At 40.6% G+C, this 121,896-nt stretch overlaps 11 protein-coding genes and 1 non-coding gene across 21 annotated transcripts; 8 read left to right on the forward strand and 4 right to left on the reverse strand.

The window, feature by feature from the left end:
* The first annotated feature begins 13,951 nt into the window (after nucleotides 1-13,951).
* LOC102715795 (polyubiquitin 12-like) lies at nucleotides 13,952-16,744 on the forward strand. The gene is made up of 2 exons (XM_006662375.3): nucleotides 13,952-14,215; nucleotides 15,516-16,744. Exons 1-2 carry the CDS (start codon nucleotides 14,147-14,149, stop codon nucleotides 16,440-16,442), a joined length of 996 nt encoding a protein of 331 aa, XP_006662438.1. The 5' UTR covers nucleotides 13,952-14,146; the 3' UTR covers nucleotides 16,443-16,744.
* Nucleotides 16,745-17,870: 1,126 nt separating this feature from the next.
* LOC102721309 (serine/threonine-protein kinase tricornered-like) lies at nucleotides 17,871-26,375 on the forward strand. Its single transcript, XM_006661797.2, has 17 exons — nucleotides 17,871-18,081; nucleotides 18,191-18,712; nucleotides 19,670-19,951; nucleotides 21,166-21,192; nucleotides 21,922-22,127; nucleotides 22,595-22,769; nucleotides 22,853-22,936; nucleotides 23,017-23,258; nucleotides 23,351-23,576; nucleotides 23,724-23,803; nucleotides 23,886-23,970; nucleotides 24,118-24,249; nucleotides 24,378-24,491; nucleotides 24,582-24,629; nucleotides 24,868-24,952; nucleotides 25,866-25,919; nucleotides 26,015-26,375. The coding sequence occupies exons 2-17, from the start codon at nucleotides 18,203-18,205 to the stop codon at nucleotides 26,128-26,130; spliced, it is 2,466 nt and encodes an 821-aa protein (XP_006661860.2). The 5' UTR covers nucleotides 17,871-18,081; nucleotides 18,191-18,202; the 3' UTR covers nucleotides 26,131-26,375.
* A 3,096-nt stretch (nucleotides 26,376-29,471) lies between these two features.
* On the forward strand, nucleotides 29,472-36,001 carry LOC102721770 (casein kinase I-like). Of its 3 annotated transcripts, none has more exons than XM_015841870.2 (15): nucleotides 29,472-29,742; nucleotides 29,840-30,118; nucleotides 30,213-30,253; nucleotides 30,413-30,482; nucleotides 30,749-30,897; nucleotides 32,688-32,783; nucleotides 32,960-33,030; nucleotides 33,818-33,879; nucleotides 34,015-34,078; nucleotides 34,163-34,247; nucleotides 34,331-34,457; nucleotides 34,570-34,655; nucleotides 34,737-34,797; nucleotides 34,887-35,020; nucleotides 35,219-36,001. In XM_015841870.2, the coding sequence occupies exons 2-15, from the start codon at nucleotides 30,043-30,045 to the stop codon at nucleotides 35,540-35,542; spliced, it is 1,446 nt and encodes a 481-aa protein (XP_015697356.1). In that variant the 5' UTR covers nucleotides 29,472-29,742; nucleotides 29,840-30,042; the 3' UTR covers nucleotides 35,543-36,001. The 3 variants fall into 3 exon arrangements, with proteins under 3 accessions (XP_015697356.1, XP_015697357.1, XP_006661861.1); XM_015841871.2 differs by having other exon boundaries at nucleotides 34,576-34,655; XM_006661798.3 differs by having other exon boundaries at nucleotides 34,579-34,655.
* Nucleotides 34,238-43,156, reverse strand: LOC102716072 (vacuolar protein sorting-associated protein 2 homolog 3). Of its 7 annotated transcripts, XR_005812570.1 has the most exons (15): nucleotides 43,015-43,156; nucleotides 42,732-42,776; nucleotides 42,230-42,264; nucleotides 41,909-41,959; nucleotides 41,707-41,811; nucleotides 41,550-41,621; nucleotides 41,275-41,346; nucleotides 41,081-41,161; nucleotides 40,916-40,951; nucleotides 40,777-40,832; nucleotides 40,185-40,273; nucleotides 38,460-38,517; nucleotides 38,196-38,228; nucleotides 37,538-37,651; nucleotides 37,107-37,449 (listed from the first exon to the last, which is right to left on the reverse strand). XR_005812570.1 is itself a non-coding variant. In XM_040527964.1 (12 exons), the coding sequence occupies exons 1-12, from the start codon at nucleotides 43,046-43,048 to the stop codon at nucleotides 38,513-38,515; spliced, it is 681 nt and encodes a 226-aa protein (XP_040383898.1). In that variant the 5' UTR covers nucleotides 43,049-43,156; the 3' UTR covers nucleotides 38,310-38,512. The 7 variants fall into 7 exon arrangements, 4 of the variants coding, with proteins under 4 accessions (XP_040383898.1, XP_040383900.1, XP_040383897.1 ...); XR_005812571.1 differs by lacking the exon at nucleotides 38,196-38,228; XR_005812569.1 differs by lacking the exons at nucleotides 37,107-37,449; nucleotides 37,538-37,651; nucleotides 38,196-38,228 and adding an exon at nucleotides 34,238-34,387.
* Nucleotides 43,157-44,549: 1,393 nt separating this feature from the next.
* On the reverse strand, nucleotides 44,550-46,184 carry LOC107305071 (nascent polypeptide-associated complex subunit alpha, muscle-specific form-like). Its single transcript, XM_040528425.1, has 2 exons — nucleotides 45,086-46,184; nucleotides 44,550-44,990 (listed from the first exon to the last, which is right to left on the reverse strand). Exons 1-2 carry the CDS (start codon nucleotides 46,049-46,051, stop codon nucleotides 44,862-44,864), a joined length of 1,095 nt encoding a protein of 364 aa, XP_040384359.1. The 5' UTR covers nucleotides 46,052-46,184; the 3' UTR covers nucleotides 44,550-44,861.
* Nucleotides 46,185-50,700: 4,516 nt separating this feature from the next.
* LOC102722050 (probable serine/threonine protein phosphatase 2A regulatory subunit B''delta) lies at nucleotides 50,701-59,654 on the forward strand. Its single transcript, XM_006661799.3, has 13 exons — nucleotides 50,701-51,229; nucleotides 53,921-54,169; nucleotides 54,270-54,372; nucleotides 54,457-54,556; nucleotides 55,742-55,847; nucleotides 55,992-56,082; nucleotides 56,348-56,489; nucleotides 56,759-56,906; nucleotides 56,995-57,104; nucleotides 57,716-57,872; nucleotides 58,025-58,150; nucleotides 58,233-58,378; nucleotides 58,991-59,654. Exons 1-12 carry the CDS (start codon nucleotides 51,077-51,079, stop codon nucleotides 58,371-58,373), a joined length of 1,626 nt encoding a protein of 541 aa, XP_006661862.1. The 5' UTR covers nucleotides 50,701-51,076; the 3' UTR covers nucleotides 58,374-58,378; nucleotides 58,991-59,654.
* A 3,060-nt stretch (nucleotides 59,655-62,714) lies between these two features.
* On the forward strand, nucleotides 62,715-67,367 carry LOC102716351 (GDSL esterase/lipase At5g62930). The gene is made up of 7 exons (XM_015841649.2): nucleotides 62,715-62,838; nucleotides 62,918-63,024; nucleotides 63,206-63,283; nucleotides 63,375-63,515; nucleotides 64,611-64,687; nucleotides 65,544-65,708; nucleotides 67,026-67,367. Exons 1-7 carry the CDS (start codon nucleotides 62,760-62,762, stop codon nucleotides 67,240-67,242), a joined length of 864 nt encoding a protein of 287 aa, XP_015697135.1. The 5' UTR covers nucleotides 62,715-62,759; the 3' UTR covers nucleotides 67,243-67,367.
* A 1,157-nt stretch (nucleotides 67,368-68,524) lies between these two features.
* Nucleotides 68,525-68,598, forward strand: TRNAI-AAU. The gene has a single exon. It is a non-coding gene; the product is annotated as a tRNA-Ile (tRNA).
* Nucleotides 68,599-68,672: 74 nt separating this feature from the next.
* LOC102716629 (pentatricopeptide repeat-containing protein At1g08610) lies at nucleotides 68,673-71,896 on the reverse strand. Of its 2 annotated transcripts, XM_006662378.3 has the most exons (3): nucleotides 71,809-71,896; nucleotides 69,688-71,713; nucleotides 68,673-69,088 (listed from the first exon to the last, which is right to left on the reverse strand). In XM_006662378.3, the coding sequence occupies exon 2, from the start codon at nucleotides 71,570-71,572 to the stop codon at nucleotides 69,791-69,793; it is 1,782 nt and encodes a 593-aa protein (XP_006662441.2). In that variant the 5' UTR covers nucleotides 71,573-71,713; nucleotides 71,809-71,896; the 3' UTR covers nucleotides 68,673-69,088; nucleotides 69,688-69,790. The 2 variants fall into 2 exon arrangements, with proteins under 2 accessions (XP_006662441.2, XP_040384328.1); XM_040528394.1 differs by having other exon boundaries at nucleotides 69,688-71,896.
* A 1,735-nt stretch (nucleotides 71,897-73,631) lies between these two features.
* On the forward strand, nucleotides 73,632-94,583 carry LOC102705589 (exportin-4). The gene is made up of 32 exons (XM_040528190.1): nucleotides 73,632-73,718; nucleotides 74,757-74,844; nucleotides 75,559-75,667; nucleotides 75,753-75,851; nucleotides 76,413-76,455; nucleotides 77,009-77,080; nucleotides 77,179-77,274; nucleotides 77,388-77,621; nucleotides 77,693-77,876; nucleotides 78,037-78,148; nucleotides 78,238-78,324; nucleotides 78,500-78,638; nucleotides 85,977-86,067; nucleotides 86,273-86,335; nucleotides 86,484-86,593; nucleotides 86,742-86,846; nucleotides 87,377-87,450; nucleotides 87,827-87,902; nucleotides 88,238-88,474; nucleotides 88,822-88,893; nucleotides 89,534-89,605; nucleotides 89,703-89,767; nucleotides 89,854-89,956; nucleotides 90,019-90,150; nucleotides 90,238-90,381; nucleotides 91,381-91,488; nucleotides 91,571-91,621; nucleotides 92,170-92,247; nucleotides 92,334-92,447; nucleotides 92,941-93,137; nucleotides 93,238-93,307; nucleotides 93,775-94,583. Exons 1-32 carry the CDS (start codon nucleotides 73,632-73,634, stop codon nucleotides 93,961-93,963), a joined length of 3,501 nt encoding a protein of 1,166 aa, XP_040384124.1. The 3' UTR covers nucleotides 93,964-94,583.
* Nucleotides 94,584-96,308: 1,725 nt separating this feature from the next.
* LOC102704764 (probable methyltransferase PMT3) lies at nucleotides 96,309-101,948 on the forward strand. Its single transcript, XM_040528063.1, has 8 exons — nucleotides 96,309-96,325; nucleotides 97,254-97,601; nucleotides 97,692-97,856; nucleotides 98,210-98,392; nucleotides 98,511-99,105; nucleotides 99,997-100,109; nucleotides 100,242-100,462; nucleotides 101,220-101,948. Exons 2-8 carry the CDS (start codon nucleotides 97,350-97,352, stop codon nucleotides 101,536-101,538), a joined length of 1,848 nt encoding a protein of 615 aa, XP_040383997.1. The 5' UTR covers nucleotides 96,309-96,325; nucleotides 97,254-97,349; the 3' UTR covers nucleotides 101,539-101,948.
* Nucleotides 101,949-102,139: 191 nt separating this feature from the next.
* LOC102705309 (pentatricopeptide repeat-containing protein At5g66520-like) lies at nucleotides 102,140-105,552 on the reverse strand. Its single transcript, XM_006664758.3, has one exon. It carries the CDS (start codon nucleotides 105,512-105,514, stop codon nucleotides 102,761-102,763), a length of 2,754 nt encoding a protein of 917 aa, XP_006664821.2. The 5' UTR covers nucleotides 105,515-105,552; the 3' UTR covers nucleotides 102,140-102,760.
* Nucleotides 105,553-121,896: the final 16,344 nt, after the last annotated feature.

Raw genomic sequence — 121,896 nt, forward strand, 5'->3', positions numbered from 1 at the left:
AGAGGTTTTCACATTCGTTTTGAGGGTTTCAAATTCCGTGCTAAAAATTCAGTTTTTTTTTTGCCAAGCCAATTAAATCAAACCTCAAGTGTATATTAAATTTTAAGCACATGAGGTGGATTGCAGTGGAGTCGTGGATGCATAACCCTATTTGTCGGGTTTTACATCCTGTTACCCATAGTATTGCAAGGACACGTGGCTGTGTTTCTAATACAAATTTAGTGAGGTTAAGATTTGCCAGCGTATTCCGTCACTTTCAGCATGTGTAAAAGGCATACTCATGATCTTCTGTATAATCAGAAAAACCGCAAATTGCATGTTAGGCTAGACATTTTACCAAACTTTTACTTTAGATCAATATTTTTCACTTGATCTCCGTCTTCATCACCTCTGGCTCAAAATCGATCTCAGGCCACTTGAAGTGTCTCTTGCAGCTCATCTAAATTTGGCGATCCATATATTCATTTGGATGATCATCTAAAACGGTTTTATCCTTTATATCTCTTTGTACTCTAACAGATCATCCATATATGACATCATCCATATATCTTCACATCTAAATATAGAGAGTTTCTCTCTCCTAATATGGATGACATCCAAAATGAGATGTATGTTCTGCTAAAGCTCAATTTTTACTCTTCGTCGTCTATTTTGAAGATGGATGAGGAGATATATGTGATGTTGGGATGCTCTTGGACTGTACGTTTCAGGCTTGACTTTTTTTTCCATCTCTAGATCTGTTCAGTTGTTCCTGGCCTCGATCTTGATTCAAAGGCATGGCCACGGTGTTTGGGACAACGGAGAAACAGCGACGAAGGAGAAGCTCATGGAGGAGAGAAGTTAATTGTTGTCAATCCTCTCTCCACCCAGCTTATTTTCATTTCTGTCTTGACTATTCTCATTGGCTGGTGGACCAGTGGGCCAAAGTGGATAGAATTAGAAATGATATAAGGTTTTAAAGTAAAAAAAAAGCACGCGGCTTACTAAAGTAAATCTTTGGTAAATGCTCCCTCCATAAAAAAATATAAGTATTTCTATTATCTAAATCTTTATAACATATGCAAGCATTTATGGGCCTATTAACAATACTAGTTGTCTTATCGGTTACTTTTCGTTCAAATTTCTTTTCATTTCATCTCCAAATGTTCTCCTATGTCCATCTATTATTTATTTATTGAGGCATCTTAGTTTCTTTTATCGACATTAATCTCCCCTAAATGACCTATAAACTTTTATATTTGAAACTAGCATTAATCCATTATTATTATTATTATTATTATTATTTTCTATATATATTATTTCTTAATTGTTGCATATTTTATTACAGGCATATGAGTTATTATTTTCCTTTGTTAGAAAAATAAAGGGTTGATGGGGTGGGTGCCTAACAAGTGGATCCTCCATGTATCCTCACGGTCATTTTTTTATGAGTTGGTTGTGGGATCGGAGGTGAACCACCACTCGTATTTTTATGTATAGAAATGTTTATTAATTCCAAATTATTGATTGATTTAAGCATAAACATAGAAATTTTTAGTTGGAAGATTGAAACCTTTGTTAGAGCGAGGTCCATGTGCCCCAATTTAGCTCGATCAATACATATTATCACCCTCCCGACTTAATTGTTGGGTGCAGAGATTAGCTAGTGGCTGCACTATTAATTTCGACTACTGTGTCTGGTTACGCCTAAGGACCGGGAGCTGACACCGAGGCTATGGGCATGTTTGGGGAGTTTTACTAGCTGTAGCTTTTTCTAAAAGTCGTTTCTGTCAGAAGCTGTCGTAAATGGTCCATAGCTTATGAGAGAATATGTAGTTACAGATTTTAAAAAATAAACTAAGAATCTAAAAGTTGGGTTATGAGTTTTTCCAGATTCTCTAAAACTAATCACCAAACAGCTGCTTATCAGAATCTCCAAACAGACCCTATATCAGCTAGCTTGGCATAGCCAGACCATTCCACCAACTCGTCAGCGCGCAGTTGTCCATAGAGCAATAAGTAGTTAATTTATTAGTTATACATTTATATTGAAATCAATATATATAATATATTGGATATAAGATTGATTCTTTTTCTCCTACCTATTTCTCTCACTCATCTATTTAATGTATTTTTATTTTATCTCTCCTATACATTAACTCATAGATTTAAGATATCTTATCACGTATTATTATACATGCTCTTAGAGCATATACAATAGTAGGCTATAAGCCAGCTATAAGTATATTTTAAAGAGATAAGAGGGGAGAGAAGAGAGGTGGCTATTAATTTGTAGCCAGCTGCACACAGACTCCAAGACACAGTGTGTATGACATATGGGATCATGTACTAATGTTTTGTAGGTAACTATTATATGAATTGGCTATTAGATTGACTATAGATGAATTGAAGCTAGTAGTTGGCTACACTATTGAACTTGCTCTTAGGGGTAAACATAGGTCTAACCACCTACTCATAGTTTAGGATGAATGAATTAAATTTTGTTTTATGATAAATTTAAGTTTATTTAGTTGAATTATAGTTGATTCTAATTACATTACCTAAAACGTGAAACGAAAGTAATATATCCATCTCTATACAGTGCAAGCAACCACAGGAGAAAGAAAGGAGAAAAGAGGAATAACAACCGTTAGCAGGATAAAATATCACGACTTATAAGCAGGATTAAATATCACAGCTTAAATGACTCCACGGTAAGGCCAGCAGAGGCAGATTAAACTCACATGATAAAGCATATGCGAGATTATGTCAGAACAAGTTTAATAATAGAGTCAACTACCAACTATAAACTCGCGGTAGAAAACAACACGTATAATAGATCAGCTATAAAATTAACCCTATTACTTTTCTCCGATCACTTTGTCACACGAGAGCCAACGCTCCTCTGCTTCACTTGTGCTAGCTTACAAGTAGGGGTTATTAGGATTTAGAAACTTTTTTTCCTGGTCACCTCGGATGTTTGACGTTAATTAGGAGTATTAAATATAGAGTAATAATAAAATTAATTATATAAATAAAAGCTATTTTATTAGACAAATTTTTAAGCCTAATTAATCCACAATTAGGAAATGTTTACTTTAGTATCACATTCGCTAATCATGGACTAATTAGGCTCAATATATATATTCGTCTCACGAAATAGTCTAGAGCATGAGATGAATTTTATTAATAGTCTATATTTAATACTTCTAATTAGTGTCAAATATTTGATGTGACGGAGACTTAAAAAAAAAAGCTGATCCAAACACCCCCTAGGTTTACATTTTTCTTTTCCTACCGTTGTGCTTACGGTTCGGCTATTAATTCCAACACACGTCGCGTGTGCGTGCGCGTGCGTTGCGTCGTGCCGGCCGGCCGATGGCGAGCGAGAGAGCGAGGCCGGATGCACGCACGCACGCATACGCTCGCTGCGTGCAACGAGCGCGGCGTGCGGAGATCGCCACGATCGAATTGAATCCCGGGGAGATTTTTGGGCCTGGCTATTGATAGATCGCTGCACGCGCGTGTGCCGTGTGCCCGCGTGCGTTGCGTGCCGTGCGATCGGTTTAGGAAACGACCGTTATCCGTATCTTTCGACTGAATTGATGTTCACGTAAACCGGTCACAAAAGTGATGCTTCCTACTGTCATCCAGAAGTACTACTACACAATCAATTCTTATAGATGTTTATATTTTAGAATGGTGGTATGTATGAAGCATCCACGTGACCTTCCGTTGTTCGTGAGTTATATAGAAATATCAGAAGATTTTTTGCGTAAAATTTAATGCATATAGTTACTTTTAGTGCAACATTTTAATATAAAAAGTTACGGCCACAAAATCTCTCTTACAAAACCTGCTACATGGATAGAGATAAAGGTCGCAGACCTCCCCCTCTCCTCCATAAAGCCTGTTTTCATTTTATCTCTATATTCACTAATAAATATGACGTTATTTCGAAATACATGGTGATGATATGTAGCCAAACTCAAAGAACTTTTAAACATGCGTGTGCAACGTTTAAAACACACCATTCTCATAAAACGGTTCGTGAACGGCAGCTAGAGCAAACCACACCCATATCCTCCAAAATGTTCAACGTCGTGCAGACATTTCCTGCGACCTTGAAAGCAGTCCACGCGGGGGAATACACCGATCGACCCCCCCCCCCCCCCCCCCCACAAAAAAAAAAGAAAAACGAAATACATAGCCAATACACACCACCCGGCGTGTATCTCGACGACCAACGAACGGCACAGATTAGCGCATTGCCAGCAGTTATCCGAAAAATTATTGCTAAAATTCTTTTCTGGATTTCCAATTAAGACTCCAGGGTGTGCTTGGCTAGCTGCTATGGTTTCTTATTTTTATTATTTTATTTTCCACGTGCATTTTTTAAAAATATTAAACGATGTGTTTTAGAAAATATATTACTTTCAAAATTATATTATCAATTTATTTTTAAGTCTTAGATAATATTTAAATATCGATGTGCTAATGAAATGCGCGTATGTGGGGCATGTTTCCAACCACTAGTGAACGCATCCTGGTGTGGTATAGAAGTTAGAACCCTCCTTCCAATAAAAAAATTAAATCGAAATAATAATAGTAGGTTCATTCTGCAACTGAAATATAAATTTAAAAAACAGCATCGCTCTCTGCGCCTCTTGCGCGGCGGATTGGTAAAAACAGATAAGAGATTTCAGTTATTCTTTCAGCTAGTTAAGAAACTAACCAAATTTTCACCCATAATTCTAAAATTTTAGTAAATATATTTGAGGTTTTTTGGTGATGCTCTTATTCTGAACAACTACTACAGCGGCACGAGCAGCTGTTTGTTCTAATTAATGAGCTCACAAATTATGGGGTGATTATTTGGGTGTTTCAAGTAAAAAGTCAAACGGTATATTTATAAATAAAAAATAATTTAAGAATTAAAATTTTATATATGTATTCTTAATTATCTAAAAGTCAAGGCTGAAAAAAATATGATAAATAAATCTTAAAATTAACTCTAAATTTAAGATTAAAATATTTAAATTTAGGCTTATAAATATAAGCATATGAAAAAAACATAGACGTGAATATATATATATATATATATATATATATATATATATATATATATATATATATATATATATATATATATATGCAGTACACGTCACACACATAGTAGTTGTACAGGCTTGGCCGAGCATATGAATCAGATCTCGTACGTGTGCACGGCTACTGGCTTCTTGGCCATTCGTCACGTTACCGTAGGACACCTCAACAGTGTAGAGTGTACATGATCACGGCGCATGAAACGTAGGAGTACTATTTTGCTTGCTCGCTAATCAAGGTCTGTGTTTACAGAGCTCCAACTTTAAAATATGACAAATTTCATGATCCTTACAGAATATCTCGGAAATTGGTGAAAGATTTTGATACCTCAAAATACCGTGTAGCTATAGGTACTGAAGATTTTTCTTTAAAAAATATGGTGCAATGCCATTTCGAAATGAAAAAAAAGCTATTAAGATAGATATAGAAGTTGTGAAGTTAGAAAATCTGCAATTTTGATAGTTTAGTCTTTTTTTGAAAACTTATTTTATAAATAAGTCCTTAAAAAAATTTATTATATAAATGGATCTTTTCGACCACGCCAACATTATTAACGTCGTCCTGCGGTCACATAAACATATCATAATGACTTATAGGACGGCACCAATAATGTTGGCACTGTCCCGTACAACGACGATGCGTGGTCAAAAATGTCTATGTGTGCGATAAGTTTTTTAATGTCTATTTATAAAATAAGTTTTTTAAAAAAGATCAAAATATCAAAATTCCAGTTAGAAAAGAATGAAAAGTTAGCTCTATTTCTCCAAGGTTTTTACGCGCAATATTTTATCCTTAAAAATTAAGAATATAGTAGTGCCTGGCTGGGCTCCACCTCGCCAAATAAACAGAGGCTCAATAAGAAGAATCATGGTGGGGGTGGTAGAGCAGTATTTGTGTGACTTCATCCACTAGAATATAAATCATCCTAAATATAATCATGCACATTTTTATAGGTGAAATGGCTAAATAAGTTATACTTCATTCATCCAAAAGAAATTAAATAATATGAGGATCACATACAGCAGAAATATGTGCAAATTTGAGAAGCAAAAAACCTATGTGGGTGCTTGGAAGAGGTCCTATCAGTTCTGGAATATTAAAATTCTAGTTTTTAAGAAACTTTAGATAGATGTCTATTACTTTTAAATTTAGATATGAAGAAAAGAAAATTGGGCAATGGAAGTGATAGAGAAACAACTAAAATTAATCCTAAATGAAAATTTATAAGTTAAAAATCGGGTCCGTCCTTTAAGCCAATGTTATTCTTATACATTATATTTAGTCATCCATTGCATCCTGCGTCCAAGCAGTGAAGCAGATATCTTATTTTAATGTATGTATTTTTAAATCAGCATAATAGCTGAGGTACGCCCTCCTTTACGGTGGCCATGTTTTCCACAATTTTTTTTTTCAAAAATCTTTGTATTAGATTTTAAAATTAATTAAATTATTTTAAAGTTTATACGGTAATAGTTATACTTAACTATGCAATTATAAGACGTTGTGTTTCCGTGGCATGGATCAGTTCAGTCCAGGGTTCCATTTACTGTAGAGGGGACCAAAACCACTCCTCCACGGTAGCACGATTATCGGTAATAACTACGATGATCATGAAAAATTATATGAATTTGAATTTAAAACTTTTGAACAAAATCATCACGGTTACCGCGTGGTAGCGCGTGATAATCAGTTTGTAGCTATTATTGTCGTGGTTTTGGTGACATCGATAATCACAGTTTTGTGTGAAAACCGCATAGCATGTCGCGACTATTGCGGTATATGTCACGATTATCGTAATATATGATTTTTTATTTTTCTTTAATTTTTAAAATGTTAAATTCTTGTGATATTTACCAAATCAAACCGTAGTTTACCTTTATCGTGTCCTAGCGATATAACCGATTATCGTGATAATCATGACGATTATCACGATATTGCAAACCCCGGTAAGCCTCAGCCTATGTGCATCATTGAATATCCCTAAGGGCTAAGACCATTGTGTTATTTTACTGATAAAAAATAAAGATAAAAGATAACTCGATTTTTACTTAATAGTATAAAAATAAAAAGTAGTACTATAAAATTAAAAATCTACACTACAAAGATGAGAATATGTAATTATATATTTTTTTAAAAAAAATACGCCATCCAGTCATTCGATAAACGTGCGCGTAAAAGCATAGGCGAAGGATTAATTTGACAATAAAAGGCAGCCCCGTGGACAGTACTTAAGATTATTTTCCCCGTTTCCCCGTGGTCCATTACCGAGTAGGGACAGTGCTGTAGCAATGGACAAGGAGCACATGCTAGAGCGATTCAACGACGCCAAGAACTCATTTGATTGCACTAAAAGGTCTCTCTTAATTTGTCCCTTCTTGTACCAAACAGACAGGCACTTGCAAACCCAAAACCGAATTGAAGTGACTGCTGATCAATACCACTCCTGTTTAACACTAAGTATGAAGTAAAGTAGCTGAGTCGCAGCTGGCTCACAGTGAAAAACAGCAATGAAGTAACTGTGCCAAATTAAACATGTGCCAAGGGAGTGATTCGATGTGCGTGTCTTAAATGCGCTGAAAAAACTAGTATCGTCATGCCAAATTGCCAATATTGATGGCATGCGCCGAAGCCGAAGGCATGACCTTGGAGTTACAGGGGCAGCGGTAGCTTCGAAACCAGCATATTCGAAAGCAGTTGTCACAATGCAATAGATTCTTCCACCTTTGGTTTTTCGCTTTTGCTCATGCTTATAAACTAAAATTTAAATTTTTAATATTAAATTTAGAGTTAATTTTGAGATTTTTTTCACCAAATTTTATTTTTCAATCTTAGCTTTTAGATCGTTAAGAATAAGAATAATTAACATGATATGTTACAGTGTAAAATAGTATTATAAAAACTTACATATTAGATCAAGATTTAAATACTTGAAATATTTCTATTTTGAAATTGATGGAGAGGGGTTCTCATAATTGTACACTCGTAAAAGTAATGCCTATTCGTAATAGTAATGCATTAATTTTACAGAATTTTTTTCGTCCTTTATTTATGAGCAATTTTTCTATCATTGAGGATGAGGTACCACTATCTTTTATATGTAAAATTTAGTATCTCATAATACCTTTTTCAACGAAAGGAAAAATGGTCTTTCTTCGTACCTGCAGAGCAGTGGAATGGAGGCACGTAGCGGGTGGCACACGGTATGCCAAGAGCAGAACCACGGCGAGATGATCAGCAGTAAACTCTACCACATTGAAGAGAGGAATCAATTGGATGCATTGCATGGTCGAATTGAAAGATCCCTTTTCATTCACCAGACTGGCCGGCGTGCAATGGCATTGCAGTTGCAGTGAGGCCATCACCCAAGCGGATGCATGCAGCAGATGCAGGCTAGCTAGGAGTAGCAGCAGTAGTAATTCAGACTTTCAGAGTCCTTCAGGCCAAAGAACAGAATTTGGCACATGCTCTGTCGGACAAAAGTTCCCATAGGCCAATCGCAACGTATGTTTTATAAGGGTATCATATTATTAAAATTGTTGACTTGACATGGTAATTAAATAGGAGAGTTTCATAAGATAAGAGAGTTTCATCATGAAACTCCTCCGAATCGGTTAACTAGTCTTGGTAACTATGCCATGAAACTAAGTATTGAGACTGGCTTTACCGCTTGGGACGATATTATCATACCCCAATTATAAACACAGGTATCATATATATACTAAACGCGGTTGCTCTGTCCAGCCGTAAGAAACCACATATAGTCTATTAAAATTTTAATTTATTTTCATAAATTATTTGAATTTTATGATGTTATGTACCGTTCTCCGATGGTAAACACGGTTACTCTACCCAGCTAGCAGCCCTAAGTAAACAGGTCCATCCATCGACGATATGTTTGTAAATAAAAAATAATTTATCAATAAAACTTTTTGTACGTGTGTTTTTAGCAATCTAAACTTAAACATTAGAAAACAAGCTATGCCAAAACCTTAAAATTAAATTTAATGTTAAAACTTTAAACTTTATTTTATAAGTATATAATCATAAGCGAAAAAAATAAGTGGCAGCAGCCGAGTGCCATGGTGCTGAGGCCGATCCACGGCGACGACGAGTGTGTGTGTAACGGCGCACATGCACCGGCCGGGTGGTCCAGGAGGAGGAAGGAGGACGGCCGCCTCTCCGGCGATCGAGGCCGTACGTGGCCGCCGGTTTAATTCGGAGAGAATTCAGAAACTGCGTGCGCGAATTCGTGGGGCGCCGCGCGTGCGAATGCATATTAACGCAGGGCGCGGGGTCAGCACGCCGTCGTCGCCGCGGACGCGCGCGGGGTGGATTCAGTGTTCCCCGGACCACGTAGCTTCGGGGGAGGAATCCGGCGCCGCTGGGATTTGCTAGCTACGACGGGATCGACTTGATGTGCCACCAACCAAACGTACCACGTAATACCAACCATGCATGCATGCCTGCCTGCCACTAGGATTTTCTACGGGTTGGGTCTACTTTTGGAGCTTTTCGTACTCCCTGAGAAGGTTGATTATGTGCTACTATAGTTTCATATCACAGTTTTATATTATAGGACTTTCTAGTATAGTTGACCATAAGGCCCGACGGCCTGGTCCGGTCTGGTCTGACGGTTGGGCCGTGCCCTCGGCATGATGGGCGGACCCGGCACGGCCCGGTTCAATAAAAAATATTAGGGACCTAAAATAGACTTAATTTATTCATATAAGGCCTAGTCTTAAAAAAGAAGTATGTAAAATAGACTTATTCTAGCCATATATAACACAGCCCAAAGAAGGGGAGCGGAAATAGACTTATTTTAAACAACCCAAAGAAGTGTAGGGGTGAAATATAGACTTATTTTTTTTAAAAGCACGATGGGCCATCGGGCCTTCGGGCTGGCCCGGCATGGCCTGAGTGGCATTGGGCTGTGCCTGGGTCGCTGGTGCCGCCCGATGGGCTAGCCCGGCCCGGCCCGGCATGTTGATCGGGCCGTGCCGACCCGACGGACTTAGGCACGAGCCCGACCGTGCTCGGGCTCTGCTGGCCCGGCCCACCCAGTTGGCCATCTATAATTTCATCCAATGATGAATGTACATAATCTGTATATATGTTTAGATTTATTAGAATCCATATAAATCTAGACAATACTAAAAAGTCTTACATTATGAAACGGAAAAGGGAGTATATAATAATAGCTTGTGTATAAGTATATGTTCTTTTCTTCATTACACGAACAGAGGACATCAACTCTCTACACATGCCACTAACGGAGTGAGCAACATCATCGAGCCTAGATGGATAATAGTGTTTTCCAATGATCGATCAATTAGTTCGGGTGTTAACGATAAGAGTGAAGTGTACCAGCGGTCCCTAAACTTGTGTGCATGTATTATCTAGGTCCCTGAACTCTCAAAATGCATTTTTGGGTCCCCGAACTTGTCCGGGAGTGTCATATAGGTCCAAACGAGCTCCGATCCTCTCCATCCGCTGACGTGGCATGCCACGATGGCGCCTACGAGAAAGGAGAGAAAAGAATAAAGAGGAGAGAGAGATACTGACATATGGGACCCATATGACCCCACCAACACACAGGCGCCACCGTGACATGCCACGTCAGCGGATGGAGTGAGTCGGAGCCAGTTTGGACCTATATGACACCCCCGGACAAGTTCGAGGACCTAAAAATGCATTTTAAGAGTTCGGGGACCTAGATGACACATGCACACAAGTTTAGGGACCGCTGGTGCACTTCACTCTAACGATAATTATGGTGGAGGCAGCAATGGTGGAGCTCGAGTAGCCGCCCGACTTGCCCAGGAGCTGGAATTACCACTGACACATGCCCATCACACTCCACTCGTAAATATATCCTGTCCCCCGACACATTCAAAGAGATAGGCAACACACAAACAAATTCATCTAAAAATATTGAAATGAATCGACTTATGCATAATATTAATAGGCACCAATATTTAAATATTGGTAGTCCATCGCCGCACAACTAGCTTATGCTTCCTCTTACTGTTTATTTTTCTAATATTTCGTTATTAACGTTTGAACATATTTTAAGATTAATTTGCTATTTACATGGGAGGATCCAGGAAAGATAACAACGTAGGACTTAAAATCACCTCTCTCTTTTTTAACATCCACGAGGAATTCTAATAGGTATGGACAGAGTTGCCAGTATTGTAGAAGACGGGTAGGGCAATAGAGGCTTGAAGAGACAAACATCGGCTCATCGACATGGGAAAAACAATTCCTCGTCTTCACTAGGAATGAAGAGCGGTTCATCAGTGCGGGGAACAGTGTGCTGGTGCTAGGGCTACCCTCTCCCTCCTCTCCTCCACCTTCATGTCTCCTCCTCATCGGCCACCCACTGCCGCTGCTACCTTTCTATTGAGCTCTCATCAACAATTCTACATCCCCTAAGACCTAGCTCGTGGCCATTTCCATCAAGTAGTCGCAATCATAGCCAGATCTTGACCGCCTTAGGTCATCTCTAATTTTTCGCCCCACAGCTCCTCTCTGCCACTAGGACTAGCCACCGATGAACTGCACCGATAACCTCCTCTGTCCCTAGAAGAATTATATGAAATGGGAGAAAGATGATGATACGAGATGATAGCATGTAGATCTTGCTATTTTTCTTCTTGGGAACTTACACATGATCCCAACCATGTTAAATTGTTTTCTTTTTTTACTGAATTACTGAAACACACGTAATTGCCACTTAGACGCCATATCACCTAAAGACGGTTCGGCATGCCACATAGGCCCCACGTTAGTCTAAGTCGTTCTTAATGCCACCATTTACACTTGTTTTTATATGTTAGGGGTTGCTCCGTGCCCGGTTTTATGGTTGATGCAGCAATGTAACTTGACATATAGTTGAGGGACCAAAAAGTGAACTTCATCTGATATTTTTGCCATGGTCTATTGTACTGCTCTGCTAGGACGAGTCATGAACCTGTTGGACATGGGCTTTATAGTCAATTCTTGTAAGCCCAAATATATTCATTGGAGGAGAAACTAGTATGGCCCAAATCCATTTTCTTCTGCAAGACTGAAGTACTAGTAGAATGCTAAATTGATTGATCTATGAATTGTTATAGGAGAAAAACTCACAAAACTGTAATTATTTGGTCAAAACAATTATTATTCTACAACTTTAAGCTAGCTATTCCACAATACCGCAACAATAGCAAAGGATACTATAATAGATATTTTATCATAATACTATACTTTTAACCCCTATGTGTACATGACAAGTAGCGGGTCCAAACTTGTCATATATTTAAATCTACGCTTTCTAATAAAATCACACGATTGTTGAAGTTTTATGGAATGTTTTGATAAAGTTGTAGTATACTAATAATTTTGGCAATACTGTTGTAGTTTTCTCAAATTTACTCTTTATAATGGCTGGTTGGTGTTAGATTGGAACTTTTCTTTATTTCAAGAGAAGGCTATTACAATACTACCTCCGGAATATATGTCACTAAATTTAACCTTAACCATCAATGAATTTCCAAAGGTTAGATTCCAATGCGTGCAAATTTGATGAATATATGTATATAGCAGTCGAAGTTTAAAGATAGATTCTACACATCGACAAAATTTTAAAGGTAGAGGGAGTATGTTATATTGCAATTTTGCAAGTAAAACCTGTCAAATCATCGGATACAATCCACTCAATTTTGGCACCGAAGATCAATCAAAATCTACTTTGATATAAATAAATAATAAGATTTTATGCACCAATTTTGTGCCACTTCATGCTCGACGAGCAAAAACCGATAGCTTAATCCAACAGAGCCATCCCATTCACTAGTAATACTGTGCATACTATGCCTGTTATGGTAGAGCAAGTATAATAAAGTATAATAGTAGGCTGTAAGCTGGAAATACTAATGCGGAGAAGAGAGGAGAGAAGAGATGAACTATAAGCTTAGAGCAAGGCTAATAATATAGCCAACAAGTTGGCTATAAGATTTCTTATAGCATGTTCTTTCTTAGCTAATCCATATACTAGTTAGCTCTTCATTATTAATGTAGGACCCACATGTCACTCTCACAGACTTTGTTGGTTTATGTACCCAAGCTGGCTATAAGCCTATAACCTACTTATACTCTCTCTTATCCACTCTCTCCTTCACATAAGTATATATTCAGCTTATAGCCTGCTATTATACTTGCTCTTATAGCCAACTCAGGCACGAGAACCAAAAAACTCTGTGAAAGAGATAAATGAGTCCTACATTAATGATGAAGAGCTAACTACTATATAAATAGACTAAGAAAATACTACAAATAGTCTTATAGACAGCTTGCTAGCTATACCATTAACCTTGCTCTTGGTGTGCTAAGATATAGCTATTCTTTTCTATATAAGAGGATGAAGAGGAATGATGGTTTCAGCCTATCTGTTTCTGGATTACACTGGGTCGACATACTATAAATTGATTAGTCATGATTCAAATTTAGCAAATTTGAATTTACCTACTATGATTCAAATTTGGTTACCCACTAATTTTTCATACATAGACGTTAGAAAACATGTTCGTGTAGTACGTTTGGTGTTGCACGTACATATATCTAGCATGCAATTCGGAACCGCGTATCTTTTCAGAACCGGGTATACCTAATACAAAGGTTTAATACATGAGTATCATATCAGGATTTATACTTAGATATCAATGCTGTTTTCTACAATGTATATTTAGAAAAATAAAACAAAAACAAAATCGTAAAGGCAGCGGAAAACGGTGAAACCATAAAATTTCGCCTGTGGAACTGGATTCGGGACAAAATTCGGACTCAGAAATCATGATCGATTCGCTGTACAAATTTGTTGCAAAATAAGAAGAGAAAGAAGACTCACCGGGACCAAAAATCACCGATTCGCCCCTTCGTTTCCGGCTTTTGCCCTTCCGCGTCCCGCCGCCTCGTCCCCCGTTTCCCGCGCCGGCGTGACGCGAGAGTCGAGGTGGTGTGGTGGAGCGAGAGGAAAGCAGCAGAGCAACGCCGCCGCCGCCGCCGCCGAGCCGAACGGCGGATGAAGCACCGGGCCGCCATGGACTCCCACCACGAGCAGCAGCAGCCGCCGTCGCCGCAGAGACTAAAGGTTCGCGCGCTATAGCCCTTCTTCCCTCCCGCGGGCCGCTTCGCTGGCCTTGCTAGGTTGCGCGCGCGCGCGCGCTCGATCATCGCGCTGTGGGGTTGGCTCGCGAGTCCGATGGTGGCGCGAGGGTTTCGCCCCCGATTAATCCGTGCTGCTGCTGGTGGTGCGGTGTGGTGTGGTCCTGTGCTGGGGTGTCCGATGATCTGTGCTCCTATCTCATCACATTTGGTTAAAAAAAAGTTGGGTCCTTTTTAGTCCTAGTAGCGATTCAAATCCACTAGGGTATTTGGAGCAAGGAAAGCATTTGAACAAATTTATTTCTGTAGTGCATTCATACGAAGTGTCTGATTTCAGTATCTAGAGTTGTGATCCATTGCCTTGGAGGCTTGGACCATGGGGATCAGGGCAAATGTGCTTCGGTTGAGCAGCAGCTTCAGATGCTAGAGGTGGCCGGCCGGATGTTTTGCGCCGCGGATTAGTTATATAAGGAGCTGTGGGACTCTTAGATTCAGTATGTGATGTTTTTTTTTTGATGCAGAAAGGCAGAGAGGCTCTACCTTGTAACCATTATATTAATGGTGTGTCAAACAGATACAGAATCCAAGCGGCTAAGTACAAAGGAATCATAGATTCAGTATCTAATGTTGGTGGTTTGCTTCTTGGTGTCCTTAAGTTAGTAGCCCATGTGGTTCTTGTCCCTATGCACACTTGTCCACTTTTCAGCTTATCTTTTTGCTTCTGCTTATGTTTATAAGACAAAATTTGAATTTTTAACATTAAATTTGGCGTAGATTTTAGGGTTTTTCATTGTAGATTATTTTCCAACCTTCGCTTTTAGATTGTTAATAACATGTATATAAAAGTTTTATTCATAAATTAATTTTTATTTACAAATAAATTGTTTGGCTTTTTCCTTGAATAAGCCAAACAAACACCCCTTTTGATCACTTCTGATACACTAGTACTCCACTACCTAGGTGTCATCAGCTGATCAGCATTAATTTAATACTTCCCTTGCACACCTGGTATCATAGATTCATAGTTACATTGGTTGCTGGGATGTCAAGAGGGAACATAGCAAATCGAAGTCTAAATATCAAGTGCTTGAAACAATTGTATTCAGTGTTGATTGAGGTTTTCATGTCATCACTATTGAATTCCCCTTCTTGGTTAATCTCTACATACTAGGTTGATTGCTGGTATGATGTTTTCTTTTGTTGTAAATTATATGCAATTATAACAAGAGAATATCTGGGTTATATTTCTAGCAGCTTAATGAATTAATATCTCCATTTTTTTCCAGATCTATGTCAAGATGACAAAGACATTCACCCTGAATGTAGATTGCACTGATACGGTCTCTCAGATCAAGTCTAAACTCAGTGCCATTGAGGGGATCGACGAAAGCAAGCAAGAGATGTTTTTTGATGGGATGCACATGAAGAATGAGGATACACTTGCTGATTATAACATCATGACCAACTCTTCTGTTGATCTCTATGTCACTGATGGTATTCAAATATCTGTAAAGATTCCCTCTGTTGGAAAGACCATCAAGCTCAATGTGAGGAAATTGAGTGCTGTTGCTGATGTTAAGGCAGAGATTGAACAGAAAGAGGGAATTCTTATAAACGAACAAATCCTGATGTACGCAGGTCGGCAGCTTGAGGATAACCACATATTAAGTCAATGTGATTTGAGGAATGGTCAGTCGTTTCATGTTTTAGTCTGCCCAAGTGACAATCTGCGTGTCTTTATCAATGTGGGAGGGGATAAAACTTTAAGTCTTGAAACTAAATGCTGGTACACTGTTGCTGATGTCAAGTTGATGATCGAGAATTTGGAGGGTTTGCCTACTTGCAGTCAGATACTCAGCCGGGTGCAATCCGGTGTGCGTATAGTACTCGACGACAGTGAAATGCTACAAGATCAACATGTCAAAAACAATGATACTCTCTCTCTGGAATACAGTATCCACTTCTTCGTCAAGACATGGGAGGGGAAGACATTAACGATGATTAGGCATATGTCTGACACAGGTAAGGAAATCATGGATACACTTAAAGGGAAGATACGGATCAAGGAAAGTTTGGTCTATCTCTCTCATATGGGGCGTATTCTGTCACCTGGGGATACTCTTCAGAAACATCAGGTCAAGAACAACTCCACCATTTACATCCGATATCGTAATTCAGGGATGTTTCAGGATGAAACCAAAGGCAAGAAGTGATAGGGAGCTAATAGTTGCAACTTCAGACAGAACAGAGTTGCTTAGACCCTCATATAGCTAGCTTTTGGTGTTACTTCTCCTAGTTATCTAGCAATGAACTGGATGTTTCTGGCTTGTATTGCCTATCTATGTAATACTTTTGTGGCACAAGCTTTTGCTTAGTTTCCAGCTGAAGGGAAGACACAATGCTGAACTGTGATGCTTAGCTGACTTTATTTGCTTCTCTTCTTGACCTACTGTTGTGCTTTGTGAACAGAAGGTCCTCAACTGGAGTAATGAACTATGATGCTAAGTTAACATGTGTCGAACTTTGTGATTATTTCACATGATATAGGGACAGTACTGTCCAAGTGTTCATCACTAGAAAATGTGTGTTGTCAGCCTCCTTTAGCTACGAGATTCATCTTTTATCTTATGTTTGCACTTCTCAGCCAAAATTTGATTTTTCAACCTCGGAGTAGATTTAGGGTTTTTTATCGTATTTTTATTTTTCAGCCTTAGCTTTCTATTTCTAGATCGCTAAGAATACGTATATAAAATTTTTATTTATAAATTATTTTTTATTTATAAATATGTCTTTTAACTTTTTGATTGAATAAGCCAAACCATAACCCCCTAATTGTCCAAACATGTCCACTGTAAGCTACTAAGCTAATCTTGATGGCCAACGATCAACATCAAAAGGGCCATAATTATTCATGTGATCCAATGGCTAAACGTATCTTCACCAGCACATAGAAGCCCTATTTCTGAATTTTGTCCTTTTGGAGAAAGTGCACAATTCCTGATGTGATTTGGTCAAAAGTTGCATACTTAATTGGTAAGCCAAACATGTGTGGCTGTCGTGCAGAAACTATGTGCTTGTCTAAAGAGGGGTTCCAAGTAAGCTTTGTGAAGGAGAGAGTGGTCCGGTCAATATGATGAAATGGAAATTTGGTTTAATGTCCTTGAACTTCTCGGTTTTTTCATATGTCCTTTAATTTGTTTTTTTTTATCCTTGTACATCTTTTAGAGCTACAAGTTTGTCTTTGCTGGTTTCATGATGCACTTAAGATACTCGGTTGAATTTAGGTTTATTTCCTCCCAAGGTACAAATTTTCTCGAGACTTTCTTTCTTTTTGTCTTCAATTAAGTTGTACGAAACCACATTAACAAATTATTATAGATGGCTCGACGAAACCTAATACATGGCTTAAAATTGAAGAAAAAAAGCAAAATAAGGTCAGGAGTGGACAACGAATTGCAAGCGAAATCTCAACCAAATGGGCAGATTGCACTCGCTGCAGTGTCAATTTCATACCATTCTTCCCCCTCTTAAAAAAATTAAAACAAAACCAAAAACATTTCGAGGTGAAAAGAGCAAATGTCACATTCGAGATATGAAAAAAAAAACCGACACTAAAACAGCAGAAAGGGCCCAACTTGAGGGGCAAAACCGTAAATTTTATGGCATTCTGATTTTGCCCATCCTCCTCCGGAGAGCTCTCTTCTCTACCTTCCACTCTTCGATCCCACGTCTTCTCCACTTTTCTTCCCTCCCATCGATTCAAGAACCCCAAATCCAAACCCCAACTCGCCGCAAAATCCAAGCTTTTCAAGCAATCGCTGAGAAAAAGGACTCACCTTGGGCCGGATCGAGGTGAGGCGATCCGGATCTTCGTCGGATTGGTTTTTTTACTTGTCACTTGGTCTCGCTTGCAATCTGATCTTCCATCTTCTCGCCATTGTTTCTCTTGATCGGGTCGCAGTGAAGTGAGGCCATGGCGTCGCTGGGGGGCGAGGAGGAGGAGGCGTTCGAGCACACGCTGCTGGTGGTGCGGGAGGTGGCCGTGTACAAGATCCCGCCGCGGTCGACGAGCGGCGGGTACAAGTGCGGCGAGTGGCTGCAGTCGGACAGGATCTGGGCGGGGCGGCTCCGCGTGGTGTCCTGCGGCGACCGGTGCGAGATCCGGCTCGAGGACCCGGGCTCCGGCGACCTCTTCGCCGCCTGCTTCGTGCTGCCCGGCCAGCGGGAGAGCTCCGTCGAGACCGTGCTCGACTCGTCCCGCTACTTCGTGCTCCGCATCGAGGACGGCAGGGGGAAGCACGCCTTCGTCGGCCTCGGCTTCAACGAGCGCAACGAGGCGTTCGACTTCAACGTCGCGCTGTCGGACCACGAGAAGTACGTCAAGAGGGAGCACGAGAAGGAGACCGCCGCCGGCGGCGCCGGCGGCGAGGAGAGCGACGACGGTCAGATTGACATCCACCCGGCTGTCAACCGCCGGCTCAAGGTAGAAAGAAAGGCCTACCTTTGTAGCTCGTAGTCTGATTTGATCATGCATGATGCAGCGATGTTTAGTGCCAGTTTTTGGTCGTGATTAAGAGTTCAGAAAATGGCTTAGAAATAATGTCTTGCTTAGGTTTGTTATACATGCTTTGAGTTTCTGTTCTGACTTGTATTTAGGTTGACCAAAAGAAGATAAATGCACCAGTGCTTATAGATAGTTTACTGGGGGTGTTAATTGTGCCGTTTGCCGAGCATGTTTTCGATTTGTGACTAGCTTAGCAAAGTAGAGGATTCCGATCAACGTGCTGTAGGGGATTCTATAACAGCCATCACGTTCTGATCTTTAGTGGGTTAGATATCAAAATGAGGATTAACATCCAATCAGATCTCCAGAAATTTAGGAATTCAATTTTTTGATTGGCATATTGGCTACTTTTTACTATGTTATGAATCCCATGATCGCACTCAGCAAATAAGCGAACAATCATCCGGTGGTGATTACTTTGCATCTTGAGACACCTGTGTAAACAAAATCAATAGCACGTGATTTTGCTGGCCTTTTAGTTAGTCCATATTGTTGCATTGGTTGTAGTGCTCAAGAACTAAGAGGAATGATAATATTTTAATTAACCGTCCTGTAGATTTTGCTATGCACTAAGCAATTTTGGTCGAGTACAATGTGACAAAATGTGCCATGTCATAATATAGAGGGCCAGTACTGTTTGAGAGTTTATGCAGAAGTATGATATGATCAAATGAGGAATGTTATTTATAATGATGCTAAATATCCCCCTCTTTTCAGTTTTCTGTTAAGTGTGTGCATACTTCTGATAGCTTCTCTTCAAGAGGCTAAAGTGTAAAAAGAGAGTATTTTCACTTGGTAGTTAGCACATGCATCCATTGGTTTTTAAATTGGAGAAGTTCAAATTGCTGTCCTTTGATGGTGTTCTTTGTGTTTTAGGAAGGTGAAACCATCAGGATAAATGTAAAAAATAAGCCATCAACTGGAAGTGGTATGCTTTCATCTGCTGGTCTATCTGGTGGGGCAAGTGCAAAACCCAAGGCAAGCATGCTCCTTGCGCCTCCACCAGGTGCAGCTGGGAAGCTTCGATCTCCTCTTCCACCTCCACCAAATGACCCTGCAGCCGCAAGGATGAATTCTGGCCATAATACTGGAATCATGGGCCCGATAGAACCTGCCAAGAGAAACAGCGACGCCTTTTCAGATCTTTCTTCTATGAAGGTAACAACTACATTTTGTGTGTTACAATAAATCAGCCTTCTCATTTTTGCATTATGTTGGGGTTAGAAGTAATATCTTTCTCCCCTAATGTTTTTTTGCCCAGAATATCACAATATTACAATTTAGTATTGCAACCTAATAAAAATGGTAAATTAGCATTAGAGAGGACAAGATTTAAGCTATCAATTTTCATTGTTGGTGATAAAGGAACCAGCTTTGGCAGATCCAACTTCCAAGTAAAAGTAGCTTTATATGGGTTGTCTTGCACCGTCTTGTCAGTTGTCATACATTGGCATTTTGTCACTTGCCAATAAGACTGATAACTAGAACAAAAACCTAGGAGATCCGACATTTTTATTTTTACTAGATTAACGTACATACGGCTTGTACTTTGGGGACTTCATGTTCTCGTACTCGATTTCTTCATGTTCTTATATTCAAATCATCTTTGGTACGCAGCAAAATTTACCGTCATCGACCGAGTCAGCACAAACAAAAAGCACCGGTGCTGGTTGGGCAGCATTTTGACGACGAGTCTACCATCTGCTGTTGATAACCTTTTTCCATGGAAAAGGAAAAGAAAATTGTGTAACTGAAAAAGAAATCCCTTGGAGGAAGCCTGTATCCACTCGAATTACATGGTGAAAATGACTGGCTAGCATCCACTTGGCACTTGGAAAATAAAGATTTACGAAATGATGTTGTTATTCATCGTGCCGCATGGATTCATGGGACTCTGAAAGTCTGAAAATATGAGTATGGCTTCCCCCGTTGTCTGTCATATTTGTGTTGTCAGAATTTTCACATATAAAACAAGAATCATACTGACCTCATTGTATTTGTACGCCGAAAGATTTGAGAAAACTGTTGTGACTGCCGCAAGGGTGTGTTATTCAATTATTTATACCTCAAATTCCTTGAGAACACGAGTGCTTGTCTTGTGACAAATGATGACTAGTTCTGACGAGAAGTTCTGTTAAAAGATGAGGATACGAGGAGTTGGAAGTTCTGACGAGTGCTTGTCTTGCCTGACTTGGACCGCGGTTCCAAGGCCCTTCCTTTTTCTTTTTTTTTTTTTTCACTGACTATTGACGAATATTTGCTCGATGATTTGAAAAATAGATTTTTAAAGAATTCTTCTACAGAATTACTCAGGCCACTTAATTTAAGCTATTAGTTAAGTTTATTATAACTAAACTTGGCAGAAGTTTCAGGCCCAATTTCTAGCCATAATTTCATTCTGGTATTTCTGAATTTCGATTCTGTTATATGCTTCAAATGGGCTGGTAAAACTTAGGGCACATCGATCAGTTTCCTAGTGATAGCTCATGGGCTGTAATTCTGCAACACCATCATCCTTTAGTTAAAATTGGTTAGTATAAAATACTCCATATACAGCTTTTGGTAAGAGGTAGAGCATAGCAGGAGAAAAGATTGCAATGCCCTCTACGGTCTGCACAGGTGATGCACTATGGTATAGAGGCAACAAGTTTCTTCTTTTTTTTTCTTTTTTTGGTTACGGAAGCTTTATTGAACTTAGACGATATCGAGAAAGCTCGGTCTCTGCGCACACGGCTATAAATACGACAAACTTTGGAGTACGATAATTAACCTGACTCTTGGTAATAGAATTAAGAAATGTGAAACAATCAAGATTCATAACTTCGAAGATGCATGCTGTTGCCATGGAAATGCATGTTGTCTACTACTCTTCTCCAGTAGCCACTCATTTTAGCCTGCATTTTTAGCACATGTCTATTTATAGCCTCCTCTTCATCCTAATTCTCTTCTCTTCCACCACCTCTTACGTCTACCTCAAAAAACACTCCAACCAAAATTGTTTTGACTGTTTCAGGAGAAAAAAAAAAGAGAGTTTTTGATACAGTTTGCAAACAGAGTTGTAGCTATCATTGTTTAGGGTTATACATTTTCATTTTGGGAGCAATTGGGTTTTCTTCTCCTTCTTGGTGGCAATGGATTCAGCGAGGAGCTGGTTCACCAAGCTCCAAACCAGGGAGAAATCCATTGGCAAGAAGAAAGAATTGCCTCCCAATGGCAAGGAAGGGAGCGAGGATGCGCCGTCGAGTGCCACCAAGCAGAGGGTTGCTGCGGCTAAGCAGTACATTGAGAAGCATTACAAGGAGCAGATGAAAAATTTGCAGGACAGGAAAGAAAGGTATGGAGGATTGGCTGTATTTTAAAAAGATACCCTAGTTTTTGTCTGTAAAAATATGAATGTTTTGATGTGATTGTAGACTTGTAGTGTTTCCATTTTGTTTCATGCTACCTTATGATTGCAAGCTTTTTTAACCTCCTTGGAAAAGTATCTCAAGGTACTATATTTTTCAACGTAAAAATTTAGTATCTCGATGTATCAGAATTTTGCACAAAAAATTTTTGGTACCTCAAGTTACTTTTAAAGGATGATAAAAAAGCTCTAAGATTGCCTATGAGAAAAGATGAAAGACCAAATTGACCATAGTTCGGAAAATGATTTTTCATCCCACAAGAGTAATGGCTGATGTGTTTTTAGGATAGTCTATTCACATAAATTATGTAGCCTTTGCTGACCGATGCTTATGATCTTTCTCATGATATTGTTGATCATGTTTTAACAATGTAGTTCTCTTTTTTTTTTTACAGAAGGTGTAGTCTAGAAAAGAAACTAGCAGATGCTAATGTATCGGAGGAGGAGCATAACAACATACTTAAGCAATTCGAGAAGAAAGAGACGGAGTATATGCGTATGCAGAGGCACAAAATGAGTGTTGATGATTTTGATCTTTTGACAATGATAGGGAAAGGAGCATTTGGTGAGGTAAAGCATTCATGTAAATATGGATTCAAGTGTGTTTTGTGATCCTCTCTTCTAGTTGCTGCAATATGTTTTTTTTCCTCTAGGTTAGAGTCTGCAGAGAGAAGACCACTGGAAATGTATATGCAATGAAGAAACTTAGGAAAGCAGAAATGCTTCGCCGTGGTCAGGTGTGGCTAAAATCAGAATTTTTGGGTACATTTTATACATCAATTGTTTGTTCTCAAAGTTCTATGTTTGATTTACATAGGTTGAGCATGTCAAAGCTGAAAGAAATCTTCTTGCTGAAGTGGATCACCATTGCATTGTTAAGCTATATTGTTCATTCCAAGACAACGAGTATCTGTACCTGATAATGGAATACCTTCCTGGAGGCGACATGATGACATTGCTAATGAGAAAAGATACATTGACTGAAGATGAGGCCAGGTTCTATGTTGGTGAAACTGTTCTTGCAATAGAAGCTATCCACAAGCACAACTACATTCACAGGTATGTATGTATGTTTAGGACTGTATATCTATCGGCTTCCCTTTGCCTGCTGTCGAGACGTTTCTGATGAACTCAGCACACGATTTTTTCAGAGATATCAAGCCTGATAACCTGCTGTTAGATAAATATGGTCACTTGAGACTGTCAGATTTTGGATTATGCAAGCCGCTAGATTATTCCAACTTCCCAGACCTGAATGAAAAGGATGTCACACCTGCGAAAACACAGTCAACGAATGGTGATGGGAGACAGCAATCCATGCCAAAGCGCACGCAGCAAGAACAGCTGGAGCACTGGCAGAAGAACAGAAGAACTTTGGTCAGTAGCTAGCAAATGTGCCAACAATCATTAGTAACTTCTGCACAATTGACCCCTTGTTCCTTGTGTCATTATCTGTTTCCCAATGCATTCAGATTTCAGATTTTTTTTGGTTTCTATGTTTTGACAACAACTAATGGTTTTCAGGCTTACTCCACTGTCGGTACACCTGACTACATTGCTCCAGAAGTTCTTCTAAAGAAAGGTTATGGAATGGAGTGTGATTGGTAAGCATCATTTGCACAAAAATCTCGTTCCATGGACCTCATGAGTTTGCAGTAAATATATCGAATAATTTCTACTATCTAGGTGGTCACTTGGAGCTATCATGTATGAAATGCTAGTGGGCTATCCCCCATTTTATTCTGATGAGCCTATGACAACTTGCAGAAAGGTGATATATTTCAGGCTTGCAGCTATGAATAACTTATTTGCTGGGCTTCGTTTCATCTACCACATTTTAGTGGTTTCCAATTAAGTTCATTTATATCGAGTTTATCATTTACATTTTATTTATCTATTGTGCCATATGGGCACACAGATAGTGAATTGGAGAACACATTTGAAATTTCCCGAAGAAGCACGGCTAACGGCAGAGGCAAAAGATGTTATAAGCAAACTCTTATGCAATGTCGACCAACGCCTTGGCACAAAAGGGGCCGAAGAAATAAAGGTTTTTATGTGTTCTTTAACAATGTTATTCTGCACACCTTAAACCAATTTCTGCTTCCTTGTCCAAGGAAATATTAAATGACACTGAATTTTGTTTAATAGTATTTTGGACTAATATGTTTGGTTTAGGAGCACTCCTGGTTTGGTGGAGTAGAATGGGACAAATTATATGAATTAGAAGCAGCATATACACCTCAAGTCACTGATGAGTTGGATACTCAGAATTTTGAGAAGTTTGAAGAGGTTAGGGGTTATTTCTTTTTCCCTAAACAAATCCTCTTTTCAGTTTCAATAAGTTGTTATAAATGTTATTCCTATGGTGCCTTTTTGCAGTCTTCAGATAGTATTCAATGTTCAGCAAAGGCAGGACCTTGGAGAAAGGTAGCTCAGTTTTTAGATAGTCTATGTTCTCTTGATTTTTTTTTCTTAAGAAATGCTCTATTTATAAACTATCAAAAAAAAACGGAAATAATAAGAAAGCGATCTTATTTTATGACCAGTTTTGTCAAACTATACACAATTGGCCCATTATTATTCAGTAGCTATGGAAATCCAGTTTATACAAGAATTTCCACCGTTTATATAAGAAACATTGTGACTTACCCATTTTCTTTTGCAGATGCTTTCTTCAAAGGATTTGAATTTCGTGGGCTACACATACAAGAACTTCGAACTTGTGAATGATCCTGAAGTACTTGGGATGGGTAATCTACTTCCCAGCTTCTCAATAAGTAACCATGTTTCTTTCTTGAGAATATCAATTTCTTGGCATCAAGGTTACACCAGGGCTACCCTTTGCCATTAACTTTACATTCATTCCTTAAACATCTATTGAGGGAGTCTCTCAATTGTTGTACTCCCTCCGTTTGTCTAGATTCATCTATTAATCCATGCATATAATTTATGAGTTTTTTTTATCATCTTTGAAAAGTAGCTTGAAGTATTAAAAATTTTAGTGCAAAATTCGGGTACCTTAAAGTATATTGTAACTCAAGACACTAAATATTTACACTAAAAAATGTGGTATCTTGAGATAAAACTCATAATTTATATATTTATATCTAGATTCATTAGCATCCATATAAATTTAGATAAACTAAAAAATCTTACATCATAAAACAAAACGGAGAGAGAACAATTTATCATCATGTTATCTCACCACTATTTTGAAGCAAGAGAAAAGGAGAGAGGACCAAATGCCATAGCCCTCTTCTGTACATTCACCCCTCTTACCTTCTCGAGCTTATGCGAGAGGGCAAGCCCATGCTCAAGGGTGGCCCCCAAGGTGACGTGAGATCTTAGTGGGCTGTGGCATAATCGGGAGTAGCATACTAGCATCTTGGACCCAAATACTATGGATTTTTTTGTCCTTTCACACGAGCAACTAGAGTAAAGCATAAAGACCAAGAGTATAGAGGTGGGAGTTTAAATTCGATTGCAAATCATAGAACTAATGCAAGCCTAATGACATACAACATGTCTACAACCCTATTTTATTTTATTTTTTGGCCAATTTGGAACTATATCTCCACAAGGCCAACTATTTGAGGCAAGTTGTGTTGTAATATATACTACATGTTCTAGTTGTCATTTAATACTATTTACCTGCTCCACCAGCTGAGCTGAAGAAGAAGGAGAAGGCTAAGAGACCAAGCGCCAAATCCCTCTTTGGTATTCTCTTAAGAACCTTGCAGCACCTGCAGAATTCAGAGCAACATTGTGTTCTTCTGATGCAATATCTTCTCTTTTTTTTGTTGATGACATAGATTCTTCACCAGAAGAAGAGGAGCAGCCACCTGAAGTCAACGACGAAGGAAGCGCCAGGAAAACAGAGCCTGAAGGCCCTGAACTGTCGAGAAGCCTCAGCTCACCGTCGACATAGAGCCTTTGCTTTGAGCCCGGCCCATCACATTTTAGCCAGGACCATGTACGTAGCAACCGGCATTCACTTGGTCCTATGCATCATCGACGTGTGGATCTTAGCGATGGACATCATTTAGTTGAACTAGAGTTGGCCACGGATCACTCGTGAACTGACCTGCGTCTAGGCTTATTAATGGGTTGGATGGAAATGAGTTAAATAGGTTGGTTTTAATTTGGATTGTGTTTGGTTGGGTGCAAATGGATCGTAATTTCAAATGGTCTGGATTGGATTGGGTTATAGAGATAAATGGATTGGTATGGACCGGATTTGGTTAGGTTATTTTAGGTTTTAAATGGATTTAACCCGTGGAGGGTAAATGGATCCTTTAATTGAATAGCTAATGGATAAGATAATAGACATACGTGAGGCCTACATGTAGAAATCGACCAAAATTTGCACAAAGTTGCTTTTGTACATAACAGATCATCCCACTAAATTTCAGTCAAATTTGATAAACTTTTATAGTGTGAACGCGAGTTTTAAAATTTTAGATCCGAGTTTATACATATCAAATGGTGTATCCATTTTGCAATAGTGGGTTGAATCCATTTTAACCAAATGGGTTGGTGCGGGTTGAGCTAAAATCAAAGTTGGATTGGTTTGGATTGGATCCCAATAAAGAATAATTGGTGCGGGTTAGTTTGGTAGACTAATTAGCAAAGAAATAGATTGGAGCGGATTTGAATTGAATTACAGTCCAATGGTAGGCTACCTGCGTCTATTCCTAATGGATCTTGTAGGTGTAGCTGACCTCTGCAGGATTTGGCACATCGCTCAATGCATGTAAAAGGAATGAAGGCTAAGCCTAGATCCATAAGAGCAATGGTCTAATGGATCAATGTCAGGATTATTTGTATGTATAGCAGTGTTAAAGAGAGTAGCAAGAGTGTATAATATGGGAAAAGTGTCTATATGGGCTGCATGAATTCAATATGTTGCTCTACTAGATTTAATTAACATGTTGCATGATGTTATTTTTTCAACTTTGTGAGATACATGTAGCTACTAATAAATCCATTGTTTTCTTTTCAAAACATTCCCTATGCTCCGTGTTGCAGGTCAGTTTAGTTTTAATCCACTATAAAATATGTTTTGATTGTGTGTTATTTATTATTGTAGATGTTAGTTTATTTTCTATAAACTCGGACGAAGTTAGAAAAGTTTGACTTCAGACAAAACTAAAGTAACCTACAACATGGAATGGAGGGAGTAGCGTAGAAGAAACAGATAAGAAAATGATAGACCACTCCCAAATGCTCCATTGATTTAAATTGTAAACATATACAATATTCTCATTTAGAATCCAAAAACTTCTATAAATCTTATTCTCTCCTTTTTATAGCCTAGGCTTCCCGCGAGATTGTCTTGAGATATTATGAGATATATAAACAGGTCTATGTACTATTAAACATGAGATTCTCTCCTTAGTTTAGCTTTGATGTCCTAGAAAACTTTGATAATAGGAAGGATGTGTTTAATCTAATGCCAAAAGGTAAACGAACATGATGAAGGGTTTGGTTTACCACCCTAGCAAAAGTGGGTTTTCCAAGCAATCCAAACTAGCCCAACTGTTCCAAGCTCCACGAAAAATTTTTCAAAATGTGAATTGCAGTGCTTTTCATGGCCACAAGATGTACTAGCACTTGCTAAAGTGAAGTTATTCCAAAATCAACGGTCTAATAGAACGAAGGACAATTCGTTCGCTGATCCTATCTGTCGAACTAAGTTACACATTTTATGCATAAAAACCCTTCTACATTTTGCCATTCAGCCAACAAAGTTCCTCTCCAAAATTAAGGTGCATTCCTTTTTTTTTTTATTACAAGGAAGATAATATGTATATACACCACTACACCTGCACACCATATTCACACATCATCAAGTGTGTTCCCTAACACACACTAAGGAGATGGAAACCGGTGGCGGATCAATGTAGTAACGGTATTATAGGGGACTGAATAAAATAGATAGAGGTTTAGCCTTCTTTTCATTAATCTTTGGCATAAAATTTTAAGGGGTCTTTATGGGAGCTCTAATGGTCCTGACCGGGGTAGTGGGGCTCGAGCCCCCATCGCCCCCATGTTAGACCTGTCCCTGACGGAAACCATAGATAAATTTCTAATCTCACTAAATTTTTCAATAAATATCACATGCATACATCACCATGTCACCTTCTAACCCACGCTCAAAGAGGCATGGATCAAAAACAAATCCCTAGCCCCATTAAATTTTTATTGTATATCCACTTCTGTGTGGGTAATATTCATGGGCAGGAATCATGCGCCAGCAGATTCAAAACCTTTCCACTGGTGCTTCCCTACTTATGTCATGTTCTAAATAGATGATTGGACAAATTATAAACATGGCCTGCAAAACGATAGATTGCAATGAACAGGAAAGAGTTGCTCATATAGATTAACTAAATATTATTATAAAAGAGTAAATTAACTCACGGTGCACAAACTTACACATTGCGTGCAAATAGATCTAACTATTTGTAAAACGCTCATTCCGATAGCAAAATTTGCTTAGGTCGTGCAAACAAGGGCCAAAATACACATACGCAAAAAAGCATTGTTGTCATCTCTGAACTAATTGTTTCAATTCAAGCGCCACTAACTCGAGTTTATAAACTGCATTTCTTTTGTAATTCATGATCTATTGCATCCTCTACTTAACTTGAATGTAAAAAAAAGGTCTAGAGGGCATGAATAGTGAGGTCAGTGAAGGAAAGCTTATGGGGAAAAAGATGTATGCAAAGTGATATCTTGTCCGTAAGTTGATATAGCATTCCATTTAGTATAGAATATCGCTAGTTAACTTGTGTAACATATTTTTGGATCTAGATCGTAGGGCCCAAGCAAAATTATTGTGCCGAAATAAGTGTTCTACAAATCGCTACGCCTGTTTGTACCCACCACTCATGCGACCTACTCTATTGTAAAACTAATAAATAATTTAGAAAAAAGTTAAAGCAATTTTAGATAAAATTATGCTTTTGAAAGCATGTCTTCGAGTCATCCTTACGTCTATCTGCCTAGAACGCACCCTTAATAACCGACATCTACCTATTTAGAGGTTAAAACATGCCCTTAAGACAATAACGCCAAGAAACCTACTATTAGCTGGTCCAACTCCACATCATCCGGGAGACAACATCATCACAAGGGCTCCTAGGCACGCATGCATGCAACCTTTACGCCGTGGTGTTTTCATATTGGAACGACTCCTATATATATACACACACTAATATTGTACCCACCATCTATTAGCCTACTCTAAAACAAAAACAATGTGAACAATGTTTGGAGAAGGCAGTGCTCTTCCCCTAATAATCGGGTTCCTCGGGGACCTAAGTCTAAAAAAACTCCCTCCCCTTCCTACGCCTCACCTCCAACAAAGAACACCAACGTTGCATGCGCGTGCCTCTCCCCCCACCATTCCCTTCCTCCTCGCCGCTCCGCAACCATCCCCAGGTTGCAGAAGGCGGCGTCGCGAAGGTCGGGCTGCTGGAATCGACACGGTGGCGGGGGTTTGGCTTCTTCTCCTTGGCTCCTGTTGATTCATCCGGTGCGCAGCCCGCCCTACCACTCGAGAGTTTTTTGTGGAGGAATTCGTGAGGGTGCATGGTTTGGAATTTTTCATGTCGCTTTTTTTTTGTGGGCAGATTTCGGTGGGTGTGGCTTGGTGATTCTGCTCAAACCATGCTGAATAATTCCTTGTGGAAGAGGGGGATTCTACTTCTTTTGGGAAGGCATTTCAGCGATTGCAAGCTAAATTTCTAGGCCAAAAGGATTTTGTGGATATATGCAACAAATAAATTAAGCGTGTTTGTCCACATTCCGGATAGTGATCAAGAGGGGGGTGATCATGGAGCATGTGATCGGAGGGAAGTTTAAGCTTGGGAGGAAGATTGGGAGTGGGTCATTTGGGGAGCTATATCTTGGTATGTTTCATGTATCTCATGAGAAAATAGTGTTTTTTTTATTTCAATTTTGTGATTTTTTATGCTTTTCTCCTGTGCCATTTTATTGCTGCAGGTGTTAACATACATAATGGGGAGGAAGTGGGAATAAAGTTGGTATGTCCTGATAAAATTGGTTGTAAAGCATATATTGGATGCATTTGATTATGGCATTTCACTTGCTTAGATACCCTCTTTTAAATAAAAGAACTCTACAGTTTAGAGTTGAAATGTTTGCTAAAAATATCACTTTTTCCTCTGTCTGATTTGTACCAGGAACCGGTGAGATCAAGACATCCACAGCTGCATTATGAATCCAAAGTGTATATGCAAATGCAGGGTGGAAGTAAGTCGGTGGTATTTATGTATTTAGTTTGAGGTTTTCTTCGGTCCAACAAAAAGTACCCCGAGATACCAGTACGTCGCGGTACCAAATCGTTTCTGATCATTGGATTTAACAGTGCATCCAATGGTGAAACGATTTGATACCTCGAGGTACCAGTACCTCAAGGTACTTTTTATAGGACCGGAGCAAATCTCATTTAGTTTAGTTTAGTTTACAAACGATCAGTCGGTCCCTAAGCTACATTATTTACTTGTCAACAACCACAGATGGTATCCCACATATGAAGTGGTATGGTGTCACGGGCGACTACAATGTTATGGTGATTGATCTTCTTGGCCCAAGTCTGGAGGACTTGTTTAACAGCTGCAATAGGAAATTCTCTCTGAAAACTGTCCTTATGCTTGCTGATCAAATAGTAAGTTCACCATCTCCAACTATGAAGACAAGATGCTGCTGGGTGCTCTGCTCCTCCCTAGAGTTAGGAAGCAAATCCACATGTGGAGTTAATTTGATCACAGCCTATCCTGCCTGGAAGCCTGGAACTTGCATACTATTCTTTCTTGAAAAGAAAATTAACTTGCTTAAACCCATAATGTTTACCCATTAAAAAAAGAGCTTGAGATAATTGTTAAGAGCCTTTTTAAAATTCTTGAAAAAGTATCTCAATATACCACATTTTTTCAATATAAAATTTTATTACCTCAAGGTATATTTATACCTTGAGGTAATAAAATTTTGGTACCTCAAGGTACTTTTTAATGATTGTAAAAATGCTCAATTGTTAAAGGAAAAAGTACGAATTACCCCCTGAAGTATCGTGGTCGGCCGAATTACCCCCCTAAACCCGAAAACCAGACATTCTTTACCCTAAACTTTTAAGACCGGGCAAATTACCCCCTCGACACAATCCAAAACAGTTTTATCCTACGTGACGTACACGTGGCGATCCAGTCAGTGTTTTCTTTTTTTACCGGTGGGGCCCACATGTCATAGCCTTCCTCCCCCTCTCTCCCGCTCTCTCTCACTCTCTCCCTTTCTCTCTCTCGGAGAAACAGGACGAGGCGTCGGCGGTCGGCGAGCACGGTGGGCAGTCTAGCGAGGGCGGAGGCCGTGCGGGCAGTGAGCGGGAGGGCGAGGGCGTGCGGACGGCGTGCGGGCGGTGGGCGGGATGGTGAGGCCGCGTTGGGGTGGCGGGCCGACGTGCACGGGGGCGGCGTGCGGGTGGCCGGCATCGCGCGGGGGTGGCGGGCCAACGGGCGCAGTGTGCGGACGGCGCGGGTGCGGCGCCGCGTGGGGACGGAGTGCAGATGGCCGACGTCGCACTGAGGCAGGCCGACAGGCGCGAGGACGACGCCGTGCTGGGGTGGGCCAATGGGCGCGGGGACGGCGTGCGGATGGGCACGCGCGCGGGGGTGGCAGGCTGACGGGCGCGGGGGCGGTGTGCAGATGGCCCGGGGGCGGCGCCGCGCGAGGATGGCGTGCGGATGGCCGGCGCCGCGCGGGGGCGTGCCGACGGGGACGGCGCGGCGCGGAGGCGGCGTGCGGACGGTTCGGGGGCAGCGCGCGAGGATGAAACCCGCCGTCTTCGCCGTCTTCCGCGCGTCGCGCCGCCGCCTCCGCTATTTGCCGCCGCGCTGTCGCCGTCCGCCTCCCTCGCCTCTGCCTGCTCCAGCCAAAAGAAAGGGAGAGAGGAAGGCTATGACAGGTGGGCCCCATCGTTTAAAAAAAAGAAAATGCTGACTAGATTGCCACATGTACGCCACGTTGAACAAAACCGCTTTGAATTGTGTCGAGGGGGGTAATTTGCCCGGTGTTGAAAGTTTAGGGTAAAGGATGTCTGGTTTTCGGGTTTAGGGGGGTAATTCGGCCGACCGCGATACTTAGGGGGGTAATTCATACTTTTTCCATTGTTAAATGATAGATATCATGAAAAATACACAAACTCGAGCAAAGGCTGAGATGACGGGATCATGGTCCTGAACATGAATATGATGCTTATATAATTTCCTTCAGAAACTGCTTAACTACATATGGCCTCTCTTTTAAGAATAAGAACAAGATAGGATGTTTAAATGTGTAGCACGAAATGTACTGATGAGCTTATCTTGCATCCATCTGTCCTGTTTAGGTACTACTCAAATATTTGATTTCTATGTTTTCCAGGTTTGCTTTGTTAACCCTTCTCTTCTTGGCAAAATTGTTTAGATAAACCGAGTGGAATACATGCATTCCAAGGGGTTTATTCACCGTGATATCAAGCCAGACAACTTTCTTATAGGGTTAGGCCGGAAAGTTAACCAGGTCTGCATTATAAAGAAGTGTTTCCTGCTATCATATATACTCTTATTGTTTTCTGCATAAACCGAAATACCAAATATTAGCAGCGTATTTTCATAATAGGATTACCTTATAATTACCAATAAATACACAAGCTCAAAATGAATGATATAATAAAATTTAATGTTTTTATTATGTAGGTCTACATAATTGATTATGGACTTGCTAAGAAATACAAGGATCTCCAGACTCAAAAACACATCCCCTACAGGTGAACCATATTATTTCTGTGGTCTTTACTTAGAAACTAGCTGAATACCCATGCTTTGCTATGGAGAAATATAAATTATATGCATGTTAGTATTGTTTGAAACTTTTATTTTGGAGATAAAAAATAAAACTAATATATAAGACTATTTGAAATATTTTATATACATAAAGAAGTAGTTGATAAGACAATATATAATATAGTTGGTGGATGGTAGATTCGTTGTCATCACATTTAACTTCTTTTAGAATACTATAGATATAGATTAGAACAAAATTTGGCTTTTTGTTGTGTTAAGTGGTTATGCTCTCAAATTGACATTACATTTACAAAGTTAAGTAGTATAAATTTCTGTATTTTCTATAATGCATCTTATTGTCTTTTTATTTTATATACTATGGGAGATGGGATGAGCACACAATGGGTCTGCATGGATATTAATATATTATATGCAGGATTATATTTATATGGACTTGAATTATGGTTTATGTAAGCCCATAAATATATAAACAATGTTTTATGTTCTTCAAATTTCAAAAACTATCTATAGGGGTTTTTAGTTTTTTTTTAGTTATTTGTATTGCGTCCATTTTCCTCTAGAATAAGTATGATACCAAAGCTCGCAATATTTCCAGTAATAGATTAAATGCAGGTTTGTATGTCATTTCTTGGGTATTATGCAGCACTTCTGCCCAAGCTCAAATCTGAATATTATGCCCAAGATATGTCTTTTAGGTCACTGGATATAATTGTGCTCTTGCATTTCATAATTCTTTGTTACTCTATACAGGGAGAACAAAAATCTGACAGGAACAGCACGGTATGCTAGTGTGAATACTCATCTTGGAATAGGTGAGGACAATAAGCAAGCCGACATACTTATGTTTACTCCCAAACAAAAATCGAGAACATTTAGATTATTTGGTTTAAAGTAAGCAAACACACATTGTCTATGTATACATGTCTAACGCAGCTATTTTCTTGCAGAACAAAGCAGGAGGGATGATCTGGAGTCTGTTGGCTACCTTCTCCTATATTTTTTAAGAGGAAGGTTAGGCTTGGTGACTTTTTATAATTGACTTTCTTGCCTATTTTCTTCGGATAGTAATTGCTTATGCTTTTTTATTGTTCTCAGTCTCCCATGGCAGGGTCTTAAAGCTGGTACAAAGAAACAAAAATATGACAGAATTAGTGAAAAGAAAATGCTCACTCCAGCAGAGGTACCGAGGGTCGCCATCATGAAGTTCATCTTTCAAGTATTGGAAATTCCTAGATGCATTTGCACTAAAATTGTTTTGACCAGGTTCTGTGCAAATCTTATCCATCAGAGTTCACCTCATATTTCCACTACTGTCGTTCCCTGCGATTTGAAGATAGACCAGATTACTCTTATTTGAAGAAACTCTTTCGGGATATATTTACTCGTGAAGGTGCAAAAGTTATTTCTTCTTTAAGCTCACTTTTTTTCCTGCGCTGTCTTTGCCAACTGGACATTTTTGATGACTTGAAGTTATAAACGGAGGTCTAATTATAAATTATTAGTGACAGTAGGGCACCAACTCGATTACATATTTGACTGGACTACAAGCAAATCTCCTCAGATGGGTTCTAGTACTAAGCTTATTCAAGTATGTAACATCTAATTTTTCAATTCTTTTGTGTTGTTCTATCTGATTCGTTAAAATTACAATTATGTTTTCAACATCCAGCAAGCCAGTGGAAGAATGGTTGGAGTTGGACAATCTGTGGAGCGAACAGACAAAACTGCAGGTCTGTTTTCTTGTACTGAATTGCATCTGCTCACTATCAGATGAAATTATTACTGATTAATTTCCATATTGACTAACTTCTACTGCCAGTGGGTCAAGAGATCCGGGATAGATTTACTGGTGCTGTTGAGGCCTTTGCCAGAAGAAACCCTGGTTCTGGTCGCCACCCAGACAATTCAAGGCACAAAAGCCTTGCAGATTCTTTTGGTTCCTCTACAGAAGCTGTATGTATTGCATTTTTTTCACTATGATAGATGTTGCAAATAATTTCAAGTCTACCATGGACACTCTCACACGCATGATTCTCAGTCAGAAATCGCCATTATTAGACAATTCCTTGTTAATTCTGCGAGTGTTAGATTAAAATTCTGTTTGGAAATTTGGAATAGGAACTTACTAGTTTTTTTCCTCGCGTGCATCAGGTTGTTGATTCGGAGAGAGCACGAATCATGTCGAGGAACAGGAGCTCGTCGAAGATTCCCGACACAGCCACTCCATCCAGCCGGCCGACTTCCTCGAAAGGCGACTGCGGCGACCAGAACCGGAGTACCAGCCGGTGGGTGTCGACCACCACCAGCAGCAGCAGCCGCCCGTCCGCCGGCGCCCAGAGGCACCACCACCACCCGGCCGGCGTCGAAGACAGGTCCTCCCCCGTCGCCCGGAAAGCGCCGCCGGCGGCAGGGAGGGGGCCCGCCGCTCTCCGTTGCTTCGAGCGCCTCTCTATCGGCGGCGAGAGGAGGAAGTGATCGAAAAGGCCGAGGAGGCAGGAACCTCGAAACCATCTCGCTGCCGCTGCCAACTACGACGACGACGACGACGACGAACCACCTGGAAGCCGCGCCTTGCAGGATTTGTAACCCGAGCGGTCGATCGTATCGCTGAAACCTTCTTCCCCCTCCCCTCCCCTCCCCTCCCCTCCCCTCCCTGAGATTTCCATTTTCCGAAATTCCAAAGCGTGATGAGAACGCCATGTGCATGTGCATCGCCGTCATCTTCTGGCCAGCCGGCCGCCGGCGGGGAGGGGACCACGAGGCGGCGGCGGGAGAGACCTCGTAATAACGTCGTAGGGTCACTGGCATACGGGCCCATGAGGTGTGGGGCCCACATGTCGGAATTGTCGTATTGCCGTTTGAACCAGTTACCCTAACCGACGTATTTTTTCGAAAATTTTCTATAAAAAATTGTTTAAAAAAATCATATTAATCTATTTTATATGCTTTATATAACTAATAATTAATTAATTATATATTAATTTATTACTATGTTTTTCGCGTCGAATAACTAATTTCTCATTCTCACATGTCAAACGCGGGTGTAGTAGTGATCATACAGGGGCCATGTAACCACCATCGGATCGAAACGGACGCGACAGATTAAATATGAGTTTGAGAGTGAGCGTCGAAGAAGATCACATAAAACTAAAAGTATATTAGTTTAATTTTAAAATAGACAATTATTTTTTAAAAATTTATAATTTAATTAGTTTGGAAAGTGGAGTTTCCGTCCTTTCCCTTTCAAACAAATGCAGCTGAGGTCATTTCTATTGAAAGTTTCACTTTCATCAAATATAGTGTCATGGTAGCACTTTTTATGACGTGACAAGAAGTTAACAAGATAGATAAAATGAGTGTTTATCTTGATGAAACTATATTTACATTGGTTCCAATGTTGTCTATGAAACAACAAAATGAAACTTATGCATTACACCAACTATCTCAATTCTCAATTCTCAATTAAGTGTCATGTTGCTTATGTGACATGATCCGAACTATCTTTGTTTTCTTATTCAATAGGCGTGGACAAAAGTAGTATATGATTGCTGCAGTTGGTTTGCCATGAACTCTTGGAAATATATATAGATAAAATCCCGTCAGTTAATGTTCTGTCAAGCATATAAAAATGTGACATGAAACTGCGCACCAAGAAAATTGTTTTATTTCTCATACTAAAAACAAAAATCTGATGTGCCACTCATGGTAACTGTGAAATAGAACTGGAGGTGGATCAACGGAATTACCATTTAGGGTTGGCAACGGGACCAGAGCCAGAGTGATGCGATTGGGTTGGGGGCTATATGACCATAACTGACGGTGACCTTATAAACGTTGCACGAACTAAAAAGGTTGTGTTCTTTAGGATTGATTATTCTTTGGCTCATATGTATATATTTTCCAAACTATTAAATATTATATTTTAAATATTATATTTTTTTATAAAAAGTCTATATAAAAATTTATCATCTTATACTTGTCAAATATATTTTTAACTTTGTAGTAGTTAATCACATTTTTCATACCATGAATTAGATATAACAAAAATCATAATCTTTCATCTTCGTCTACAAAATAGCGTATCCAAGTGTAACGTATAAACATGTTTTGGGGATTTATTCTTTGCAATTACACCATTCCCATCTCCATTATTATGGTTTTGTGCTTATTGTTTGTTTCTGCACGAGGACATGTTAAACCATCATAGGTGTTAAGAGCATTCACAATACGGGGACGTGGTGAGTAGTCTCACCACGCCACGTTCGTCGTCGGTAGCCGTGGAGGATAGAGAGGGTGGCGCAAGGGCACGGCAGGGGGCCACGCTGTGGAGGTCATGTCTCCAACTCCTCATGCCCCTACATGGGCCCCACCATCGTCCATGACTGGAAAAGGAAGAGAGAGCGGCGGTAACCAAGAATGGAGAGAAAGCGACGACGGCGACAATCGAGAAGGGAAAAGGGCCCGAATTACCTCATTGAGCTCGCCGGCGGCCTCGATCCCGCCGGACATGGGAGAGGGAGCATGGGTGGCGCTGTTCAGATCTACATTCGCCGAGTGCCATCTAAGCTTCGGTCTAGATCCACACTGATGATAATGTTGGAGGGAGGGGAAAGTGGTTTGGGGTATTTTACTTTAGTTTTCCGCATGTAAGGTTTTAAGTGTAAAAGTTTAGACATATATAAATCAATAAAATATTAGGGACTGACTTGAAAAGTTGAGGCTACTCCTTGAAGCTGGTAGAGGGACTAGATTTTAGATGAGTGGTTTATGCCTAGGTGGCACTAGAGACCACTTAAATAAAGCTCCATGCACTATGAATCCTAAAGTGAAAAAGGCATTGCTTTCTTGCACCCAACGGCCACGCCCCTGTTCTTTCAGTCTAGACAGTTGGTTCTCATAGCTTCCAAGTTTCACTGGTTGGTACTAAGGATGTGTTTGGTTCGTGGACTAAGTGGGATGGGTTAGTTCCATCTCTGATTTATAGGATGAGTTGGTTTTATTTTTCTATTTGGTTGGTGGGATGGGTTGGACCTTGTTTTTTGTTTGGTTGGAGGGATGAGATGGAATCGAGTGAACCCATCCCTTGTTTGGTTCAAGAGATAAAAGTGGGATGACCAGATATGATTACCTTCCACGATGAGTTGGTGAAGTTACATCCCATCTTTCAAATACAACATATGAGATAGTAGGATTAATATTTAAATAACCTAACATATTTTTGTTTGTTTATACAAATTATATTGAAAATCAATTTAATATATGAATATGAACATTTGCAATTAATAATACAATGGACTGACATGTCATCGTTTGCAACACATTTCACAATCCAGGTTTTCACTATGCAAATATATGTGAGTATGCAAACAATTCAAAAAAAAATGGTTTTAACCTTGACAACACAAGAAGCGGTCCGTTGAAAAACAATCTCACTAGATCAGCCTCCTAACCTGCAAATAAACCGCACAAAAATCCCAAATTCAGAGACATATATGTGTGTACTGGTATAACACGAAGAAGCATATAGAGGTAACAAGATGCATATTTGTACTGTCCAAGAAGACACAACAGAACAGAGGACTTTGTATTGTAGATGGCGAGCTCGGCCAGTCCCCAGGCCAGCGGCGACCTCCCCCTCCGGCGCGGTGACCTCCAGGTGGACGGGGCGGCGACCTCCCCCCTCCGGCGCAGCGACCCCCCAACCCCGGCCAGTCCCCCGCCAGCGACGAGCTCGGCCACCTCCCAGCGCAGCGACCTCCCCCCTCCGGCGCGGCGACCTTTCCCCCTCCAGCGTGGCGACCTCCCCCCCCTCCCCCTCACGGTGCGCCGACATCTTCCCCCCACCCCCGGCCACTCTCCTGTGCAGGCGGCGAGCTTGGCCACCCCCGACGCGTGCGAGCTCGTCGCCCCCACCACCGGCCACTCACCGCGGCGACTGCGAGCTCGTTCCCCTGGCGTGGCGACGGCGAGCTCGTTCCCCTGGGGCGGCGACGGCGACCTCTTCATACCCCCAGATCCGGCGCAGAAAAACGGTGGCGAGGACCTATCCGACGGCGACGACACTAGGCAGAGGGAGGAGAGGACGAGGAAGGGGACGTCGACCTCACCTCCAGATGAGCCCGGCGCCGCCTCCGTCGACCGTCAGCTCGAGCGCCTGCGCCGCCGTTCGCAAACGAGAGAAAGGTGCGATGCCCTCACCCCACCTCTCTGCGTGCGACGTCCTGGGTTCGCCCGGTTCCACCCGGTCCGGCCGATTTGGTGGTACGAATATTTCCTCCTGGTCCAGTCCATCCCACCTAGTCCATAAACCAAACACCACTAGGATGGGATCCAATCCATCCCACCTAGTCCATAAACCAAACACCACTAGGATGGGATGGTCCTATTCTATTCCATCTCACACCCTAGGTCTTTTTTAGTTCCCAAAATTTTTTTAAAAAAATATCACATCGAATTTCTAGACACCTAAATAAAGCATTAAACATAGATAAACAAAAAAACTAATTGTACAGTTATGGAAGAAATCTTGTGACGAATCTTTTGAGCCTAATTAGCCCCTTGATTAGCCATAAGTGTTACAATAACCAACATGTACTAATGACGGATTAATTAGGTTTAAAAATTCGTCTCACGGTTTCTAGGCTAGCCGTGAAATTCGTTTTTTCATTCACGTCCGAAAACCCCTTCCAATATCCGATCAAACATTTGACGTGACACTTATTTCAAAAATTTTCTCCATCTAAACATCACCTAAGTAAGCAGGACGAATGTACCCAAATGGTGCTGAAGTTGCAGATTAACGCATTGTTCTGTACTGAATCAATCAAAAACAAGAGAAGATATCTTCGACGTCCACGAAATAGAAAATTACAATCACACAACAACGTATACCCTACTCCCTACCCCTACATATGAAGCTCTCCATGCAGAAGAAATTGGCTAGAATTGACACGAGTTTATAGAGATTCCCTTTTTTTTTCACACAGAACTTTCGGAGTTGTCAGGTTGATACCCATCTTCACATAGTTGAAGTATCAACCATCCGATATTTACATGTGCAAATATATTTTTGGTGCCTATCACGAATTTGAAATGTAAGTACAGGACAGGAGGTTACTCTGTGTGTAAAATGTGGGGGTTACAGAGAAGTCCCCTCTTTTTATGGATTTTTCAGAGCAGCAAGCCGCTTCTCGAGTTCGTCCAGTTCTGAACTGCACACAAGGTAAACAGAGTCAGTAAAGTGGCAACTTGTATATCATGAATTGGCAAATATACATGTAGGTGTAAGGGAAGCAATGATTCTATTTTCTACATTTGGTTCAGATAGATCTGAAAGCTACATACTGGATGGTGGGTGGTTAACTTCGTTGTATCAGCTTATAGTGTGAAACACGGATCAAATGACATGGATATACAATAAAGAGACAAGTTCTAAAATTCGAAAGCTAGCGCCTGCCAAATTGATCATAACTGCGAGTTTTCTCAGTCTGTCACGACACAACAAATTAGATTAACAAACAGTGGGCTATCGGTTTGTAATTCTTTTGATGCATGGAAAAAAAAAACAGCAGGGATCTAACTAGTCATTGCAGCACTTTAGTCATAGCAGTATAGAGTGGAACAATACAGTAGCTCTAAGTCCTCATTAGGGGGAAGGAAAGACTGAAGATAAGCAAACAAGATGGTCATAAATCCTGGATCCAGCATACCTTTCATCAGCTTGAACCTGCTTTCCAGCAATCCTTCCTTTAGGAGCTGAGGACAACTGTGACGAGGAAAATGATTAGAAAATACTAAAACAACCAATAAAATAAGAGAAACCAGAGCTGAGATAGTAAGTTCAACTACCTGTGAGGCAATGTCAACACCAATCTCATCCAGAACCTAAAAGACATTTACAAGAAATGATGAAAATCAAATTCATGGCATAGGACTTATGAAAGAAAAAAACTTAAGGCTAGTGTTTCAAAAAGATTCTTGCAAGTTGGTCTGGAAATAGGAACTGGAAATGACCTGATTAGCAAGGTCTTCGGTTTCTTCCTCAGCTTGATCGTCGTCTAAGATATTGTCGATGGAGTCAGACATCATCTCATTCTGCTCAAAGAATAAAAGAGTCAATGCATTTTACACACAGGTATTATCATAGTTTAATTTCCTTACAAGAAACAGCCAAATCTATCAAGAACATGGAAGTTATAGTAACGTACCGTCATATCCATTTGTGCCGACTGTTTCTGGAATTCTTGCATCACTTTCATCTGTTTGGCTGGATCCATTTGCTGCAAATAAAAGCAAAATCAGATGAAAATACAGAAAGTCCTATCAGGTAACCCAGGTTAAAATTCAGAAGTATTGAGCAGCACAGGTTAAAATTTCATTGCACATAAAACAGGTTAATAAATGGAGGGCACTAGAGAAAGATCTTACGTTGATTCCTGTATAAACTGCATACATGAATCAACAAAACTCGGTGGGTAGTTACCTTGTTCAAAGCTCCCATTGCTTTGCTCGCACTTTGCATGCCAGCAGCCACTGAAGTGTTGGCATGCATTGCCTATGGACAAAACTCAACATTACTATCAAAAGGATAACCCCACAATGTTGGAACAACAAAGCAAAAGGGGGAAACAACATTCCACCTGTGTATGTGTCGCAATGCCCCTAATCTGAGCTCTGCTACCTTGTAAATTAGAAATTTGCTGTCTTAACCTGATCAGCTGACGGGCCAGAATTCTAGTTGCTGCCTGCAAAAGATATGGAGATCATAAGAAAGGTATATGTCACATTGTATGATCTGGTACCAAAATTATTGTGCTGATACTGAAACATAAGAAGAAAAACCTCATTGCCAGTTTTTGCAGTCCTTTTGATTTCGGCAACTAGCTTCTTTTCCTGTTGATTGAAAGGGAAAAAAAAATCGGAACCAGTGATGTCTAAAATGCTACTGATTCAATTTCATCCTAAAAATTCCACGTTAGGATAGGCAATGAAAAGGCATATTATTCACACTAAACTGATTAAGCACAAATCTCGGCTTAAAAACTTGGTTGCAACACAAAACAAATTATCATTTGAATATGTGCATACAAGACTTCAAGAAGCGGCAGATATTCAACGCATTTTTTATAGACAGACTTAAAGTGTGTGATTAAAGATGCATACCTCTAGCTGCAACGTTCCGATATCTCTCTCAATACCTGGTGTTGACATATTGAGAAATTAGATTACTTGAGAAAACACAACTATGAAGGAGGAATTGTCCATATTTAATTGCAGGGAGAGCAAGTACTTGAACCCATAACCTCAATCACCAAATCCTCGTGCACGACAGCTAGACATAGATTAGATACTTTAAAGTTGCCATGCCAACTTTTTCATGTTTCAGTTTTAAGTTCGATGATAGTAACCTATCAACTCGACAAGCTCAAAACACTTTCCAGAAAACAGCCCAAATAAACACCATAATTTCCTTAGAGCAAAGCTACGTCAACAGAAAAGCTACATTTAACCTATACAGTTAATCAGACACAATTATATGCAACGAGCCAGCTTTAGATTCAGTTGGCATATGCAGATCGACATGCTCCAAAAGTCCAATTCAACAACGAGGGAAAAGGAAAAAAAAACTACGGTTATAAGCGTGTTGGGGGAAGGAACCAATCACCTCTGGTAGCGTTCGTCAGCTCGCGCTTGCTGTTCCTGATCGCCTCTGCACAGTCAAACCCCCCCAAAATTAGAGCTCGGAACACATCGATCGCGGCCGATCGGAGAAGTAATGAACCCCAGGAATCCCCCTCGAAGCGAGACGGACATCACAGAGCGATACGAATTCGAGCCACGCGGTGACCGCAACAGCGGAGGCCCTAATTCGATCGAACTCTGTTCCGGGGAGGGGGGAGGGGGGGGGCTGGCCTTGGGGAGAGTGGTGGGGAACGGGGCAATCGCACCTCGCGGCGTTGGCTTCTTCGCGAAGGGGTTCATCTCGCCCGCGTGCCCGGCGAGCGGCGGCGGCGGTCTCGCTGTGCTCGTCGCCGGGGAGGGGAGGGGAGGGGAGGGCGAGGGCGAGGGCGGTGGGGGAACGCGTGGCCGCCGCGTAGGGGAGAGGGAGTTTATTGCGTTTCCCCTCAAAAACCTTTTTCCTGGTAGTTGCGCGGAAGGGCTAACCGCTGCGGAGTGCGGAGGTTGAATGGTCAATTGGGTCAACTTCAAAGGTATTTTTAAGAGTCAAAATATACTATCGCGCTTTAACCCTGAGTTGTACTACCCGTCTCGAAATAAGGTTAATTTTTAGTTTTTAATATAATATTTTAACTGTTCGTTTTTTTAAATTTATTTATGATTAATATTTTTATTGTTACAAAATGATAAAATATAAATAGTATTTTATGCATGACTATTTTTCTAAGTTTTTTTTAGAAATTTTTTAAATAAGACGAATAATCAAACGCTGCACACGGAAAAATAAAAAATAAAGTTATTATGGGACGGAAGTAGCATCTAGTAGGTCTGTATTGTCTTAGGTCCAAAATACTGTATCTTCCGAGAATGAAAATGCATATGACATAACACAAACACTAATGTAGTTGTAGTTTTCAGCGTCCAAGGTACATATTTGCACTTTTAATCTTATTTGACCTTTTAAGTACAGGCAGACATCCAGATAATCATTTTACAATTTCACAAACTCAGTAACTTTATGATTTCAAAATTCATATGCTATGCCAATGTAATATTAATGTTGTTTTCTATGAGTGATCGGTCTAAACATTTTTTTTAAACACCTGAATATAAAATACGAACGTGACGATTAACACTTAAAAAAGACTAACATATAAACATGGCTATTTTGTTGCGAGATATATTAATATATAAGAGATATCACAAGCGAGAGAACTATTCTAAGAGCTACCAAACAATAAAGTTTAACCTTTATACATCTATAATAAGATTATATTGAATCAAATAAAGTTTGTAAAAATGAAATTGTACGGTGGCATGTCCCCTTCATACGGTAAAATCAAAGAGGATATGGGCAGCACCATGTAAACGACATAAAAGAGGAACAAGTGGAATTTTACACTCGGTAGTCAAATGTATCATAAATTTTATACTATACCAGAGTACTAGTTAAATGCGTCTGCTACCACACATAAAAGAAAATATACGATACTACTGCTTAAAACACATAAAAAAATATGTTTTCCATGTAGTGTACATCTTTTCTCTATAGGGAACATTCACCTTAATTTAATTATATATATGGTTATTCATTTAAATTTTGTTATTTTTTAATACTAAGAAGTTTAAGGGGGTATTTTGCAAAATTTAGTAGGAGCAGGCAGTGTGGCAGACCCACTCTTACCACTATCTTTTTTTTTTAAAAAAAAAGAAAAGAGTATAGATAAACAGGATGGTAGAGAAACTAAATTAAAATAGACATCCATTGGTTTTGAGCTTCAGTGCTTCAGATTCACTAACCAAGCTTTATTTAAAAAAAACACCACAAACCACCAAAGATTTACCACAGTTCAAACTAAACAAACCCCCAACGAAGCATGATAAATTCTCATATCAGAAGAAACACTGACGAAACTGTTCTGTTCAACCGAGTCTGCAACTCAAAGTACAGAGAAGGAGCCTAGCAGATAATTTTTCCGGTCTCAAGGCAGCAGCTCAAGGCTAAAAAAGAGAGAAAAATCATCACAGAATCAAAAAGAAATGGAGCAACGCGATCCGTCGGCCAAGTGCGGAATCGACGGTGGGGATGCGTCCACGCCTCCCCATGGGTGGGATATCAGTGACGGTGGTCGAAGCAGAACTCCTCCCGGGCACCGCACGAGCAGGTCACGCTCACCACCAGCTCGCCGCCGGTGCAGGCCGCGTCCGCCGGTTTGGAGGCGCGCTCTCCGGCCACCTCCCGCTCCTGGAGACGCACGGATCAGAGACGCGACGCGAAAGCGGAGGAAAAACGGCGGCGCAGAGCAGTCATGCGGAGGATCGGAGAGGGGATCGAAGTACCTGGTCGCTCGCCTTCGCCGGCGGGGTGAGGAACCTGCAGCACGGGGTGTCCGTCGACGCGGGCGGGGTGGCGCCGCCAAGGGAGGGGTCGGCGATGACGGCTGGGGGCTCCGTCTTGGTGGCCTTCTTCGGCGGCAGGGTGATCTGCAGCTGCTCGTCGCGAGGATGATGGGTCGTATGGCCCTCGGCTGCGGCGTGGGCGAGGCGCCGTGACCAGAGGCTGCCGCTCGGGGGCTTCTGCGCCGACTTCTGCAGGCCCGGGATGGCGAACGGCGGCACGACGAGACCACCATCGCCGGATCCCGCAGGAGCCGGCTCCTTAGCCGCCGGAGACGGTGGCGAACCTGCCGGCCCGAGCGCCGGCTTCGGAGGAGCCAAGAACGGGACGCCGCTGCGGGTGGTGTCGCTGGCGGTGCGCTCCGGCCCTGGCGAAAGGAATCGCGTGAACCCGCCGCCGTCGTTGGGGCTCCTTCCCGCCGAACTCGGAGACGCCAAGAACGCGAAGACGCCGCCGCCATTGGAGCCCCTGGGGGTGGGGTACAACGACAGCTCATGAACCAAGAACCCTGACCCGCCGCCGTTACTGGCGGTGGATCCCATGGGCGTCAACGGCTGCCTCGGCGATGCCAAGAACGCGAAGCCGCCGCCGCCGCCGATCCCGCTGGACCCCGTGGCCGTGGGCGCAACCATCCTCTCCGGAACAGCCGAGAACGACAAGCTCCCGCCGGTCGCCGCCGGGGCCCCCGACGGGAGAACCCCCACGGCGCTCCCCGACGCGGAGGTGAAGGGCGGGAGCTCCAGCAGCATCCTCTTGCGCGGGGAGAAGGCGGCCGGGAAGAGGCACCGGCGCTTGCGCCCCACGCCGCAGGGGTCGGAGAAGGCGACCGGCGACCGGTCCGCGCCCTCGATGCGGAGCTCGGCGAGGTGGTGCGGCTGCGGCGTGCGGAAGAGGGAGGCCACCTCCATGGCGGTTGGGTTTCCGACGTGTCGACGTGGCGGTGGCGCGCTGGATGGAAGTGGAGCGGTTGGTTAGTTACGTTTCGACTTGGCACACGGCGATGGGCTCGCTTTTTGTAAGGCAGGTTGCCTGTTTCTGGGTCACGCACAGCCGTTGGATCGATCGAGAATGGCTCATATTCGATGTCACAGCCGCACATAACCTGAAGTTTTGGCTATGTGTATTTGGGTTCATTAAAGAAAGATTATCTGGATTTTTAATAGCTATTTACTAACTATAGGGTTGAATTAACTATTATAAAATAAAAAATTAATATACAAATACGAGATGGTAAATTTTTATATTATTTTTTTATACAAAATATATCATTTAACGGCTCAAAGAACGCATGTGTAAAAACCGAGGAATTTCAACGTAAAAATATAGCCTATGTACTTTGCTCTATGCAACTTTTCAGTGCAACCTTTCTTTCATGATATGTTACAAGTTTATAAGTAAGGAAATATTATAAATCTTTAGTGGTAGTCACGGTCTCTCAAATAACACAAGAACATGTAATTCCTTTTTTATAATAAACATGTTAACTCAGAAATGAAGCTAGAAACGTAGGTGCACATCTGTTCGTTTATACTACGAATAAACGAAACGGAATATTTCTAAACGAAAAATAATTTATAAATAAAACTTTTATATATGTGTACTCAGTGATCTAATAAACCATGATAAACCCCAAAAAAATCATTTACAAAATCAAGGTTAAAATTTCAAAATTTAACCTATAAGCATACATATTAGCGAAAATATGAGGATGATGAAGTTATGATGTGAACATATTACAGTAAATATGATATAGATTGCCATATACAGTAGCGTATCCTATATACCTATACAAGTGATCCCCACTAACTTATTTTCCTGCTCTATGGTTGTTCCACGTCATCTACTGCAGGCCTAAGCAGTCATTATTAGTAGATCATTAAGATTATAACCAGCCCACGACATAACCATCTGACTTCTCCACGGATTCATCATTAAATATTATCCATTGCAACATCACAGCCACAAAAAGAAGCATTGATTTCGGTGAAGACTCCATTGACAAAACTATGAGTATACCTAATATATATGTATCATTTAATTATTTTGATTCTTTGTGACAAATTAATTTGTGCAACCTTCCGTATATTTCACTTCTTTGCAGTACCAACAAACTTGATCCTCCTATTATAAAATGTCATAAAGAAGAGTATGGTCTACTCTTAGCAGCCCCTCAGAATTAGAAGATTAAAAATATAAAGCTAACTCAAATGTCTTATGAATAATTTAAAACAGCAAGCAGTCCCTATCAACAATGCAGCACGAGGTGGCTCAAGAATCTACATAATAGAAATGGTGCAGACTATTACCATTGTTGAAAACAAAGTGAGCTAACATTCATGAAAAAATCTATTCTCCTTTATTCTAATACATTGTCCAACAAAATTTACAAGTCAACTCATAATATGCGTCATGCAGCCTCCACATGCTTCCAAATAATCGTACCGGCTCCTTACTATTTCCTCAATCCTGAGCTATCTTAATTTTCGTTGTCAAGACTGCTAAATCTAAAGGCTTTCGATGCTTCCAAATAATCAGACCAGTTGATTATTATATATTTATTTGTACTTATCTATCTTGATTTAATTTTGTTCTAAAGACCACGTCACATCTTTCATGTACACCGTCATATGTTAGAATACATGTCCTTTAGCACGCAAATCAATATGCATGTTTAATGAAATCATACCCTAATATTCGAACACAGGGTGTCTTTACTTAAAATCATTGTGCTTGCAATACAAACTTTTCTTATAGAAATTTATTCATAAATCTCACAGAAACGCAAGGGGTATCTTCTAGTACTCCTTGATGGCTGGATCCATAGGGGGTGTTTGGTTGCCTGCATCAGCCCCATCTCGTATCCACTCGTGCAACTTTAGTGTGTTTGGTTGCCTGCACTGGCTTTAGAGCCTGGTTGAGTAGATGCAAATTCGGCCTTCGGGTCTGGCTAAGAAGAAACGCGTGAGGGGAGCTTCGCTCCGTGGTCAGGGCGAGCGGATGCAGCAACGCTGCACCCGCCCGTACGCGCGTGACCCCGCGTTGCACGTACTCGTGCAGAACATAGCCTCCGCGAGCCCTTGCCTCCTCCTCCTCCGCTCTCGTCATATCAGCCGGCGCCGCCCCCGTCCGTTGCCGACGCCGCCCCGTCGTTTGCTGCCCCCGTCATTTTCCCCCACCACCTAGGGTTAGGTGCCCAACCTCCAACCTCAGCCGCCTCCTCCAGATCCCTCCCCGTGCTGCCTGCAGCTGAGCCGGCCGCCGCCATCGCCTGCTAGCTGTGGCTCAGCCGGGACGCCGCCTCGATCCCTTCGGACGAAGCTTCTCCCGCCGGCGCCGGATCTAGACTGCCCCTACTGCCGCCTGTGAAGGATTGCTAGCCGCCGCTGTCGCCTCCAACCTCCTCCCGCCGTCGTCTCCTGCGGCTCGTCCGGGCTACCGCCACCACGAAGCTCCTCCCGCCGGCGCCTCCTCCGACCTACTCCTGCTGCCGCCTGCTACTCATGTGCTTTGATCCTATCAAAGTTCTAAAAGTTCTAGTTAAGGTTCTACTATGTAAACACCATTTTATTTTGTGCTGGGATTGCACATGAGTTCATACTGGACACCATATGCTGTTTTGTTGGATCGAATAAATTGTTTTGGTCTGTCTATTTTCAGCTTGTGTTTTGTACTGGATTGTGTTTTTGTTATGTAACAATTGATTAGCTATTATTTTGGTTAAATGATGATCCTGATTATTGAAAATTGTGTTTTCAACTGGATTGTACACATGCGTACTGCATCTGTCAAACAAGATGTTCTGCAAGTGTTGGGGGTGTGCCCCTAATATATATTAGTGAATTGGTAATACTTCAGTTTATTTGTACTAATAAATACTTTGTTGAAATCAATAATTTAGAATAGCCGTCATAACAATTTGTACAGATCACAGAGCAAAAAAACCCATCTTATTAGGTTGTGCAAAACTGAACATCACAATCTCACTAGTTGCAGAGGGACATCGTCGTCGAGTCTAAAACTTCTTAATCATAACTGTGTCATTATAGATTGCCATGGAATCATCTCATTTCACTGAAAATTGCTTAAATACTAAGCAATCTGCCATTTTTTGGCACCCAAAACTACATGAACACCGTTGTCACCACCACGATTAGATCACAGGGAAATATAAATCAATGTATGCCAAGAATAAAATAAAATTTAGTTGACAATTTGTTCAATAAGAATTTAGAAGATTTTTTATTGCAGTAACACACGTGGCAACCTCAAAATTTAAAAGAGGCGATTACACCTAGGATCCAAACATCCAACCAAACACCATCTTCTGGATACAACATTTAGAGATACAACCAACCAAACATAATCACAGTTCATCCAGGATAACCTTATACAAGCAACCAAACAGAGCAACCTAATTCCCTCGACCGCTAAATTTGCATGTACCTATGTTTATGACACAGTTTGCTTGATAAGTACCTTACTTTTATGATTTGTTGTAATTGCATTAATTTATTTGCTCATATGGTAAGGCGTGTGAAATGCTTACTTTCGTTGCACGGGACATTTCGTTTGAATACAACAGGTTTCCCCTTTTGCATAGTGCAAAATATGTATTACTACAAATTTATTCACCTATTATGGTGATAAAAAATCATGAGGATTTTTTTAAAGGAATCATACCTTAAAATGTATTTTGAAACCAGCATCCCAAAATAACCCTAAATCATACTCGTTTTTCGCAATGTCTTGTTATAAACAAAATTTTATTATTTCATAAAATCAATATATATTTTAAGCTATGTCCTATAAATGGAAAGTGTTAAGATTCATTGGTCAGTCAACAAACTACGCGAACGTGATATATTTATAATCTATTTATTACTTCAAAATGAAAACTACAACTAATTTTACGACAATAGCATATTAACATTATTTTACCTATTACGTCAGTTTATAAAGTTTGAGTAAACATATAAACTCTAACCGTATAATTTACACAATAGAAGACATATACAGACATGAATATCTCAAAAAAATAACTTTCAAATTGAGCCATGCTATCCATTGGCGCGATCTATTACCCAACCCAAACATATTTTACTTAAACCCACAACTTCTGGTCTAGCAATAAACAGAAGTAAGCACACCCTACTCTTTATAACCATACATAAGGTTGTGTTTTACCCCTCGGCTGTCTCATCCCTTTTGTGTATATATTTTTTGAACTACTAATTTATGTCTATTTTATAAAGTTTTTATTTTATCATTTCACATTTTAAAAATATATTTTTAACTTTATAATAGTTAATTTTAGTGTTTATATCATTAAATAGCTGTCATAAAACCGAAAATATTTTCATTCTCGAACACAACCTAAGTTCCATAGCGAGATCCATCACGATTTTCATGTAGGAGGAAAATTTCCATCCATTCTCGAGAGCCTCTCATGGGTTGCATTAGCATTAGCAATCCAAGCCAAGACAAACCGAAAGTGGCATCCAAAAGACGATTTTATTTTGCCCTCCGCTGCTGCTGCTGCTGCTGCTACATCGACGCCCACCATTACCACCACCACCACCATCTTCCGCTTCTCTCCCAACTCCCCCCCTCGCTCCGCTCCGCTCCCCTTCCATCCCATCCCATCCCGCCGCGGCTGCCTAGGGTTTCGCCTCCCGCCGGCAACCGCCCCCCAGATCCCGCCGCCGGCGACCCCCCCGATCCTCTCGCGCGCCCGTCGCCCGCCCGCCGAGGCCCCGGTTTCGGTGCCGCGGGGTTTCTCTCTCGCTCTCTCTCTCCTCCACTCCGCCTCCGCCGCCGCCGCCGCCGCGACGCCTCGGGCCTCCAGCGTCTGGGCGCGCGCGGGGGGGAGGCAGATCTAGGGTTTTTGGGGGGCGCCGGCTGGTGCATGAGAAGCGCGCCCCCGTACGGACGGCATGGAGGTGGAGGTGGCGAGGAAGGACGCGGCCGCGCTCGACCCGGAGCTCCTGCAGCTGCCGGAGCTCTCGCCGGGGGCGCTCCGGGAGAACTCCGGCCTAGCTGAGGCGCTCTACTCGCAGTGGCTCGCGCTCCCCGAGACGTCCAAGCTGGTAGCCTCCCCGTGCCCCTCCCACCTCCTCTTCTCGCTGCTGGCCTGTTGCTTTGGGATTTGTTCTTAGATTAGAGCGGCTCGTGCGTAAGTTTTTGTGCGGCATGTGTGATCTCGTGCTGGAACTCGTGAGAGGTGTCGTTTGGAGTGCTTCGCTTGGTGCCTTTTTTTTTTTCGTATACAGTTCGTCTGTAGTGATTTAGACTGTCTTGGTCATAATATGCTTGCGAGCATGTGTTGGGGATGCAGTATACCGGGGTTTTTGATAGATCAAACTGCTTGGTTCGTTCAAATTTTGCGGTGGTGAATTTTATTTAATTATATACGTTGCTTTCTCAGTAGCTCGTTTAGATGGTTTGAATCATCCTTGTTCGGGCATAATCTTGCATGTTTGTGATTTTTTGTTTGGAACTTGCCAAGATGCAGTTAGGTGGCATGAATGCTGAAAGTGTTACTTCCCTTGTTTCTTAATTGCTGTAGAGTTCGGTTTTGACGAGCGCGGAGTATGTACAATTTAGTGACTATGGAAGTCGAAATGGCGATTGATAGCTAATCATTTGGTCTATTTGACATTTATTTAAGACAAGAATCTGGCATAAATCGAGATGCAGTGTTAGGCCAAGGATCATGCTAACTATTTTTGTGTTGTTGAACTTTGAACTGGTGCTAACTGGTAGTTTTTGAGATGAGCTTTGGCCTTATGAATTATCAAAGCTGATGATAAATACATGATCTTCAAGGTAGCAATATGTTCTGTAGTGATTGCTGTGCGGGAATGCAGTTTAGCAGAATGTTGAATTCTAAGAGATGCATTTTCCCATTGACTCTGAATTTTCAGTTGTATAATATGCTAAAAAAACTACCTTACACCATCTGTTTTTTGTTTCTTGGTTTACTTTGGTAACTATAATTTAGTATATTGTTTTCACCAATCAGTTTGATTTTGCAGTAGTACGCTGTGCTAAAAAACCATCTTACACTACCAGTTTCTTCTTTCTTGGCCTACTTTTGATGATATCTGTAAGTTGGTATTTTGTTTTCAACAAACATTTTGATTCCACAGTTGTATATTGGATGCGTTCTTTTCACTAGATTATTCCTTGGCTTTTGCTCGCACGCTTCCTGGACTGCTAAATGACGTATTTTTTGCAAAATGTTTCTATATAGAAATTCATCATCTCACCTTTCTAAAGTACATTTCCACCTTTGTAGTATTTAATTCCATCATTTGTACCATTAAATAGCTATCAGAAAATCCGATAATCTTTCATCTTTCATCTAAGGAAAGAGCACAGCCATTGTTCTAAAAAAACTAGCGTACACTGCCAGTTTCTTCTTTCTTGGTTTACTTTTGATGGTACATATAAGTTATTATTTCTTTCACTAATTTATTAGTGTAAAAAATTGAATGGTGGAACTCTTCTGCTATTCTTTATAGGAAACTCAAAGATCTTGATAAGAAAGAAAAATAATATTTCAAGGGAACACTGCCTGTTATATCTTGGTTTGCTGCAATCTGTTTGAGTGTTACCTTGGTTGATGTCTGATATGAATGCACTGGATTTTGAATTGAGAGTAGCCTGCACCGTTTCTATTGAATGGGTATCTTCTAGTATCCCATCGGTTGCTAAACTTATCCACACTTGTGCAGATATAGTAGCCTTAATGATTTTTCAAGGGAACATGTGCAACAATAGACTGTAATGTATATATTCTTTATCTAACAACATTTGCTATCCAGAAACAAATGCTGTTAACCCATTGAGTATCCACAACTTACTCTGTATTGAATTATTTAGTTCTGTTTGCCCATAATATTGTGTTCATGATAGAAAACGTGGATGCTCACTTGCAGATAGAACAGTATCAGTACCATTGTTGAGAGGATGTATGGTAACGTGGCACCTTAGGAAAAATAACTCGTGTCGACAGTGTTATGCCTATGAGCGCAATCTGAGTATAATTGTCATTTATCAATGGTTCAATATGTTACCAGTGTCGTATTACTTGTCTTTTCTAACTATGCTAATATTTCTTCTTGTTTTGCTTCACTGTTATGTGGCACAGTGTCTTTCTTGAGTACTTTTTTGATGCTGTCACTATATATGTTGAGTTTATCTTCTTTTTTGCATCTGTTTCTTGGTATGGTTTCAATGTTCATTCGGTACTAGTCATAGTGTTACCAGGACACACAAGTTGGAAATTTTTCTTTGCCATGTTGACAAACGTCAGATTCAATATGATACGCATCAGACATGACATGGTTCTGGCGAGTCCAAGTTGCAGCTGAGTAGAGGGCAGAGAAAGAATGGGAAAAGTAGCTGTGATAGGCTCGATTAGCTGAAACAGGAGAAATAGGACGTGGAGGGAGATATATTATAGGGGCTCTGCACATAGAAAACACTATAGAGCAATATATTCATTATTAACATTGCCGTAGCATAGAAATAGGTGGCATATTGGATTATTGATGAAGCTATGCATGTTCTGTAGGATTCCAGATTATGCAACATATAGTTTCATATGTTTATAGTAATAAATTTCCACATTTTGGAAAGTAAAACTGTATCTGATTCTTTTGGTGAAGAAGCATGATAATTTGTTTCTTTAGAATACATGATTAATTTGGTACAATGTGATTATGTGCAATGCATCATCCTTACAGAATTTATTGTTCATGCCTCGCTGCCAGGTGCACTCTTTGATTGAAGATGCAAAAGCTGGTGCTACACTGAATATTGCTGGGGCCTCTGCTAGCACAAATGCTGCTTCAAGTGGTTCTTTGCCGTCAATGTTTCCGGCTGGCAGTGCTCCTCCTCTTTCTCCCAGAAGCACTTCTGGCTCCCCGCGTGTTATGAGGCGAGGATCTGGAGCTGGACCATCATCCTTGGGATCTCCACTAAAATTAGTTAGTGAACCAGTGAGGGAGGTTATTCCCCAGGTACTTCTCATCTATTCTTGCAGTTAGTACTTGCTATTTCTGTTGTCATCATTTAACCATATCTTTATCTGATAGTTCTTTGCATGTTATATGTTTTCAGTTTTACTTCAAAAATGGGCGCCCTGCTCCAAAAGATTTGAAGGAGCAATGCTTATCTAGAATAGATCACCTCTTTTTTGCAGGGGAGGGACTTCAGATTCAAGGTGATTGCTTTGAGGATTTCATTTCTTGACTTTATGCAATAAAAATATATTTGTAAGTTTGAATATTATATTTGTTCACACCAGAATTCAGATCAGTCACAAAAGATATATGCAAGCTTCCGTCGTTCTTCTCCAGTGTTCTTTTCAAGAAGATCGATGCTGCAGGCTCTGGAACTGTCACAAGGTATAGTGTTCATTTTGATATCTGTCAATGCAGTATAATGGCGTCTGCTATAAGTTTATGGATCTTAGCTATTCATCTGTTATTATGTTGGGAAGACACGATAAATATGTTGTTTATGCTACACGTTGTTCAAATACTATGCACTGCTTCATAGCGAAGCAATACCCGTGTAGGTTTTGTTCTACTTGCGTAACTCTTTGAACAACGTGCTTATGCTACATGTTGTCCAAATACTCCCTCCGTTTTTTATTTGATACTGTTGACTTTTGAATCTATGTTTGATTGCTCGCCTTATTCAATTCTGTTGTACAATTATGCAAAATTATAAGTCATACTTAAAGTACTTTTAGTAATAAATCAAATAACAACAAAGTATTTAATAATCATGTAAATCTTTTTAATAAGACGAATGGTCAAATGTAGTCCTAAAAGTCAACCGCGTCAAATATAAAACATGGATGGATTATTATGCACTGCTTAGCGAAGGAATATCTGTGTTGGTTTTGTTCTACTTGCGTGATTATTTGAACTTAACCCTATCTAATATCTATTATTCCTAGAGATAAGATATTCTTGGTTGCATCCTTTATTGCACAATTGGCATTCTGAATCTGTGAACTTGTGCTACTTTTCGCTTTTCCTGGCTGCTCTAAGAAATACAATATTCCTATGTAAAACATATTATAGATACCAGTTATGGTGACCATCATTTTGTATTATGTGTTATTCTATGGACACGATATTTGATCCCTAATCAGTAACTTTTAATTTTATACCACCAGAGTGTGCTTTGGCACCATGTGTTTCTTATGTACCCCATGGTAGTTACATTGTGGTTGTTTTGGTACCTGGACTAGATTGTCATATATATACTAGATTTAATGATTGAATTTGTTGACATTAGGCACGAAGTGTTTCATATGTATTATTTAACAAATGTTGAATAATTTAGTTTATTTTTCTGGCCCAAGCAGTCTAGTGGTGATTTGATAACTGCTTTTTTTATTTAAATGTCCCACTTCACAAGTTTGTCTCAACCCCACTGCCTTGAAGTCCTGAAAGTTGAAAATAATAGCATTTTTAACCTGCTTCCCTTGCATAGATTGTTTTCCTTCGATCTTCATAGTAATATCTAACTTCTTCAGATTTGACATGGGTAAAGTATGCATTTATTTATATGTTCAGGGATGCTTTTGTTGATTACTGGATCAATGACAACAAGATTACAATGGATACAGCCAGCCAAATATTTGAAATATTAAGAAAGCCGGGTTACAATTATCTCGCTCAGGTATGTAATTCTTGTCCTGCTTCTCAGTATCCTCACACCACATATATGACTACAATTGGCAAAGATGTTCTTATATGCCGTTCATTTTCTATGATGGGGTCATTACTTATCCATAATTTCATTGATTCTGTGTAATTTCCACAGGAGGACTTTAAGCCTCTCTTAAAAGAACTTTTGGCAACTCACCCTGGATTAGAGTTCTTGCAAGGCACACCTGAGTTTCAGGAGAGATATGGTAATTTCTGGTGCTCAATGAAAAAAGTAGCTAGTGCCAGACTACAAGTAGCAATGTTCTCTTGTTTGTTTTTGATATGTAAGAATATAAGCATGAGTGTGTTCTAACTTCTATCCAGGGATTGTCATCATAAAAAATGACTAGCTATTGATTTTTTATTGAGGATTCTATAATTGGACCTGCTGAATGTTTTGAACTATCAGTAGTGATTTGCTAGATGCCTGCATCTCATTCAGCTGCTAATCGCTTATCATGTATTTTTCAGCTGAGACTGTAATATACAGAATCTTTTACTCCATAAATAGAGCTGGAAATGGCCACCTTACCCTCAGAGAGCTAAAACGTGGGAATTTAATTGCTGCGATGCAGCAGCTGGATGAGGAAGAGGATATCAACAAAGTGTTGAGGTAATTAGCATATTTAATTGTTAATGAATCCCTAATATCTGTTCTTGCATGTATTTACAATGTCTCAACAGAATGGTGGCATCCACTGTATAATTAATAATTATGATTTAATTTCTTGCATGGTATTTTTGGTGTAACCTGTAATAATCTTTTATAGGACTGTTCAGGAAGTACTTGGGTTCAACTTTGTTTTTTATTTATGTGAGAATCAAACTAGATTTTGTACAATTTTTCCCAAATATGTTAACTTTCTGATGCCTAATGTGCAGATACTTCTCATACGAGCACTTCTATGTGATATACTGCAAATTCTGGGAGTTGGACACAGATCATGATTTTTTGATTGATAAAGAGAACCTTATCAGATATGGAAATCATTCATTAACCTATCGAATTGTTGATAGAGTATTCTCACAGGTTAGTATGTTCTGTATGTATACAGAGCTGAGATGCTGTCCTACTTTTCCTAAATGTTGTTTTTGTCCTATTGTTTTTTATATGCTAGGTCCCAAGAAAATTCACAAGCATGACAGAAGGAAAGATGGGTTACGAAGATTTTGTTTATTTTATTTTGTCCGAGGAAGACAAATCGTCTGAGCCTAGCCTTGAATACTGGTAAGTGTGTTCTCAGTGTCGATAATTATCCTTGGTAGGCACTGATAGTTTTTACCTTCTATATGCATTTGTACATTTTATCTTCACTTAACTTGGTCAAGAGATCGCTTTCACTATCTGATTTAGAATGTAAATGTGTGGAACCAGCTATTGTCCTCTTTTATGTCTAGGCACTGAAGGTAAAACAGTGAACTTAAAATATCATAGCACATGTTTGTTTTTGAGAAAATTGCAAACGTGCCATTATAATTTTGCAAAGTTAGAGATATGTCATTGGTATCTTAATGACATATGGGGCCCACATGAGTCAATGATATGTGGGTCAGGATGACATATCCCTAATTTTTCAAAATTATAATGGCATCCTTGCAATTTTCCTTTATATATTTTTTTACAGAATATTAGGTAACAGATAGTTTTGGAATGGTGCACAAAGCTCCAAATAAGATATTTTTATATACAACTTATGCATCTACTTTCAACGTGTATGGGGTGAGCTAGAGGGAGTACTTATATAGTTGTGCCCTGAAATGACTTTAATATTGTAGCATATTCCATATCTAACTATGTTACTGTGTTAATTGAACATATGAACCAATTTTTACATACAGGTTTAAGTGCATTGATCTTGATGGAAATGGTATTTTAACCACCAATGAAATGCAATTTTTCTATGAGGAGCAATTGCACCGGATGGAGTGCATGGCACAAGAACCCGTGCTTTTTGAGGACATATTATGCCAGATGATTGATATGATTGGACCAGAGGTAACATCTTGGACATAATTATTGATGCATTTTAGGCATGGTTAGGAGCAATGGAATACTAGCATGTTGAGGAATTGCCACATTTAATGCAAAATTCCTCTGTTCTGAATATGTCCTTAAACTGAATTTGATAAATGTTTTCTTTTCCACAGAATGAGTGCTACTTCACGCTGCGGGACTTAAAGCGGTGTAAACTCTCAGGAAATATATTCAACATTCTATTCAATCTCAACAAATTTATGGCATTTGAAACTCGTGATCCATTCCTCATTCGCCAGGTGATCACAGTTTCTCATAAAGCAGTGAGTAATTCACTGCCAACCATCTAAATAACAAGTTGAATCACCTTCTCTATTCCAGGAACGTGAAAATCCAACTTTAACTGAGTGGGATCGGTTCGCACATAGAGAGTATATTAGGTTGTCCATGGAAGAGGATGGTGAAGATGCTTCAAATGGAAGTGGTGACGTGTGGGATGAATCGCTTGAAGCTCCATTTTGAGTTATGTGAGTGTTCCTCTCTGCTGTTGGTAAATAGTCATTGATCTATATAATATAAGTAATGACCAAAGTTTGTCAGAATGTAGATTTGATTCTGATGTTTTAATGAGAAGAAAGTTTGAGCTGTACTAATATGTGCACATACAGTCATTTTCCATTGTATTTTCAGTACGAAACAATTACAGGAAGCCTTTCATATTCCCAAATTTGCAACGTAACATCAGTATTCTCTGTAATCCAACAAAATAAACGATAGCATTTTATTAAGTTCTGTGTCTGTAAATGGAGGTTTTTCAGTAGCAGAAGACTAAATCTTGGGTGGATTGCCAAAAAAAAAAAGCTATATTGCTGTTTTCTTGATACTGTCAAGCAGCACATTATGGGTTCTTTGTGGCCACTTGCCTTGTATCGAGTTTCACACTCCAGCATCACCATGTTGCTACCCAATGTGTCTAGTCTAACTTGGCCCACTGTGAATGTGATCTGGAGCTTTGTTGTGCATGCCAACATTGGTAACTAATATGCCAAGTCAGATTTTGTTTTCAAAAAACATGTAGCAATATTTTGTAGTCAGAGCCTTTCTGAACTGTTTCATGTTTGCATCTTGTCTGTTAACAGCTCTTGCTGGCCAAATCTTGTTGGGCATGGATGAAATTGGTTTGGAGGTCAAAGAATGTAAAGTTGTTTGCTAGCCTGTGGAGACCATTGCAGGCTCGAGGCAGTTTCAGTAACACCAAAGACTTCTTACAGGATTTACTGTGCAGGTCTGATTCGATAGTATCGGTTGTCCAGTTGTGCAAAACATTTTTGCTTGGCAGGAGAAAACGAGGAAGTTGATGTGGGCGTCCTGCCTTGTCAAGGCAACAACCTCAACACTCTCAAGTGATGCTATAGTGGGGGACCTTTCATGGTCAACATGTTTCTGTGTTCTTATTGGTGTTTTAGGGGGGGATGTCAGTTTATTCAATTGCTGTGCTCAAATTTTGGAGCTGAACTGTTATTGTTTGGCTGCCATTTTCTTTGTTATTTTGTGGAAGTGCGGGCAAGCAATTCCATCATTAACTTTGATCATGGTATGTAGCTTTCTGGTTCTGCTTTCTGTTCAGTATGGTGTTTTGTAGTTGTTGCCGGTCTCGGTACATTTTGGGAGGTAAGGTAAATTACCTCAGGATATGGATATCTGTTGGCATTACTCATTTGTAACATTAACAAGAAACGGTGGATGGGTGCATAAAAAAATTTAAACGGGAATGTAGATTCCATCGTCCATGCACTTTATGCCTCCAGTTCAGAGCAAGGTTGTCAGGATCGGTATACCACTTATGACTGTTCTTTGCCCGATGGTAACATCAAATTTTTAATTGATCTATCTGGATGTTGACAACCTTGGTTCAGAGGATGCTATAGTTTAACTGACTGGCGTTTGGTTTGGTCCAATCATTTGCGATACGTTTTTGGTGCTCAAATATGATCCCCGTTATGTCCAATTCCTCTTAAATTAGTAGGAACTGATGTTGCATCATCATTCCCTTTTCCGCATGTGGCCTATTTCGTCATATATAAATCGGCGTGTGGTGTTTGTCGTTGCTTCGTAGCCATGCCGATTCCGGGTGATGTAAGAAGTTTTTCATGTGCAAATGCTTTTTTTCGCTTTGTATGTGTTAGGAAACCGCCGTCCATGGTCCCTATGGCTTAATACAAGTGATGTGTGTCATGCTACCAAATCGAACATAATATCCATATGTATTATGGAATAGTAATGTGGTTTCAGATCTGCAACTTAAACAATAAAAGAAAAAAACTGCCATGCTTCTTGTTAATGAATATTTGTGGATGAGTAGGTATAGGGTATATATTTAAGTTAAAAACTTCTCAATTTTTAAATCATGGATGGATATGACAGGAACTAGTTTATTTTGAGGTATAGTTTGAACTGTGGCTGTCAAAAAAGCTCGAAGAGTTCGGCTCATTTTAGGCTTGGTTTGAGCTCATTTTAGGCTTGGTTTGAGCTCGGCTTGAGCTCCTAACGACCCGAGCCCGAGCCTAATCAGAAGCTCACGAGCTTTTTTAAGCGCTTGAGCTTCTCACGAGTTTACTTATATATGTGCTATTTTTATTTTTTATTTGATAAAATAGTAGATTAATAATAAATTATTATATATTTAAATAATAAATTAATTTGTTTTAGTATTATATATTGATTTTAAATTTTATTTATAATTTATTTAATATAGTTGACTTAAAATTATTATTTTATTTACAAATATCATCAAAATAACTATATCATAAATTAAAAACCGAGCTCGCGAGCCTAACCGAGCTCGAGCCAAGCGTGTCTGAGAGCTTGAAGGTTTGCTAGGCTCGATTGACCAGCTCGTTCGAGCTTGCCTCGTTGACAGCCCTAGTTTGAAGTGTAGAAATTTAATTCCTTTTTGGACTAATGGAGTACATGCTTGATGATACTTATAGCAAAACTCAAATCTTCTACTCCCGATCAGCTGTCATGTGTGCAGCTCAGTGGGGTCCAAGCTAAATGATTTACTTATGCAATATAAACACAAGGAATAATGAAGGTATGTGGCTCGCCGCCCATTCATAAACCATCTCATTTCATTTAGCTCCGGTATCCGGTCTAGGCGTCGCTCTTAAGAAAATACTTGCACTATTAATTTATTGGACCCTAATTTAGTCGGCACCTCGGACCTGACATACCGGTGATATCGCCAGCCATCGTCCGGCATGAAAGGCATATACCAGTGCTCCCTTCCTTCGAAAAGACTTTTTATGTGGCCGGCGTTTAAACATCTGTCATTTAAATTTTTTTAAAAAAGATTAAAACTAATTAGTTACATATAAAATACTCTCTGTCTCACAAGAGTGTATTTTGGACAGTCTGTTTTATTTAAAAAGTTTTATAATTAGTATTTCACAATGCTTGTGCTTCGCTACGGGTAAAAATTATTTTTTAAAATTTTATTAAAATACATGACATATATATGTGTCATGTGTAAATAATTTAATGAATAGTTGAGCTCCATAAAAACATATACTCTCTACATGTATTTTAAAATAATACTCTTAATTTTTGGCACATGTTTCATGATTAGTCTTATTAAAAAACATAACTTACATAATTATCATTTATATTTTTATGAATAGATTTATTATTAAATATATTTTAATTATAACTTATTTTTATATATTTGCACATAATTTAAATGGTTAAACTTATGTCAAAAGGTCAACAACATTATTTAGAAAAATACAGAGGAAGTATTCACCTGCCCTCAAAATATTATCATCAAGCTAAATAACCACAAATAATATATCTAACAATAAATATATAGGTGACACGTCGAGTAAAGTTTAATTAGTCAAATTAATTTATTAATAATGAAATACTCATGTATAGATCATAAAATACATGAGTTAAAAAATATGTGGTCCATGACCCACATTGTCATGGTGAAAACAATTGCCTCTAGCTATTACCACTGCTAGCAACACCGCGTAGTCTAATATGGGTGGCTGGTTTCCGTTGCTATCTCTAACTATTATCTTATTCTTTATAGTCCCAACCAATACACATGCCCATGTTGGTTCTTGGCCGGATTTTAACCCTTTTCTTTACGCTCGGACTGATGGTGAGCCAATGAATCGGATTACAAGACAAGGCAGAAACACTATTAATTATTAATTTTTATAACATTAGATTTTTTATAATTTTTATGATAGTGGAGATTTGGATTATACAACAATCAAATTAATCTATCCTAAAATCATAATAATAATGATTTAATTTGAGAATTTATGTAGGTGTCAAAATATATCAATTTTTATAACATTAGAGATTTAGATATTTTTATAATAATATAGATTTGGATTATAGAACAATCAAAATAACCTACCCTAGAATCGGAATAATAATTTTATTTAAGAATTTATTTAGGTGTTAAATTTATAATTTATTGTCTAATATATTTAATAATAAAAAGTATTAAAGACAAGAGCGATTCACAGCCGTGCCAACAAACAGATTGCTGTACAATTAGTAACGAAATAGTAAATGAAGCCACCGCGCGATGGAGCACAGACGACAGAACTGGCGGAATCTAACATAAATAATACTTTATATATATGACTCTATTTTTTTAAAAAAATCATAGATTTTTTAAATAGGACTAACATTAGATAAAAAATTCATAAATACAATTATATTAGGACGGGGTAGCATCATTTATGTTGTATTATGTAATAACAATAAAAATATTATTTATAAAAGTTTTCAAAATAAGATGAAAAGTTGAATATTATATATGAATTTATTTTGATACAGAGCGAATGCTCAGCAAGGTGAGGGGGCGGCGGCGGAAGCAGACAGCAGACCATGACGACGACGCCACCCGGCGCCGGATCCTGCCCCTCGGCGCCATCCGCCGGCCACCCTCCGGTCTGCCTCGCCGCAGGTACACCTTCCTCACCACACGCCCCCCAAGCTTCTCTCGTTCTCTCTCACTCGCTCGCTCTTGGAGGATCCCTCCAAAGAAATGGCGGTGCGGCCGCGCCTGGTGCTGTTCGGCGACTCCATCACGGAGCAGTCCTTCCGCCCCGGCGGCTGGGGCGCCGCCCTCGCCGACACCTACTCCCGCAAGGTACACGTAGTATAGGAATTGAGCTATTGATTTAATCATCCGAGGATTATTTTCAGATCGCCTGGAAGCATTTCTGCTTTGATTAATCCATCCAACCTCACTTTAGCTTTTCGTTTCTTGCTCACTTGTATGCCATTGTAATTTGTAAATTAATTACTGTCTCCTCTTTATCATGCATTAGGCCGATGTGGTTGTGAGAGGCTACGGAGGGTACAACACAAGATGGGCTCTTTTCTTGCTGCACCAAATTTTCCCCATGGTAAGGCACCACTCAGTCTACCTCCGGCGCGGCTCTACAAATGGTATCTTGGTATCTCATACCAAATGATTATATGCAAATAAATACTCAGGTTGGAACAGCACCTCCTCTCGCAACAACCGTGTTCTTTGGTGCAAATGATGCGGCCATTTTGGGACGCACGAGCGAGCGGCAGCATGTTCCTGTTGCGGAGTATAAAGATAACCTCAAAAGGATTGTTAATCATTTGAAGGCAAGTTCTTTTCAGCTGTGCTCCTGCTCTTTGATTACTGAAGCTGCTCAGCTTCCTGTGGTGTTGGCTATATCCATCTGCTTGCTGGTAATGTTTTTCAATGTACAGAATAGAAATGTTAAATTCTGATAATCTGGAACTTACGATGCTGTAAGAAAATGTGTATACATTAAAAGGTTTGCTAGCTTGATGATAGTCATCATACTTGTGCATGAGGATTGAGATCACAAGTTTTATGTTGTTGAGCAAATGTATTTGTCGTAATATAACTAGATTAGTTAGATTACTTCTGTTTGCAGAAAAAAAGATAGGTTGAATTGCATTCTCAGGGTTCTTCTCCTCATGTAAGCATTTATTCTATTATTTTCTATGGACCCTCATGTTGAGCTCTGAGAAAATGATTATAGGCTTTATCTCTGATGTGTCTTTCCATATATTCACTGGCACTTTTATATTACTGTTTTGCTATAGCATTGTTGCCCTCCATCTGAAAGACTGTTATTTGTTCACGAGTGACAACTGACAATATTTATTTGTTAAGGACAAAGTAGGAAGAAAAGAGGATAAAGTTCCTAAAGCTAGAAGATATAAGATGACTCATAAGAATGTAGAAACAGGGCGAGCTTTATATTTGGAAGCTTGAATTCGGGCAGTAAATAATTAATATTTTCACGTCAGCTGGAATGCTTTTCTGCTGCTCCGTTATTGCCCTTGCATATGAAACTCAGGATTTCCTACTTATGATCATACATGGTTTGATCCTCAATTGTGAACGCTAGACATGAAAATATAATGAGCAATTTCACATGGTATGCTATTATGTAAAAGAATTTCCACCTAAAAGTTTACCGTTTTGACTTATTGGCCTTTTAATAGTAGCAGCTAATTCTATAGCTGTATAATGAGCTTGGTTTCCAAGTCGTTATATAGTGATATGCTAGGCCACTTTGAAGAAAATGATCTAAATTAGGTCTGACTTCTGAGAGGAAGCACTAAGCACTCTAATGATCTAATGAAAATTTACAAATATGGTTATGATTGAACTACCACATTTATTAAAAATGGTCCTCAAAGTTTTGTGCTACCTCATTGCAGGATTGTTCCAAGTCCATGGTAATTATGCTAATCACACCACCTCCTGTTGATGAAGATGGAAGGGAAAGATTTGCACGGTTGACTTCATGCTCTTGGGGCCATATTGTTTCAAATGTTTGCTCAAGCAGTTTAGCTATGATCTGACAAATTGAAGAGATAAATGTTAACAAGTTAACATAATGAATGGTCTTTTTTTCTTGACCTCATATTCTTGCCTTTACTATATACTCCCTCCTTTTCATAATATAAGATGTTTGACCTTTTTGCTCGTAATGTTTGATCATTTGTTTTATTTAAAAAATTATAGAAATATCATTTATTTTTCTTGTGACTTACTTTATTAGCAAAAGAACTTTAAGCACGACTTGACTTGTCATTTTTTTATTTGTACTAAATTTTTGAATAAGACGAATGGTCAAACGTTGCAACCAAAAAAGTCAAACATCTTAAATTATGAAACGGAGATAGTAGCTAATAATGTGACTGACAGATCTATTTTTCTATTGACATTGACATGTACTTCTTGTTCTGAAATTTTTACAGTTTCTTAGGTGGCATTTATCTTTAAATCTCTTGGAGTCTGGTCTGGACTCTGGAGTTATTCCCTCCGTTCAAAAATATAAGGTGTAGTATTAGGTTTCGTTAGGACAAGACTTTGACCAAAAATTACTTTATTAGTATCTCATGTTTATGATATGAAAATATAATCATAAGTACTTCTACATACAAATCTAATAACATCAATTTTATGTCATCAGAATAATCTTTAGTCAAAGCCTTGTCCTAATGAAACCTAATATACCTTATCTTTTTGAACAGAGGGAGCACAACAACAACAACAAAAATTTTAGTTATACATCCATTCTAGGTCTATATATTTTATCTATGCATAAAAATAGAGTCTATATGTTAATTGTGCTACTTCCCCCTAAGATCACTCTATGGAGAAGAAGCTAGGAGGCTCCCTGAAAGGACAAATGAAATGGCTGGTGTGTATGCAGATCAGTGCATAGAGCTTGCCAAAGAAATGAATATACACTGCATTGATATTTGGTCAAAGATGCAAGAGACTGCAGGATGGCAGAAACTTTACTTAAGGTATTGCTTCATGTTGTTTTTTTTTTCTTTTTGTAATGCATAGTATCAATTGAGGTGACTAAGTGACTTGCCTATATTTGGACACTAGGATTTTCCTTTTACTAACATATTTTCCCATGTGTCAATTCTCGAATAAACATGCCATAATGGCCTTAAATAAATACAAAAAAATTAACTTCAAAGCTTCCATTCTTTTTAGTTACTCCTGGTGTTGTATTCGTCTCCTTTTGAGGTGCTCTTGTTTGCATGTGGTGTTTCGTTCGCTTCTTTCTGAGATATTCTTGTGTTCGAGTGTGATGCAATGAAGTGGATGGAATTCTTTTGATCAGTGTTGTTCAGATAGAATCACCAGGTCCTAGCAGCAAAGTGTATCTCATTGGAAAAGAGCCTTTTCATTCTCATTTGAAAGGAACATTTTTTGTTTTTGTTTTTCTGCTTCTAGTTCTTGCTCTTTGGTTTGTCTCTTATGTATGACTAAGAATTTAAGATGCTATAAGGTGGATGGCATCATGTTTTGCCTAGTTGCTCGGTTGATCCACTAGCTCACAAAACAAGTTCTTTTGCATTCTTTCTTTTTTTCAATTTGCTTAGTAGTTAAGATCAAGTATAGGATGGTCATGATATGGTGAATGATTCTTGAGCCAGTCTTGCTTGGGTCAAAACATCATCTTTGATGGTAATGATATTTTTCAATGGCTCAGTTGTTGGTTTGTTTTTGCTACAGTATTAGAGTCTTACTTTTGTTTACTAAAATAATCACAATCCTCTGCCTTGGCCTTCGTAAAGTAGAACCCTACCAAATGGCCTGTGTACTGGTGTGCTATGCTATGTCAGTTAATCACTGTTGTGTTTTTATTTACCAAGGGTAACTTGAGACCTCCTTTTATTTTGCATATCTAACTTAATTCAAAGCGTGCCATTTGTGATGTCTCTATATCAGTATATACCACTTCATAGTATTATTATCCATTGGTATGATCTGGTTGCTTGAGATTGTAAATATGTAGTGAAAATCTGAAGCTGTGAGCTTCCCCTTCCATTTATTGTCAAATTTGATGGCTTAGGTGTGTATAGTCCTGCTTTCATTTCGAGTTTGGATAAGCAGAGATTGACCTTGTAAGCCATTCTTTTATTGTATTTGGAACATGTAATAATGTGATTTTGTTTTTTACAGTGAAAATACTTCTAACGATACAATGTGCAAACCCTATTTATAAAACAGAAGCTTCTATAGCAAGAGCCATTATTTTACTAGTTTTGTTTTAACTAGGAAGTGAATAACTCGCTAATTGTTGGAACTACTTGCTCTTCTCTTAGTGACGGACTGCACCTGACACCAGAAGGAAATGCTGTTGTCCACAAGCAAGTTGTCCAAACGTTGAGAAATGTGGGTCTGAAAGCAGAAGATATGCCATATGACTTCCCTCATCATTCCAGAATCGATGGCACTTGCCCAGGAAAGGCCTTCCAGTTAAGCGTGGTACAGCTTGAGTCACTTGCCTGTGGTACATCTGGAGATCTTATTTCTCTCTGAATTAGGCCAGAGATTCAAATTAAGACAAATGTTTTACTGCTTCTGTGATGAACTTTTGGATGGAGGAATTTAGCATCCGTTTTTACTCGGTCAGAAATAAAAATTCTCTTCTTTAAACTGAGAAATTACTCCATACTGGGAATCAATCTAGACTCTTTCCCCTCTCTCTCTCTCTCTCAATTGACAAGATCAGGACAATGGTCATACAGTTAAATGTTTTTAAGTTTGATCAAATTTATAAAAAACATATTAACATTTAATAATGGATAGTGAACTAATCTAGCATTTCGGATGTTACTATATTTTCCTATAAACTTAGAAAAAAATGAATACGGTTAACTTAGAATAAATTCAAAGTGATATAATATAAAACGGATAGATTATATGCAAGCATAAATGATTGTAGTCCATTATGAATCTAAAAGGAAATAGGAGGGCTATAAAGATCAACCGTTGAAGAACGTTATCACCAGCATTAGCAGGAGACCTAAATATTGGCAGTTTTTTTGTGTATTAATGTTTCCATCCATTGAGTCGTGTCAGCGACTTGTTTTCCCTACCTTGTGAAGCGCAGAGAGACATTGTGTTGCAATTCAATTACTATCCGACGACATCATCCGCATCCGTTCGAAGACAATCGTTGGCAATGATGAACGCTAGATTTGCAGCTTCGAGTTTACAGAAAGAGCAGTGGTGGTGGTGTTTGGTGGTAAATATGTCACTTAACCCACTAACAACTCTCTCCTATTTCTTGAAAGAAAAAAAAAAGCCAACTGCTATATACCAAACAACTTTTTTATTAACTTTATTGTACGCTAATAATATTTTTAAAAAAATTCTGTTGTAACGCTAATTTCAAAACTTGGGCAATGACATATTCTCCTTGTTGACTTCAACTTTGGGACCTTGCCGCAAAGGTTTCGGTAAGACAATGACTACACGCCAATAATCACAAATTAGAGGTTTTAGCAATAGTTTAGTATGTTATCTTTGTCGTTAGCCTAATTTTCCAGTTTTTTTGTGATTGTAAATTCTGTAATACTTCTTTGAGGCAAAGGACGGGATGGATTTTCCATCATAAAAAAGACGTTCACTGATTGAGAAAAGGTGACACAAACTTAATTGCATTATGAAGTCACATTGTGTTTATTACATGGATACACCAATTAATAACAAAAAGAGTAACAACTAATGAAATAATTAATTAATCGTCAGCTAACCAAGCAATATATGCATGACTCTATATGTGTTTTAGTTTAGTTTTGAATAGGATTTAGCATGTGGCCTATTAGCTCAGCTGGTTAGAGCGTCGTGCTAATAACGCGAAGGTCGCAGGTTCGAGACCTGCATGGGCCATTTATTTTTAGTTTTTTTTTTTGCTTTTTTTCAAATTTCTTTTATGCTATAATCATACAAACACACATTCGATCTGTTTTTCCCTTTCTTTGGTATTATTTAAACATTGATCATTCAATTCAAATACAGATGCAACCAACAGCCTCACTTATATAAATAGAGAGATGGCGAATTCAAACTGCACCTAAAACATCAGGGAACTCTAACGCTACAGGCATCAGTCAGTCCAACTCCAACAGCTATATATATGCAAAAATCCAAAAGATGTTGCTTGGAGTACTAGTAACCGTGGGTACAACAAGGGCACATCATCCCATCATGCGTAGTGACAACTGACAACATCCACAATGCCCTCCTTTCTTCCACTGAAATTTGTTTGTCGCAGTAGCATAAGGAAAGAAGGGCCACCATTTCATCAACAACTATTATGGTGTGAGAGCATCAAGGTACAGTTTTGGGTCAGCGGGCTCACTCACTATCGTCAGGATGCCTGTACAGCAAGAGAATACATGGAAAAATTGAATCATATGAACTTTGCACAAAGCATGTGTCTCCTTTTTGAAGGATGACATTGAGAAGAAGAAAAACTAGAGCACATTATCAGCAATTTACATAGAAGCAGGGATTTTTATCACCAGCCCTTTTAAATGGTTTCGACAATGCATCCCATCTACTCCAGCAAAACTCTAAGACTGACAATATTTTTGAGAGTTTTGGCGACGTTTCACAGGTATAATTAGCAATGGAGCTATAAATGGAATTAATCACATCCTTGGCTTAATTGCAACTGTAGTAACACACTGGACTTAAGGCAGCTCAAAAGCATACATCCTATATCTGAAGTAAACACTATTGAGTACATGCGACTGTGATAGCACATAAATAATCACACAGTTATCATTCTCAATGTCCCAACAGTGAAAACAAAAGAAAGACGTGCACTGAGTATATGAAGTTCATGAAAAATTTCATTAAAAAAACGTATAAAATTTAGACTGTTTTCACAGGCAAACCGAACACAAAAAGGCAGGAGCAATCTTATATTTACAACTCCAAAACAATAAATTAGAAAATAGGATCATGTTGTACCTCTTCCAGGACATTATGCACAACTTCCAGGATTTATCTGCTGAATTAGCTGAGCTGCATGTTTCATGCTAATAAATAATTGTATAATCTTACACTCCAGCTACTAGCTGCTCAAAATAACCTGAGCATCTTCTTTAAGGATCTTACACTCAGTTAGCTTCTGGTGGAGCATCTCTGCCTCTTTAGTCCAGCCTGATTTGGCAATTTTTGTGATTACGGATGAACAAAATGAATTCCTGGGGATAGTATCTTTTGATAACATTACTTTAATTATTTCAGCAGCAGCTTCCACTTTACCATCTCTACATAATGCATTGATCACCATGACAAAGGTAGTTGTTTTAACTTCAAAGCCTAGAGTGAGCATCTGATTCAAAAGGTCCAGGGCCTCGTCAGCCATGTTTTTCTTGCAAAAGCCCATGACAAGTGAACCGTATGTGATGTCATCAGGACTGATCCCATCAATAACCATCTCATCAAACAGAACCATAGCTTTCTTAACTTCAGCCTTCTTTGCTAAAGCATCTATGAGAGTATTGTACGTGATGAGAACCGACTTGTATCCGTTTTCTCTGATGTAGCGAGCAATCCCAAGAGCTTCGTCAACCATACCCTTTTTGGAGATGGCATTCAGGAGTGTGTTGCAGGTCACTATATCAGGAGAACAATTGTTGGCAACCATCTTCTCCAACACATCAATTGCCTCATCCAGATGCCCATGCTTACAGAAGTAGTTGATAAAGATATTGTAGGTTGTAACATCAGGATCACAATTTGCTTGTTTCATGTCAGAAAGCAAGTCGCATACTTCATCCCACCTTCTCTTGTTGCAGAGGGCATGGAGTAAGATGCAGTAGGTAGTACCATTTGGTTTGAGCCCTTCAGCAATAAGACGAGTTATGATGATCTTTGCATCATTCAGCCTGCCTGCCTTGCATGTTGCACTGATGAGAGCATTGTAGGTGACGATGTCTGGTTGACATCCTTCCAAAGAAAGCTCATCTAAGACTTCCATGGCCTTCTGAGGACCACACTTCTTGCAAACAAGATCAACAAGCAAGGTGCTTGTCATTACATACGGTGGCCAACCTAACCTCAACTGCTCTTTCCAGAAGGAGATCGCCCTATCATACAGACGCTGGTTGAACATGCACCTAATCAAAGTATTAAAAGTGATGCCACTAGGAGAGCAGCCACTAAATCTCATGTCTTCCAGCACCTGCAGCGCCGAGCTCAGCTGCCCACCACGGCAAAGCTGCGCGATCAACATGTTGCAGCTGATGGTGTCTGGAACCCCGCCCGAAAGCACCATAACTTCAAGAACATGCCTAGCCTTGTTCGCCTTGCCGGTCTTGACAAGGCCGCGGATTATCCTAACGCAGCACTTCGACTCCGGAATCTCACCATGGAGCACCATCTCATCCATCACACAGCAGGCCTGAATGAGCTTCCCGCTGTTGCAGTACCTGCGAAGGCTGTCTCCGTAGCGCATCCCTCCATGTTCTGAGAGGCTCTCCAGATCCATTCCCTCACTGCTCTCAACCATCGCCTTCCCCATCTTAGCATGGAGTGGTAACACATCCTTCTTCTCAGGATCAGCTGCCACCTTCCGGAAACCATCCTGCGGCAGCCGGTCTGGCTGCGCAACCGCGAGACCACCCTCGTTCTTCCCCCTGAAGAAATCACCATCCCTAGGCCGCATCACCACCAAATTGCCCCCACTCTTCTGCTGCTCGGTCGTCCTGGCAGGGTAATCCAAATACACGGATTGCGCTCTAACCCGCAGAGACCTCATCGGGGCGTTCACGGTAACCGGGGCCGACGAATTCGACCACAGGCCACACCGATGGCAGCTCACGGCCCCTGAATTCGCCGCCATTTTCATGGCACCACCATTTGGGCAAAACCCGATCCAGCTCCCCCCACGCAGAAATCCCCCAGGAAAAGGAACAAAAAAAATCGGCTCCCGTCCTCCGAGTGCGGAATTCCTAAACGCCCGACCGATTTTCCAGCATCCCCGCCGCTCCTGCGCACATCAGGGGGAGTAAGCAGCAGCATCAGAAGGACGGAAAGCTAGCCACTAGCGAGCGCAGGGGGAGAGAGAGGCTGTACGCCTTGTACCGCGAATGGATAAGCGCCGCGCCTCCGTGTCCGCGGGGGTGCCGGCCGGCGGCGAGGAGGAGGCGGGCTAGCGGCGGCGAGCGCGCCGCGGTGGTGGTGGCGGTGGGAGAGAGAGGAGTGGAAGGGAGCGGCTCTGCCTCTGCTCGCCACCCCAGTAATATCGCGAGTAGCCGCGCGCCCGCGCAGCTGGGCCGCGTTCAGATGGGCCACATTTGAGGGGGGTGGGCCGCGCTAAGGTGGGTGGGCCATGGTGGTGGTTGTGTGGGCCTCGTGTGGCGTGCGGGGTGGGGTGGGGTGGTGGGGACCCATGGGCCGGGCATTGTCTTTCAGTCTTTCCCGGCTTTTGTGTTGAGCCGCACCTGCGAACTCCATCCAGCCTTTTCTTTTTCTTCGACTTTTGTCCCTGGTAACATGGAAAGGTTGGGTTTGCTTTCGCCTTTTCTCTTCTTCTTTTCCTGGTCTGCGTGCAACGACAGTTTGCGAGAAGTTTTGGTGCCATGCACAGCTGGTTTTGGTGTTTGCGCTTTTGCAGGCTACAAACAGGAGGTGAGGCAGATTTCGGTGGAAAGTCTTACGGTCCTATATGTATGATCCAACCGTACGACCTGTATACTACAATTATTAATTAGATAAAGGGTTAAGTGACTGGTACTGTAGCCGTTGGATAGTTTGAGTTGTATGTAAGTCGATGGTTGATTCTATGTATAGCAATTTCTAAAGTTTTAGATGGTGGCATTGTCTTTTCTTTTACCATGAAGGAAAAACAAAGCCTTCTTCTTAATGTACTCTTCCTTTAAAAAGAGAAACAATACTATGTCAAAAATTTAAAACAAAGAGTGGTATTGTGTAAGAAGCTAACCATAGTGTTTTTTTAAGTGTGAATCAGTGTATAAAACAAAGACATAAATATCTTCTTGATCTACTCTTTCTTCAAAAAGAGAAACATATGTGCTACATGACGCATATCATTGTATGATAAATGGGATATAAATATAGGATAGAGCTTTATAGGTAAGAACTATAATATTCTCGTATATTGTCAATATTGTACTAAGTGAGAAAGTATTTAATAAGTAGTACAAGGATCATCTAAATATCTATATATCTCGTTATAATTAGTCGATAAGCAAACATGATACGTGCAAAAACACATTATGAATACAGTGTAGAAACATATATTCAACGGCCTAGTATCTCTATCAAACCTAAATTTGTAAGATTTGAGGACCACTAAGTATGTGTTTTTTTGGATATTTTTGATAAACATAAAAGAGTATAATTTTTTTATAGCTATTTAATGGTGTAAATGATACATTTAGATTTAGAAAGACAATATGATAAACTTCCATATGATTGTTTTTTTTTTGCAAAAGTCACACTGTTTTATAGTGTATAAAAGCGAGAAAAAACTTGGATAAAGACCACAACCTAAGTTTACGGCCGCAGATACTATTTCACCATCATCAACTATAATATAAGATGCATTTAATTTATTTCCATATTAAAAAAATTTCAGACATGTCAGTTCAATTGATTAATCATCGTTGCTCTAAAAAAAGTTAAAAAAAAGAAGAAAAAAAAAAAAGAAAACATGAAGCCAGAGGGCCAGCGAGGCGACGCCGTCTCCATCGCTTAACCATTTTCGCCTTCCGCCCCCAAAACAATCGCAAGCCATCCAGTCTGCTCTGCCGCCGCCACCTCGCTCCCGTCGCCGACTCCTCCCTCCTGCTCCTCCCCGATCGTCGGGCGATCGGGCGCGCGTGACCCGAGCGCGCGCGCGCACACGACGCCCCCGCCGCGTCCGGGAAGCGCCCGCCGCCGCCATGCAGGGCTTCCCCGGCGGCGCCCCCGATCCGCAGCAGCTGCGGGCCACCATGCTGGCCATCGAGCAGGCCTGCTCCCTCATCCAGGTCGGAGCCCGCTCTCCGTCCCCCAGCCTCTCTTCGTTGTCGGCGTCGTCTCGCTCAAATTTCCCTTGTGCGGGCTAGTCCTTCTGTGCTTGCGTGCTCTTTCGGTGTAGCGGCTCGGCGGTGTGGATTCGGTGCGCGCCGTGGGATTCTGCTCGTCATAGTCCCTTTGTCGCGGCATTTGTGGGAGGAGTTGCGGTGGTATTTGTAGCGCCATTTTATCCCCCCATTAATCATCCCGCGCGGGCACGATTTACTGTTCGTCTCGTGCGATTATTGATCGGTGTGCATCTGTGTGGATTTGGTGAAAGGGATTCTAGTTGAGGTTTTAGCGAGGGATTTGGTGGTTTATCGGGCTTTGAGACTTTGGGTTGGTTGCTTGGTGATTTGGTTCTGTAAATTGTATGCTTAGCACTGAGATTCTGGTACTCCATTGAGCTTTAACAGGTTAAATCTGTTGGTGCCGTGCGTACTAAAATGGTTTTCATTTGGATTCTTCTGAGTCTGACATTGATTTCCCGACTCCCGAGTCGACAAGTCTATAATTTGCATAATTTGATTGACCTAGTTGCCGTTGCAAGACAAATGGATAGCCAAAATCTCTTATATTTTGATGGAGGTAGTAGAAATTTGATCACTTGAACTGGCCAATGAGTTAAATACCTTTTCTTTTTGCAATCTAATAGAAATGAGCTCTCTCTAGACTCTACGGATCCAAACTGTTTGTCGGGTTAGGCTTTTCTGTTATATAGAATAGTCTGCACCTCAGCCATGCTAACTATTGTTGCTCGTCTTGGATCTTCGAATGTTCCTTTTGCTTTAGGATGCATTATTTTCTTAGACGCAAGAATGTGTTGTTTATTCTATTTCACTGACTATTGGCTAAGTTATCTGAATCATGTCAAATTGGTGGGGGTGGGGGGGTCCATTTCATATTTAGCTTAATGCTGCACATCGAACTGCTTGAGTTTTTAATTCTCCATCCATTCACTGTAAAAATCACTTAGCAGCTAAGACATGTTTATTTCGATGGTTCTGCAGATGCACATGAGTCCAGCTGAAGCGGAAAAAGTTATAAGCTCACTGCATTCAGCTCCGATGCCTTATCAAGCATGCAGATTTATCCTTGGTATGCTGTTATATAGGAATGGATTCACAATAGGGCCTTAACATATTCTCAATTTTGATACATAGTGCTGAGTAGGATTTATGACTTTCTTATAAGCAGAAAATGGCTGACCATGTAAACGTTTTTATGACATAGCGATTTATTTTCGTACATTTTTTTTGGCTTTCATGTAAATATGTTGTCTTTCAGACAACAAATAACAATTCTCCGCATTTTTGTTTTTTTTTTTTTTTGGGGGGGGGGTGGTTCAACCTAGCTTACTTAAGGTCCAAAACACCTTGTTAAAAATAATATATTTTTATTCCAACCTAACCTGACTTACTTATGGATATTTCTGATGATTGTAACCTGTGATACCCTAGTAATGTATTTTTTCTATTCCACAACTAAAGTCCACCGGCCATCTAAGTTGTGTCTCACTGTGTTGCTTAAGAAAGATATTTGGTTCCAAGTGTCCTATCAGTATGGAACTAAAATGAACCAGCTGGAATATAACTGTATTTGTGTGCAAACTTACATCCTCCAACAGATGTTGCCAGTAATCTATTATTTATTCCCCTACATGAACTAACTGATCTATTCATTTATCATCCAAATCCTTAAGTTTCGCTTAGTTATGAGATTGATATAGGCTCAAAAAACACATAGACACTGTTCTGTTATGTCAGGCTAAATTTGAGAATAGCTGATCCTTACCATTTTCTTGTCTTCCAGAGACATCTGTCATGCCAAATGCGAGATTCCAAGCTGCTGGAGCAATTGGTGATGCAGCAATAAGGGAGTGGGGAATCCTCTCAGATGACAACAAAAAAAGCCTAATAGTGTGAGTTTTGAGAGGAAGTTCATACTTGTTTAATATGAATCCATAGCATTCTGACACCCTTGGTATAATTCTCCTAATATTGTAGGTATTGCTTGAACTATGTTATGGAGCATGCAAGTTCCCCAGAAGGCTATGTGCAAGCAAAAGTTTCTGCAGTATCAGCTAGATTACTTAAAAGAGGCTGGTTAGTTTATACTTTCTGCTATCTTTGACAATGTATCTTTTGCTTGCCACTCATGTCTACTCATTGCTTCTATTTGTATAACATCCACATTTTTAATTGTTTTTTCTTCAAGTTAATTTTGGTCAGAGGTATAGGAACCATTGGTGTGTGTTTGGATATTCATGTGCACTTCTCACTTAGCAGATTATAGGGCAAGGTGTCGTTTTGTGCTGATAATTTGTGTACTTAGCTTAACCAGTTAACCCAGGACCAGCTCATGCAAGGCAGATATTGTATATGGTCTTATGGTTTTTTGGGTGGGTACTTGCACAGAATCACCCAGGATGATTATGAAAATCAATGATGATGAAGGTGGAGAAATCTTTCTCCAATCCAACACCCTCCTAGTTTATAGTTATGGCGTTGTAAAAAAATATGAATAGCTATTTTTTAAATTAACTTTCTTTTTAAATGAATTATCTGCTTCTTAGTGTGCTTCAAGGGAACCAGTTGGTCTATTATTCTGGGTTCTGAACATGTGATATTCAGAAATAAGCTTTGACATGGAATGCATATTTACAGGATTGAGTTCTCGGACCAAGAAAAAGCTGCCATCTTCTTTGAGGTACAGACTTCTCGTGATGCTTTCCTTCAGTTATTTAGTCACTAGTACTTCTCTGGGCCTGTTTGGTGGAGATCTAACTCCTTAACTTTTGCTGAATATGAAATTTGTAGACCAAAATAGAACATTTTAAATTGTGAACAAGATGGCTTACCCAAACAAAACCCCAGTTTACCCCCAACTCCAGCTCCAATAGTTTTTAGATTAGATATACTCAGAGCTCTGCTAAACAGGCCCTTCTAACAAAGCTGTAACTTTCACCTTCTTATATTAGTAATTAGTAATGTCAGATTAAATTCTATCCTATGTGTAACAGTATTATATATAAGCTCTCCTAGTTTTTATAATTTTAGTGGAGATGGATGTGTGTGATAATTTTCCCCTTTTGTTATTTTTTATGAATATACAATCACCAATCTTATGCCAGACATATTATATGTTTTGGTATTTCTGCCCCATGTTTCGTTGTGTTTTCTTATCCACATTTAATAACATCGCCAATCAATTCCTTTTTGTGAAATACCCTGGTAATTGTGCTGTTTTATATCCTAATCAGATTGAGCAATCCATCCGAGGCATCCATGGACTTGGTCGACAATTTGCTACAATCAATTTCTTAGAAGCTTTGGTATGTTATGCTAATGCAGGCTGACATCACCATTTCACTTCTCCAAATTTTCTGTCCATTTCCAATTGATTGTGAACCAACTTCCATGTCTGAGCTAGGTTTCAGAGTTTTCACCTGCAACTGCTTCTGCTATGTGCCTGCCTAAGGAATTTCATGACCAATGTGAATGGTCACTTGAAGTGAAGTTTCTGAAGGTGGTTAACTGGCTTCCAAATAATTTAAAGTGCCCTGAATCATCACTCTTTCACATGAACACTGTAGCTTTGCTCTTCCATTGTCACTCTGACATGCCTTTTCCTGTTTCAAGGACTTCTATTGCTGGGCACAAGCTGCTGTGTTCAATATTGCAGACAGTATATTGAATGGAGAAGCAGGTGTAGCTGAGGAGAAAGCGTGCTCAGCAGCATTTCGCCTTATGTTCCAGATATTAGGCTGGAACTTCAAGCACAATGTGGAGCATGCAAATTCGGAAGCTAAGATTAATTCTGGTTTGAGGAGTGATGCCATAAATCTGAAGAAATTTGAGCGTTCATTGGTGAAGGTACAGTATTTGAGGTATTAACACCTTTTTCTGTGTTCATATGATAAATGGTTTTACATTTTCTATTGTAGCCAGGGTCTATGTGGAGTGATATTCTAATATCAAGTGGGCACAACACCTGGGTTTTGAACTTTTATACTACAGCCCGCCAGAAGTTCTCATATGATACACTGTGGGTTGATTCGCCTATTGCGACCTCCTGCAGACAACTCATAGTGCAGTTATGCTCATTGGCAGGCTCCGTCTTTCCTAATGGTATATGCCAATTTTGAGTAGGCATTGTTTACTTGCCCATAATTTTACAAATTTGATGGCCATGAAAAGCTGAGTAATACTATCTCAACCAGCAAAATATGCTCCAATTGCACATTTGATCTTATTTAGCTAATGTTATCACAATTTTCTCTATTGTCAGATAATGCAGACGCACAGATTAAACACCTTGTGCACATATTATCTGCTGTTGTTCTGTGGATTGAACCTCCTGATGTCATTGCTGCATCAATTCGAAGTGGAGCAAGTGAAAGGTTCTTGAGTAACTGTGGTTACCATCTTTATTGAGTCCGAACAAAAGGTGGGAAATACTAATGAACATTATGATTTACTCTTTTTGCAGTGAGTTTATAGATGGGTGCCATGCCCTTCTTTCAATGGCATCTCTGTCTACCTGTTCTCTTTTCAACAACCTCCTGAAGTCAATGAGGTCAGTTGACTGCCTTTTGTAATTTCTACTAGTAAACACACAACGACCAAACATAATGATTACTCACTAGTCACTATTGTGACTGCTCCTGAATTCTGTCATCATTTATTCTTGCAATACCATCTTATACTTGATATACTATTTTATTTTTGCTGTAACGTGAACATGCTTGCAGGCACTATGGCACAATTAATCTACTTTCTGCTTTGACATCCGTAGCTGTCAAGTCTTCTCTGGATAACCAGAATGAAGAGGAAACCTGGGGCTCGGAGGCTCTTGATATATTGTTAGAAACATGGAATGTTATTCTTGGGGTACTGTATCCGAGCTGTATTTCTTGTTTAATTTACACATGCGTTTTCCTTTCTGCGTAACTCTGTTAGTATCTCAATTGTTACTCTAATTGGTGAGAGGATGACACTCAAACTTGGGGCAATTTTCTGTTTACTTATCACCAAATGCCATACATCCCGAGGGGAGGTTGGATACATATTTATAGCTGCATTCTAGCCTAAAAGGATGCTGTCCTAGAGCATCCTAACAACCTGTCCTAGAGCATCCTAACCACTTGTCCTAGAGCATCCTAACAACCTGTCCTAGATGTTGTCCTAGTAACTGAAAGCTGAAAAAAAACAAGGGTAGGACACCACAAGACCAAGACCAAACAGCTCAAGACTTATTCCTTCATTCTCCCCCTAAGTCTTGTGCGTCGTTTTGTGGGAAGGTTGAGCCAGCCCGATCCGGGAGCAAAGTTCAAGGAACTTGATCCTCCCAAGGGGCTTGGTGAGCAGATCCGCAAGCTGGTCCTTGGTGTTGATGTAGCTCGCCCTGATGCTCCCTTCCTCCAAGCAGCCTCGAATGAAGTGGTACCTCACCCGGATGTGCTTGCTCCGTTCATGAAAAACGGGATTCCTTGCCAGGGCCAGAGCGGACTTACTGTCCACCCTAAGCTCCACTGCTCCAGTGTCTTTGCCGAGGAGATCACCGAGCAGTCGAGCGAGCCAAAGTGCCTGGGTCGAAGCAGTGGAGCCCGCTATGTACTCGGCCTCGCAGCTGGATAGGGCCACCACCTGCTGCTTGACCGACTGCCAGCTAACGAGGCACTTGCCGAGGAAGAAAAGAATCCCGCTCGTGCTCTTGCTAGTGTCGATGTCGCCGGCGTGGTCGCTGTCGGTGTACCCAATGAACTGTGCCTTTCCAGGGCACCTCGGGTAGTAGAGGCCGTGGTCGAGAGTCCCCGCAATGTAGCGGATGATCCTTTTCACAGCCTGCTGGTGCTCCGTCGTCGGTCGCTGCATGAACCGACTAATGTAGCCGACGGAGAACGCCAGGTCCGGCCGTGTGTGGGTGAGATAGCGAAGACTCCCCACAAGACGCCGGTACTGCATAGCGTCCACCTCCGCCGTGCTGTCCCGACTCAGCTTCAGCCTCTCCTCCATCGGGGTGAGGGCTGGGTTGCAATCGTTGAGCCCAGCTAGCTCAACAACGCGCTTGGCTTAGGCAGTCTGGCGAAGTGTGATCCTGGAGTCATCTTGGTGCACCTCGATCCCCAGATAGAAGGAAAGGGGCCCCAAGTCACTCATCTGGAAAGTGGCCTTCATGTCTTCCTTGAACGTTGCCACCTCCGTATCCTTGGTGCCGGTGATCACCAAGTCATCAACATAAACACCCACCAGCAGGGTATTTCCTCCATTTCCCCGCCGGTAGATAGCAGCCTCGTGCGGGCTTGGCTCGAAGCCCATCCTCTTGAGCGTGGAATCCAACTTGGCATTCCATGCCCTCGGTGCCTGCCGCAGGCCGTACAAAGCTTTGTGCAGACGTAGCACCTTGCCCTCCATGCCGGGGATCGCAAAACCCGGTGGCTGGTGCACGTAAACCTCCTCCTTCAAGTCGCCGTTGAGGAACGCCGACTTGACGTCCATGTGATGGACGCGCCAGCCTTCCTGAGCTGCCAGCGCAAGAAGGAGTCGCACGGATTCCATCCGTGCCACTGGGGCAAAGGCATCGTCGAAGTCGATCCCCTCCTGCTGCACGAAGCCACGTGCCACCAAGCGAGCCTTGTGCTTGACGATGGCTCCGGCTTCATCCCTCTTCAGCTTGAACACCCACTTAAGAGAGATCGCACGATGACCATGAGGAAGGTCAGCAAGCTCCCAGGTGCGGTTCTCCTTAACTGCGGCCAATTCCGCCTTCATTGCGGCGCGCCATGCCGCGTGTCGCTCGGCCTCTGCGAAGGACCGAGGCTCGCCGTCGTCGTACGCAAGGTGCAACTGTTCCTCCAGGTCATGAGGCACCAGTCCCGGCACTGGCTGGTCGCCGAGGAGGTCCTCCATCGTATAGTACCGCAGGGGCTCTCCATCATGGTAGGCGTCGATGCGATCCTCATCATGTGAGAGCGGAGTAGCGAACTGCACCGGGCTGCGCTCGACGTGAGCTGGTGTTGGTGTGGACATGCCCTGAGGGGTGGCTGTTGGTGTCGGTGTGCGTGGGGTTGCCGGTTGTGGTGGTGTCGGTGAAGAGCTCGGCGCAGCCGAAGTAATGGCTCGAGAGCGTGGCGCGGCCGAAATGGCGGGTGCCGGAGTTGGTGGAGACTCGGAGGCCGGGGTAGGCACGCTCGGTGAAGGGGAGCTGCCCACTTCTCCAGCTTCCCTGAAGTGGATGTACTTGACAGTGAAGTTGTCGTACGTCGGAGTAGAGCCGTTGTCCACCGTCGTGTCCCATGTCCATCCTCGCCCTTCGTCAAACACCACGTCGCGCGCCGTGCGCACACGTTGTGTCTCTGGGTCGAGGATGCGGTAGGCCTTTGAGCCCTCCGTGTAGCCGATGAACATCCCTGGGGTGCTCCTGTCGTCGAGCTTGCCGATGTGGCCAAGCTCCTTGGCGAATGCGAGGCAGCCGAAGACTCGCAGGTGGGAGACCGATGGTTTGCGCCCATGCCAAGCCTCGTATGGCGTCCTGCCATTGAGAGCCTTGGTAGGTGAGCGGTTGAGGATGTAGACGGCCGTCACCACCGCCTCCCCCCAGAAGAGAGCCGGCATTCCTCTCTGCTTGAGGAGGGCTCGAGCCATCCCCACAACCGTCTGGTTGCGCCGCTCAACGACGCCGTTCTGTTGCGGGCTGTTCGGCGCGGAGTAGTGACGGTGAATACCTTCATCGGCACAGTACGACGCGAAGTCAGCCGCCGTGAATTCGCCGCCATTGTCGGTGCGCAGGATGCGCAACTTGCGGCCGCATTCCGCCTCCGCAGCAGCCCGCGTGCACCTGATGGCGTCCGCAGCCTCTCCCTTGCTACCGAGGACTGTCACCCACATGTAGCGGGAGAGGTCGTCGACGAGCAGCAAGAAGAAGCGTCGTCCTCCTGGTGTGGCCGGAGTCACCGGGCCACACAAATCCCCGTGCACGAGCTCGAGCCGCTCCTTGGCTCGGAAGCTCGTCTGATGGGGAAAGGGGAGCCGCCTCTGCTTCGTCAACACGCAGACGTCGCAGAACTGCTCCATGTGGTCAAGGCATGGCATGCCCCGCACCATCTCCTTGGTACTGAGTCGCTTCAGGGCCTCGAAGTGGAGATGGCCGAAGCGCTCGTGCCACTGCCACGCCTCGTCATCCCGGCGAGCGGCAAGGCACACGGGTTGTGCTACCTGCACGTTGAGGATGTAGAGTCGGTTGTTGCCTCTGGTTACCTTGACAAGGAGGCGACCACGGCGCTCCCCGATCTTGCGCCGATCCCAAATCCTCATAACTCCGTTCTTGATCACCACGCATGAGCCTTCCTCTTCTTCCAGCTGTCCAATGCTGATGATGGAGTTCCTCAGCGCGGGGATGTAGTAGACTCCGGTGAGCAGCCTGTGCTCGCCGGACTTGGTGGTGAAGATGACGGAGCCGGTGCCCTTGATATCCACGCCAGAGGCATCCCCAAACTTGACGAAGCCTCGGACGCTGGGATCAAGCTCGGTGAAGAACTCCCGTCGGCCGGTCATGTGATGGGTGGCCCCGGTGTCGAGGACCCATCCATCAGTCTTGTCGTTGTTGGAGTCGTCGCCAAGAAAGGCGCGTGCCTTCGGCTCTTCTAGGTGGAGGAAAGCCGATGCGGCCGGTGCCACTGGAGATAGCTCGATGCTTGCGTGTGCCAAGAGCAGGGCCGGTTCTTCCCCCTCCACTTGTGCGGCGTTGGCCTGGCCTTGTCGTGGTTGTCGGCAGTCCTTGGCCCAGTGGCCAGACTTGCCACAGTTGCGGCAGGCGTCGTCTCGCGTCGGCCTGCGGTAACTGGTGGTGCCGCCCTGGACGCCTCCGCGGGCTCCACCCCGGATGCGTCCTCGCAGCCTGACCTGGACGCCTCCGCGTCCCTTGTGCAGATTGCCGCGCTTGCGGCCGCCCACCGAGGACTCCCCCTTTTTCCCATCACTCTGGCAGGCCTCCCACTGCTCCCGAGTGAGATGGAGCTTCCCGCCAATGGTGATGGGCCCGGAGAGGGGCTGTGGCTCATCGCCGTCGACGACCTTGAGGCGGCCAATCGCCTGCTCGATCGTCATCATGGAGAGGTCCAGCAGAGACTCGATGGAGCGGGCGATCCGCTTGTACTTCTCTGGGATGCAGCGGAAGAGCTTCTCGACAGCTCTCTCCTCGTTGTAGGTGTTGTCGCCGTACTGCACCAACTTCTGCAACAGAGTGTTGAGACGGAGGGAAAAATCATCGATGTCCTCACCTGGCTTGAAGGCCAGGTTCTCCCACTCCTTGCGGAGTGCTTGCAGCGTGCTCTTGCGGGCGCGGTCGCTGCCGATGCGTGCCGCAGCGATGGCGTCCCAGGCCTCCCTAGCAGTCCGTTTTTGCGAAAGCGAGAACTGCATCTCGGACGGAACTGCAGCGATGAGGGCATCCAGCGCCCTTCTGTCTTCATCGTAGTCGACGTCGCCATACCAAACTGCCTCCCACATGTGCCGCACCTGGAGCCTCACCCTCATCACCGCAGCCCACTCGATGTAGTTGGTCTTGGTGAGGGTAGGCCACCCACCACCGAGACCAAAGTCCCTAACCACCGCTTGGATGCCGTGGTAGCCATGGCGCCGGTTAGGGGAGGGAGAGTCGCGCTGCCTGTGAGGGCCGCGCTCCCCGTAGATCCGGCCGCCATCACCGGGAGGATAGCCGCCGCGGCGTGCGTTCTCTGGGTTGCTGCCGGCACGCCTGCGCCCATCTGGGCTACCGTTGCCGCACGCGCCCTCGCCTGGGGCGCCGTCGGCGGGTGCGCGGTCCCCTGGACCGCCGCCGCCATGAGGGTGGGCTGCTGCCCACCGTGCTGTCTGCTCCCGCGCCCTTCCTCTCGCCAGCTCCTCAAGGTCCCTGTCAGCGGTGATGTCGCCGACGATGGAGCCGTTGATGCTGCTGCGCAAGGTCTCAACCTCAGCCTCCGCCGCACGTGCTGCATCTTCTGCCTCCTCTGCTTCCGTCTCCGCCCTGATCGCCGCCAACTCCGCTGCTGCCAGCCTTGCTGCCCTTGCTGCTGCTGCTGCGGTCTGTGCCGCTGCTCGCCTGCGCTCTTGCGCTGCAGCGAGCTCGGCGTCCTGCTGACGCCGTGTGCTCGAGGCGCCCGAACGCCGAGACTGTCCGTCGGACATGGCACGCCTCCGGGGGGCTGCTGCGTGGAGAAGGGAAGAGGAAAGGGGAAAGAGGAGCAGCCGGTGGTGCTGCTGTTGGTGGTGGCTGAGTGCTCACTCGAGGTTGGGAAGGGGAGGAGCAAGAGATGTTCAACCTACAGGAAAGTGTGGCTCTGATACCAGATGTTAGTATCTCAATTGTTACTCTCATTGGTGAGAGGATGACACTCAAACTTGGGGCAATTTTCTGTTTACTTATCACCAAATGCCATACATCCCGAGGGGAGGTTGGATACATATTTATAGCTGCATTATAGCCTAAAAGGATGATGTCCTAGAGCATCCTAACAACCTGTCCTAGATGCTGTCCTAGTAACTGAAAGCTGAAAAAAAACAAGGGTAGGACACCACAAGACCAAGACCAAACAGCTCAAGACTTATTCCTTCAAACTCTTCTTAATCCAGTTCTTATTTATTAGTCTAGTGCAAGATATCTGTGTGACATATTTGTTAGATTTTTCTCTAACATAGACTACCTCCGTCCCAAAAATGTAAGCATTTCTAGATTGTTTAGTAGAGATTAAGGTTAAGAAGAAAAGACTGGTGCCCCTTAATTAATGAAAAATGGATAGCTGTGGGAGGGTAGGTGGGGATAAAATGGGAAACAATTTGAACGTGAAGTGATTGATATGACAATTAGTACTGTAAATAATGCTAAAAATGCTTATATTTTGGTACAAGATTCAAATCCTAGAAATGTTTATATTTTGGAATGGAGTGAGTAGATAGTAATGACTCCCTCTGTCCTAGAATGTAAGAGATTCTAGGGATGAATCTGGACAAACATTTATCCAATTCATCCCCAGAATCCCTTGTATTTAAGGGCAGAGGTAGTAGCTCATAATAGTTCTTTTTTTTCACATTTTCCCCTCCAGTGCTTGTCAGTTGGAATATCATTCAAATCGAGTACCAATGCTCAGTAGGATCTCTTTTTATTGGATTAGACTAGAATCTCAATTCTGTTTGGAACATCATCTGGCCCTAAATCTCCCTTGTGCTAAATTTTAAGTACTCCCTTCAGCTTTTTATGTTTGATGCTGTTGACTTTTGGATCTATGTGTAACCATTCATCTTATTTTAAAAAATTACATACATATTATTTAATTTATTATGATTTGTTTTGTTATTAAAGGAACTTTAAGCACGACTGATAATATTGTACATTTGCATAAAAAAGGAGAGTAAGATGAGTGGTCAAACAAATGCTTTAAAGTCAATGGTGTCAAACATTAAAAATAGGAGGGAGTACTTTTTTATTGACTACTGCCTTAGACCCGAACTTCTAAACTCTGCCTTTTCTATCATGTCAATACGACTTAATAGTTTCAAGACTATTTGGTTAACTGCTGTATTCTTAACCATAGCTTTAAGCATGTTAACCTGCTGGCTAAATATATACTACCTCTATTTTATATTGTAAGACTTTCTAGTCTTGTCTAGATTCATCCATTGATGAATGTATATAATCTGTATATATGTCTAGATTTATTAGCATCCATATAAAATCCAGGTAAGTTTAGAAAATTCTACATTGGGAAATGGAGGGAGTATCCTTTATCTCTGCCATTTCATCTGCTGTCCATCCAAAAATCATTTGTAGTGCTATGTGCTTTACAGTTTACTTCACTTTCTAAAGCATGCTTTGGTTACGTATACTTTTATCATCAGTAGCACAGGAGCAAATTCCCTTCTAAGGAAATGGAAGTATCATGATTGTTATGGCAGCATTATGAGTGCTGAAGTGCTTTATTTTAGTTTCGCTTGCTCACCAAATGATACTCCCTCCGTTCCACAATATAGACTTTCTAGCATTGCCTAGATTCATGTAGATGCTAATGCACTTAGACATATGTACAAATCATATACGTTGATCAATGGATGTATCTAGGCAAAGTTAAAAAGTCTTACAATATGAAATGGAGGGAGAGAGTACATATAAAACATAATTTACTATCAATTGATTTGGATTGCATTCAAGTATTCATTTAAGGTCCTTTTACACAGGACATCGATGCTGATAAAAGTCATATGTCAGTTGATGGAGCAACTGCAGCTTCAAGTTTGTTTAAGATCATTGTGGAGTCACATTTGAAGGGTACAATCTGTTGTATTTCCATTGGGAGATTTCATCATATACCTCCCTTCAAATAAAAAAAAAATCAAGGATTTACCCCCCCCCCCCCCTCTCTAAAGGGAGGGGATATGATCAAAATTTTCCACATAAAGTGCTTTGTGTTCTATTGTATTTAATGTACTTCTGCCACACACACTGACTAGTGACTACCCTTTTATTGATATAGCGGCTGCTGATTCTGCATTCGAGGATACTGATGATGCTGAATACTTTCATGTTTCTGTTTCAAGTATGTTTAAGTTTCCTGGAAACATTTAAGAAAAAGCATGGTCAGATGTGGGGATTTGGATCCTAATAACAATCCCCTTCATCCAAACAACATCTACTGTTCTCTTTGTGGTACCTTCATTGGACTAACGAAATATTTCTTGTTCCAGAGCGCGATGAACAATTGGCCCTGTATGCTCAGATTGCACGTTCAGCTGCTGACACAACTGTACCCTTTCTTGCGCAATTGTTTTCAGAGCGATTTGCACACTTGAGTCAGGTCTTCCTTTATCTTCATCTTGTGATTTGCTTCAGTTCGAAATTATTTCAGTCTCCTGCTACAGTATCCTTCCTATCATGTTATGAGTTGCATTATTGTGGGAATTTTTCTATGTTTGTATGCGACGTTTAATAGCTCTTATTTGCAGATAAATGGTGAAAATGATCCTACTCAAACTTTGGAAGAGCTGTATTGGCTGTTGCTAATAACCAGTCATGTCCTAACAGATTCAGGAGAAGGAGAAACACTGCTTGTAACTATTCCAATCATATCCCTATCCCTTTTACTAGTTCTTTTTTTCTAAAATTTTATCATGAGTGTAAATATGCCGATTGCACTTTACATCAGCTTTTCATATTTTGTTATCTTCATTTCCAGTGTCAGAGGTTTAAAAATGTATGGTAGCACGCCACTTTAGCATATATTGTATAACTCAGTCACAAAAGAGTTGTTTTGGAAACTGACATGATGGCAGAAAGAAATGCCTCACTTATTTCTGTTGTATTATGTTCATAAAGCACACCAAAATTATAGTATTATTACAAAAATACCTTCTGAGACAAACTTGTGCATCTTCTTAAGTATGTTCTGAAATCCATATGCACATAAACAACCAAAGTTTAAGAACCTGTGTACATTCCAAAAAAACACTCTTGTGGCTGAAGGGAGTGCTTACAAAATGCTGCAAGGGAACTACAAAGTTACTGTGCTATAAATTATATGTGTTGTATTGACAACTTAAGTTATCTGAGAGTTTTCCCTGGTAATTAAAATGTTGAACAGATTCCTGAAGCATTGCAGGCTGGATTTCCCAATGTAGTTGATGTAGCGCAGCATCCAGTAGTTACACTCTCATGGTAAGTAGCTAAGTTTCTTGCCCTAGTTGTCAAATTGCTTGGGAGATTTATAGAGCACACACTTGCTGATCTTGTGTCTACCTAATATCATGTGACTTTGCTACACTATTCAGTTTCGACTCCTGAAAATGCTTATTCTGTCATATTATATATTTCCCTATTATGAAATGATTGGCATTTTGCATAGCTTTTTCCTCCATGTCACTGGGGCATCTCTCATAAGTTTTTATTCCTTTCTGGGTAGTGGATGTAATATGGAATTTTCTTCAGCTGGTTACTGCCTTCTAGAGTAAACATATGGCTTAGCGCACTGCAAACCATAGCTAAAATACTAAATGGAATACAAGATGGACAGCTGATTCTGTTTGTTATGCAGGTCAATAATAAATTTTTCTCGACAGTGTCTAGATCCAGGAATTAGGGCAAGGTACTTCAGTCCACGACTCATGGAGGTACAGTTTTTGCTGTTGTGATGTTATCTGTCAACTTTATCGTCTTTATTTTGAAATCCACCCCCCCCCCCCTCCTTTTTCTTTTCTCTTGTTTGGTTAGCAGAGTTCTACCAATATTCTTCTATAGCGCCGTGCAGGGTTCTTGGATTGGGTAGTTCCCTCTCTTAAGGCCTGAGGGTTTTTGGTATTGGCCTCGATGTCTATTTAAGGGATATCTTATTGATCATTATACCATGGACACTAAATTATTCCCCTTTCCCTTTTATCACTGTATTCTTTGGAGTTTTCTTCTATACTTTTCTGGGCTTCCATAATTTCTTTGTATCTCCTGGCAGGCAGTGATTTGGTTCTTGGCAAGATGGGTTGCAACCTATTTAGTACCACTTGATGTGAGTAGGGGGCAAGTAAACAGAGCACAAATTGATGGTGTGGACAACCATGCTGCCCAACATTCTAGAAAAATGCTAAACAGTTTTGCTTGGGAGAATAACCAAGGAGAGTTTGTTCTTGATTTTGTTGTTCTTATATCAATGGTAGCCCTTACTACATATCAGGGAGAAAATGAGCTGCAGGTAATTTTCGCTTGCTCTAATGAATATGTAATTCTGCATAAATTGTGTGTCACACTGTTACACTCTTTAGTATCAATTATAGAGTTCTTTATTTTCATGACCACTGAATGCAACTTTGACTGTTAGTTATTATCACCAACATGTACTTAACGAAACTGAAAACTTTGATGTTAATTAACTGATGATATATTCTCGGTAAAATCTCTAGATTTGATCACACTCTTCTCACTATAACAATTATTTGTGATTGAAGGGATTATTTATTGATGTGTGGATGCCAGAAGTATCTTTTTGCCTGTCCATGCAGGAGGCTGTCTCTTATTTTTTGCTTTGATTCCTGTTGTCAGACACTTACATGCCAGAAGTTACTTGCCACAGTTGTTCGGCGGAAGCACACATGCACTTATGTTGTTCAGTTGGTAAACCCAAATCAGCAGCTACATCCCTTTTTTTGTCTTACTAATTCTTACATGTTTCACTGTATTAGCCTATACATTACGCTAAAATAAATAGTAGCATTTCTAACATGTATGGTATATCACTGCTTATTTCAGTTTAAAACTCTTACATGCGTACTGTAGATTCTTATACTGGTCTGCAGTGTAATGTATTATTCCTGTTCCTAATACTGGGAGTTAAAATGTTGAAATATTAATGATCTTGTATATTCTATTGAAATGTAGTTATACTGGTCATTATTTCAGTACCTTAAATTTCATTTGGAGTAAATTTCTGCTTGGTTCTTCCTTATCCACATGATCATTGTCACGTGGTAGAGGTTTCTGAATTCATAAACAATAACAGTATCGTAGCACACTGAGATAAATTGGTTCTCTTGCAGAGAGCCAAATATAATAATATTTGGTTGGCTCATTCCATCATAGCTCCAACCAGAAAAAGCAAAAGCTCCCATGGAAAAAAAAAACTGTAATGGAACCTGTAATACTGTTGACGAATTGTGATTATACCATCATCATCAATATCTCTTGTTCTATTCTACTTTTATTTCACTGTTTTCTACTAGTATAATCTTTCTGTTACTGTTTGTAACCTCTTTAGGATTCGTGGCGTGATCTTACAAGAGCTTTTGCAAGTGGACGTTCTTTATTCTCATTAAGTGGACGCTTACAGGTAAGTGATATAGAATATATGCATCATGCTAGTCTACCTTAAAATTTTCATATTGTGATTTGTGAAGACTTTATGCTTTTACTGTCACTTTTCACAGAGATCTCTGGCAGAAACACTTACCTGTGCAGCTTCCTGCATTAAAGATCCTGAAGCATCTGTGCAGTAAGGCTATTGTCAAATGTCAACTTTTGGCGGTGATTCTAAGAAAAGATACACGGTATTTAACTAGTTTTTGTTGGTTTTAATAGGTATTTGAGGGACCTCATGGGACCAGTTGCTGGATGCTTAGTAGAGAATGCTAGCAGGAGTGATCTCAAATCTGTGGCACAACAGGCAGATGTTGTTTACATGGTAAATGCTCATGTTCTTTGCTTTTACCTCTCTGAGACAAGTATAACAGGAAAAATCTATAGGTTTGTTGTCTATTGGAACGACTAAGAGGAGCTGCTAGAGCTACTCAACCTCGCACTCAGAAAGTTCTATTTGAGATGGGTCACACTGTGATGAACTCGCTCTTGACTCTTCTGGAGGTGTACAAAAATCAGGTAATGTGACCCATTTTTTTGTCAACTATCCCTCATGTATGTACAAGTGAACTTTGAAGATTATGCCATAATGTTTATGTTCTTTAGTCTGCAGTCATATACATGATACTCAAGTTCGTTGTTGATTTTGTTGATGGTCAAGCTGTATTCTTTGACGCCAAGGAAACATCAGTTTTGGTTAACTTTTGCCTGAAACTACTCCAAATATACTCCTCTCATAATATTGGAAAGGTAAGAACAAGAATTCTTATCATCATGCTGTTCTTTTTCAGCACCCCTCTCCTCCTCAAATACGGCACCAAATGACTGTCTCTCAAACAGAAGAGTGAATTATGTTCACATGTCTGTGTGCATTTGCTTGTCTCATCTGCATGGTGCATGACTACAATATATGCGGGATTTATGTGTTGGAAGCTTTTGATTGTGATTTGTGAAAGCAGTAGTTAGAGCACCATTATTATAGAGAATCATATATCAAAATTTGAGGATTTACCCATCCTGTGTCACTTACATGTGGGGTCATATAAGGTCACTGACATTTGGGACAGGAGGGTAAATTCTCAATTTCAATCTAAAGTTATATGATCAAATTTTGCATCATATAATGTTTCAAGTTCAAAGTTCTATTAGTATATCAGAGGAGATCATCACAGTAGGTACGTTAGGAATTCAGATCACTTCATAGCCAAAAATAATCATATAGATGGTGACCAACTGACCATGCTGGTAAAATAAGTTCTGGTGATCCTGTTAGATGTTACTTGCATTTTCCTTTCTTTTTGTTGATACTTCCCATACCTCAGTTAAAACCTCTTTTCTATGCCAAAACATTCCACTCCAGTGCTATGCTAGTTTTATTTCCTATAGTTGTAGTGTTCCTGTTTATTTTTATAGAGATGCTTGTCTACTTATGAATCCCCTGTTCACTAAAATCATCTACTAATTTGGTAGCAGTTACTGGGAACAAATTTCCACTGATAGTTGTGTTGTTGAGATAAATAATTGAACATAATGAAGGCTCAAATTACTCCAGAAACATGTGATATTTACATAAAAGTCATGAGAACTTAAACATGGTTGATGTAATATAGGCAAAGCAAATATTGCTTCTGATTTTCACTTTGCAGTTTGGCAAGAGTAATTTACAAACATTACAGTATTTATGGTTTGCAATTTTTTTCATAGAATTCTCTACTTAACCTGACCCTTAGTTTGTACCTATTTTGCTAGGTGATGCTCTCGCTTTCTTCTAGTTTGCGCAGTGAATCACAAGCTGAAAAATATAAGGATCTGCGTGCTTTGCTTCGGCTTCTGACAAATATTTGCTCAAAGGATTTGGTAACCTTCTAACCTTTACATCGTATTGTGTATTCTGTCCAAAGTTTCCCACATAACTAGGGGGCACTTGTGACAAATGCAGGTTGGTTTCCTATCTGATAGTAGCATTGAAGGTTCACAAGATATTGCTGAGGTATTCGACTGATAATCTTTCCTGAAATTCACAGTTCCTAAATAAAAATTGAAGCATATTATCTGCCATGCTGGCTGTTAACTAGGCATCAAATAACAAACTCCAGAAACATAAATCTTCCACCTTCAGTAGCCAACTCTCTGTGATGGTCTGATGTAAACTCAAATCATGAATTGCAGCAAACCAAATAAGACTAACTGAATCCTCAAATTCTTAACATAACCACATACAGAAACACAGAACAATTACGAAGGTCAATCAAGTGCTCACATTAGCACATACAGGAACATACAAAGATAATTACTGTAGAACTTTGGAGTTATGATTATAGATCTTTTCCAATCTTTGAATTCCATGATGCCATACATGCAATCTGTCTGACATCTTGCTCGCACATTGACATGCAAAGAAAAAAACTATAAGAGCTTTCCCCCATCGAAGGACATTTGTTATCTATCTCAGTATCTCTTTAATTGTGTACATCATTAAGAACTAACCATGGTTACTAACTGATTTGAAACTCGATAACTGAACTGTTACTTTCACAGGTCATCTATGTTGGAGTTGATATTGTCACTCCCTTGATATCTTTGGACCTTCTGAAGTACCCTAAACTCAGTCGTGATGTGAGTTGTTTTCATTGTTTCTTTTTTTTTTGGTAATAGAATACAATAGTAATTAATGCTAAACAGGTGTTCTGGTCTCTTTACAGTATTTTGCTCTTGTGTCTCATTTGTTGGAAGTGTACCCGGAGAAGGTCGCTAACTTAAACAAGGATGCCTTTTCAAGGATTATTGGAAGTCTTGAGTTTGGCCTGCGCAATCAGGCAAGATCATCCTGTAGTCCATTTCTTTTGCATTGTCATTTGATTGCTTGATATTAGTTTTGAGCTGTTCAGGTTTCAGCAAACTACAAACTAAAAACTTGTTCCTATTTTGATTAGAGTTTCAGCAGTATGACTTGCAGTAATTGTGGCATTGTCTCTGTAGATTGAATTGGAGTTACTAAAGAATTGGTATAATCTGAAGCTTTAGTTGACAAATGACTCTTGGATTGCACTTTGTTATGAATTGTTTTGCTCGAAATTTCTATATTTTGCTCTAGACTGTCACTTCTATGCACAATAATACTTAAGACTGATATACAGTCATATCTAGATGGCTTGACAAATACTTCTTCATACATTGGATGTAATTGGTATTTTGCTTCCCTGATTTCCATTTCAAAATTGAGCTTCTATTGTAATTTATAAATCTTGTCTAATAGCACATTATATTCTTTCAACTGATATTACTAGGTTTATTTTGTCTATCTTGCAGGATAGCGACATTGTCGAGAGGTGCCTTACAGCAATAAATGCTCTTGCTTCTTACCATTTCAAAGAGAGTCTTGGAGGTAGAGGAGGACTTAGCTCACAGCTTATGGAGTCAGAAGGGTCAAATGGCAAACTTCAGGAAAGCATATCAAGTCACTTTTTGAAGCTTCTGCTGCAATTGCTTCTGTTTGAAGATTTCAGGTGAGCTCTGAAATTCAGTAGATTAATATGCCAAATATTTCTTTAATTGCTCCAGTTCTATGTAAAGTATACTTGTGTGACATCGTGTCACTCTTTGCAGAATGGAACTAGCGGGTTCTGCTGCAGATGCTTTGCTTCCTTTGATTTTATGTGAACATGCTCTATATCAGGTTCCCTCTCTCTCTCTCTCTCTCTGAAAATAGGTATACTTAGGCCGTGTTCTTCTCCCCCTACTATGAACCCAGATTCCTTGTTTTTCCCGTGCACGCTTCCCGAACTACTAAACGGTGTGTGTTTTTGTCAAAATCATATTAATCTGTTTTATAATTTTTAATAATTAATTAATTATGTACTAATCTATTACTACGTTTTCCGCGCCGGATAACTATCACCCATTTGAGCGCGGCCTTAATGCATCTGGTTTATGCAAGCAGTGCATTTTTTAGTGTTACAGATGATAGAAGGCCCCCAAGAAAAGGGTTGATTGATTGATAATAAAATCAGATTCTGAATGAGTACATATCACATTCTTTTCAGTATGTAACAGAATCATATAGTTGTAGGATCAAGTGATGAAGTAGAAAACATGCCTAACTCTGAATTTCGCTCTGCGTTCTCACCCTGCCATTCTGTGCAGAGTCTGGTCCAGGAGTTACTTGAGAAACAACAGAATCCGACGGTGAAATCAAGGCTGGGAATGGCATTTCATAACCTCACAAGCTCCAACAATCTCTCAAACTTGCTCGACCGACCGAACAGGCAGAGATTCAGGAAAAACCTGCGCGCTTTCTTGGGCGACGTCTCGGGCTTCATGCAGATAAAATAAATAGACGTCAGTACGTGACAGCAGGGAAGCAGTGATCCACTGGTCAGTTGTTGAAACCACAGATCATCCCCCCGATGTGCCAGGAGCGCTTGTGTGCACGATGTGGTGGACTCGTCATCAAGAAATGCTTGACATCACAAGGAGACATCCTCTCCAGTCTGTCAATGACAACATGCTCTCCAGTAGATGGCAATGGTTGCTTCTCCAGAAAGGCCAGGGATATGTGAACCGGATGCCATGCCCACATACACAATGAGACGTCATGTAAATGGTTTTTTGCTTCGCTAAAACATGCCCAGGGCACCACCACACACACCAAGGGTAGGAATTTTGCTGCAACATGTCACCCACGTTTTTGCTCTGCCCATCATCAGTGTAGGAGAAAGATAGGAGTGCTTTAGCTCTTTAGCATCCACATGCTGGTGTCAATTGTACCCCATCATATATACTGTACTTAACCACTTTCCTCTCTGCATTGTGAGAGAGAGAGAGCACACAAAGCTTCAGGTCTCTTTGCTGTGACCATCTAGAGGCCTGTTTGAAGAAGCTTATAGATGTTGAGAAATAACTGCTTGGTAGTCAGTTTTTAAGAATTTGAAAAAGCTCTGAAACCCAGCTTCTCTGGCTTATTAGTTTATTTTTCAGAATCGGTAATTACAGATTCTCAGAAGCTGTAGAGTGTTTAAAGCAGCTTATAACAGAAGTAGGTTTTGGTACAAGCTATAGCTGTAGAAGCTTCCAAATAGACCCTAGGAGAGACACACTGCCTTAGGATTCCCAAAGTAGCCTTTGCCTAAACACAGCAGCTGAAATGATGAGCCCTGTCACTACTAAAAGATCTGCACCAAATTTGGTTTGTCTTTATGAATGCGCCTTCACTCGGATCTAATCGTGCCAAAAACCCCGGCCGGGCTCCACGTGTCCCTGTCGCCGGCCGGCATTTGCATACGGGGAACTTTTATGCCGCCGTGGGAATCTGTGGACTTCAGTGTGAGCACTGGCTCTGCTCACCGTCGACCACACTGTTGCGTGTCGGTGGCTGAAGTATGGCATCCTAGTACTAAAAAAATTATCAGATCCAATTTTGGAATGATGGTCTTTTTAGCTGATCTAAGATAGATTTGGGTTTTTTTTTCTCCCCTCAATAGCTGAATTATTTGTGATAATAAGTATTTAAGCATACAGGTGAATGAGTTATATTTTTTTATAAATTAAGAAATTTGGATATGCACAGTTCGGAATTTGTTTTGTTTCGTGTTTATTGGGAGAAAAAGAACGTGCCTGTGTACTCAGCGTATAAACCCATTCCAAACGTAACTGAGAGAAGTTCAAGTCAATAACTAACTCTAATTTATCTATAGTCAATCTAATAGTCAATTTATATAATAATTACCAACAAAACATTAATATAATGTTCTACATGTCATACACGCATGACGTTTAGAGTCTGTGCTGTAGTTAGCTATAAATTAATAGTCCACTCTCTTCTTTCTTTTTTTATCTCTTTAAAACATATTTATAATTGGCTTATACTGTAACTGCTCTATTAAAAGAAATAGTAGTACCGAGAAGGGAAGAGAAGGCGGGTCTCGTGAGGAAGCAAATTGGGCCCAGTACAGAACAATACAGGTTGCAGCAGCAGCAGCAGCCAACAGGAACGCGGTGCAGCACAGCACAGTGCAAACCAGACGCAGCTTTTTAATTATTAAACTGGAGTACTTAATTAATCAACTAATTTTCTTGCCTCCATCCCCTAAATGCGCCGACGCCGACAGAGATCTCCGAGGAACGAAGATGATAGAATGCTAATCTAGCATCTCACATTCCTTAATGCTTCCCCGCTGTCGCTAGATTTTTTTTTAAAATAAAAAAACCGAGCTAACTTAATTACCTCGCGGACTAAGATCCGATTAAGATCTTACCACCTCCATCACATAATAACTTAACTTTTTTATTTTTTGTCTAATGTTTTGATCGTTCGTCTTATTTAAAAAATTTATATAAAAGTTTTTTAAAAATTAGTTATGTATACTATTTATAATTTATCATCTTGTAATAATAAAAATATTGATCACAAGAAAATTTTTAAATAAGACGAAGAGTTATTGTAATGAAAACTAAAAAATAAACGGATGTAGTAATTAATTAAATTAGTATTAAGTTAATACTGCTCGTGTAGTAGTAGTATATGTGCCTCTCACTCCCTCCCTCGCTGGCTCGCGCAAATCGAGGCCTTCCGCTAGAGCTCGAGCTCGAGCTCGCGTCGCGCGGCCGGCGTCGCCCCCCCCCCCCCTCCCCGCCTCGGCCTCGCCGCGACCGGAGACGAGCGAGCGCCGCCGCCGGCACTGGATCCACCACCTCGGTATGCTGCCTCTCTCTCTCTCTCTCTCTCTCTCCCCCCCCCCCCCTTCCGCCTTGTAGAAGCATTGCCAAAACCTCCCTTCCCGCCGGCGGCGGCGGCGGGGAGCGCGCGTGGCCCGATCTGGGGCGGCGTCCTCTCGGTTCGGTGGGGAGGGGAGGGGACGATGCGCTCCGCTGGGGCGCGCGCGATTTTGTTTTGTGGGGGGCTCGGCCCCGGCAGCGGGCGCGTTCGGTCGGATTTTTTTCTTTTTTTCATCACGCGGGTTTGGTTTCTTCTTTTTGTTTGTTTGTTAGGATTTGGTTTGGTTTGGTGCAAGTTCGTCGGGTTTGGGAGATTTTTGATCTGCTGCTACTGGTTCGCTCCGGACGCACTCGCACTCGCGGCGGTGGCAGTCGCTGTCTCGCGTTTGAATTGCGTCAAATCCAAGCCTTTTTTTTTTCCCTTCTCCTTGCTTATGCTTGGCCGCCTAATCCAATCTGGTAAGCTTACTTATGTAGTACTAATGTGCTAATGGACCGAATCCCCAACTCCTCTTCTTTGAATGGAGAGCACCAGATCGGAATCCGCGAGTAAACTAGTCAAGAAAAAGAATGCTCTGTTTATTTAAAGTTGGAGCCTTTCCTCTTTGTGATCTGCCCACCACTTCACTTCTCCTGCAGCTGCCGTTTCTTTACTACCTTTAGACTGGAAGTTTTGATCCGGTTCATTTCCATCTCACACAAGTCTTGGGGAGTTCAGACTCTCAGTGGAGCATTTATATTTCGCCCGGCAATTTTTGTTTCTTGGGGGGACACTGCTATCTTGGTTTCCTCTCTCACTGGCTTGTCTCATTCTGGTTGGGTTTCTACTTCTTGGATCGTGTTAGCCATGTAATATACTATGCTTTGCTTTGTTGTAACATCGGACTTGTTGAATTGTGCTTGTGCAGATCCTTTCAGCCAAGAAAGCAAGAATTTTAGCTGGTCCTTTATGAATCATCAGTAGTATTGTGTATACTAGAGGGCAGTAGGAGTTTGGATCCGAGATGAGGGGCAGAAATGATGGGGGGCAGAGCAAGAGGCCTATCGTGCTGCTCTGTGTGATGGTTGTGTGCCTCTGCCTCCTCTTCTTGTATTTCTCTGGCTCCAATGGGCAGGCTGGGAGTACCGCGTTAGAGTATGGGACCAAGTTCTCGCGCTCGCTTGGGTGGGGCAGCGATGGGGACAGTGATGACGGCTCAGAGGAGTCCATATTTGGCACCGGTGATGAAGATGATGTTAAACTGAAGAGCTTTCCTGTAAGTTACCAATGAGTAACTGGTGCTTGTTTGTTGATTTTCTTTATTTCTGATGTTAATCCTGAAGTATTTTATCTTGTTGGTGTGAAGGTGTGTGATGACCGGCATTCTGAGCTGATCCCCTGCTTGGATAGGAACTTGATATATCAGATGAGGATGAAACTGGATTTAAACCTGATGGAACACTATGAGAGGCACTGCCCTCCTCCTGAAAGACGCTTGAACTGCCTTATTCCCCCACCACATGGCTATAAGGTCCCAAGATGATCCTATCAATTTTCTAAAAAAAATAATGTATTTAGATTGTGCTTCTAAGATAGAGTTTTGCTTGACCTGGGTTCATACACTCATCATTTATACATATACTTTTGAGATGAACTGCCTAAGGTTGTATATGAAATAGTGCACACATGTTGTGGCCAGGAAGAGATTTCATGTGCTACAAACTTCAATAGTTTGTTCTCAAGATGTGTTTTCTTTTTCTTGAAAAAAGAATGCTTTACTTTGTGTGATCTGGTCTATCCAATCTGTGCTTCTAAAAAAATTGATTTTTTAAAAATATTATCCTTTCTGTGCCTCATCAGACTCAAACAAATTTGACTTTGCAGGTTCCCATAAAATGGCCAAAAAGTCGCGATATTGTGTGGAAAGCAAACATTCCTCACACTCACCTTGCACATGAGAAGTCAGACCAGAATTGGATGATTGATGCAGGTGAGAAAATCAAATTTCCAGGTGGTGGAACACATTTCCATCATGGAGCTGACAAATATATAGCAAACATAGCAAATGTAAGTTTTTCCTTTAAATTCCTTCACATAATTTGTTGCTACAAAACATGATACATGTCTGTGTGTTGGGCATTGGCAATCTTCATTGTTTTGATTTATCTTTTCTATTATCTGGCAGATGCTAGACTTCAAAGATAACAATATTAACAATGAGGGAATGCTTCGTACAGTTCTGGATGTTGGTTGTGGAGTTGCTAGTTTTGGAGGATATCTGCTTTCATCTAATGTGATAGCTATGTCTTTGGCACCAAATGATGTACATCAGAACCAGATTCAGTTTGCTCTTGAAAGAGGGATCCCTGCATATCTTGGTGTTTTGGGAACAAAAAGACTTCCATACCCTAGTAGATCCTTTGAATTAGCCCATTGTTCTCGTTGTAGGATTGACTGGCTTCAAAGAGATGGGATTCTTCTTCTTGAGCTAGATAGGTTACTCAGGCCTGGAGGTTACTTTGCTTATTCATCTCCTGAGGCATATGCACAGGATGAGGAAGATCGCAGAATCTGGAAAGAAATGAGTTCCCTTGTAGAGAGGATGTGCTGGAAAATTGCAGAGAAAAGAAACCAGACAGTTATTTGGGTCAAGCCTCTAAACAACGACTGCTACAGGAGTCGACCACCTGGTACAAATCCACCTCTATGCAAAAGGGGTGATGATCCAGATTCAGTATGGGGAGTGCAAATGGAAGCTTGCATTACACCCTATCCAGAACGTGAGTTCCTATCCTGTGCCACCACAATTTTTACCTTTTGCTGCGTAAATAGTTGCTGGATATCTGATCTAAGTGAACTTAGATTACTGCAACTTTTGAATTGTTCTTTGATTTGTTTTTGCTGCATTTTTTATGAGCATATGGGTGATGCAAGTTTACTCTTCCTATTAGGCCGCGTTCGTTTGAACACTGCTAAGATAACTTACCCTGGCACGGAAAACGTAGTAACAGATTAGTACATAATTAATTAATTATTAAAAAAATATAAAATATATTAATATGATTTTTTAAAACAACTTTCCTATAGAAATTTTTTGCAAAAAATACACCGTTTAGCAGTTTGGGAAGCGTGCGCGCGGAAAACGAGGTAGATAAGTTAACTAACATGGGGGGCCGAACGCGGCCTTAGAATCTTTGACAGAAGCAGATGGTGTTACTGTCAAGGTGCTCAGACAATTGGGTAGGACTCAATAATGTGGTTCTCAATCATTCAATGTTAAATTCAGGGTCATGTTTCCCTGATAATTTGGTTAGCTGAAGGGAGTACATGATGTTTGAAGTCATTTAGTGTTGAAATAATGCATCCTTTTGTTTTCTTATTGTTTCACTGTAAAAACTAAAATTATTTTCCCTTAGTCTTGATTTCTTATTAATTTAGGGTAAAGCGATAAGCATAGCCAATTAATTAGTGCTCATACATGCCTATGTGGTCTCGTGGGATTTTGCTTACACTGGGAATTCAGGGTGTAACATGGACATGATTTTTTATGGTTATTTAATACCTAAATGATTGTTTTATTCTATTCTTTTTTTATCATGGTTAATAATAGCCTAAAAGCAAGACAGAATATTTGATATGCAAAATAATCAAGGTTTTTTTTCTGTTCTCAGAAATGCACAGAGATGGGGGAAGTGGACTGGCTCCTTGGCCTGCTCGATTAACGACTCCACCTCCCCGTCTTGCTGATCTGTATGTTACTGCTGACACATTTGAAAAAGATACAGTAAGTTGCCCATACTATCATTTATACGTGCTACTATTTATGGATATAGAGATGATTCAGAGTTAACCGTGTTTGAGTGTTATCTGTTTATTAACTGAGTAGACATTGTTGATAAAAATACTTGCTTTGCAGGAAATGTGGCAGCAAAGAGTAGACAAGTACTGGAGTTTGTTGAAACCAAAGGTAAAACCAGACACTATTAGAAACATCATGGACATGAAAGCAAACTTTGGGTCATTCGCAGCTGCTCTCAAGGAAAAGGATGTATGGGTGATGAATGTTGTGTCACATGATGGACCAAGCACTCTCAAGATAATCTATGATAGAGGGCTGATAGGCTCCACTCATGACTGGTATGTGCCATTTCATATAAAAGATTTGTGCATGGTATATCGATAGTTCAGTGTTATGGCAGCCTGTTAGCTGCAGTTCAGTAATTCTCTGCTAGTTTTCAATGCTTTACATTGTCACTGTAGTTAAAGATACCAAAGCAGTATGCCAATATGTTATATACAAAGGCTATGTTCTTGTCGGATTCAGTTTTCCATGTTGCAATCTGCTTCTGATGCTTTTATCTGCAAAGTAATTTAAGATTTTATGATGGCAACACCATTGGACCATTCCTCTATAATTTGTCTTGGTAGTACGAGAATATATAAGTTCCAGGAATGTAAGGTTTACCTGCCTGGGCTTAGTTCATCTCATTAGTGATGAATCTCTTTATTTAAAGGAATCAGTTTTGGTTGTTTTAAATCAATACTGCTAATATTTCGCGACACTGTTAAAGATAACAATAGTGATGGTTAATGCTGCTTCTTTTCCTTTAGCAGCTAGAAAATGTTAGAGTGGGCCTTTAATATTGTGGTTGCACTTCTTTTGTGTTGGTATACATTAAGTAAGTTTACTGTTTTGGCCCTAAACCCCTAGCCTGAAGCCCTTATATAGGTTTTCATGAACCTTATATAGATTTTCAAGAAATGTAGTATAATGGAGAATATTTTGTTGATGTCACTACCGGTTGTTTTCAGTTTGGACTGGTCTTTGATGATAGATATTTATGATTACGCCACATGTTCACAATTTTATTCAAATCTAATATCGTGTATGCAGGTGTGAAGCATTCTCAACCTATCCTCGAACATATGATCTTCTCCATGCATGGACAGTCTTCTCCGACCTTGACAAGAGAGGTTGCAGCGCGGAAGATCTGCTCCTTGAAATGGACCGCATCCTTAGACCTACTGGATTTATCATAGTGAGAGACAAGGGCACTGTTATTGAATTCATCAAGAAATACCTCAGCGCGCTCCACTGGGAAGCAGTAACTGTTGTAGATGCCGAGCCAAGTCCAGAATCAGAGGAGAATGAAATGATCTTCATAATCCGGAAGAAATTGTGGCAGCCAGGAGGCTCACAGGACCCCAAATAGTCTTTTCTCTTTGAGTCCATTTCGCATCGTCAGAATCTGCAGCTCAGAAAGCCAAGAAGCGAGGCTCGGCTGCCCCCTCCAGAAATAGATTCCAGTTTATGATTTCTAGCCCTACTACCCACGTGAAGATAGATAAGTTATCAGCATATGGCAAATATCTCTAGCAGGCTAAGCTAAGGCCTATTTTTTGTTTCTACAGATACTGCAATTGTTAATTGATGTTTGTTCTCTAGTCTTGTTAGGAAATAAAGATATTCTTTTTGTCCTGAGCTTCATTTAGGTGTTCCATGTCCATTTGGAAGTCTTCTGTAGTGATCAGATTTGGTTACTGTAAGAAACTTAAATTGTAAACAGATTTTGGTTATGAGCATAGCCAGGGGCCTCAAGGCTGCCCAACATTCCACTGCATCTGGAAGGTATCACTAGCAATCTAGTACTGTCCTGCCATTTCTGTGTAGGCATGTACAGATTTGTATCTGAAGAATTGGTTTCAACGTTACATGTTCAGATGTTACCTCATCTGCTCTGCTTACATGCAGAGCTGTAAGCGAGCAATGGTACAGTTCCAGTTAGCAACTAGCAAGCAACACATAAGAGCCGAGACAGATAAAACTTTCATTTGTTCATTGCTACTTTGGTAAAGGATGGTTTTGTACCCCCACAAATGGTGACAAAATTAAAATTGGCGGGTAAGGAGCTATTCACCATGTAAATGATGAATTATAGCTTCAAAAGTTCAATAACACCCGGGCTAATAGCTGCCTGGAAATCATCAGCTGAAGTGCAAGACTGCTCTCACCCTGTCCACATAAAATCCATGTGCATGATATATAGGATATTTGCATAGTTCATACGCACTTTCCATAGCTGCAACAAAATCCCGACCAACGCTTTCTTCCGATTAATTCTGACCAGGGTTGCACCTTCTCCATTGGGACAACTGCATTCTAACTCCTATTTTAGATGCAATCTGTGATCTTTGCAAGAGCTCCGAGCCTCCAGTTTCCCCTGAAGCACATCGACCATCATATTTGCAAGCATCGGTCTCAAGGGCCAAGCCGATATAAAATATAGGAGACCATGGAGTGCTTCAAGAAGGTCGATTGGAAAGAATTTAGCTTGGTTGCTGTTCAGTCTCTTTTAACCATCATAAGATATTTGGGTAGTTAAATGCAATCTTGGCCATACAGGGCCAGTATTTCTGTGTTAAACTGACTTCAATTTACCACATATCTCCACAGCTGCATGATCCATTCTGAAAGTGATGATAGGTGCAACCATCTGAAACAAATATTTCCCGGTTCATATCGCTTGATATAAACTTGATTGTTGAATGGCATTCCATGCACATCCTAAAATTCTTTGAGATACGAATTGGGTCATGAGCATGCATGGCAATTAGCCCATAACACAACGCAACCCTCTCGGTGTGTTGGCATGACAATGGATCGGCTTCCGAATTACAGTAGGGCTCAACATCTTGAGGAGGATACCCTGATTGTTCCATCCTATCAGACAAGTCCTTCCATGTACTCAAAATCTGCTCGAATGCAGGGTGTGAGAAATCTCCAGCCTCAAATGCATGCACAGCTGTACCAAGATACAAGCAGCTACGTTGTCTCTCTATATTTAACCCCTGTTCTGTCATAGCAACCCTCACAGCCTCAGTGGAGTCCCACAGGCCATTGTTGGCATAGATATTGGACAGTGACATGTAATTTGAAGCATTATTTGGCTCAAGCTCCATAAGCGCCTTTGCAGCCCTTTCTCCAATCTCCAGATTTGAGTGCAGCTTACAGGCTTTAAGAACAGTAGACCATAGGCATCCATCCGGTTCAAGTTGCATCTTCTCGATAAGTTCTAGTGACTCCTCAAGTAAACCAGCTGTTCCCATGATGTCAACCATGCAGGTATAGTGTTTCAAAGTTGGTTGTATGCCATATACGTCTTCCATACTGTAGAAATATCTACGAGCTTCCTCCATGGAACCTTCTTGCTTACAAGCTGAAAGAAGTATAATGAAAGTCACAGGATCTGGTTGAATTCCAGATTGTTCAATATACTTGAACAAATTTGTAACCTCTCTAGGCATCCTATGTAGCAAATAGGCACTCATCATTGCATTCCATGTTGCTATATCCTTTTCAGCGGTGCATTCGAAAACCAATCTAGCAGCCTCAATCTTACCACATTTCCCATACATATCTATAAATGCGCTTGCAAGTGCAGTTGGGTAAGCGTCGGGCCAGTTCTTCCTAATGTAACCATGCACTTCTCTCCCATACTGCAATGCCATAGTCATACCAGAAGACAAAAGAGCTATCTGTAATGTAACCAAGTTGGGAAGTAAATCGGATTTGAGCATTTCATGGAACAATTTCAAAGCAATTTCTGGCTTCCCATTTTGCCTGTAGGATGCTACTATACTGTTCCATGTGACAACATTCTTGTTACTGATTCTTTGGAAGACTTTATCAGCAGTGACCACATCACCACTCTTACCATAAAGGTCAACCAGTTTGCTAGAAACAAATATGTTTGAAATCAAACCACTCCGTAAAGCATAGCAGTGTACTTCCTTCCCAAGACGATCTAACCTGAGATCTGTCAAAAGTGAGAGGACACTAGTAATGGTTGTACCATTTGGTTGAATTGGATTGCCAGGTAATGCCCAGCCTTTTGCTTCTCCACCATCCGAGAGCTGCAAGTATCGGAAAGCATCCAGTGCATCTGCATGATGGCCATTATGATGCAAACCGGATATTAATGCATTCATTGAGACCACATTAGGCTTCAAGCCAATTTCAACCATATTTGACAGCAGTGTATATGCTTGTTCTCTCTGACCTGCTCTAGCATATGCAGCAATGAAGCTATTATATGTGACAGTATCGGGACGCAATCCATTCTCCTGCATCAAGCTAAAAGCCTCCCAGGCCTCATCCATCCTCCCCTCACTGATATAGGACCGAATCAATTCATTCCACACAATGGCATTCTTCTCCTCAATGGCTGCAAACACACTTCTCGCATAACCAAACTCTCCACATTCAGAGTACATTCCTATCAATGAAGAGCCAATGTAAACATTCAATTTGATTCCACATCGTATAACATAAGAATGCAGCTGCTTTCCAATGCCCAGTGCCATCAAGCCAGTGCAAGCAGGGAGTATACTAGCCACAGTCACCGCATCGGGTCTCTCGCTTTCGCACATCTCACAAAAAATGCTCAAAGCCTCGTCATACCGTGCATTCTGCACACAACCTGAGATGATGCAGTTCCAAGAATTGACACCTGGCTTGACACCTCTAAGCCTCATTTCGTCAAACAGGTGCTGCGCAGCTCGGAGGTCACCATTTCTTGCAAACCCCGACACCAGCGTGTTCCACGAAATCACATCCGGCCGCACGCCGCTCTCTTGCATCGATTCGAACAGCTCGAAGGCCTCTCCCAGGTCCCCGGCGTCGGCGTAGGCGCCGATGAGAGCGGTCCACGCCACCACGTCGTGTTCGGGGAGGGACGCGAACGCCGAGCGCGCGGCTGAGACGTCCCCTAGCGCCGCGTACATGGCGACGAGCGCGTTCCCGACGACGGAGTCCGCAGCGAAAGCAGGCCCACCCTTGGCCGCGAGTGCGTGCGCCGCGGCGGCGAGGCGCGTCTCCCCGGCACCCGCGCAGGCGCGGAGCACCTGCGGGAGGAGGAACCTGTCGGGCGTAGCCCCCGCGGCGCGCATCGCCACGAACGCCTCGCACGCGGCGCCCCACCGCCGCGCGCGCACGCAGGCGCCGATCTCCCGCGCGTACACCGCCGCGGTGCCGGCAGCGCCTCGCCCGCCCGCGGAGGCGCCATGCCTCCGGGCCTCCCCGCCGACCAGGTGGCGCGCGTGGGCCGGGGTTGCCTGCAGCGAGCCGCGCGGCGAGAAGGCGCGCCGCGGCGGAGGCGGCGACGGCGACGGCGGCAGCGTGGTCGCCATTTTTCTATTGCTTCATTTCAGCTTAGCTAATTTACAATTTTTTCTCTTTTTTTTTTGAGATAATTTTTCCCTCTTCGGCGGTTCTTCTCTATCAATCTCTTCACGTGAACAATCTAGGTTTACTGGGCCGAAATGCACGGCCCAAATAATTTGGCCCATAAGTAAATCGCTTGGACATTGGGCCCAACTATTATGGGCTATGTACCGTTCCAGCCCACTTAATATGGGCATGTACGTAAGTTGGAATTCCGTTCCAGTCAGGCCTACTGGGCCGAAATGCACGGCCAACTAATTTGGCCCATAAATAAATCGCTTGGACTTTTTGGCCCAACAATTATGGGCTATGATGTACCGTTCCGGCCACTTAATATGGGCCTCTACGTAAGTTGGAATCCTGTTCCAGTCAGGCCTACTGGGCCGAAATGCACGGCCCAACTAATTTTGGCCCATAAATAAATCGCTTGGACTTTTTGGCCCAACAATTATGGGCTATGATGTACCGTTCCGGCCACTTAATATGGGCCTCTACGTAAGTTGGAATCCTGTTCCAGTCAGGCCTACTGGGCCGAAATGCTCGGCCCAACTAATTTGGCCCATAAGTAAATCGCTTGGACATTTGGCCCAACTATTATGGGCTATGATGTACCGTTCCGTCCCACTTAATATGGGCCTGTACGTAAGTTGTAATCCCGTTTCCAGCCTTTTTGGCCCAATAATAATCGAGCTTGGAATCACGGTGCGGCCCAACTATAAGCGGACCGGAGCGTGTGTGGGCATAAGTTCCGGCCCAATTAAGATGAGTCGTAACTGTGTCAATCTAGGCCTATTGGGCCGAATTAATTATTAGGTGGCCCATAAGTCAATCTCAGGCCTTTTCGGCCCATCTAATATGGGCCCCTATAGTACCACTCCGACCCACTTAATATGGCCGGCCCAATTATAATCGGGCCAACACGTTACTGGCTGAACCACCCAGGCCCAATTAATATCTGGCTCGCACGTAAGCCAGAATCACGTCTGGCCCAACTATAAGCGGGCCGGAGCGTGGGTGGGCTAAGTTACGGCCCAATTAATATGGGCCAGCAGGTCGGCCAGAATCCCACCACGGCCCAACTTTAACCGGGCCGAACTGTTCTGGCCCATGTAGGAGGAACCAATAAGCGAGAGCGAGTTAAAGCAGGAGTAGCTAGCTACAAACTAATCCAATTACGTATTGTACATGTCGTGATGATACGTATTATACATGTTAAATTGTACGTATACGTACGCGAGATCCCTGTAGAGAGTACGTACGCTTGCGTGAAAAGGGCATGCCATCTAACGCGAATTGATAGAACCTGTAAGTAGTACTGAAAAGTACACGCGTATACGTGTATAATCTCGATCTTTCATTCATCCCCAGCTGTTCCTGTGAACATCATGGAACTGGAAACGACAGTAGCTCATTGTACAATAACGGGCTTATATACCTAAATTTGAATATTCGATCTTAATTTGAGGTTTCTTTGTCGAAGTTTATTTTTCAGTCTTGTATTTTAGATCGATAGGAACACGTATACAAAAGTTTTATTTATGATTAATTTTATTTATAAATATATCATTTGCAGGCATCTTAATTAGTACTGAGCTAAATAGCAACTAAGTCTCTGATTAATTAGCCAATTGGTTGATTAGTTAGTTTGTGATACGTAAACATTACTTGGTGTCTCTCTTGAAATCAGAGTATCCGAGAGTAACTCTGGCCTGCACACAGGTATAAATTGGGTAGTTTATCTTGGTGATAAATATTTTCTTAACAAAATCTGAATAAGAATATGGGCGCTTTTTCAGATAAAATGTTAAACGACATATTTGCAAACCATAAATAATACGTGAATACAACTTTTTTATATTACATGTTAGCGATCTAAATGTTAAGGTTAAAAAAATAAAATATGATGAAAAACATCCAAATCAACTTTAAGTTTAAGATTGAAATTCAAATTTGATTTATAAGTATAAGATAAGGGAACATATAAAGGTGGGGGTAGTTCAGCCTCCAGCCGATTGATCGCCTGAACCAAATAATTCTAACGTTACTTCTCGTATTCGGGAAGAAGTGAAGAACTTAAACTCTGAAAGCTCCCAAGGAGTACTGGAGTAGCTATCGCTTGATTTCCTTTCTGATTGCATATTTGCAAGTGCGCCGCGGCGGAGGCGGCGGCGGCGACGGCGGCAGCGCGGTCGCCATTTTTCTATGTCTCCATCTCAGCTTAGCTAATTTACAATTTTTTTCCTCCTTTTTTTTTTGAGATAATTTTTCCCTCTTGCGCGGTTCTTCTCTATCAATCTCTTCACGTGAACCGCCACAAACTAGGCCTATTGGGCCGAAATAATTATCCACAGCCCAAATAAGTTGGCCCATAAGTAAATCGCTTGGACATTTTGGCCCAACTATTATGGGCTATGATGCACCGTTCCGGCCCACTTAATATGGGCCGTAAGCAAGTGGGAATCCCGTTCCAGTCTATCGGCCCAACTATAATCGGGCTTGGCATCTCGGTCTGGCCCAACAATAAGCAGGCCGGAGCGTGCGTGGGGCATAAGTTACGGCCCAATTAAGATGGGCCAGAATCCCATCCCGGCCCAACTTTAACCGGGCTGAACTGATCTGGCCCATGTAGGAGGAGAGCGAGTTAAAGCAGGAGTAGCTACAAACTAAACGAACCAGTAATTATTTATAAGGAAGCACAGTATACGAACGTATTGTACTGGTACATGTCGTGATGATACGTATTATACATGTTAAATTGTACGTATACGTACGTGAGATCCCTGTAGGGAGTACGTACGCTTGCGTGAGAAGTGCACGCGATCTAACGCGAATTGATAGAACCTGTACGTACGTAGTACTGAAAAGTACACACGTATACGTGTATAATCTCGATCTTTCATTCATCTCCAGCTGTTTCTGGAAACATCACTTGAACTGGAATCAACAGTAGCTCATTGTACTATAACGCAAGTAATAATTATCGGTCACTTGTTCGCTCCTTTTACTTATAATCAGATTATGCTTATAAACCAAAATATGATTTTTTAAATTTTAATTTGAAATAGAATTTGAGGGGTATATATATATATATATATAATTTTTATTCATAAATTATTTTTTATTTACAAATATACCCCTAAAAGGCCACACAATCACCCTTTATATATTGCAAGTATCTTAATTACTAATGAGCTAAATAACAATTAAGTCTGATCAATTAATCAATTGGTTCATTAATTAGTTGGTGATACGTACGTAAGCATTGCTTGGTGTCCCTCTTAAGTGACTCTCTTGAAATCAGAGTATCTGAGAGTAACTATGGCCTGTACACATGTATAAATTGGGTAGCTTATATTGGTGAGAAATACTCCTGTTAACAAAATCTGAACCAGAATATTTTACAAATAAAACTTTTGTATACGTGGCTAAAAAATAAACTACGATGAAATAAATCTCAAAATCGACTTCAAATCTAAGTCTAAAAATTAAATTTTAGATTATAAACATATATAAACAGAAATCTCCCAAGGAATAGCTATCGCTTGATTTCCTTTCTGATTGCATATATATGTGTAAGTGCAACGACGACCAATCTACCAGACCATCATGCATATTTGGCCCAATCATCCTCGATCTGAGCTAGCTGCATGCAAGCAAATACTACCAGCTGGTGCACATGTGTGTATGTGCTACACATGTCAGAGTGATACATTTAATTTCCTCTGGTATAATCATACATATTGATCGAAATCATGCATATTTTTGTGGTATTTTTATATGTGGTTCGTATGGATCTATTGATGTTTCAACATCCGGAAATCGATGTTTCATGGCGGGTGTTTTATTATTGTTATTATTATTTTTTTTAATTATGCATGCCATGTGTCAAGGAGCCTCATCTGTGTGTGTATATATATATATATATACGTATGGTTATATATAAGCCAAAAATTTAAATTTTTCTACTTAAATTTAGAATTGATTTTGGTGTCTTTTCATCGTAGTTTATTTTTCATCTATTTTTAGATCGCTAACGACATGTATATAAAAAACTTATTCACGAATTATTTTTCATATATCGTAGCATTTTCGTGGAAAGAATTAAACCATTACCCCCAAGGTCATGGATATACGTATACATACACACAACAAAATGATAAAAAAAAACATTCATATATAGCGGCTACACATATTGCTAATTCAATATCTACATATCACTCCTTGGTCGATCTCACCATGTACGTACTACTACAACAACTTGCGTCGACGATGCATACAGATGCATGCAAAATTAATCAAACCGGTTTTTGATTGCAAGTACGTCACGCATATAAATAAGTGGACGTTTGGATGCAGGGATTTTTTTAAGTCTCTTATCACATCGGATGTTTGAACGTTAATTATAAGTATAAAATATAGACTGATAACAAAACTAATTATATAAATCAAGGCTATTTCATTAGACAAATTTTTTAAGCCTAATTAAACCATGATTAGCAAATGTTTACTGTAGCATCACATTCGCTAATTATGGATTAATTAGGCTAAATAGATTCGTCTCATGAAATAGTCCAGAATATAAGGTGGGTTTTATTAATAGTCTATATTTAATACTTCTAATTAATATTCAAATATTAGATGTGACGGAGACTTAAAAAATTTTGTGGTAACCAAACATGCCCTAAATACATATACATGCAATGTATGCATTAGCAGCAGATATTACGCCGGCTCGTGAGTGAGCATACACCGTAAGGCAAATCTCATCAGTCGCCAAGTTGGCCACCTAGCTGCAGACAGACCCAGATTAGCAGAGAGAATCTGCATGAACGCATGCGACGCACGACAACTTTCATATATGCATATAAAAACGCGTACTTGTAGTAGTGCTGGGATCCAACTGTTCATTCATTTCTACTCAAGACAAAATATGCAAGGTTGTTACCGTGACGTATACTTAGGTTGTTACCGGGATTGTTACCGTGATGTATACTTAGGCCGCGTTCGTTTACGAGACAGGAAAGTTAATTTACCTGGCATGAAAAATATAATAATAAATTAGTACATGATTAATTAATTATTAAAAAATATTAAATAGATTAATATAATTTTTTAAAATAACTTTCCTATAGTATTTTTTTTACTATAAATATACCGTTTAGCAGTTTAGAAAACGTACGCGTGGAAAACATGGGAATAAGTTAACTTATCAACCCAACGAACGTGGTCTTAGAGGCGGTAATTGGTCCAGCCTCATGGGTCATTTTAGCTGTTATATATTTTTAGCTTAAAAGTCTATAAAGTTTTAGCGCGTCTCATTTTAAAAACCAGCTCTTGAATTTGCCTTTCCTACTTATATGTGTTAACAAATGCTGATGGGACTGATCGATCCATCCGCAAAGACTGCAATCTAAGTTATACTCTATCCGTTACATATTATTACTATCTAACTTTGGTTGAGTTTATAAAAAAAAACACTAATATCTTCAATTTTAAATTAGTTTCAGTAAATCCATAATAAAATATGTCGTGATAGTGCATTTAGATGTTGTATATTTTGGTTTTGTTCTGTTGTTGATGAAAGATTATCTTTTTTATATATATTTATTTAAATCTTTTGTGAGATGATGAACTTATATATAGAATTTGTTTTACAAAACATACTGTTTAGCCGTTTAGAAGCATGCACGTAAAAGCCGACGAAAAATCTAGACCTTACAGATAGCCTTCCTCTGCTACTTAAATGTGTAATTATTCATCATCTCTCCTCACCACCATACAGTTGCTAGAGAAAACAAAAAGGCAAGTTGTTCGTTAACGAACCGGGTTGAATTTCATGCTTCGATCCTATCCTCAAACCTACGGGTCCGATCTGTTATAATTACGGATATATTAATAGTTTCTATAAACTTAATCTAATTAAGTTCCAGCAAATTTGACTCGACAACAAAAACCTAAAATAACTTATAACACAAGTAGAACGGAGGTAGTAGCTGCTGCTGCCGCATGCAACCAAGTTGAGCCAGCCAGCATGAAGACAGCTTGCCATCAGATCGATCGACATCAGGCGAACGACACGCATAGAGCCTGCTCCCTGATCGATGTCCATCGTCTTTCTCCTGCAACAAGCATGCCCAGATGCAATGGAGATTTAATTAATCTGTACGTCTGTACGTACTTTGTAACTGTTACTCCAGATGGTGATGAATGTACAGGTGAAATGCACCTAGCTAGGTGTAAGGTAGACATGCTCTTTGTCTTGGCCAGCTTGGGCATGCATGTTTGGAACTTTGGATCATCACTTCCATGAACAAATGATCTGGTCTACCAAGCTGTGTACTTTCAACTGTTCAAGGCAGTGTCCTTTGTATGTATCTACTTGCATCTGTTATGTCAGTGGAGCCTACTAAAAGTACTACAGAGTGCTCTACTATATACTGAGAGATGAGCTAGCCACCAGCTTTGCTGTACTATTGATTGATTGCTTAATTACTCCGGTCTAATCCAAATACTCAGGCCCGGTATAGTTTAGAAAAGAATATTTTTAGGTGTTACGTCGTCGGACGTTTGACTGGATGCCTAATTAATCCGTCATTAGCTTATATATGTTACTATAGCACTTATGACTAATCACGATCAAGTAGGTTCAAAAGATTTGTCTCACGATTTCTTTTCTAACAGTGCAATTAGTTTTTTCATCTATGTATAATGCTTAATTTAAGTATCCAAAGATTCGATCTATTGTTTTTGAGAAATTTTTATTTGGGAACTAAACGACCCTCAGTTTTGAAATTCAGTATGATATTTTTAAATGCGATTTTCTATTTAGCACAATGCAAATGCAGATGTTCATATACAGGCGTTTTGCAACACTCACTCCTATAAATTAATGTGTGCATACATAAACTTACCCCGATAACTACTTCAAAGTTCAAATTAAGATTCTGATCCGGCTTATCGATCTTGATATTAGCAAAGTCGCTCAAGACGCATGTCAATTGGTGCATCGATCGTTTATGGTATTTCAAACACAACTTCGACCACCAATTGATATTAAAGTAGTTTCATGAAAGTGAATCAAATTATCAGGAGCTTGATACAAATATACCTACCGCTACCACTACTGTTTCTCTTGCGTTGATTAATTATAAGCCGTAACTTTTATTAGCGAGTAAAAAATAAGTAAAACTTTTTATAGATGTGTGCTTAGCGATTTAAAAGTAAATGATAAGAATAAACTAATTAAGATGGAAAAACCTAATAATCAGTTTTAAAATTCGATTTTTTTGATGATGCTTATAATTAAGCTAATGGGCCGGTGAACAGTAGGGCCGTACACAACATGGATATATGTGGTAAAACAAATTATGATCTTGCAGAAGATATCAGGTTTTAATTTCTAGTGTAAATTTTATTACTCTCTCCCAATAAGTACATTCTCGGAGCCAAAATAATAGGAGCTGGTATATATCTCCCGCTACCTGCTAAAATTAAAAACCATAAAATTATTACTCCATGGAAATTTAAATATCCATTAATCTCATTGGATGCTTTAGCTAGGAAAATTCCATGGGAATCCATAGTACAAAATGGGGCCTTGTTGGATGTAAATATCGAAAGCTAGGTTTTTTGTAAGCTTCTGTCAATCAATGGGATTAATTGTTCGATCGATCGATCGATAGGTCATCCGTTTTGCACCAAACGTGTAGAAACAAACAAACAAAGCATTCAAACTCGATCGATCTAGAGATTTGCAGTCTTGCATGCAGAGATCAATGCGGTGCAGTGATCCGTGCATTGCATGCATGATGAAAACTGAATTATAGCTGGCTAGGTTTTGTCCTAAGCTAGAAAGAATTTCTAGATTTTATTTCAAATTGGAGACGTATATACCGGCGGATTGATCGATCGAGAGTAGTTTCAAGACTAAATTATAATACTAGCGTTGTCCTAAAATATAAAAGATTATAATAATATATATTTATAGCTAAAATCTTTTATATTTTAATATGGAGCTACCATACCATAACGTAGTAAAATGTTGCAACAACTTTTGTCGAACAAAAGGGATATACTTTAATACATATGACAAAGCTAGAGATGATAAATTAAATTAAAAAAATGCCATACTTATGTAACAATTCGCACGAGCGGAGGGATTGGGAGGATTATTTTAATTTAAGGCTATGAACACTTCAGATATAGTATATCTTACTTTGTTTATATTATATTAATTAATTGGTAACTAAGCATTTGGTTGTGAATCTTGTGATCACTTGTGACGCGACTGCCTGTCTAACTAATTCGCTCTCAGCTCACCACTGGCGTTCTGCGACAATGTCTGCAAGTTGCAGCTGGGTGTTTTCAGACAAATTCTCCGTGATCGATCGATGTGTGTCCCGTGATCGGTGACAGGGAGAGGCAAATGAAATGTTAGTGCTACATGTGGATCACTAGCTATATATCTTAATTACCCTTTGCTGCTGCCTCGATCATGCATGTCTGGAATCATTTTTAAAAGAGATTCTGTACGTATAGGGGAAGCCACGTTACACCTCTTCTTTTCGCTGTTTATGCTTATAAAATAAAATTTAAATTTTTAGTTTTAAATTTAAAGTCGATTTTGGAGGGTTTTCCCCCAAAATTTATTTTTCAGTTTTCGCTTTTAGATTGCTAAAAATACGTATAGAAAAATTTTATTCAAAAATTATTTTTATTTGTAAATACGACGCTTTGTATTTTTCATGAGAAAAACGAGACAATCGCCCCTTAATCCTTGCATTAATTAATCCTGCCGCTTATCTCAGCATCGGCTAGACGGTTTCTTTGTCGGAAAAAAGCCCTATATATACGTATTTTTTGTCTTATAAATACGATTGATTATACTCTTAACAAAAACACAAATGTGCGTGATGTGGTGTGATAGTTACGGCACATCTTTTATTTATGTTTATACTTATAAGCTAAAATTTAAATTTTATCCTTAAATTAAAATAGATTTTAGGGTTTTTTATTATAATTTATTTTTTGGATTTGGCTTTTAGATCACGGAGAACACATATATAAAAGTTTTATTCACAAATTATTTTTTATTTATAAATGTATCATTTTGTTTTTTTCTAAAACGCCAAACGAACACCCCTTAAACTCCAAACTCGATCTGCAAAGGCGGACAGTAACTTGTCTTGTTCACACAAGTAGAAAATTTTGCCTTTCTGTTTTTCTTTTCGTTTAAAAGGACACTGTCAATCAGTTTCCGTACTTTAATTACTTCTAGAGAAAGATCATTTCTGGGAAAACATGACACGACCGAAAAGACCACAACTTTATTAGCAGATTCTCAAATCGAAGGGTACTAGTTATTATCATGCATTCTGTAACGACGAACTAGATCGATACATATCTCTGTTCTTTCAGTAAACCATGTTTAATAGCTAGCTGGATCCGACAATATAATAACTTTTCATCTTGTTTAGTTTTGTTCTTAAGTAGTCGATTCTTTTTGTTATGCGAAATGGAGTCATTTTCAGGTCTGGAAATATGTACATGATTTAACATTGAAGATACATGCAGAATAATACCTTAGCGATTCACATCGCATTCAGTGTAACACTCTTGCTCTTCTTTCTCAATAATGGAATTTAATCCAGCCAACATAAAAAAGGCACATTGTTGGTCTTTTGTGAATGAATGATGAACAACATAGATAGTGTGTTTGGTTACTCGCATTGTTCTAGCATGGCTCATCTCTCCTATCGAGGATAGGTTTGGTCTAACTATGGAGATACAAATGTAGTTGTTTAGTTGTTTGCATCATCCTAGCTTGGTTAGCACGAGAATATGTTTGGTTGACTGTTCGAGAAATATAGTTGAGCAGGAATTTTGTTTGGTTGGTTACATACACCACTTGTATGGGGCCTATATTTTTATTGGTTGTGATGTCAAATTAATTTTTTTCGCCCTAAATTTAGAAGACTCACTATAGCACCAATTCTTATATATATAAAACCATGAAAAATGGATAAAAGAAAAAAAAGAAAATATATACGGCGTTGAGCGGCTCAGCAGAGAAGGGCGTGACCACCAACGGCGGATTGGGAGACAGGCGCGGCCATGGCGCGCGGCGGTGGCGGATCTGACGTGGAGTCAAGCGGCAGAGGCAGAGACGACACGGCAATGGTGGAGGATGCATGCACGGGTGCAAAGGCGTGCATAAGCGGGTGCAGCCCCTTGCACGCGCTCACCCTGGCTGAGCAGCGACGCTCAGATGGAGCATTCCTTCAGAGCCTGGTTGCGGAGCATTTTTTGCACGTACTCGGCCTGGCTGGAAGCTCCGTGCAATCAACCAAACGTGAAAAACTTGCATCTGCGGGTGCGCGCAAGCCTAATGCAGGCAACCAAACACCCCATATAAGCTAGCTTTGTGTTGATTTCTGGTGGATCATGCACAAACATTGTTACATTGTACTATGAAAGGAAGCCACACAAATGTGAATGCGTTTGTTTAAAAGTCATAAAAATAAAATATATTTTCGTCAAATTCACTCATCGTGAAATTGGCATTTGAAATTCAACTTTGGTAATGTAGATTATTTCTTATTTCTCCTCGAGAACAGAAATAACGACGAAGGTATGATCAGAATTATGTATTGAGATTGAGAGGGGCGAGGAGGGGGTAGAGGTGAAGTTTTCCCTAGGCTTATATATATGGATAGTGAGGCGACAGTGTGTACTGTACTGCTTCAACTACCAGAGAGAAGGGTAGGAGTAGTAACTACTCCCTCTCAAATTAAAATCATCTTTGACATCTTTTGTTTATTCCAAGTTAAGCTTATTTTAGCAATCATTGCATTTGTGTTTTTGAAATAGAGAACATATGCATTAAAAAGTAGATAAAACAGAGAACATTTACATTGGAATTGATAAAAATAGGGGTATTCTAGTTTTTTATTTTTATATTGCTACGTGTAGAATGGGTTACAAACACGTTATTTTAGGATGGAATATTCAAGTAGTAAGTGGGGTGAGACAATTCAAGTGGTAATAAAAGTTTCTTTTTATGTAGTACTCTCTCTCCATTCATAAAAGAATTTCTAGCAATTGAAATTTCTTCACAAATATAAGAATTTCTAGTTTCACCCACCAATCTCTCAATTAATTTTCACCCAATTTTGTCATCCAACAACCTCATTTATTGAGAGGTACCATAGTTTTTTTTTCTCATTTTCAATCTCTCAAGAAAACCCATGCATGTTTATATTTGTGGATAGAGAGAATATATGCTCAAAATTTTAAAGCTTTAACTATTGATCAGTACTACAGTAATCCATTCCATGAAAAATCATTTGCATATTATAAAAAAATACTTCCAAACTAGTGCAATATTTTTTATAATTAGTTGATTGTAATTTAATTACACATATATACATGTGTCCTTAGAAAGAATCGGAGAGCATGCATTTCAATAACTGTAGTGATAAATGCATGTCACACAGTGGCCTATCATATACATACATATGCTGATTTCTACATCAACTAACGTACGGGAGGAGTTAAACCCCAATATTTTTTATTCATTAATGTCAACGTGGTACTTTCGCTGCTGATAAATTACTTGTTTACTCCAATGAGAAGGTTCGCTTCTAAACACGGAGAAATTATTAAATTAATTAATTTTGTGTTCATTTCCATGCTCGGAAAGGTACATGTAACGACATCAGAATTTAATCATCTCTTTGTCTCTTTAGTTAGGCTGATTTCCTTTCTTAAACCCTGGAACTCGAACTTAATTGTGTCACGCAAGCGTATATGGAGCCTCATCTTCTCAGCTTTTTCTTATGCTTATGAACCAAAATTTTAATTTCTAAAACTTAATTTAGAGATGATTTTGAGTTTTTCATTGTATTTGTTTTTTATAGCTAAAAATATGTATATAAAATTTTTTATTCATAATTTTTTTATTTGTAAACATACAGCTTGGTTTTTTAATAAGAAAGTTTCAAAAGATAACCTGATGGTTATGTAGAACAAAAATAAAATTAAGCAAATTGCTTAGCTCACTAGCTTAACTGGCGTCACGCTTAACTAGTTTATATATACGTGTGGTAAGTATTCCGTCTAGCTAGCACCTAACTCTTTTATTATTATTATTTTTGGTGAGGGACACCTAAATCATTCCTCAACATAAGCTTAATTAGTTTTTCTGTCATCTTCAGCATCATCGATCCTACTAATAGCTCGTTATACTTGCGTGACACAAACAAGTTTCAGAGTATAATTAGAACAAAAAAGTGTGCGATTTTGCGAGCTATTATTCATCGGTTTCTTCCTTAGCTCTCAACACATTTCCCAATAATAATAAAGGAGTGATTAATAAAGGGGTGATTGAGCCGAGCTGCATATTCGCAAACGAAAAACAATTTTATTAGAACATTTGATAGAAATCCCCCTCTAATTTAGATGACTAGGGTTCCATCAAGATTCATGCACAAAATAGTAACCCAACAAGAACTCACATTTCTTCCTCTCCACAGCATCGTTATCCTCATGGCCTTATTCATTAGAACGACTGCCTAAAGTTTGACGACAAAAATCATCCCTAATTAATTGTTGCCAAACGAAGGCTAGGCAACTCGATCGGAATCAAATGGAAACGAGAGCAAAGATTAGCTGCAAGCTAAGCAGTTAATTGACAACCATATGATAATTAAGCTACCAAAATCAGCACGAGCAGATCGATCGATCACTACAGGAATAGGCTTTCCCAATCAATAATCAATCAGCTAGCAAGCCGGCCCGGTGTCCTATCATCCATCTTCTCCATCAGCTAACCCGCCTATATATGCACAGTGCATATGATTGATAGGTATATATCAGTAGTTTCCCATGCATTTGCATATTCTGAAACCCCAATCAGGGCACATGCAAGTACACAAGGATGCAGAGATGCATAGAAGAAGTACTATCTCCCTCTCCCAGAGACTTCGTTTTAATTAGCATCCTCATTTGTCCTGAAAAGACTTTATTTCTTAAGTAATTATTATATTAAAATTTGAAAAAAAAATTAAGGACAAATATATTAAGATTTTAAAAAATCAACAACATTCTTGTCTATGTGACTTTGTATTTACTTGTATGCAGGGGCCGAGTTGCTTCTTTTGAGGGGGGTTCCTAGCTAGCCTCAGGGAAAAAAATAGCTATAGTTTATTAATTTTCACCATATATGCATCTTTTCAATTCAAACTGAAGCACCCGTAGCAGTCTAAACCTAGTTCAAAGCACTGAAAAAACAAGTGACCCCTTCTTTATTTCATTCTAGCTCCGCCTCTACTTGTGCGAGGCGGTTCGGTTAAAAAGAATGTTTTCTTTTCTTCCCTTTCGGGCAGATGGAGGCAGCTGCAGCTGCACTATCTGCAGAGACAGTTGCGCTGCGCATGCAAAACGCCATGGGACACCTTTCAGAGAGAGCCCCGCTGCCTGCAGCAAGCAAGCTAAGCTAAGCTAAGCAAGATCTCGATCGAGCCATGACTGCGAGCGATCGAGCTGGGGCTAGCTAGCCGTCCGCACATCCATGCAGTCCGGCGGCCGCGAGATAGTATAGGCTAGCTAGCTCGCCGGTCGCCGGCGACTCGTCAATAATACAATTCTGTGGGCACGGGAGCTAGCTAGCTAGGGCCTAGGGAGAGGCGACGATCGACGGCGATGGCGACGGTGAGGTCTCTGTGGTTTGGCACGACTGCGTAAAGTACGTACGTCGGTGAAGAGTGTGTGCGGTTGGTTGGTTGTAGTGCAGGCGAGATCGATGATGATCAACTTGTTCTCTAGCTAGCTACATTGATTGATGGGTTATATGTGTACGTAGCCCTTGCTAGGTCATCATATGTGTGATGGGATATATGCACCAATCACCATCGTCTTTTCGTTTATATTTATATGACAATATTTGAATTTTTAACCAGTTGATTTTGGAGGTTTTCTATCGAAGCTTATTTTTCAGTATTGATTCTTAGATCGTCAAGAAATACATATATATTTTTATTTATAAATTATTTTTTATTTGTCAAGTATGTTGTTTGTTTTTTTTCATGAAACACCCAAGCAATCACCTCACCTCCTTACAGTGCGTCCGAGACTGCAATAACGGAAGAAAAAATCTCACTAATGGTATATGAGCACATTTCCTGAATGAATAACGGTGTGCTTTTTGCCAAAAAAACAATTTCTGTACAAAAGTTACTTACAAATATATTAATATATTTTATTAAATTTAAAATAATTAATACTCAATTATTAAGTGCTAACATGGCTCAACTAGTTTTACGTTTCTTCTTCACCTTTCCCTCCGCTCAAACTCACCATGTAAAAATCTTGAGTGGTCGATACGTTTTTTTTTTTGCTGAATATATAGTTGAATGGGTAAGTAGTTGGAGCTAGCGACGACTGACGAGCCTCTGCGTTTCAAAAGATTAAAAAAAAATTAGCGTGAAAATTGAAGCTATCGATCGAGTGGTCAGTTTAGGTGTCGTTGATGGAGGGACAATTTGGTCCTGGGATGAAAGTTCTGAGCCCTTATCCATATCTAGCTAGCCCAGCCCCACTCCTCCATCGTACGTACGTACGTGAAGCCTCATCGATCATATCGCTAGCAGGGACGATCTAGCTGCCATCGGGACTAGTGAGCCTTGGTCACTTCTACCTGTTCTATGTTATTGAAGTCAATATTTTTAAAAAAACAAATGGCTGGAAGTAGGTTTTTTTTTCTGTCAAGTCTCTCTTAATATATATTTTTTTCTAAATCTGCCACTGATCGCTCGGTATGGCTAGTGGCCAACGGCGGCGAAAGGGCCGGCCGGCCAGTCATGTAATTAAGCAGAAGGATCACGTCGTCACGCAAGCGTCCGGGCAATTAAGCATGACCAGGTGGCCGGCGCCGCAGCTAGCTCAACGGGAGGAGGGGTGAGACGCACGCGCGCGCGCCGGCAGTGGTGGGAAGCAGCTGGCGGCGAGCGACGCCGGAGAGGAAGACGATGAGACCAGCGAGCGGCCGGCTGGCGTTGCCGCCCCCAAGGAGGTTGCGGAAGCGACGTCTGATCGATGCGGCGAGGCTCTTAGCTAGTTTGTGGTCGTCGTCACCAGCCGGTAGCGTGGTCTGATGGATGCAGCGATGGAGTTGGGCTAGACATTGATATGGGCTCTCGTTTTTATTTTTATTTTTTACTACGGACAAAATATATTGTCCCTCGATAATGACAATTAGCCTTCTAAATCAGCATCTAATTTGGATCACTCGACGGCTTTAGGTTCTATGCGGTTCTTTTTTTTTTTTCTTTCGAGGCATTGATGAACTTCTTATAGCTGGATGGTTAGTGATAATTAGTCGAGGTTAGTAAATGAATTATTAACATAATATTACAAAGTTCAAAAATAGATTTAAACCAATGTTATAAGAAACTTATAATATATACACATATTGTTTTATCTTAGCTATGCAAAGGTTGAAAGTGCTCTCAGACTTGTTTTATCATCTCGATGTAATTGACCGACATCAATAAAGCTTTTATTATCTAAAATATCTATAAAAATCTCACCGCTTAAAAGTTTTTGTAGCGTGCAACTAGATGAAATGGTTTCATTCCTCGAAATAACATGCCTAGCTAGCTAGTATTTTTGTAATCAAGGGATCATTGTTGCTCCTGCACAACTAGGGATGAGCACAAGTCGATCTGCAGGTAAGGTGTTACCAGCTCTAAATGAACTAGAGTTGGTTATACATTACTCGTGAGTCATCCCATGTTCATCCCTACGCACAAACCCTTTTAAAATTTTTGGGCCCAGTGACATTTATATTAAACCCTAGCCCAGTGTTATACCGTAATTAGAAATTTTAACATAGCAAAAAAGAAAAGTTACGATCCTTTAGGAGAAAGAAATTTTCTAACATAAAATTTGTTGCCTCCTCTTAACAAGTGCTACCTCTAGGGTTTTCTTAGACAAATGAATATGTTTATTCCGTCGACTACACAAGCATATATACACTCAACTATTTGTTATTGCAGAGTAATAGTCCTTATTTAAAATAAATATTGGAAACAAAATAGTACTCATTCACAAAATTTAAACTTGAATAACAACCCTTAAGCACAAACCCTATCAGTATCAGTAGACATCCTTTTATGCTTGATAAAAAATTCTCTCACTATAGTCTCCAAAATTCGACGTGTCCACTTCATCCGCTTTATTGCTAACTCCTTTATAGAAATGTTTGAAAGGAAGTCCAATGTGTTAGTATCTCTTGTTACCTCTTTAGTAAGGACCATAAAATTGTTCTTCTAGAGGTAATATATGCATC

This window comes from Oryza brachyantha, chromosome 10 (genome assembly GCF_000231095.2).
Source record: "Oryza brachyantha chromosome 10, ObraRS2, whole genome shotgun sequence".
In the NCBI taxonomy this organism is placed as follows: Eukaryota; Viridiplantae; Streptophyta; class Magnoliopsida; order Poales; family Poaceae; genus Oryza; species Oryza brachyantha.

What these genes read in the sequence shown, in the direction of transcription:
- LOC102715795 (XM_006662375.3), top strand. Translation starts at nt 14,147, where the DNA reads ATGAAGCACCGGGCCGCCATGGACTCCCACCACGAGCAGCAGCAGCCG. An exon ending in CGTCGCCGCAGAGACTAAAG is followed by an intron (nt 14,216 to 15,515) that starts GTTCGCGCGCTA and finishes ATTTTTTTCCAG; the next exon opens with ATCTATGTCAAGATGACAAA.
- LOC102721309 (XM_006661797.2), top strand. Translation starts at nt 18,203, where the DNA reads ATGGCGTCGCTGGGGGGCGAGGAGGAGGAGGCGTTCGAGCACACGCTG. An exon ending in TTCTAGCCATAATTTCATTC is followed by an intron (nt 21,193 to 21,921) that starts TGGTATTTCTGA and finishes TCCTTCTTGGTG; the next exon opens with GCAATGGATTCAGCGAGGAG. An exon ending in TTGCAGGACAGGAAAGAAAG is followed by an intron (nt 22,128 to 22,594) that starts GTATGGAGGATT and finishes TTTTTTTTACAG; the next exon opens with AAGGTGTAGTCTAGAAAAGA.
- LOC102721770 (XM_015841870.2), top strand. Translation starts at nt 30,043, where the DNA reads ATGGAGCATGTGATCGGAGGGAAGTTTAAGCTTGGGAGGAAGATTGGG. An exon ending in ATTTGGGGAGCTATATCTTG is followed by an intron (nt 30,119 to 30,212) that starts GTATGTTTCATG and finishes TTATTGCTGCAG; the next exon opens with GTGTTAACATACATAATGGG. An exon ending in AAATGCTCACTCCAGCAGAG is followed by an intron (nt 34,248 to 34,330) that starts GTACCGAGGGTC and finishes TGTTTTGACCAG; the next exon opens with GTTCTGTGCAAATCTTATCC.
- LOC102716072 (XM_040527963.1), bottom strand. Translation starts at nt 43,048, where the DNA reads ATGAACCCCTTCGCGAAGAAGCCAACGCCGCGAG. An exon ending in GAAGAAGCCAACGCCGCGAG is followed by an intron (nt 42,777 to 43,014) that starts GTGCGATTGCCC and finishes TTGACTGTGCAG; the next exon opens with AGGCGATCAGGAACAGCAAG. An exon ending in GCATTGCGACACATACACAG is followed by an intron (nt 41,622 to 41,706) that starts GTGGAATGTTGT and finishes TTTTGTCCATAG; the next exon opens with GCAATGCATGCCAACACTTC.
- LOC107305071 (XM_040528425.1), bottom strand. Translation starts at nt 46,051, where the DNA reads ATGGAGGTGGCCTCCCTCTTCCGCACGCCGCAGCCGCACCACCTCGCC. An exon ending in CGGCGAAGGCGAGCGACCAG is followed by an intron (nt 44,991 to 45,085) that starts GTACTTCGATCC and finishes GTGCGTCTCCAG; the next exon opens with GAGCGGGAGGTGGCCGGAGA.
- LOC102722050 (XM_006661799.3), top strand. Translation starts at nt 51,077, where the DNA reads ATGGAGGTGGAGGTGGCGAGGAAGGACGCGGCCGCGCTCGACCCGGAG. An exon ending in GGCTCTGGAACTGTCACAAG is followed by an intron (nt 54,557 to 55,741) that starts GTATAGTGTTCA and finishes TTATATGTTCAG; the next exon opens with GGATGCTTTTGTTGATTACT. An exon ending in GAGCCTAGCCTTGAATACTG is followed by an intron (nt 57,105 to 57,715) that starts GTAAGTGTGTTC and finishes TTTTACATACAG; the next exon opens with GTTTAAGTGCATTGATCTTG.
- LOC102716351 (XM_015841649.2), top strand. Translation starts at nt 62,760, where the DNA reads ATGACGACGACGCCACCCGGCGCCGGATCCTGCCCCTCGGCGCCATCC. An exon ending in CCGACACCTACTCCCGCAAG is followed by an intron (nt 63,025 to 63,205) that starts GTACACGTAGTA and finishes ATCATGCATTAG; the next exon opens with GCCGATGTGGTTGTGAGAGG. An exon ending in GGAAGGGAAAGATTTGCACG is followed by an intron (nt 64,688 to 65,543) that starts GTTGACTTCATG and finishes CTTCCCCCTAAG; the next exon opens with ATCACTCTATGGAGAAGAAG.
- LOC102716629 (XM_006662378.3), bottom strand. Translation starts at nt 71,572, where the DNA reads ATGAAAATGGCGGCGAATTCAGGGGCCGTGAGCTGCCATCGGTGTGGC.
- LOC102705589 (XM_040528190.1), top strand. Translation starts at nt 73,632, where the DNA reads ATGCAGGGCTTCCCCGGCGGCGCCCCCGATCCGCAGCAGCTGCGGGCC. An exon ending in AACAAAAAAAGCCTAATAGT is followed by an intron (nt 75,668 to 75,752) that starts GTGAGTTTTGAG and finishes CTAATATTGTAG; the next exon opens with GTATTGCTTGAACTATGTTA. An exon ending in AGTTTGGCCTGCGCAATCAG is followed by an intron (nt 92,448 to 92,940) that starts GCAAGATCATCC and finishes TCTATCTTGCAG; the next exon opens with GATAGCGACATTGTCGAGAG.
- LOC102704764 (XM_040528063.1), top strand. Translation starts at nt 97,350, where the DNA reads ATGAGGGGCAGAAATGATGGGGGGCAGAGCAAGAGGCCTATCGTGCTG. An exon ending in CCCCACCACATGGCTATAAG is followed by an intron (nt 97,857 to 98,209) that starts GTCCCAAGATGA and finishes TTGACTTTGCAG; the next exon opens with GTTCCCATAAAATGGCCAAA. An exon ending in ACACATTTGAAAAAGATACA is followed by an intron (nt 100,110 to 100,241) that starts GTAAGTTGCCCA and finishes CTTGCTTTGCAG; the next exon opens with GAAATGTGGCAGCAAAGAGT.
- LOC102705309 (XM_006664758.3), bottom strand. Translation starts at nt 105,514, where the DNA reads ATGGCGACCACGCTGCCGCCGTCGCCGTCGCCGCCTCCGCCGCGGCGC.